General features: G+C 35.6%; 3 protein-coding genes and 2 non-coding genes across 9 annotated transcripts; 3 read left to right on the forward strand and 2 right to left on the reverse strand.

Moving 5' to 3' along the window:
- The first annotated feature begins 29,268 nt into the window (after positions 1 to 29,268).
- Positions 29,269 to 35,366, forward strand: LOC146136239 (protein LKAAEAR1-like). Its single transcript, XM_083396357.1, has 4 exons — positions 29,269 to 29,370; positions 31,034 to 31,198; positions 32,522 to 32,628; positions 35,168 to 35,366. The coding sequence occupies exons 1-4, from the start codon at positions 29,279 to 29,281 to the stop codon at positions 35,305 to 35,307; spliced, it is 504 nt and encodes a 167-aa protein (XP_083252483.1). The 5' UTR covers positions 29,269 to 29,278; the 3' UTR covers positions 35,308 to 35,366.
- On the reverse strand, positions 35,116 to 62,646 carry LOC146136240 (sodium-dependent neutral amino acid transporter B(0)AT3-like). The gene is made up of 14 exons (XM_083396355.1): positions 62,015 to 62,646; positions 61,846 to 61,947; positions 61,412 to 61,624; positions 60,530 to 60,668; positions 59,864 to 60,042; positions 52,348 to 52,458; positions 51,450 to 51,691; positions 50,498 to 50,657; positions 50,151 to 50,216; positions 42,217 to 42,412; positions 41,874 to 42,033; positions 39,328 to 39,491; positions 36,838 to 36,948; positions 35,116 to 36,683 (listed from the first exon to the last, which is right to left on the reverse strand). The coding sequence occupies exons 1-14, from the start codon at positions 62,090 to 62,092 to the stop codon at positions 36,619 to 36,621; spliced, it is 1,986 nt and encodes a 661-aa protein (XP_083252481.1). The 5' UTR covers positions 62,093 to 62,646; the 3' UTR covers positions 35,116 to 36,618.
- Positions 41,026 to 41,100, forward strand: Trnaa-ggc (transfer RNA alanine (anticodon GGC)). Its single transcript has one exon. It is a non-coding gene; the product is annotated as a tRNA-Ala (tRNA).
- On the forward strand, positions 41,371 to 41,445 carry Trnaq-uug (transfer RNA glutamine (anticodon UUG)). The gene has a single exon. It is a non-coding gene; the product is annotated as a tRNA-Gln (tRNA).
- Positions 62,647 to 67,377: 4,731 nt separating the features above from the next.
- LOC146136243 (F-box/WD repeat-containing protein 7-like) lies at positions 67,378 to 115,386 on the reverse strand. 5 transcript variants are annotated; one of them, XM_083395921.1, is made up of 14 exons: positions 114,808 to 115,386; positions 107,526 to 107,830; positions 96,129 to 96,202; positions 93,731 to 93,841; positions 93,473 to 93,583; positions 89,841 to 89,982; positions 80,776 to 81,054; positions 79,634 to 79,747; positions 79,301 to 79,415; positions 74,907 to 74,973; positions 70,036 to 70,261; positions 69,367 to 69,577; positions 69,181 to 69,290; positions 67,378 to 68,466 (listed from the first exon to the last, which is right to left on the reverse strand). In XM_083395921.1, the coding sequence occupies exons 2-14, from the start codon at positions 107,820 to 107,822 to the stop codon at positions 68,308 to 68,310; spliced, it is 2,016 nt and encodes a 671-aa protein (XP_083252047.1). In that variant the 5' UTR covers positions 107,823 to 107,830; positions 114,808 to 115,386; the 3' UTR covers positions 67,378 to 68,307. The 5 variants fall into 5 exon arrangements, with proteins under 5 accessions (XP_083252047.1, XP_083252048.1, XP_083252046.1 ...); XM_083395922.1 differs by having other exon boundaries at positions 93,521 to 93,583; positions 93,731 to 93,865; XM_083395920.1 differs by having other exon boundaries at positions 93,731 to 93,865.
- Positions 115,387 to 144,179: the final 28,793 nt, after the last annotated feature.

Consider the following 144,179-nt stretch of genomic DNA (forward strand, 5'->3'; position numbering starts at 1 on the left):
GTTTATTCCCAAACCCAAACGTGTTTAGAGCTGATTAAATAAAATCCCAACCTATTGAATCGAACGCTTTGTACATGTCCAAGCTAAGTACCGCTCCTGGAATTTCATAAAAATTGCAGGAGTCCGTGATGTCATAAAGGATACGGAGATTATCGCCTATGTACCTCCCCTTCATAAAACCATTTTGGCCTTGATTAATCAAGAGTTCAATATATTTTTTAATTCTACTGTTAATAACTTTAGACATTATTTTATAATCAGCGTTTTATAACGAAATAGGGCGGTAATTGGTTGTAAGTAAGGGGTCATTCTGTGGTTTCGGTATTAAAGTCACGACCCCTTGTGCCTGACTCTGGCTAAATTGACCGATATTCTCAGTGTAGACCCAAGCTTCGCAAAACAGAGATTTTATATCTGGCCAAAACGTTTGGTAAAATTCAACTGGCAGTCCGTCGAGACCCGGTGACTTACTTTTTGGCATTGTGTTAATAGCAGACTTAATTTCGGCCGTTGAGATAGGCTCTTCGGTCTTTTCTAGCTGGGAAGCGTTTAATTTCGAGAGGTTCAGGTTTGACAGGTTAAGGTCGATTTGTGATTGGACGCATTTCGTATTGCGTCTTTTGTATAGGTCTCCAAAAAAGATCGATAATTCTGTTAATACAAATATTTTGTGTTTTTTTTCACCCTTGTAGGCCCAACGCGCTCTGCTTCTAATTATCGCCCCTTTTGTTTGGTTTTCTACTAGTTGATCCAATCTACATTTATATTGTTTTAATTTAACTGCAAGCCTCAGGTCAGCAGGGCTGTTGGCGCGACTTATTTCGTGTTCGAGCGCTTCAATATTTCTTTCCAGTTCATTCTGGCGAGCAGTGTTTTCTTTTTTCAATCAAGCACTAAATTCAATCGAAACGCCGCGAAGGACAGCTTTAGGGGCATCCCATCTAACGTGGGGATTGACGTGATTTGCCGGGTTGGTTATTATGTAATCGTTAATAGTTTTTTTAATTAGGTCAGTTTATTGTTTGTTATTTGACAAACGCGTGTTGAACTTCCAGTATCCCTTACCGTGTTCATTTTGGAGCTAGCTTTAAAGTCAACGTTACGATTTTATGGTCAGACATAATACCTGTGACAAAATTGGCGTCTATAATGTTGGTCAGTGATGATTTTGAGGTTAGAAAGAAGTCTATACGAGACGCTGCCATTGGTTTTGTTTGAATTCTCGAGTACTTTTTTTACCCCATGCACATGGCAAAAAGCATCATACAATTCGAGTGAATTCATGTGAGCCTGCACAGTGGCCCGTGATCTTTTGTTTGTATGCGGGGGCCCATGATTTTATCCAAACTCGCATTTAGAATTATATTAAAATCACCTCCTACAACCATGTCGCCGTCAGTAGCTGTGATAAGGTCTGCAAAAAAGTTGTCAAAAAAGGCTGGTTTATCATTGTTTGGCCCGTAAATATTTGTTAATGTTAATTGCTTATCACCAAGTTTAATGGTTAATATGAGATACCTCCCGCTTGGGTCAGCTGTCAATTGTTTAATAGAATACGTTAAGTTTTTGGAAAATAAAATGGCTAGCCCCTTGCTGCGATTTGTACCATGTGACCAAACAATTTCTCCTCCCCATTCCATCTGCAAAAGTTTCTCATTCCCAAGGGTACAATGTGTTTCCTTGTTGTTGTTTTTTTTTGGTTTCATATGGTTTGCTATGGTTTGCTATGGTTTGCTATGGCATGTTTCAGACCGATTTTTGTCCAGAGCATTATAGAAAAAGTGAACATCGCAGAACTTTCAAATTTTCAGACATGACGTAGAGTGGTATGAAGGTGCTATGTAGAGTCATCGTTTTAGTTCATAACAGCTATCTACTCCTATCTAGCGGCAGAAAAACTTCAATACGGAATGCTTTCATATCGCTGGCTTTATTCAGCTCGCGTCGCGACGAGGCGGCTCCTGGCATACCTGCTGTGCCTCATTGTCCTGCGCGTGCAACGTTTTTGTTCGAAGTGGCTTGCCTAGTAAAATTAGGCGCATGCGACTTGCCTTTCATAAAGAGGCCTCTCTAAGTAAAAAAACCTATTGCTCTTACAACACAAAATATTTTACCACCGCAAATTTAAATGCGAATCCTTGAGGCAGTGGACACATCTCTGTTAGCACCTGTTGTAATTGTTGCACCATTCAAACATATCAACACCAGGCCTAAACAAATATAATTATACAACGGCCGCAACAACACAAAGCTTAAGTTTAACTCATTCTTAACGACGACGTTACAAAGCTACGTCATAACATGGCGTCATAAATAAATAAATCTTGCGTTTATTGGATTTGAATTGGAAAAACTTTCAATATAAAATGTGGCTTATTAGGCACATAAACGTGTTTGCATATTGCTCAAAACTACAGATTTAAACTCTGTTTCAACAGTGATTGCTCAGACCAAGGCATGGTAAAAATTTACCCAGTAAAAGTTGGAAAAAGTATAGCAAACCATAGACGTTAAATCATTTAGAGAGAATGAAAATATTGACTTTTTAAACATGCTAGCTGACCAAAATGTAATAACATGGCCGTAAGCATTATCTACGTAAATTTTTATTGATCAAATGTATGTTTCGATCATTTGCCAAAATCTACGCCATATTTGAACCCCCTTCGCTTCAAAGCCATAAGTTATTATATTATTATACACAACTTATAATTGTGTGTAGATATGTTGGATTGGAGTAACATACAGAACAGGTGCAAATAGCAAATATTCTCCAAATACGATGTTTCCAATATTCTCCAAATCGTATTTCATCGTATTGTCGCGGTAATACACAAAGAGGTAAGGCCGTGAATAAAGTTTCACCCACCGTACAATTAACGGAGGGAAGCATTTCGAGTAGGGATGTTCAAGGCAGAATATCGGCGACACATTTATAATGCTTGCTTTAAATGCGGCGTCAGCATTTTTTGGGGCGACCAATTACTTCGCGATAAGCTTCGCCTAATAATTAAGTGTCAATAGGGTGTATTTACCGCAGCAAGTTTAAATGCGAAATCTTAAGGCAGTCTACGCCTCTCTGTTAGCACCTGTTGTGCATCTTGCTCCAACCAGCATACCAACATCAGGCCTAAACTTATCTAGCAAAACTTTCGATTTAATAGTTTGCGTATTAGGCACGTAATAGTGTTTTTCATATTGTTTGAAACGACAGATTTAAAGCCTGTTTTAACAGTGATTGCTCGGACCAAGCTATGGTAAAAAATTACCTAGTGAAAGTTTGCAAAAGTATAGCAAACCATAGGCGTTAAACCATTTTTAGTCTTTAAGAGAATGATAATATTTGATTTTCAAACACGTAAGCTGGTCAAAATTTAATAAAATGGCCATATGCATTATCTAAGTAAATTCTATTTATCAAATATATGTTTCGATCATTCCCCAAATTCTACGCCATATTTGAACCCGTTTCGCATCAAAGGCATATTTTAAGTGGGGAAGTTTTCGGCCCATATCTGTTTTTGCTTGCAGAAACAAGTTAAGGAAAATGAAAAACAAAATATATAATATAAAGTACACAATACAAAATATTAAAAAAAAAATTAAAAAAAAACAAAAAATTAATATAAAGTAAAAATTGAAAATAAACACTAAGCCCTGAAAATATATCCCCTGACAAAATATACAACAACCGCACCCCCGTCTAGTTCTTTTTTGGTTTCCTATGGTATGTTTCAGACCGGTTTTTGTCCGAAGCTTTATAGAAAAAGTATACATCGTAGAACCTTCAAATTTTCAGACATGGCGTAGAGTGGTATGTAGGTGCTTTGTAAAATTTTATGAGGCTGCACCCCCAGGGGCCTTTGCTTGGGGGGTAAAAACCTGAAATATTGCGTTTTAGCACTTTGTAGCTAACAACTGCCATCTAGCAGCAGAAAAACTTTCATACAGAATTCGTTCATATTCGCTTGCTTTGTCCAGCTTGTGAAGTGACGAAGCGACTTACCGCCTGCTGGGCTTTATTGTCCCGCGCGTGAGACTTTCATTGTGCGAAGTGTCACGTCTTAAACTGGGCTCGTGCGACTTGCATTTTAAAACGAGGCCTCTCTTTAGTAAAATTACTTAATGCTGTTAAGAAACAACTTATTTTACCGCCGCAAATTTAAATGCGAAATCTGGTGGCAACTCTAATCCAACATATCAACACCAGGCCTACACAACTTAAAATTGTGTGTTGATATGTTGGATTGGAGTAACATACTATACAGGTGCAAATAGCAAATATTCTCCAAATACGATTTTTCCAATATTCTCCAAATCGTATTTCATCGTATTGTCGCGGTAATACACAAAGAGGAAAGGTCGTGAATAAAGTTTCACCCACCGTACAATTAACGGAGGGAAGCATTGCGAGTAGAGATGTTCAAAGCAGAATATCGGCGACACATTTATAATGCTTGCTTTCAATGCGGCGTTAGTTTTTTTTCGGGCGACCAATTACTCCGCGATAATCTTCGCCTAATAATTAAGTGTCAATAGGGTGTATGTACCGCCGCAAGTTTAAATGCGAAATCTTAAGGCAGCCTACGCCTCTCTGTTAGCACCTGTTGTGCATCTTGCTCCAAACAGCATACTACCAACATCAGGCCTAAACATCTAGCAAAACTTTCGATTTAATAGTTTGCGTATTGAGAACATAATAGTGTTTTTCATATTGTTTAAAACTACAGATTTAAAGCCTGTTTTAACAGTGATTGCTCGACCCAAGCCATGGTAAAAACTTACCGAGTAAAAGTTTGCAAAAGTATAACCATAGGCGTTAAACCATTTTTAGTCTTTAAGAGAATAATAATATTTGCTTTTCAAACACGTAAGCTGGTCAAAATTTAATAAAATGACCATACGCATTATCTACGTAAATTCTATTTATCAAATATATGTTTCGATCATTCCCCAAATTCTACGCCATATTTGAACCCCTTTCGCATCAAAAGCATATTTTAAGTTGGATGTTTTCGGCCCATATCTGTTTTTGCTTGCAGAAACAAGTTAAGGAAACTAAAAAACAAAATATATAATATAAAGTACCCAATACAAAATATTAAAAACAAAAAAAATAAAAAAAATAAAATAAAAAAAATAAAATAAAGTAAAAATTGAAAATAAACACTAAGCCCTGAAAATATACCCCCTGACAAAATATACAACAACCGCACCCCCGTCTAGTCTTTTTTGGTTTGATATGGTTTGCTTGGTATCTTTCAGACCGATTTTTGTCCAGAGCATTATAGAAAAATTGTACATCGTAGAACTTTCAAATTTTCAGACATGACGTAGAGTGGTATGTATGTGCTACGTAGAGGTTTATGAGGCTGCACCCCTAGGCGCCTCTAATTGGGGGGGCAAAAAACAAAAGTGTGGCGTCATCGTTTTAGTTCATAAGAGCTATCTACTCCTATCTAGCGGCAGAAAAACTTCAATACGGAATGCTTTCATATCGCTGGCTTTATTCAGCTCGCGTCGCGACGAGGCGGCTCCTGGCATACCTGCTGCGCCTAATTGTCCCACGTGTGCAACGTTTTTATTCGAAGTGGCTTGCCTAGTAAAACTAGGCGCATGCGACTTGCCTTTCATAAAGAGGCCTCTCTAATTAAAAAAACTTATTGCTCTTACAACACAACATATTTTACCACCGCAAATTTAAATGCGAATCCTGGAGGCAGTGTACACATCTCTGTTAGTACCTGTTGTAATTGTTGCACCATTCAAACATACCACACCAGGCCTAAACAAATATAATTATACAAGGGCCGCAACAACACAAAGCTTAAGTTTAACGCATTTTTTGCGACGACGTTACAAAGGTATGTCATAACATGGTGTCATAAATAAATAAATATTAAGAACACTGCGTTTATTGGATTTGAATTGGAAAAACTTTCGATATGAAAGGTGGCTTATTAGGCACATAAACCTGTTTTGCATTTTGCTCAAAACTACAGATTTGAACTCTGTTTCAACAGTGATTGCTCGGACCAAGACATGGTAAAAATTTACCCAGTAAAAGTTGGAAAAAGTATAGCAAACCATAGACGTTAAATCATTTAGAGAGAATGAAAATATTGACTTTTTAAACATGCTAGCTGACCAAAATGTAATAACATGGCCGTAAGCATTATCTACGTAAATTTTTATTGATCAAATGTATGTTTCGATCATTTGCCAAAATCTACGCCATATTTGAACCCCCTTCGCTTCAAAGCCATAAGTTATTATATTATTATACACAACTTATAATTGTGTGTAGATATGTTGGATTGGAGTAACATACAGAACAGGTGCAAATAGCAAATATTCTCCAAATACGATGTTTCCAATATTCTCCAAATCGTATTTCATCGTATTGTCGCGGTAATACACAAAGAGGTAAGGCCGTGAATAAAGTTTCACCCACCGTACAATTAACGGAGGGAAGCATTTCGAGTAGGGGTGTTCAAGGCAGAATATCGGCGACACATTTATAATGCTTGCTTTAAATGCGGCGTCAGCATTTTTTCGGGCGACCAATTACTTCGCGATAAGCTTCGCCTAAGTGTCAAATAGGGTGTATTTACCGCCGCAAATTTAAATGCGAAATCTTGAGGCAGTCTACGCCTCTCTGTTAGCACCTGTTGTGCATCTTGCTCCAACCAGCATACCAACATCAGGCCTAAACATATCTAGCAAAACTTTCGATTTAATAGTTTGCGTATTAGGCACATAATAGTGTTTTTCATATTGTTTGAAACGACAGATTTAAAGCCTGTTTTAACAGTGATTGCTCGGACCAAGCTATGGTAAAAAATTACCTAGTGAAAGTTTGCAAAAGTATAGCACACCATAGGCGTTAAACCATTTTTAGTCTTTAAGAGAATGATAATATTTGATTTTCAAACACGTAAGCTGGTCAAAATTTAATAAAATAGCCATATGCATTATCTAAGTAAATTCTATTTATCAAATATATGTTTCGATCATTCCCCAAAATCTACGCCATATTTGAACCCCTTTCGCATCAAAGGCATAAGTTAAGTGGGGAGGTTTTCGGCCCATATCTGTTTTTGCTTGCAGATACAAGTTAAGGAAAATGAAACACAAAATATGAAATATATAATATAAAATACACAATACAAAATATTAAAAAAAAAATTAAAAAAAAAAAAATTAAAATAAAGTAAAAATTGAAAATAAACACTAAGCCCTGAAAATATACCCCCTGACAAAATATACAACAACCGCACCCCCGTCTAGTTCTTTTTTGGTTTCCTATGGTATGTTTCAGACCGGTTTTTGTCCGAAGCTTTATAGAAAAAGTATACATCGTAGAACCTTCAAATTTTCAGACATGGCGTAGAGTGGTATGTAGGAGCTTTGTAGAAGTTTATGAGGCTTCACCCCCAGGGGCCTTTGCTTGGGGGACAAAAACCTGAAATATTGCGTTTTAGCTCTTTCTAGCTAACGACTGCCATCTAGCAACAGAAAAACTTTCATACAGAATTCGTTCACATTCGCTTGCTTTGTCCAGCTTGTGAAGTGAAGAAGCGACTCACCGCCTGCTGTGCTTTATTGTCCCGCGCGTGAGACTTTCATTGTGTGAAGTGGCACGTTCAACACTGGGCTCGCGCGACTTGCATTTTAAAAAGAGGCTTCTCTTTAGTAAAATTACTTAATGCTCTTAAGAAATAACTTATTTTACCGCTGCAAATTTAAATGCGAAATCTGGTGGCAACTCTAATCCAACATATCAACACCAGGCCTACACAACTTAAAATTGTGTGTTGATATGTTGGATTGGAGTAACATACTATACAGGTGCAAATAGCAAATATTCTCCAAATACGATTTTTTCAAATATTCTCCAAATCGTATTTCATCATATTGTCGTGGTAATACACAAAGAGGTAAGGCCGTGAATAAAGTTTCACCCAGCGTACAATTAACGGAGGGAAGCATTGCGAGTAGAGATGTTCAAAGCAGAATATCGGCGACACATTTATAATGCTTGCTTTAAATGCAGCGTCAGCATTTTTTCGGGCGACCAATTACTTTGCGATAAGCTTCGCCTAATAATCAAGTGTCCGCTGCAAATTTAAATGCGAAATCTTAAGGCAGTGTACGCCTCTCTGTTAGCACCTGTTGTGCATGTTGCTCCAACCAACCTACCAACATCAGGCCTAAACAACTAGCAAAACTTTCGATTTAATAGTTTGCGTATTAGGCACATAATAGAGTGTTTCATATTGTTTAAAACTACAGATTTAAAGTCTGTTTTAACAGTGATCGCTCGGACCAAGCCATGGTAAAAGTTTACCGAGTAAAAGTTTGCAAAAGTATAGCAAACCATAGGCGTTAAACCATTTTAAGTCTTTGGGAGAATGATAATATTTGTTTTTCAAACACGTAAGCTGGTTAAAATGTAATAAAATGGCCATACACACTATCTACGTAAATTCTATTTATCAAATATATGTTTCGATCATTTCCCAAAATCTACGCCATATTTGAATCCCTTTCGCATCAAAGGCATAAGTTAAGTGGGGAATTTTTCGGCCCATATCTGTTTTTGCTTGCAGAAACAAGTTAAGGAAAATGAAAAACAAAATATATAATATAAAATACACAATACAAAATATTAAAAAATAAAAAGTATTAAATAAAAAAAATGAAAATAAAAATAAAAATAAAACATAAAAAATGAAAAATAAAAAATAAATAAATTAAAAATCAAAACAAAAATGAAAAAAAAATAAATAAAAAAACTAAATAATAAAAATAAAAACATTAAAAAATAAAAATATTGAAAAATAAAAATAAATAATTAAGTCAATCAAAAATATTAAAAAAAAAATTGAAAAAAAAAAATGAAAAATTAAAAAAAAATAACACTAAACCTTGAAAGTATACCCCCTGACAAAATAAACAACAATCGCACCCCCATCTAGTTCTTTTTTGGTTTCCTATGGTTTCCTATGGCATGTTTCAGACCGATTTTTGTCCGAAGCTTTATAGAAAAAGTATACATCGTAGAACCTTCAAATTTTCATACATGGCGTAGAGTGGTATGTAGGTGCTTTGTAGAAGTTTATGAGACTGCACCCCCAGGGGCCTTTGCTTGGGGGGCAAAAACCTGAAATATTGCGTTTTAGCTCTTTGTAGCTAACGAATGCCATCTAGCAGCAGATAAACTTTCATACAGAATTCGTTCATATTCGCTTGCTTTGTCCAGCTTGTGAAGTGACGAAGCGACTCACCGCCTGCTGCGCTTTATTGTCCCGCGCGTGAGACTTTCATTGTGCGAAGTGGCACGTCCAAAACTGGGCTCGTGCGACTTGCATTTTAAAAAGAGGCTTCTCTTTAGTAAAATTACTTAATGGTCTTAAGAAACAACTTATTTTACCGCCGCAAATTTAAATGCGAAATCTGGTGGCAACTCCGATCCAACATATCAACACCAGGCCTACACAACTTAAAATTGTGTGTTGATATGTTGGATTGGAGTAACATACTATACAGATGCAAATAGCAAATATTCTCCAAATACGATTTTTTCAAATATTCTTCAAATCGTATTTCATCGTATTGTCACGGTAATACAAAAAGAGGTAAGGCCGTGAATAAAGTTTCACCCACCGTACAATTAACGCAGGGAAGCATTTCGAGTAGGGATGTTCAAAGCAGAATATCGGCGACACATTTATAATGCTTGCTTTAAATGCGGCGTCAGCATTTTTTGGGGCGACCAATTACTTTGCGATAAGCTTCGCCTAATAATGAAGTGTCAATAGGGTGTATTTACCGCCCCAAATTTAAATGCGAAATCTTAAGGCAGTGTACGCCTCTCTGTTAGCACCTGTTGTGTATGTTGCTCCAACCAACATACCAATATCAGGCCTTAACAACTAGCAAAACTTTCGATTTAATAGTTTGCGTATTGAGAACATAATAGTGTTTTTCATATTGTTTAAAACTACAGATTTAAAGCCTGTTTTAACAGTGATTGCTCGGCCCAAGCCATGGTAAAAAATTGCCGAGTAAAAGTTTGCAAAAGTATAGCAAACCATAGGCGTTAAACCATTTTAAGTCTTTAAGAGAATAATAATATCTGCTTTTCAAACACGTAAGCTGGTTAAAATGTAATAAAATGGGCATACGCATTATCTACGTAAATTATATTTATCAAATATATGTTTTGATCATTCCCCAAAATCTACGCCATATTTGAACCCCTTTCGCATCAAAGGCATATTTTAAGTGGGGAGGTTTTCGGCCCATATCTGTTTTTGCTTGCAGAAACAAGTTAAGGAAAAAATATAAAATATATAACATGAAATATATAATATAAAACATACAATACAAAATACAAAAAATCAAAAAAAAAATAAAAATTTTAAATTTTAAATTAAAAAAAAACACCAAGCCCTGAAAATATACCCCCTGACAAAATATACAACAACCGCACCCCCGTCTAGTTCTTTTTTGGTTACATATGGTTTGCTACGTTTCCTATGGCATGTTTCAGACCGGTTTTTGTCCGAAGCTTTATAGAAAAAGTATACATCGTAGAACCTTCAAATTTTCAAACATGGCGCGTAGAGTGGTATGTATTGTAGAAAGTTCATGAGACTGCACCCCCAGGTGCCTTTGCTTGGGGGGCAAAAACCTGAAATATTGCGTTTTAGCTCTCTGTAGCTAACGACTGCCATCTAGTTTAAATTTATTGTCAGAGTAATACATTGAAGTGGGCCATGTAAAGTTTCGCCCATCGTAGAACGCAGGGAAGCATTGCGAGAAGCTACATTTATATGACGTTTGTGAACTGCGTAGCCAGATTGGACCATAAGGAAAAAAACTCAAGTTTTCACGAAGGTCAAGTTTTAGGCGGAAAGTTCCGATTTGTTACTGTCTCCGGGAATGAGATTTTTGTTTTGAGGCGGCAAAAATGAAATTAAACATGTCAGTATTTTGATAAAGTGAATATTTTCGATGCAAAATAATAATTCTAAAATTAAATTTGCATATAGTCTTTTCCAAACTTACGTAAATGAAAATGAATCTTTTGGCAAACTACCCCTTTCAGATCTAAGCCTTAAGTTAAGGCGGGAATTTTTCGGCCCATATCTGGTTTTGCTTGCAGAAACAAATTAAGGACACACTGTGGAGCATGCAGCGTATATAGCAAACTACGAAAACAAGTAAAACTAATAATATTTAAAAGTAACCCTGGTAAATAACCACTATTTATAACAACCCACTAACACTTTAAATTAAATAAATATAACTAAAATAAAATAAACAAAAAACACTAGGCCCTGAAAATATACCCTCCGACAAAATATACAACAGCCGCACCCCCGTCTAAATTCTGATTAGTTTTTTATAACGTCATTAAACACTATTTTACAGGGAGTCGAACCGGAACCTAATGAACCGGTTTTGGGACATTTTCTTTTCAAACCGTAACCCAACCTGAATCGTTTTTTTAAGATTTTAAGGGGCCGAACCAGAACTGAATCGAATACTTCAAAAGTACCTGAACCTTAATCGAACACGAACCTGACAACAAAGCGCTTGGCGTCACAAACTTGTATTTTACAGAGATAATTTTTTATTTATTACTTTTTAGATGTTTAAATAATGAACTTCTTGTATTTTAGTACGTCACAAAACTTAGATAAAATACGATCGAGTTGCTTCAATAGTTACTCTCTCATTTATTGACCGACACTTTAGATTTGACGCAATTTATATTGTATCCGAACCAGAACTTCATGAATCGGCTTTGAATTAACGATGGTTGAAACGGAGCTGAACCGGAACTTTTGAATTGCTCCGAACGGAAACTTAACCGGAATCCGAAAAATCCTTAAATCCGAACCGAACCTGAAAAGTCAAACGGTTCGTCACCCCGCTATTTTATGACAACCTAATCTTGTAATCAAACCTATTCGTGGGTCGTAAATCTATGTCATGGGTCGGCAACCTATCGTGTACAGTGTGCCAGTTTACCAATAATGTCAAAATACTAACAACTTGCGTGCCGAAGATTTTTCTTTGTTTGGTTTTGCAGTGGCAACCAGGGATGCGGAGTCCGTTAAAAACAACCGAGTCCGATTCCAGCCAAATGTGCGATTTCATCGAGTCCTGAGTCCGGATCAAACTCTACAGCTTGTATTTCACCCATTTACGTAAATGAAGTAAGAAGGATATTCAGCAATCCACTCAAAGGTGTCATGGAAAATATGCCACCATATGCTAATTCACCGTAACAATATACAGTTTGCTACCTTATATAAGTTTAGAAACTTTCAGTCTCTGCTAATTTTACCTAGTCTTGCTTACTCGAGGCCCTAATTCGACTCCTCATCCCTGCTGTGATTTAACAACTATTTTACGCATCTTGGGAGACGCCATTAAACCTAATTTCAAATGTCAAATTCTGTAAAGATACCCCCCTAACCCTGCTGAAAAAAAAGAATAGGCTACCTCGACGCTTTTCAGCCGATACCTAGAAGTGTTAACTATCAGTTTCGCTTTTAGCTTGGTTCCTTAGTCGCACAAAAACTCTCGTGCCCAATCATTTGGCGTGCTTTGAAAAGTGGCACGCGTGTCAGGGGTTGCCGATCCCTGGTCTATATCGTCATTTCCAATGTTGTATAATATATATAATAATGCTCCGCGGGCCACTTTTAATGATTTTTGTCAGGCAGGAAAGTTAGCTTTTTTTGATGTTGGCACACCCACCCTGACTTAGATCATGTACTATAGCCCCCCTATATGCTTCGGAAAAGTTTTTCGACTCCATGTGGATTTCTTTCGCCCCCAAGGAAGAAATATCGCTAAGTTCGAACCACTGGTCCAAACTGTTTTTCCTGTCTCTTACATAGAGCAATAGTCAAGCAAATGTATATAGCAAGAAAGAATGCTGCCTACGTACCATTTATTAAGTAACAAGTTTAGCAGGCCACTTCTGAGGCTTTGGTTGGCTACATATAGCAGATGTAGGTGTAGCCTACTTTTTTATAGTGTTAACCAGTCGGTGTTAACTACCAAACAACAAAAAACTAAACAAAATACAATATGATAATTTTTGAAACAGTGCTCCTTTCTTCCGTGTGCCTGCTTTTATTCTTGCTACGCACAATACCCTAGAATTACCAAAAAATAAAATGCTCTTTTTTAATTTAATGGATGTGCTAATGCAGTATTTGTAAAATATTTCACTGAAATTTCCTAAAAGTTTGCTAAATTCAGTCAAGTTTCCCAATGATTCTGTTACGTCACAAGCGACTTGAAACAATGGCTTTTTGCCAGGGCAAGTTTTTTACATTTTTTGTCATATTCGTTCAATGTCTTTTGTCGGAAACGAGTGATTTCCAGGTTTTGCAGAAATGTTTCTATTCAATGGTCCCGGATTCATTGGAAAATCTAAAGACCAACCTGGCTTTTAACATCGCTTTGTTGTTGGTCAGTGTGATAGTTCATCGCACACTTCGAGGGTGGATGTGTTTTATACAAAGGTAAATATATTTCAAGTTAACAAATTAAACCAGCAATTCAGCATGTTTCATGGCTACAGTACTTTTTTGGAAATAAATACAAGGTCTCGGTAAAAGTGTAAGCAACTAACTCGAAATGCGAAAAAAGAGGACATTTGGGCATTTTTGAGCGTCCTCGGAGGACCATTTAGTTTTCTTAAAAAAAGAGGACAAATCCTCCTAAAAGAGGACATATGGTAGGCCTAGACAACACACACCAGAAGCGTGGGAAGAATGTGCATGCAGCCATCAGCTTTACGGAAAAACAGTGTTTGATTAAAAAAAGTATGAGTTTCTCTCAAGATGCCTGAACAAACCAAAAATGATAGACCTGGTCAAAGCACTCCGGGGTAAAGGCTGCAAAGTGATCAATGCCTCAGGGGATGCTGACGTTCCGATTGTGAAGGCTTCTCTTCTTAGTGCAGTGTCACACGCGACAACGTTGATTGAAGAAAACTCATATCTGTTGGTCTTGCATCTTCATTATGCGCAACAAGCAAACAAAGATCTATATTTCCGATCCGACAAGGCAAATGCTCACAAAGTGTATCATAACAAACTGAATATGGTGATGGGTGAAGAAATATGTTCCCAGTTACTTTTTCTACATGCCTACACTGGATGTGACACAGCATCAACAATCTTTGAGGTGGGTAAGAAAACTGTCTTTCACAAGCTGGTGAAGGGTGATGCTACTTTGAAAGACTGTGCCAATTACTTCCTTCTTCCAAAGCAGACAGCAGCATCCACTGTGAACAAAGGTTGTCAAGCATGACTGTGATTTTTGGGGGCACGCAGACGGATTCCCTCTCGTCATTGCGGCTACAGAGTACTAACAAACAAAAAATAGTTTCTTCCCAATCATATGTTACACCAGAACGCCTACCACCTACTGAGTCATCAACAAAACTTCACTGCCTAAGAGTTTACTACCCAAAATAATGGTCTGGCTAGGAGGGAGATACGGAAATAGGAGAGAGATATGGAAACTTACGGGTGGGGTAGGAAACTGGAAGACAGTCATTTTGTGTCAACGAGTCGGATATAGAGATTATCCACTGCAACTGCACAACTGCCTGTCGCACAGCAAGGTGTAGCTGTAGGCAGTATACTCTAACCTGTACCTCAACGTGTGGACAGTGCCAACTTGATGCCTGTGACAATGCGTACAATCAGTCATTACTGGATAAAGATTATAACCAAAATTATTTACCAACTAAATGTAAATAACTTAAAAAGTGGGGTGTGATTCTTATACTACCAGTGTTTTACCGTTGTTTTTTTTTCATTTCCGGTAAACAAATGAGTTAATTTCATTTTGAATTGTTTTAATGAAATCCTTACCACTGAAAACCTAGGGCTAGACGCCAGAATTAGAGCTCCCTACATGAACATTAAGTGAATTATTGTCATATACTGTTTCAGCGGCCATCTTGAAAATGACAACTTTCCGGTGCTCTGATCCTCCTAGATTTTTAATATATTATTCTTGATGATAAATACTACAAAATACTGTTGGAAAACCTTTTGAAGGAATTTTTTTGGGGTCAAACCATATATTGACCTGACTAATAGCCATGTAATTTAACATAATCTACACTTTGAATAGCGCTATTTTAGTTGCAACGTTTTTTAGGCTTGTGTCCTTTCTACTAGGAATATTGCATTCCAGGAACGCTGTATTTAAAAAAGGCTTGAAGTTAAAGCATAAGTTACACCAGTTTCTCAATTGTTTGTTCGAAATAGCTGTTTTATTGAGTTTTTTTTTATTGAAGTTTCCATTAAAAAGTAAAAACAAAACAGTGCAGTTGTAGTTCGCGGCTTAACTTTTGATTGCGATGTTTGCTAGCTATCCTACTAGAAATAAACTACTAGGATATACGACTCATTTAAACCTGATGGCCACATTTCATATCAAAAGGGTCATACACAATAAGGCATAAACCAAGCATAATCATAATGTCGGCTTTTAGAAGGTGGTGGAAATAACCCTAACATCGTACTCTGTCTGTCTCGAATACCTCTAGAGCAGGGGTTCCAAACCATTTTTACACCGTGGCCCCCTTTGGAAATTTTGAGAAATCAATGGCTCCCCTATTTTTTTCAACCATTTGAAAAAATTAGAAAACGTCATTTGAATTAAAAAAAAAGATTTATACAGTAACATGTAGTTATAATGATAAAATGATATAAATGCAACACACGATTAACATGATAGCATGTTTTTGCTCGATAGTATGTTTTGCTTGTTTTTGTTTGACAATGTCCTAATTGCTGCTTTAGTGGTGGAAAGAGCAAGCCGCATGCCATATTAAATATCCAAGACACTGTGGCCTTGTCTTCAGAAGTAACATTGTTGAAGACCCACATTCACAACGTGATGTTGATGGAAAAGGCAACAGCAATGGCATGACAATTTCATTAGTGTTAGGGTACGAATTGCTTAGTTTTGCCCAAAATTTGTGGAAAGAGTCCACACAGACACCACAGGAGTCCCATAATTATTAAATTGAGATTTCTCCCAAACACCTTTTGCTATACCTGTCTCATAGGCTTGTGCTACTGGTCGAGGTTTACACTTAATATCAAGTTCAAAATCTTTTAAACAACCCAATCCAGGTGTGAATAGATTAGGAAATTCATTACAAAGCTGTTCACATGCAAGCTGTAAAGATTTATGTGAACCACTGATACTAACTGGCTTAACATTACAAATTTTAGATTGACAGCCATTCAGTTGCATCAGCGCATCAATAGATATGCCTAATTTAGAAATTCCACCCCGACCCAAAAGATTAAGAGAGAAAAATTTGGGTGACGATACATTTAACTGGAACATCAATTACCTTGCTATTAGCCGTTACTTGCCTTGGTTCGAATACAACAAGTGTAGGTAACTTAATTGTGTCCAGATGCAGACGCAAAATACAAGTTGCTTTGATATAGTGTGGGTTTGCCAAGCTCTTGCCATCTTTCCTTGGAAATAAAATTCTCACCAGCTCCAGTGTCAACTTCAAATCTAAAAGTACGACCATCAATATTCACTTCTTGCAGCAGTTTCGAAGTTGAATTGATAGCTTTGACGGTTTGCAAAACACTGCGCTTGGTGATGGATTTCACTTGGCTCTTCTTCTTTTTGAAATAGACAGATTCAAGATGTCCTTTATTTTTACAAAAGTGATATATAGAATTTTTGTGAAAGCAGGTTGTAACTGAATGACCCTTTCGACATCTACCACATGGTTGACCTTTGACAAAATTACGAGAGGTCTTCACTTCCACATTTTTCTTTTCCCTTACTATATTTGCTTCAATGGAAGGAAATATGTTGCCCGTAGCTGTCTCTTTTGCCACTTTGGCTGCATCTTCAATCTCAAGAGCTATTTGTATTGCCTTGGAAAATGTCAGCCTTGTTGCACCTTGAAAATAGCCTTTAAAACTGCTTCATTTTTTATAGAACAGATAAACCTTGTACACATGGCATCATCTTGTGGATCAGTTATTGAAGAAAAATCGCATGTAATGGCATCTTGGCGAATTCTTGCTGCCAACTCATTTACACTTTCACCTGGTTTCCGATGCATTTCACTCCACAACTTGAACCGTTCAAACCTTTTTGGGTCAAATTGCTCTGCCATGAATGTTATGATATTATCCATTGTGAGTTCATTGATATCTTTTGATGGTTGTTGTTGGGTTGCAAGATTCTGTAGAAGCTTATACACAACTGCAGACTGGTTAGTCAAAAACACTTGTGGTATTTTATTACCAGGAACAGAATGTGCACCTACAAATGTCAAAAACCGGTTGTAATAATCTGTCCACAGTTCCATGGTTAGTTCAAACTGGGCAAAATTTGGCACCGTGCTGATTGCAAATGAAGCTTCAGGCTGGGAAACACTTTTGCCAGCTGCAAATTTTTGAATTGTTTCCATGAAGCTTGCCATTTGCTCGTTGTTCCTGGAATATTGTTCATCCAGTTATTTTCTGTGACGTGCCTTTTGTTCCTCCAATTAAGCAGATTGCCTATTTATGTGTTTCTTCTGCTCTTCGAGCTGGTGCTTGAACAGTTCCACTAGTTCTTTAGTAGCCATTTTCTTTTGTACTCTTTTCCTTCAGTAAACTATTATTTTGATCGCGGAGATTAAAATAAATATGCAGATCGCATGGATCCCATCCCCGTCGCCAATTTGTTGTGTTCTCAGATTAACTGAGTACGTTTACTTTCGAGTACAAACGTAACAAGTAGCAAGCTGAAGCGAGCACGTTTTAGATGGCGCCACGATTGCAAAACAAGAATCAATGGCGCGTTAACACGTAATCACTGAAGCGAAGCGTATAAGTACGTGGTAAACAACGATAAATAATAATACATAACATTTATTAACAAGGCAAACATTTTTTTTAATTTTAAAGAACCTAACCCTTTGTAATGCCTTTTTTCCTTACGTTTCTACGTAAGCCGTTGCTGGGACTAAACTTTCAATTTAGGAATACTATTTTTAGGTTAATGGTTAGTGCCTAAGTTTGTTAATTTATGTTTGCAATATTTTTTCCACCAAGATTTCAAGCAACCCAAACAACGATAAGATACTGACAATTTGCAATTCGGCAAAAAAGAATATCGAAAAAATAGGATTGCGAGGCAATTGCTGTTGAATTTTATATTGACTGTTGCCTCAGTCTTGGGTGTAAACCTAAATAAACATATCTGTGTGTATTTACAGGTCTATCAATTGTCGCCGTGAAGTCCATTACCAAACCTGCTGTGAAGCTACCATAAGAACCGTTTCTGTTACCAGATGGCATGGTTGTATTTCCTTAAACAGGATTCTCGACCAAAGGACCACGCGTGCATTTGATCATCACCGCCGACATGTTTGAAATTTTCTTGGTTCGCTTGGAAAGGAATGTCTCGACCGAGGCTAATGCTCTTCTGACTAACGTAAATCAGCGTAGAGTCAGGATCGTTTAGCCCAGTCACCTGTAGAATCACTGACTCTCCCCCTACGTTCAACACAGCAGCCAAAGTATCCATCCGAATCTAAATCACCGCAGCAGGTCTTGATTTACTGCACGATTCAATCTGTTAAATCCTCCGTGAAACGACCAATTACCCAAACCTGCTCAACACAGACGGTCATCGCGATAAGGGCACATGTCTGCATCCAAACAAGCCAACCCAAAATCATATCTAACTCTATTCAGAATAAATCTTTAAAATTCCTTTCCGTCGCCAGCCAAGCCTTGCAGTTTGTCGCGGCGCTAATTCCAACCCAGACTTCCCAATCTGTTGTTAAACCCTCATCCACGCAAACCTCTACTTCGACAACCGACCCTATTTCCACTCAAACTATTGGACAGGAATCGAAAAGTTCAAAGATAGTTGTTGTGTCGACTTCAACTCAGACCTTCCAATGTCCCATGCTCTCAGCGTCAATGTCTACTCAGACTTCCAAAGGCTCTGCTATGACTGTTTCCACCCACACTGTAGCAGAAAAACAACTCAAACTCAACCGGGTAATCTACTTCCTACATTGGAACCCTACAAATACGACAAAGCGCAACCACTTTCACCCAAACCATTTTTGGAACGGTTTGAATGTTGCCGGCGCTAAAGCCTAGGTCGAAGTTTAACAAAGGTCAAAGTACTTTGAAGAAAGCAAATAAAACTGACAAATCTTCCGTAGTAGCAAAACGACTGCGCCTAGTACTTAGTAAATCCCATGTTGTCATCACTAGCTATCCAGGATCCGATGAACTGGCGGGATTTCTTGCCCCTGAACACGAATACTGACTTCAGAAAAGGCCCAAACAGAAGCACCCTTTTGTAAAAATTCCGAAATTCAGCAATGACGATATCCTTAAAGCAATTAACAAATTGCCGAATAAAGAAAGCGTTAGAACAACTACCACCGAAGAAGATTGGGAAAGACAGGACATAAATTTCTTCCGTTTAAATCCAGGAGACCCAACGAGCAAAGATACACTTCTTGAATTTGATGACATTATGAAAGCTATTAATCAACTACTAAAGAAACAAACGCGTTCGCCAGTCTCCCACTAAAGAAGATTTGGAACGGTACTACCAAGAAGAGTTGGCGGAACAGGCGAAAGAGGACGCACAACGACTGGCGAAGAAGGCAAGATCTAACAAATCACAGTATACAGATCTTCCGTTCCGTCAAATCTTGGGGAAACAACCAAGACATAAAAACTTGCTTCGGCTGGATGTCACCCCAAACTGCGGACGCCAAACTCAATCAAAACAACGATGAAATTGTGCACCTCTAAACTGTCAACTGCAGCCATCTCTCACGAAGCATCCGACGGTTCTCCGTCTAAACTTTGGCCACCAACAAGACTTAGGCACCACACAAAGTTGTGTGATATAAAACTTTAGATTGAACGTTTATTTTTAAAAAATCTCTCAGCTTAAATACTAAATTTTCCTCCATTTTAGTTAAATTTTACAAAAAAAAATCTTGCAAAAAGTCAATGTACGTACACTGTACACGTTTATTCGGGCATTTAAGCTGGACGAAGAAAGGTTTCATACCTGGGACGTCACAATTGAGGCATGTCTCAAATCATATCTAAATCGTTTATTATGTTTTCCGAGAGAATTTGCGAAAGAAAAAGGCCGGCATAATTCAGTGCATGGAACTTTGTTATCTGAAGAGAGGCAGTGCCAAGCTGTGCCTCTCCTCGCGCACTTGCGTGAATGCTTGATACGAATAACGTAAGAGAAATCGGAAAAATAAAAAATAAAGCACGCTTTACAGCAAACTATGTAGTTTTTATTACGTTTGCTAAACTTGTTAATGTAGTTTTACTACTTTTTAGTCATTTTGTTTTTGCTCTTTGAATGTTTTTTGAATATTGCGTTAAAAGTTATAGTCAGTTGTTGCTCGAAACGATTTGCTATCATTTTTATTTGTGTTCGATACGGCAGTTCATACAATAGCAAAAGCTAAACAAAACAAAAAAGTATTTTTTTTTCAGCTGGCTACGCCACTATAATACTGACATACGTATGCCTAAATCTATAATGTCAGTCCTCTTGTCATGCAAGTATAAAAATCATTTTCAAGAGTATTTAATCCGTGGAGTTTTCTGTGATTTTTTTCTGTTTTTTTGTTTGTTTTTTATCCAAGTCTTCTTATCTATGGTTATCAATTATTTTAAAAGAAAAATTAACAGTGTATGTTTGTTATGTCCACATTTAAAGCAACCAAATACATTTAAAAAAATAAGTGTACCGGTATTTATAATAGAAATCAAAGGGTAATGTAAAAATGTGTTGTCTCGAATTTTATAATATTGGTAAAATATAATTGGGTAAACGGTACATTTCATTTATTTCTTGTTTAATATCAAAATCTGTTGATATTCTTGCAAAGTCTAATTCAAAGTATAAAAGGTTGTTTTAAAAAAATTTAGGGTTTTAATTAAAAAATAGACTCATTGAAATTGCTTCATTTATGAATCTTCACCATTGTAGTAAAGGTTTTGACAAGTATATTGTGTTGATGTGTTCGCAGCAGTGTGCTTTGATGGACAAGACGTTTACTTCTGGGCTTTCTGGCTGAAGCTAACTTATGCTGTTTTTGCCGAGGTGAAAACAAAGCGCTGCAGCCGATATAGGTGTCCAAAAAAAAAAGATTTAAAAAAAATGTTCAAATGCCTAGCGGTACTCGTCTGGTATCTTTTCTCTCATAAATAAAATAAATTTGCCATTTTGTACGCCGGCGGCTGATCGTCTGTTACATCTCAACATTTCATCTGTGACATCATGAAATTTTAGCGTTCCAATAACGCTTGGATTTGGAAACTCACAATGGACGTTTAAGTATCTACCGCAAAATAACAATCTCAAATCTGGGGATTTTTTTATAATCCCGGTTATTCGGCAACATAGCAAAACTTAAAAAACACGTTTTTGACTGATATAAAGAAATAAAATACGGTATTACCGAACCTCTTAAAGTCGTTGCCTGAGTTGCTTTATTTGCGCTTACCAGCGGAAAAACAGTAGAATTATTTAACCAATAAAAATGCGTCGTGCACAGTATAGAAGCTGAAAGTGGAAAGCGATAGGATTGGTGTTTGAACTTACGATGCAATCGTATCGGAATCATAAACAGAGGGTAGATACTTAAACGTCCATTGTGAGGTTCTAAATCCAAGAATTATTGGAACGCTTTCTATTGGCTGAAATTTCATGACGTCACAGACAACATGTTGAAATGCAACAGACGATCAGCTGAGCGGCCGTACTACTAGGTCGAAAATTGATTTTCTTCCAAGAGAAAAATACCTGACGAGTTGGTATTTGAACATTTTCTTGTAAATCTTTTGATAGGACACGTCAAACATCTGCGGTGCTGGCCACCTCCACAAAAATAGCACTAGCCAAAAGCCCATAGAAGTAAATGTCTTGTCCATAAAGGCATACTGCTGCTACGAATACCTCAACTAGTTAACACTACTTGTTAAAATCTTTATTACAATTGCGATGGATTATGAATAAAAACATTTTTTATCGAGGCCTTTTTAATTTTAAGCCTAATTTTTAAACACATTCTTTGATACTGTTTAAATTAGACTTTGGAATAAAATCAACAGATTTTGATATTAAACAGTAAAAAATTAAATGTACTGAGTACCTAATTATATTTCACCAATATTAAACAAGTTTAAAACATGATATCTCAGTCTAGATAACATTCTTTTACATTACCTTGGATATATGTTCTAAATACAACTCTTTTTACAAAAATGCTTAAAATGTGAACATAACTGACATACAAACTGATCATATTTTCTTTATTAAACCAAGTATTAATAACGATAAATAATGAGACGTAGATTAAAAAGAGACAGAGATAATTCACAGAAAACTTCACAGAATAAATAGTCTTGAAAATGATTTTAAACGTTGCATGCACATTCTCCACCTTTTGGAAATTTGCAATTGATATAATTGAAATAACACTTTTATTTGAAATAATTCATGCAACGGGATGTTAGGCTATTGACATAGGCTCCATAACAGGCTTTCACCCAAGATCTTGGCTCAACAGGAACCGTCACTTTACCAAATACCAACTGAGCTACATCGGCTCCATGGAAACGAGTTGAAATACAACCATACCAAATTGCCTGCTGCATTCTGTTGTATGTACAACTTCATTGAAGATCTAAAAGGCTATTCATAGGCATGTAGAACTTAACATCAGAAATGTCTCAAATAAACACAAAAATAGAACGTTGCAGTGTTGTGAACAATTCATTTAAGTCCCAGTCATGTCATTTGTAATAATAACTTGAGTTCAAGTCAAATTTTAGTCTTTTCAAAAATAACAAGTCAAGTCAACACTGGAAAGTTGAAATTAAATGCATAAGATTACAAAAGAAATAATATACAAGAACGTCATAGTTAAGTTTGAAAAAAATACTAAAATCTAGGTTGAACTTTTTTAGCAAGTTATTCATTTTTACAATTACTAACATGTCAATGAAAATTAAACATTTCATCAAAAGGGAATTTTAAACGAGCAACATTACAGTACTATATTTCACGATTTGTTAGTTGTGACTTAAACCCTTCACTTTGCATGACATTATATAAATATAAGCTTTTATAAAAAAATATACCTGTATAGCTTTAGGTAATGCGTCCACAGTTCTGTCTTGATTAGTTAAATTATCCCTAATGATCAGCGTCTTGAGTTTGCCTGATTCAGGCATTTTTTATGTAAAAAATATGCATTTTATGTAAATAATGCTGTACTTATAATAGAGAATCAAGTTCGCAGACTCCTCTGGTTTAAGTTGAACTGGAATATTACTGTATATAAATAAATTAATCTTAAATTCCACAGTAACATGTAAATATACTTAACATTTTTATTCATAAGAGAATGAGAATGTCCATTGTGCACACAACACATTTGGCCAACTTTATTATTTTGTGCATAACCTGTCACAACACAATGTCAGTTATGCAGATTTAATTACTTGTACAATTTATATACACATTCTTTATTCAATATTATATTTACATTTCCTTTTGCTAAAATGTCACTCACTATGGACCAACAATTACATCAAGTTTTCTCAATAAAATCTAATAAATTGATATTCTGAATTTGAAACTACCATTTTATAATAAGAGGTATTCTACTTTAAACATCGCATCCTTTTTAATCAGGCACTTTTATACAGGCATAGAGTAACTTACCATTTAGGATAGTGGTACCCACACTCTTAAACACAAAATTTAAAAATAGATTGTAGCATGTTTACTAGCATTTCAGCTCAGTGGTTTGCTGTGGTGTAACTAACAATTAACAAAATTGAAACAGCACATGCAGAAAATCCTTCTTACTTTGTAACACTTTAATCATACTTAAAAAATGCTATTAAAAACTTTATAATGGAACAAAAATTGGTGTTGTAGATATGGCGTGCCTAGGTGCTACAGCACTGCGATAGGAAACACTGGTTTAGAAAGTTAAAATTCAATTAAACTTCATCATTCAATCTTGTAAGGATAATTGTTTTCTTTTATATGGTTGAAGGCTACTTAGCCTAAATATTTAACAATTGCCGAAAATTGACCTTTTACACTAATATAGTTCCGACTCGGGTTTGTGTGCCCCATTTACTTGTCTACTACAATAGATTGTATCTTCTGTGTTTATTAAATAACAACACAACAAAGTTATAAAGTTTAGTACAAATACCCAGCATAGTTGCATACGGTCTGTTAAGCAGCCTGTTAGTAAGTGTACATTTTGTTTGTAATGGTATGTTTTGGCTTCGCACACCAGCATTCACACACAAATCACACCTGGGTTTATCTAGGAATATTATTACTTATGTTTAAACGAACAAGTTTTTGAGACCTATACTTCTAATGCTTGTTTATTTAATTTAAGCAAAACAGTGGTGTGGGGGTAATACTAATTTACGGACTGATGAATGGTTGGAACGCTCACTAATTTAAGTGTTACCCCGTTAAAACAATTAGTAAACCTACGCACCATATTTGGGTTAGGGTGGGGGTTTGGGTGAAGGTGGGTCAAGTGTTATTATATTTAATAATAATACTATAAGCGTTCCGACCATTCATCATTCCGTAAATTAGTGTTACCCGTGGTCTGGTTGTTTTGCCCTTCTTTTACGGCGTAAGATGCAAAAGAGTGTCAAGAAGTCTTTGGCGCTGGTCCAGAATCTTACCACAACGAACATTATTTGGGTTAGCGTTTGAGTTTGGGTAGGTTAAGCAATATTATCAAATGATAATTGTAACGGTCGTGGCTGCGCCTAAGCGACCTATGTAGCCTGGCCTACATCAACCGTTGCATGGGTGTTTTTTGTTGGAACGCGTCCCCGCCAGCACTGCCTATAGTTGCCACACAGTCTTGAACGGTGACGGTTCTCTGTTAAACAGAACGAAAAATCAACACAACGAAATGCGATTATGACGTCATACACGGCTATGGCAGACGGGCATTTACAGCATAACATTAACAGAACTCAAGATATTCGTAACTTAGCACAAACAATATTAATCCTAATTAAATGGCTTTTTACTTTTATATTGACGACAAGGAAATATAGCCACAATAAATGTACGTACCAACTTGTTAGGGATCCAGGATTAACTTGGATATAATCAGTCACGGCTAGGTTTCAATTTAAAGTTTGTAATCAATTACTAAACAAACAATAAACGTAATATTATTAACTTCTTACAAATTCTAAGCTTAATACGACTAGTCAATACAACTAACTAGTACAGAAAAACCCAATTTACAGTTAGCAACTAAAAGTTAAGAACTTGCGCCATGTGCTTTTTACTAGCAACATTTGAGAAACTAGATGAGAAAAACGGTAACATTGTGACGTCATCAACATAGAAATTAAACAACGTTTCTCGCTGTAACAATAATACTTGACCCACCCTAACCCAAATTTAGTGCGCTGCTTTATTAATTGTTTCAACGCTGTGGTAGGATTCTAGACCAGCGACAAGTCTGTACTCATTAGCCAATTAATTTTCTCTCATTTACCGACGCGACAATAAACGTTTTTTTTAAGGAACGCCTTATGATTTTGCGTTGTAGAGCCAATAACGATTGGATTACAGAAACTTCTTACAATTTTTCTTAAACTACTACAGCTGCGCTCAACAACAATGTATGACGTCTTGAAATTTCAGCCAATAGGAAGCGTTCCAATAATTCTTGGATTTGGAACCTCACAATGGACGTTTAAGTATCTACCTAAACAGAGGTCACTGCACAAAGCTCCCCGTTGTTTTTGCAGAGAGGAAAAGGGCAAAAATTCGAATATTTAATGACGTCATAATCTCTTACGTCTTCGATCGATTTTGCGTTTTAAAAAAATCAACGCTAAAAGTCAATAATTTCGTCGTGATTTCCGGGATTCCCGGGAGTTTTTATTTCAATCCCGTTTCTCAAAAGTAAAAAAATCCGACAAAAAGAGGAATCCTAGTCTAAATACGCATATTGGAGCGCATAACTGTCGTAGCATTGAATTTATTGAGGAACAGTTTTCTATTTTTTTCTACGGCGCGTAAAGTTCGGGACAGAAAAGTTGTTTCAGAAATGCAAACTTGTGACCATTCATCTGACTCACTTAATGTCATTAATGGTAAAAATACGATTTAACGCAAGTGTTTTGCTACAAGAAAATTTCACCCAGTACGATAGAAATTAGTGCATTTTTAACCAACAAGGTTTACGACAATTAGGGCATCCAATGCCAGAAAAGTCTTGACTTTTAGACCTTGAGGTCGTTGCAATGCACTAATTTGGACCTTTAGGTAAACTCCCGGCGTAGATAAATATAAAATATTCGCTGAAAATTCACAAAAGATTACAAAAAGTGTGAGATGGCATTAATAACACTTGACCCACCCTAACCCAAACGCTAACCCGGACCCTACCCCAAATAAAGTGTGGTAATGTAAGAATTATTTAAATGCTGGAAAAAAAAAAAAAACTTTCGGTGGGCATAAGATAGTTTCTCGTCCATGGTATATAGAATTGTTTCGTCACAAAATGAGATATTGGGGCCTAAAGCGTTTATGTAATTATTAATTCAACGCACATTATTTGGGTTCGGGTGTTGGTTTGCGTTTGGGTTTAGGTGGGTCAAGTATTATTAAACTTAATCTTTTTAAGCACATTGTTAAGACAAATTAGTGCATTGTCCGAGACCTCAAAGTCTAAAAGTCGGACTTTTTGATCATTTGGATGCACTGATTGTCGTAGACCTTTTTGCGTATAAATGCACTAATTTCTAACTAACGGATCGGGTGAATATTTACACTTGGTCAGAATTTCTTCCGTAACCATGAACGCCAAAATAAACTATTGTCAACTCGGCGAAATATTTTATTTTTAATATTTTTGATAATGCCGTTTACCATAACGTAGGTAACACTATTTTAAAAGTTTAAAAATTTTAACGTGGTCCTCATCAATTTGTACACTGATAATCACTTCATGTAGAAATTAAATTATAATTCCCTGATGGTATATTAGTTTTTTTACATAAAATTATCATGGTTTTAAGCATACTTTTTTCTGAGATTGCTTTTATTTGCACAAACTAGGCAAAGTTTGACTTTAACAATATTGTTCAGTTATTGTTTAAAAAGTAATGTAAAAAATTGCATATGCGGAAGGTGTTTTAAAATCTATTTAATTTTTTACTTCAGTGATTAGGTTTAATTGTTTTTTTGCCCTAAATTAGCGTTCGGAAAAGTTGTAGCGACTCTACCTCGCCTAGCGGTAACTTTAATTGTCCAACGATATTCCTGTGGTATTCTATATATCGCCTTCTTCTTGTGTCTGCTTATATGCTTCTGTATCTATACTCTCTCACTGGGAAATCGCTCTGTCTCTCGCAAGAGACCGCTCTGCCTCTCGTCTGAGACCACACCTAACTTTATCTGTTCTCCTTTGTTTCCCCTCTATTCTACCCTCTGTGATGGAATAAATAAACAAGCTAACAGTACTTCGTAGTCGGCTATATCATTAAGTATGATATGCCCTGCAAAGTTATTGTTTGCCGAAAATATTTTAAATCGGTCTATTTTTCGCTCCAGAATTCTACTGGATCTCCGCCCTAAATTAGCGTTGGAAAAAATTTAGTTCGTATCTAAAAAAGGATAAAGGGGGCGAAATTTTAACTAGGCCAGATTATATTGTTTTGTGCTGTTTTAATATGTAGCCTAATGTACAGACTTATAATTTTTTGAGGCGAAATTAAAACCAATATTACTTTTGTACTATTCTATGACTCCTATTACATGCTATGGAATGATATTTTTTGCGATATAGCTAACATTGTGGTAAACGACATTGGAACTATTATCAAAAATAAAATAAAACTATTTAACATTTTGATAGTGATTTATCTTTTTAAGATACCAAAAATATGAGCTAAGCATTTTCAAAAGTATTTTACACCAAAAACAAGTGACTGACCAGTACTTTATACCAGTGGTTCTCAACCTTTTTAGCTTACGGATGGGTAAAATTTCAAAACAAGTTTTGCGGACCGGTGGACCTTCAAAAATCTAAATCAACCCAAAATGTAATTACGACAAAACAATATGCAACTTAAAACCAAAGAATGGAAACGTAAATTTAATAAGCAATTTGCTGCTGTCTTTTTGATATATTACGTGGTTCATTGGAGTCTTTCACCTACAACTGGTTTTAAAGCTTAAGACTTGAACGAGTTGTAGCCTACTGCAACACATGCACCATTGTGACGAACAATAAAGTTCAAAGTAGACCATTAACTCTATGTTGCGTCACAATCCAGCAAATTACAGAATTGGCGAAGTTCTACATTTGATTGAGAAGCTTTTAAAATCTTGCATTTTGCAACTAAGATACAAAATTGTAATATATTTGGCGGACCGGAAGGAAAGTTGTACGCCGGTATCTCTCAATAATAGAAAAATATTATAAATAGAGTTTATTGTTCAGTTGCACGCAATATGTTAATAATTTAATAAAGCGTTTTTCATCACCTGTTTTGACTTGCTGAAACTATTTTCATGCCTCATATTAATTTGTTTGGTGTACCAGCTCATCATGCTGAACATTATCAGTAACTTATGAAATGATTCTGTCAAACAAAAAAACTTCACTATTTTAAGTGTTGCTGGTGTTATCTTTTATTACTTTTAAGTTACTTTTATTAGAAGCAGTTGAAGATACCCAGTGTTAAAAGAGCTTATTTTTTTTTTCAGATAACAAAACAATCGATTCAAAAAAAGCAGACATAGCACTAAGATAAAATAAGCAAATAATAGAGAGACTAAATTTCAAGTGTGAAATGAAGCTGAAGCTATTTTTTAAATTTATTAAACTGAAGCTCTGAATTTTCATATTTTTCAGCTCCAGTATTAGGTAGCCTACAATCAACTTAAAAAACTTTCTATATGTGTTTAGTGGCTCCTGAGCTGGACCAAGTGTTTGATGTCCCTACTATAAAGAATATGAGGCTTGATTAATCTAATTTTTTTTTTGCAACAGGAGTTATACCTAGAGTTTTCTTACAAGAACTGTTAGTTGCAGTTTGTTATCATTTTGAAATAATCAATCTCATTTTTTACTATATGCATTTTTACAGATGTAAAAATAAAAATGGCTACAACTAAGAAAAAATTTCAATTAACAAAACCTGTTAAAAAATTACCAGCTGATCTAAAGAAGATGTCACCACAACAAAAAGCAAGGTCTAGTTATATAGTGCCGATTTTTCAATCCATTTAATCAGTATTGTATTAAGTTTTAAAATTTTGGGCTCAAATGGTACTTTACAAACCTGATATTGTAAAATTAACAGAAATTATTTGGCAGGTAAAACAGAATAATTAGGCAATATTGGTTCCATTGTGCCACCATTAGTTTTTTTAAAATACAAGCTCCAGCTAAATTGACAATACATCATATTTTTCTCGCTTATCATTGTCACAAAGTTGATTACATTTATTTTTTTAGTGTCAAAAAAGAATGCGCTCAGGCGCTTGGTACCATTTTCATGTAATTTTTTTCTAATTCTGTTCAAAAACATAAATGCATTAAATGAGTAATAGACCTGTAGAGCAACCAGGGCTGGGGAGCCGGAGCTGGAGCCCGGAGCCCGGAGCTAAGCATTTTCTCTGGAGCCGGAGCCATTGTTATTATTTTTGTGGAGCTGGAGCCGGAGCCGGAGCCATTTTTATTATTTTTGTGGAGCCGGAGCCGGAGCCATTTTTATTACTTTTGTGGAGCCGGAGCCCTTTTTATTATTTTTGTGGAGCTGGGGCCATTTTTCAGTTTGTGGTGCTAAAGCTAAGAAATTATATTTTGTTCCATCTCCAACGTTAGTTAGCCAAAAGCAATTTTTAAAACTTGCCATTGAATAATTGACTGGTGGTACCGGAGCTGGAGCCGGAGTCATTGGTGTGTGTTTGATGGCTCCGGAGCTGGAGCTGGAGCCAAAGGATTTGAGTTTTACTACTCCGGAGCTGAAGCCGGAGCCAAAGGATTGAGTTTTACGACTCCGGAGCTGGAGCCGGAGCCATTTAATAATTGCCCGATGGCTCCGGAGCTGGAGCCGGAGCTAATGCTATTTTACGGTGGCTCCCCAGCTCTGAGAGCAACATCATAAAAGAAAGATATTTTATTTTCAAAAGCATTCAAAATATTTAGGCATGCAACCGGTTGCCAACAGGGTGAAAACACGTGGACCTTGGCAGGCTTTTTTTTAGAATTGTAGCATGGATACTAGGACATGTACAGTAGGTTTAGGGCTTATTTAACCAAATTGTGCCAATTGCATAGTCTATGTGCCAAACTTTTTATCTGCAAATCTACTTGTGTTAAGACCTCTTATTTCTTGCTCACTTAAAAAAAATCTTAATGGTATTACTTCACAACTTCTGTGATAAATTAATTGGAGTTCTTTAATGTACATCGGTGAGGAAACAGGGTTCACAAAATCCCCTGATTGCCTAATACTGATCACCTAAAGAAAAGTACAGTTTGATAGCTTCTTAGTTAGGCTCAATGTGACCAAAAATAAATTTGTTTGGCCCGTTGTTTATAAGGTTATACAATTAAAACCATTTAATTGTTTCTTAAATTTTCCAAAGCTGTGTCCACTATTCAAATTGCATATTGGCAGGTTAGAAGGGATACGTGACCCAGTCTTCAAAGTAGGCATATCTTGCAGTGTACATGGCCTAAAATATCGGAATGCGTATTCTATATTTTAGGGTGCAAGTTTTAGTTGAGAAAAAATTGCACACCTATGGTACATTCCATAGTCATACAAGACCATTTCTGTAAGTTTTAGGGATTTTGCAATTGTTAAAGAACCATTCCTTTTTACCAACATTTAAGCTATTTTTACAGATATATGGCTTATGAAGAACCTACTAAAGATGTCCAGGACAAAATAGAAGTAACACAATCACGTATAAAAGAAGAAATACTTCATCGAAAGTTATTAAAACCACAAAGAAACCATGAAGAGGAGATCGAAAAAATGAAACACAGTACTCTTATTGGCCAATTAAAGTAAGAAAGTAAGAATACATCTGTAAATCTGGCAATTACTGTTGGCTTGTGCTCAACAGCACATTTCAGTTTTATAATATTGTTATCTGAAAATATTTTTCTATTTAGAACTTTAAACAGCAGTTTTCGCTAAAATAGTTCAAAACTCTAAAACTTGATGTGATAGGACAAAAACTAATGACAGATTTGGAATCAGTGGCCAAAAGTATGGTACACTAGAATCATTTAGAAAATCCTGTGCAAGAAAAATCGTGTTGACCAGTTCTATCAAAATGGCTATATTCCTAATTTAAATATACATTTAAAAGGAGTGTCAAAAGACTGTTGAATGTATATAAACCCACAGAACAACTGACAACTGACAACTGACAGCTATGTTGACCTTCATTTTGTTGTAGTAGTTGTCAACGTAAAGTAGATGGACGAGTGAGATAGTGGTGACTGATGGCTGTAATGGTTTTACGATAAAGATCTAATTTAAAGATGAAATGGCAGTTTGTGGTTTACTATATTTCCTTTCACACACACATCATCATGTAAACATCACATAATCTTAGACACAGCATGATTATTTAGCTTAAGTTCCTATAGATACTACAACATACCACCTGGGAGTAAACTGCAATTAATTGCTTTTTATTTGACTTTTTGTGTTAAGATACATAATATTTTAGGTTGTTGCTTGTAGTTAACAGAATGCAATGTTGCTCTTAAGTTTGGTTACTTTTATACAAATTCGGCAAATATTGCATTTTTGGTCAGGGTCTATTTAAGTACAAACCACAAACCTTTAGGTGTATGCTAGTAAGTTTGCCAAATCGAGAGTATGTTTAAGAAAAATATGAAAGTTAAAAAAACAATGAGCTTTATCAGGTGCGTCATTTAAAAGCCAAACATGCAATATTGATTAACTTATCACCTGGGTGTTTAGAGTTAAAGCAGATTTTTTTTTATGTATGTATATATTTATACTATCAAACTATCTCATTTTTTCTGAATTGTTTAGGTATTAAAATTGTTACAGATTGTTTTATTGCGTGTCACAAGATGGGTTTCAGGGTGTCGCCAAATTACCAAAGTTTTTATTTCTATTAAACAAGACTATTTGACTGAAACTATGCTTCAGACATTGAAAACAAGAGTGATTCATGAAAAGTTTGTATATATATATTTTTAATGTCAACCCCTGGTAGATCTCTTTGCAACATCCAGTTGGGAACCACTGTTTTGGAATAAAGTGTTTGAAATTTGAATTGTGTGATTCATGTTTTAAGTTGTTGATGTATGTTAATTGCTTGTTATATTGAAACAAATTATGTACAGAGCTGCAGAAGCACGAAACAGAATTAGAGTGATGCGGATTCAATACCAGGCCATGAGAGCTCATGAAATAAAACATCTAATTGCGTGCCAACCAACATCACTAAAAGGTACATATTCCAAAATATAGTGCGTCCACTAAAAAATTCATTGAACACTACCAATTAAGGGGCCACTATTACTAAACAATTCTAAAGAAACCTTTCACATATTCCTTGGACAATATTAAATCCAACTTCATATATATATATGAAAATACTTTAAAATGTTTTTTTTCTCCCTTTTTCCTTAATTTTTTTTAACAGAATGTTACCAAATTAAATAAAGATAAACTTTAAGCAATTAACACTAATATGTGTGGTGCTGACAACATTTATAGGTTTTCATTTTTCACGCGTTGCTTGATCCATTAATCATTTTCGTGCAAGCAAGGTCAGGCCTACAGTAACGTCTAGCCTAAAGCAAGGGTTGAACTCAAGGCTTCAGTAGGTTGCGACGTCATTTTGTGAAAAAAATTAGAATTTTTAACAGTGATGCAACACAATACAATGGTAAGAAAAAGTTCATTTTGATTAGTGAAATTTCACTTAGGAACTATATGTATATCACAAACGATAGACTGCATCCGCATGGAAAAGGCTAAAAAAGTCAACAAAACTTTTATTTCAGAGAGTTCCAAGCTACAAATAATTTTCATTTAGAGAGTTTCCATACGCACGGCACCTTTGGGCTGAGAAGATTTACGGCGCCTTTGGGCTGAAAAGATTTACGTAAATATACTTTAAAGTAAAAAAAATTCGCACGAGTGTATAGGTTAAATAGCCAAAATCTATGGGACTTGGCCTCATGCCCAATTTACAAAAGTGTTTTGCGGGCCGCCAACGAGCTGTAGGTTGCCGACCCTGCTATAGATTGGTCTCATATTAAAGAACATACTGAGTGAAACAAAAAAACTTACTAATAGCCAAAGATAAACGAGTTGATGATAGTATTCTGGCACATTGAAAATAACATGGTATTAACTAGTAAACAATAGTGGGCATTTAGAAGGTTTTGTGATAAAACGTAAGCTTTAAAAAATATAGCTTATCAAAGTCATCAACAAATGTGTCTTAGCCTTAGGATAATCTGTTTAGACATGACTAGGCCACCTTGGAAACGGTCATGTGGAGAGGCTATTTGGCGATTAGGCGTTTTTGCGTCACCTAGTTACAGTTATGCAAATAATTGCTTCCACGAAACTTACTGTGAATTTTAGTTTACAAAGACGCAGAATTTTCTTAACCATTTTTACAGTAGTGCGGATAAGTGCGATGATTACTTCGCCAATAAATCAAGTAGCACTTTCACCATGACCGTATCCTCATGAGTAGCCGATTATTTTTTGGCGTGCACACAGGCAGTTTTTTACACGATTTCTGTGCAGATACAGCTGTGGGGTCAATAATCGCCCTCATTAATTGACAAAGTCATCTTGATAAATGCAAATGAGCGAATAGTTCGCAATTCTTGATTGTGCGCTAAAGGCATTATGCATCCTATTTTTTAAAATTAGATATTTTGTCAATTTAACCCAAATATTCGGATATTTTTTCGCGCAACTCTTTTTTGTTGCCATATCCTTTAACATATTTAACTCGATGGCAGTTGCACGTACAAGTTTATTGAAAATATTTTTTTCAAGACGTTACGCTTTGTGACGTCATATTTAAAAATTTCAATCCTCGCCCCAATACAACAATTATGGATCAGCCGCGGGCCCCTCCCCTGCTAACACAGCCTTAAAATATTTTGCGCACTACAAAAAATATTTGCGCCGTAGCTAGAAAATTTTCTTAGAGGGAACGCTGTGTATGAGCTTTTTAAAGTTGCCGTTCAGTTAAAATGTTTATCAAGATTTAGTTTTTAATTACATTTAAAAACATTTGAACTGTATTATATCTTTATTAAAGCAATACACGTAGTACGCTAGCCGGCAGATATACCACGCAGGCCGTAACAAACTATTGGTTACAGATAGTTGCGCATCTTCGATTTGGACGAATGTATTTGACAGTTTTGGCTGTCCTTTTTTGTCGGTGGTGATTTGCAATTATACTGTTTGATATTTTGATAATATATTTTCGGTAAAATATCAAAGCAAGCGCATTTTGACGTCGCCGCTCTTTAGTTAGGCGACGATGACGTTGCTCTGTCTGCCTCTCAAAGATCGCGACACTAATGCTATGACAAGTAGTTTTGTGGCCTATTATCTCAAACGTGGTAATTGTAAATCTTATTTTTTAAGATTTTATCTTCTAATCTACCGGGAAGAAGAGCAATAATTTTTTTTCCCGCTTAGCTCTAGATTTTTGTAACTCCCGTGACTGTACGACTGACTGTCATTAGTTGTACGAACGTGGGTGATTTTTTTCAAACTAGGTTTTATGAGTTTCCCTCATCAACCAATACTGACTAGTAAACATTTGTAGAATGGCTTGTACCACTTCAGTTAATGTGATCTGGTTGATGAAATACATTTCACTCGTGGTCTAATCCGGATACTCATATTTGGCCCGCGGTCTTATCGATACACACTTAGCCCGTCATTATATAAGATTGTAAACTCCCGCTTTATTGAACAAATTCAAATTTATGTTATGTTTACAGCTTTACGGTTTGAAGCACTTGTTCCACCATTTGCTGACACTGATAACCCTGGTGATCAACTGGACAAGGCTGAAAGAGCAAGAGTCGAGGCTATTCTTGAAGATGAAATGGGCATAAGCATTAATCGAAAACTTGAATAATTTAAACACTGCATGGAATTAGTAATAAAGTGAAGTTTTGTTAAACTGTGTGCATAGGATATAGGATCGACATCTTGCAACATAAAAATGGCAGTATTAAGTCTTCAGGAGTTTTTAGCAGAAAATAATACTTTATAAAAATTTACTATGAATATATTTTGGTTTTACTGAAAACCAGTGTCCAACTGCTTAGCGTAAAGTATAGCCTAACCGCAAAGCGCTAACTTTTTGTAGGAGAACAAAACATAAGACTGACTTATTACATTGTTCCTTTATTTTGGCAAAAATTTTAGTTTGGAAAGGTATTCGATCAGTGGCGTAAGCCGGAGAACGAATTGCTGCCGACGGCGTGCTGGTAAAATAAAAAATGTTTTTTTTGTTTTAAGCAAAGGCATTTTTCCGCATGCCACACCGCCCTTTCCTTGAATGCATTTAAAACAAGTGCCGGAATAGAATCGCGCCTGGGCATTAACATCGCTTCTGGGATAGAAAATTAGCTAATCATTGTCCAATTGTCTTATTATGTCCATATCAATGGACTTAAAGATAATTTGTAGGCTGAGCGGGCGAGCGCTCTTTTAAAGCAGTCACATTTGTCAAAATGACATTGACATACATAATTTACAGAAGCTAAAAATATACAGCGTTTGCTGAAATTACTGAGTATTACCACAAAATCTTTTTATGTAAGTATTAAGGTTTTACTTAAGTAAGTAATTAAGGTATTAATTGAAAATAGGTCCACATAGCCCTATAGGCACTTGATAAGGTCCGGAGAAAAAGTTGTTAAACTTTAAGATGAAAAATCATTATGTATTTTTCACGTAGGCCTATATATGCACCACAAAAATGTATCACCAATAATAAATTCAACTATATGGGCTTAAAGTGCCGAAAAAAGAAGAAGTTTGTCATTACTGAAAAAGTTTTCCTGATTTACATAACTAAAGTTAATTGGAAACACCGATTTTTCTGCCTAAAAGTGTAATATTTACTATATTATAACTCCAATCATTGTGCTCCCTATTATATCAGCTTATCCGGCTGGGCGTAGCCTACCCTTTTCAACGAACAACTGTTTTGTCAACAATAAAATTTCAAGCATAAATATAATTACAGAGTTCGGCAAGCAAAACTACCACTATTTTGCTATCGTTAATGTAAAAATAAAACGTTCACAGTACAAAATAATTTTCCAAATCGAGAACGATATTATCTTAAGTTGTTTTGCCATCAACGACTGAAAATAACATGGTGTTGGGAATAAGACTGAGTAAAATTGTGATCCTGGTACAGTTTGCCGATTGTTCTTTAGCTCATTGAGTTTGTTGGCGGGGCCTTGGAAGAAGAGTCTACTGCCATGTACTTTAGATAACCTGCAAAAAACGACTTATGTAAAAGAAAATCATTGGGACAGATGTGGTTAAAGACAACTTGAATTTATTTGGATTCCAAAAACAAACAAAAGTGGTTTGCAACGTAATGAGTTATTACAGTTAGTAACATGTTAAAACAGTGTATCTAAATCACCTCTCCAGCGTAGAAACGCAATAACAGGAATCCATATGATGCTGAGAAAAATAAGGAACACTATAACTGCAATTCCCCATCCAGGATATTCCGTTTTTACGTCACTCTTTCCTAAAAAGCGAACAGCCTGGTAATGCGAATTGCTTGCTTGACAAAAATATTTATTTAGTGCTGATATTCTTGACCGTAAGCGTTGGGTCGTTAACTTATTTTTGAGTCGTACCGTACACTTTATTTTAATTTTTTGCCAATTTATGCATATAAACTGTGATTTATAGGGCGATTATTTTTTAAAAAGTCAACATTTTGTCAAAATTTACACGTTAGGTCAAAATTTGTTACAATTGTTTCGAGTCAGTATCGAATAAAAATGCACATAAATCGTTCACAAAATAAAAATATATAGTTAGCTCCTTGAAATTATCGTTTAAGTCAGTAATTCCCAAACTGTTTTTCTCGCGTACCATTTTGAGCTTTTGTACAGTGTTCATGTACCACCTAAGTTACACCTTACTAGTAACTAGAATATCTCCAACTTTAACTATTTTAGCATATTATACAAAAGAAAATGAGCATGTAAGCAGAATTAAACTTTACCAAACCTCATACCAGGAAGACAAAGAAGCCATTAATTAAACAAAACCCAAGATTCAATGCGATAGTTGTTTTTTCTTCACCAGCTGGTCAATACATACGACAATACTACACAGCTCACTATTAGTTTATTACTACATATATATTAAACCAGCTAACAATTAGCGTTTTATTATCTTGAACAAGATAAGTGTTACGTCATAAACGTGTGAAACCTCACGTTAAAGGTAACTAAAACGCAGCACGGCAAATTACCCAATCTCAAAGTTTTGAAGTTGAACGTTTTCGAAATTTATACGTATGCTGAAGTTAGTCGCGTACCACCTGAAAGACTCTCGCGTACCACCGGTGGTACGGTTACCACAGTTTGGGAACCACTGGTTTAAGTGGTCATGCTGATACATTGATTTTCTCTTTTTGTGGCAATTTTTTGTCTTTTCGTAGATTTTTCTCTTTTTGTGATTGATTGGGGGAATTTTTTTTGCGTTGGTGTGATCTCTTCCTAACATAAAACTCGTGAAATTTTTGAATAAAACAAAAAAAGCCAAAATTTATTTTTTTATTTCGATTTTTTTAAATATAAAATCCAAAAAGGTTAACAAAAACCCAAATTTTAAATTTTAGCTTTAAAGAATTTTAACTGGCAACTCTGGTCAAAATAAGTTAAATATTTTCAGGGCAAAATTTCTTATTTTTACGTCAAAAGTATTCGCCCTAGTGATGTGTAAACCATTTTTTTTCATTTGTGGGTATTAAACCCTAAAACGGCAAATGGCTATTTTTGAAAAGACATGCTAAACTTGGTTTGAGATAGTATATTCAAAAAAAGTAATATTCAGTCGCCTGGTTTCATAACTAAAAAAAAAGAATAATTAAAATTCAATATTTCTTCTCAGGATTAAAAAGGTTCTGGTGTAAACAATCACAAGCGCCACGAAAACATTGACAATGCGCTATTGTAATTAAACTTGGTTTCGAAATCTATTCAGATCTTTTAGTTTTCCCCTGCGAAATTGTTAGGACTGTCTTCTCATAAATACGCCAAAATTTTTTGAATTTGTTATGATAAAAGAAAACTGTCCTAAAATTGTTACAGGAAAATATATATATTTTTTTCAATAGGGACCCTATAAATCAGTGGTTCTCAACCTTTTTTTCACCGCGTACCACCTCGAGCTTCTATGATCTTGTTGCGTACCAACAAATCAACTTTACTCAAATGTATATATGATTATTAACAGGGGTGGATTAGACGATTAGTTAGCCCGGAAATCTCAAAACAAATGCGGCCCACTACTCTCAAAAGAGTTTCTATTTTTTAACTTGCAAGATACTGGTAGTCAAGTTTTGTGATTCTTTGTTGTTTTGCTATGATGTCAAAAAAAAATGCTTAACCTTTTGGTAAAACTGTAATTTTACTTAAAAACATACTGCGTACAGCGTACCACCCAAAATGACTTCGCGTACCACTAATGGTACGCGTACCACAGGTTGAGAACCACTGCTATAAATGGAAGGGTGTTAATAGTGATTTTCGACCATCGAAATAATTGTTTCGTTAGGAAGTTATATTTACTAGAATCGCTAGATTGCTTTTAAATTGCACTTTTCGGAGGAAATTACTACCACAGTCTCGACTTGCGATTGGACAATACAAAGCAACGTAATATTTGTTGTCAGCAGCAGGACCATCTATCCTATTCACCCTAGGGTCGCACGAATGGCTTCGATTAAGGGAAATGCAACGAACAAGGTGAAAGCTGTTGGTTCCACTTGCCAATGTGTAACTGTTTTAAGGTACTGGACGAAATAGGCTACCTATATTTTGGTATAGAGCAATCGAGAATCAATGGGATAAACGGTTGATTAATAACTTTAATTATTCACAAAAAATACCTGAAATAGCATCATAGGCTTTGTACGTGGGTGTAGTTATCGCCAAGGTTATAATGGACGATACGAACAGAACAATCATGCAAATAGGCGATATAAAGCACCAAGTTATGCGCCAGTACCAACCAGGTGCCTCGCCAAGCATAAATTCGATATCTTTTGCAAATCTGCAAACATCAAACATTTAGAAGAACTAATTAAATAAAAGAAAAAAACACTTTTGGCCTACATATATTAACTAAAATAAAATAAAGGATTAAGGATTGTGGCTGCTGCTTCTTCTTATTTGCTAAAAATTAGATCGGAAATTGCCGTTCTTGTGACAGGTAGCCTATATTTCAAAGCCCAGTTCTCGGCAAACTAGTTACCTAAATAAAGATGCTGGTGCCGCCACGGAGGTATAGGGCCTGAGTTAAATTGCGAATCGGCAGAAGTTAAATATTTTAACCTTTTTGTGGGATAGGTAATAATTAAGAATACAAATGTTAGTATTAGTTATAGTATTTACCTCCCACAGTGTAGTGAACCAGTCATTTTGAAATTACGTTCCAGTCAAGTCTTTTTAAATAAATAAAACAAGTCAGTTCAAGTCATGAGTTCCAAATTCTAATCCCAGGAAAGTCACAATTAAAGCAAGTCAATCCCAAGTCAAGTCCTTGTCATAAAAATGAAACGTTAAACTAATAAAATTGGTAAACTCGTTCGACTGTGAGCAAAAACTCAACGAAAAATAACAAAAACGCAGCCTATAGAAAGTAAATTGTTTTAGGCGCAAAAATTAAGAAGTTTAATAAAAAAATTGCTCAATAAAACACCTTATTTATTTTACCCTAAGGCATTTTTCCAAATGACTTAAGTTAAGTAATTTGTTTAGATAAATCAAGTCAATTCATTTGAAAAAAGGTTACTTAAGTGCATATAAGTCAAGTCATTGACTCGTTTACAACACCGCCGCCGACAAAAAAGGTTTATTCGAGAAAAAATAGTCAGTGAAGGCCACCGTCAGGTACATTTGTGTTACTCGTAATATATTTGTTTCAGTACGTTCGAAAAATATTTAATAAAACGTTTTAAATTAATTTTTAGTTATGCCATTTAAACCCGATACCACGTAAAACCCAAATGTCTGTTGGGTGTCTGCGCGCATTAACTTAATATATAGCAGTGCTGCTATGATTTAAGGCAATGTTCTTAAATGATCTGTCATGACTCAAGTCGTTTTGTTAAAATAATTTGACTTTACTTTAGTCCTTTATACAAATGACTTATTAAAATAAAAGTGTTTGTGTTGAGCAGTTTTTTTCCATATTATTTGGTTATTTATCGTATTTTTTGCACGTAAAACTATTTAGCAGAATCTCACCGAATCTGTTGATCTATGATGGAAGCAGAGCAGACTAGAAAAACAACTAGCCTGCAGTGAGGTTCGAACTCACGACCTCCGGTCAAGCCTGCTTGCATCATAGCTCAACAGATTCGGTGAGTCTGCGATGGCTTTCGGTGTAGTAATTATACGTAAGCCGTAGTCGTTGGTCAAAAAGCAGTTTCGAAGGGCTAGATCTCAGTTATTAACACACATATGTGTGAATGTTTCATTGAATAAATGATATGGTACTGTGGATCCCCTTCTATGAGGTTGCTTGTACTAACAGATTGAGCAAGCATTGGCGCATGGTTGTTTCTCGACTCGTTCCCTTCTGAGCCTGCATAGCTCAGTTGGTAGAGCAACGGTCCCGGCTTGACCGGAGGTCGTGAGTTCGAACCTCACTGCAGGCTAGTTGTTTTTCTAGTCTGCTCTGCTTGTATCATAGATCAACAGATTCGGTGAGTCTGCGATGGCTTTCGGTGTACTAATTATACGTAAGCCTTAGTCGTTGGTCAAAAAGCAGCTTCGAAGGGCTAGATCTCAGTTATTAACACACATATGTGTGAATGTTTCATTGAATTAATGATATGTTACTGTGGATCCCCTTCTATGAGGTTCCTTGTACTAACAGATTGAGCAAGCATTGGCACATGGTTGTTTCTCGACTCGTTCCCTTCTGGGCCTGCATAGCTCAGTTGGTAGAGCGATGGTCCCGGCTTGACCGGAGGTCGTGAGTTCGAACCTCACTGCAGGCTAGTTGTTTTTCTAGTCTGCTCTGCTTGCATTATTGATCAACAGATTCGGTCGATGAGTCTGCGATTTCTTTCGGTGTAGTTGTTGTAGTAGTTTTTCATTTTTGTTAAATTATTACCCATATTCGGACAAGTTTACCGATTTGGATAGTTTAGCGTAATATTTTTATGACAATAACTTGGAGTTGACTTGATAACTGGATCGGGACTAGATTTAATATTTAATTAAAAGACTTGACTTGGACTAATTTTCAGGTTACTTTAACGATTTAACTGGAACATTTCAAGATGACTTGTTTGCAACACTGATATAGGGTATTGTTTCTCTTTCGATTCCGAGTGGGAACTGGCAAATGTATAACCTCTTAATTGGATGTATGGTTATCAAATATCAATGCATATCAAATTACATTTTCTAAATAGATACTTACTTCTTAAATCCATATACCCATGCGACACCAATTGTCTCAAAGAAGGCTATTAAAAGCAATGGAAGGGTACCAGCATACGTATCAAATATATCTAGAATGTACATACCACTTTCAAGGGTAAATATTTGGCCAACAGCAAGTGAAAGGACCGACAGTATAGCTAAAAATATAAAATAGTAATGCTAATAAAAAACAATATATTGTTTTTTGGGTATACATAACAGATAACATACATATTTTAGATTATTGGGATATTTGGGGATTATTGGGATATTTTTAACAAACCTACCCAAACACACACATATATATATCTATATATCTGTATATAAAACAATTAACATACCAACGATTGCTTCCTTAGGTATCTTTAATCCAAGATCCCGAAGCGGTGTAACAATACCTTCTAGTGTTCCAAACATGGAGCCCAGACCCAGATTAATGAGCATCGAGAAAAACATAACACTCCAAAATGGACCTCCTGGCATGTGAATCATTGCCTCGGTAAATGCGATGAATGCTAAGCCGGGGCCTGAAACAGCCTAATGTTGACACAATATTTAGTTGTAGGCCTAATAATTATTAAAAACTTGGCGCAAAGTAAATGATAAACCCGGCACACCTTTTTATTTCCAACAGCAATTTTCAACAAAAGGGAAAAGATTCAAAATAAACACCTGACAACCTCCTAAACCAGGTTTTAGGAAAAATGAATCGTGTGTCATGCTTTCTCAATCTTAAACAAGGCTGTGCATTACACACTATAAACACATCAATAACTGTTTTAGGCAATTAAAAAACACAGGTTTTTAAATTACCAATAGTAGGCTACTGCATTGGTAATGTTTATAGCTCATGTATATCCTAGATCAGGGGTTATCAAACTGATCCCAAGGGTACGCGACCAAGTTCATTCTATGACACGGTGACAATTTTTCTTACAGATTTAAAAATAATTCGTAGCTAAAGTTGAACTCACGAGCGAAAAAGTACAGCGTTTAAGCCACAACTTAAAATGGTACAGCATGAAATTTGTATGCGTCATGTCAAAATATTAATTCCTAACAAGACGTTTAAAACAATTAAAATTAATGGGAAATATTATATACTATAGAGTCCTAGACGAAATACCCGGCGTTGCCCAGGTTAAATAGAATATTTACCGGTTATTCGTAAGATCTTCGTAAAAGACATAAATAATGCAAACATATTTTTTTAAATGTCATAACAAATTTGCTTATGCCTAAACGTTTGAACTGAGTGTCACTAAATAGAAATTTCAAATCATGTGATGTTAAGTCGGTTAACTATAGCGCACAACACTTGGCTAAGCATGCAATACATCTTTTAAGTAACGAAAACCCGTGACGTTTGTCAATTGAGAATAACTCCCAAACGTAAAACTTTAGGTTACAGCAGCAATTGCTTAGACTTGCTTAAAAGCGTCATGTTTAAGCAAATACGTAATCCCGGTGCTAAACTGCTTCAAACGTGAGAAAAATCCTCATTGAAAAAACAAATGCTTACTGTTAACTACTGCTATAAACGCAATATTTCGCAAACTCTGCTAAGTATTGCGTGGGTAAACACATTGTAAGAAGTCATTAGGCTATGGCCTCAATAACTATCGCTAACAAACGGCTTAAAAATAAAAATTCAATTCTTCGTAAATTTGCGAACTCTACCTAAATTTTACGCGTAAACAGGCATCAATAAGTTCCTAAATATAATAGTCTTAGTTGGAAACATTAAAAATTTACTTTAGGAAGGAAATGTACTTAGTTTTATTTTTTTATTTCCCGGCAGGTAATTGCGCTTGAAAAAAAGTTTTGCGTGGATACGTTAAACTTGGACTATATTTTACGTACTGCGACAACAATTTTGCGAACTCTGCCTAAATTTGGCATTGTTAAACTTAAGTCTTTACTTGGAACGTTGCACACGTTTGTTAGCATAGTTTATAACAGTGGTTCTCAACTGGGGGTAAAACTTCTAAATATACCTGTATTAAATTAACTAACGCTGGGGCTTGGGATACATCATTAAACACAATCTTGGTAACATTGTACCGTGTTGTAAATCGCATTGAGTGTGACGTAACATTTCCCTTGTGATGTAACACAAATATATTGTAAAATTACTGTGCGAACATCTTGCCACACACACACACATCTCACAAACTTTCTCTTTTATTATGTAGATCTATTCTACTTCTACCCAGGGCTGCCACTCCTTGGGATTTTTCCCAAGATGTTGGGATTTCAGCCTAGACCTTGGGATCTGGGGATATCTGTTCCATATCTTGGGAATTTTAATTCATTAGCAGGTTGAAATTACAAATATTTTTTTGCTTGTATTTAAGGACTAATTTCCTAAGAGAAATAAGGAAGTAGCTATTTGCCTGGCTTGTTGGCATACGCATACATTTCTTATGTGACGTAACAATGCTATTACTTGCTTGTTAGACGAAACTGTTCATTTACTAGCTTGTGCGACGGCGTTAATGCAACAGACCCAATCGACGATAATAATGAGAGCTATTACAGAAGGGGTCGGCAACCTACCGCCGGATCCGGCCCGCAAATGTAATTCATCCGTCCCGCCGTCTATTTGACAAACTAGACACGAGTCAATTTTACTTTTTGACTATTTTAAGTATACGTTAGTGCAAAAAAGTGTCGCGCTTCGCGCGAATGATCTTTGTGCATTCGGTTTGTTTATGCTTTGATGCTGTCTTTTAAACTATAGAACACAGCGTTTCTTTACCGTTGCGACGTGGAAGGCTGGCAATTGCGTTGCGGACAAACGAAAAACAGATTTAAAAATATCAACATTGTAGTATTTTTGGCAATGTAATAAAAAACTTCGCTAGAGGTCAAGCTCGCTTCGCTAGAGGTATTGAGTTTCTTCGAAGTAGGTTTATTACACTTTTGATTAGTCGTATGGATGACGAGGTGTGAACTCGGAAAAACAATTTACTGCCTCCTTGAATGTAATCAAACACGTCCTCAAGTGCAAAAAATCGAGGCCCGCCTGATTCACAGTTGTTCTAACATTTTAATATCACGCTTCTTCGTTAACTTTGTTTGCGGCCCGCAGAGACCTTTATCAGTTTGGTATTGGCCCGCGACTAGAAAAAAGGTTGCCAAAACCTGTGTTAGAGCTTCAATACACATGGATGCACACCACAAAGTCCGCCACAGTCAACTTTTTTAATCTTGGGATTTTTTTCCAATTTTTGGGATTTTTAGACATGAAACCTTGGGATAAATTGAAAATCAGAGTGGCAGCCCTGCTTCTACCTAGTCAAGCACGTGCGGCTGCGCTAATGCGAAGAAATTCATTTATACGACATCCTGTTTGATTGCTTCCAAGAATTTGCGCGAAGCGATTAGGTCAGCAAAATGTTAATGGTGAAATAACTACGACACCAAAGCTGTATTACCGTACATAAATCAAGTAAGATAATCGCGCAGCGAGCGTTCAAATTATTTATTTTTATCGTTATCTGCTTTACGAAATATTGGTTATGAAAAATGTTGAGACAAAGTTATGTTAGTCAGCACGGAGGTTTATCCTTAAACGAAATTTTGGTTTGCGAGAAAAAATGAAACTTCATTAAATAGATATCAGCCCTCAAATTGTTTGAAATACAGAAAATATTAACTAAGAAGTTAGAAAGACACACAAGACGACATTTTATTTGTTTGGTTTAAACTAGGGATGTTCAAAGTAGAATATCGGTTACCTTCGATTACAATTCGGGAAAAATTGTCCCAAAACCCTCTAAAAAATTCTGGTTCGGGTTCGGCTTTGATTTCCTTGAATAGATAATTAGTTAAAAACTGTGACCTCAGAATGACATGTCTTATTATCAGGTTACAAAATAATGTTTTGTTCTTGTAGAGTTTCGCTTGTCTATTGCAAATTGACGTCATTTAAATCATATTTTTGTTGTTGATGGCCCCTTAAAAAGGTCATAACTTGGACTAATCGAATAGGTCTAACGTACTTGTTTGCTATCCTTTGTATGTTCTTTAATCAGACCAATCTGGAGTGTTAACAGCCCATAACAAATATGGATGGCGTCATTAGGACGTCTCAGATACGATATTTTTCCAAGAACTTTTTTTGAGTTTATGGAACCTTTCCCGTCGTTTTTATCACCCTGTGTACTGAAAACAAACCTTACTTATTCCGTTATAGGGGTCGGGAACCTATGGTTTGCTAGCCATATATGCTCTTTTATTAGCATCATTGTACTGAATAAAACTGCAAGCGACAATGAACCCTTTCCAAACCGTATTTTTACTTAAACGCGAATCCTGTTTGCCTTTTTATGTCTGTCACTCCTTTTTGCCAACTTAAAGTAGATGTTGAAAGATAATAATATATGGCTCTCATGGAAAACCGAGAATATTTGAGCTGAGCTTCATAGCTACCTTGGCTAAAAGTATTTCCAAACCTTCTGTTAAGGGGTTGCTATCTATGAAAAAGTTAAACAAAACATTAGAAGCAGTGAAAAATGAATCATAACAATAAAGCAACATACCACAAAATTACAGTTAGAGTATTTGCAATGTGTTAGTGGAAAGAATGTTTCAAAACTTAAGTAATCAGTTTTTGGGGCGATTGAACTATATTTTGCTAATTTTGTGCTAATCTAATTGATGAATGACAGATTTCGGTGCTTGGGTGTTATTATTAATTTTCTGCCCAACTAAACTTAAAAAATGTAATCTAATATGCATTTTGTAGGGATGAGCACCAGTCGTTAGCTTGCTGCAATTAGAATATTTTTAACGGCTATCGTTTACTTTTGGACTGTTAAAAAAATTTTTGATCTTAGATTTTTAAGTTAATCATCCCGTCTGTCTTATATATATCTACATAATAAAAGAGAAAGTTTGTGAGATGTAAAATGTAAGATGTAAGATGTTCGCACAGTCGGTGATGAATATAATATGAATTTCGAGCAGTTTAAAGTTGTCCCGCTTTAGCTCAGTGGTAGAGAACTGGTTCGTGAACCAAAGGTCGTGAGTTCAAACCTTACTTTTGGAAAACTGTTAAAATGTTCACTTTCCGTTTACAATGTGTTGCATCACAGTGTTACGTCACACTCGATGCGATTCACAAAATGTTACAATGCAAATTTCAACATGGTACAATGTTACCAAGATTGTGTTTACGCATGTATCCCAAGCCCCAGCGTTAGTTAATTTAATATAAGTATATTTAGAAGTTTTTGTGTTAGGCAGAGTTTAACTAAAAGATAGTCCAAGTTTAAGGTATCTGCGCAACACTTTTTTTCAAGCGCAATTACCTGCCGGGAAATAAAAAAATAAAAGTAAGTATATTTCCTTAGTAAAGTTAAATTTTTTTTTTGAAGGTCTACCGATTCGCCAAAATTGTTTTAAAATTTTACCGGTCCGTAAACTAAAAAGGTTGAGAACCACTGTTCTACATTAAAAGTAAGCACGTGTGTTTTTGTGTGACTGAGAAACCAACAAAAAGCAAAACTGATAGTTAACACTTCTAGGTATCGGCTTAAAAGCATCGAAGTATATTTAAAAAAAGATACGTAAATTAGATGTCAGATCACAGCAGGGCTGCTGAGTCGGACTCGGGAGTCGAGTAAGACCAGGTAAAACTACCCGAGTCCGACGTGTGCGGCATGCGCAGTACCAAATTTCGAAACTGATAAGGCAGCAGAGTGTAAATTGTTAAGGTGGAATAGCATATGCTCATGGCATATTTTCCATGACCCTAGAGTGGATGGCGGAATATTCACCTTAATTTAGTTACGTAAATTGGTGAAATACAGAGGCTGAGTCGGACTCGGGACGTGATGAAATCTGATATTTGGCCGGAGTCGGACTCGGGTTGTTTTTAACCAACTTCGCATCCCTAATTGCGAGTGCGAAACCAAACGTAGAAAAATGTTTGGCACGCGAGTTGTTAATATTTTGACATTATTCATAAACTGGCACACTGCGTACGAAAGGTTGCCAACCCCTGGTATAGAATGACGTCCAGGTGGCCGAGTTAACGAGTTCGAATATCATCAACACAGACTAGTTCTACTTCTAGCCTGACCTTGTTTCTATAAAATCCTTAATTGGTCGACTTATTCATTTAGTCTTGTACACTGACAATCTTGCACAACCCTAATCTAGTGCAGTGTTCCGCAATCGGTGTGCGGCGGCATTTTCGGAGGTGTTGAATCTGCGTTTTTGTCACGACTACATTCTAATATTCAGTAGAATTACCACAAAAGTGTATTTTACGGCAAAAATTTTAACCGCGTGCCAAAATTAAGGTGTAACTTTAAGGAATTTTCCTAATAGTTTTAAACTTTTTTAAAACCAAAGTAACGTTTGATCGCAGTAAATCAAATTTCAAAATAGTTTTTTTAACACAAAAGTTACCAAAAAGCTACGTTTAAACTATACAACGAAGATCTTCAAATTTTATACCAAAGCGGAACGGGAGATTATCCATTCCCTTGCAACTCATGATATATCTATTATTATGTCTTTGGTTCGCATTGCACAAATTAAAGTTGTTTTTGTTCTGTTTTTTTTTTAAAAAAGGTTTAATTTTTTTAATGCTATGTAAAACCCATAAAGCAGGGGTGTCCAACATGCGGCACGCGGTCTAATAAAAAATGGCACGCAAACCCTAGCCAAAATACTTAATTTGTTATTCAGCCAATTGTCAAAAAATGCTAAATTTGTTATACAGCCAATTGCCATTTTCATTCATCATATGAATTGCTACAATTACGACAACTAACAATTACTTGTGATTTTATAACATTATACTGTAGTGGAGGCTAGTATTCATATAAGTAGCCTATATAAGCTTTTGGTCAAATATGAATGGTTTACTTAAGCGCTTGTAATATTCGAAATTAGTTACTAAACTTTGGCACGGGAAGAAGTTATAGATAAATATTGGCACGCCGGCATGTTCGAGTTGGACACCCCTGCATAAAGTATTCCGATCCGCTAGCGTAATGGAGTTTTCCGGACTTCGACCGGTTTAAGATATTTTAGGAAGACCATAAGACCAATAAAACGAAAAGTAATACGTCAAATTTTGGCTCTTTTGAGCATTAAATAATGAAACGCTCTTTTTGCTGGTGTTTGTTTTGAATAATTAGCTGTGTGTATCAAATTGGAAATTATCAATTGGCATATATTTTGTAGGTGGGCCGCCGATTTTTTTCAACTCTTTTAGTGTATTGACAAAAGGTTGCGGAGCATTGATCTAGTGTATTACGATCCGTGGGTTATTCTGTATGGTTTCGTTTACATCTCAGAGCTGTATGGTTTCGTTTACATCTCTGAAGTTTAAGACCATATTTCTGGAAGACCTTTTTAGATTTTTTTTGCCGTGTATCAAATGAGCGATAATTAAAACTGTCAACATCCAGCATCCTAAACCACTTTGAATATTCAACTCTTTTTTGATTATCTCAGCGGATTTAATTAAATTTGCTATGCGTGCTATGCGACCAGTTGGCGAATTGTGCTTTAATTACAACTTTCCGCCGTTACATTTTTGTTACGAAGCGCGAATTTACTTTCTCCTTTTAAACATGGTAACCTGTTATATTTGTTGTAAAGGCAATTATTTTTTAAATTGGCAAAATAAGTCAAAATTTTGTCAAAATACCAAAGTTAGCTCAAAATTTGTTAAAAATATGTCAAATATCGATTACAAAATGCACAAACACTGTTTATACAAGTAACAAGAATGATTTTTGTAATTATCGTCCAGTTAAAAATTTGATCAACGGTTAGTTTTGAATAACATCCAACAACACAACGTTATTATACCTTCATTAGAGCAATATACGGTATACGCAAGTCGGCAGAATTAACCACCTAGGCCTAAATTAATTATCGCATTAGGTTCAGTATGAACCTTGTTTTTGCTTCATTTAGCTGTGTATCTCTAATTTAGACAATAGTATTTAAACACTATTGTTGTGTATTTTTTCTGTGGTGATTTGAAATTATACCACTTTCCAGCATAAACCGCTAAACATAATTATTGTGAATTCTACCGATCCTCAGTAAAACATCAAATCAAGTGACTGTATTATGCACAACAATGCGTTTAATGTATCCCAAATAGGTTAAAATTTTGTCAAAAAAAGTATTTTAGGTCAAAAGTTCTGATTTTTTAGGTCAAATAATAATCGCCATTTAGTTATAATATATAGACATATTTGTTACTGTTTTTACTGTTTTTGATACTGTTTTAGATTACCTCCTTCAATTCGTTCGAAATAGAGCAGTTTCCAAAGTTTGTTGAGTTCTTTAGGTTCTCCCATCCCTGTGGATAAATAACGAAATTCAATTAGCTGCTACTAGTGGCTTGTAATACACGGGGTTGATGGAAAATAAATCAAATATTAACAAAAAATAGTTTTAGAGAATTTAAAGTCATGAAGTTCCTAATTAAAGAAAACAAAAAAACTTTGGGAAAAATGCCTATGGTAATTTCCGCCATCAAAACAAAAAATGTCCCCTACTTTGTTTCACGTTTAATTTCCCTTTTTGCTGTTATCGGATTTGTCACACGAGAGTCACATGTTGAACATAAAACATGCTTACCTGAAGTACTAATGGTTTCGTTTCGTTCTCTTTGTTGACATGAAATTCTATAGCTTGTATCATCGAAATGTATGTTTCACGGTCCATAACTTTAATGGCATTACGAAGGTCATGATTAGGGTGAAATGAGTTGAAAAAATTGTGGACTTCAATTATGTTGCTGCAAAACCAAAAAAAGTATTTAAACAAAATGTTTTTTTTTCGTTAAGTCGATAAGTTTATTATTCGCCGAGGATCACACTAAATGCGTATTATTAAAATTTGAAAAAAATATATTAAAAGATTCTTAATAGGAATATCTGATACCTCCATTTTACGCGATTGTCTTCTTTAGGTTATTAGGCCAATTTTGCTTTAGCGTTAGGAAATTTTGTTGCCTCCAATGTTTACAAATATTATTTGAAAAAAAACTTTTTGAAGTATTTTTTGCGTTTTTGCATTGGATCGCAAATCATGGCTATAATCCCATTTTTTAATTAGTACCGCATTGGTATCGATAGAACCCTAGTATTGGACGAACAACGATCCTAGTACTTTCCATTGGATAACGGCTCGAGTTGCAAGTCACCACCAAAAACTGCGGCCCAAGAGACAGCAAGAACTGTTCATATACATTCCGATGTTAGCAGGCATCCCTAATTGACATAACACGTAACATTTTTTACTAATCAACAATTTTCAGATTTATGCCATTTCCTTTAGATTAAGTGCTCTGTAAGTAAAATAAAACTGAACCACTTTGTTAGCACAGGTAGGGCATATTCGCTTGACTCAAATTACCGATCATTCACACAAGTTCAGCACAGTACCAGGTCGAATGCCAGCTAACCCTTAGTAAATGCTAAAAAATATATAGATTGTAGGTATAAATACATATCGCTTCAACATGCGAGCTTTTTACATTTTGCCCTTTATGTGCTGTAGCCTATATAAAAAGTAAAGTGAAACATACCGGTCGATGCAAAAACTCGTACGTAGATAAGCCTTATAGCCAAGGATACAGAAAATCACAAGCGATGCAAAAAGACTAGTGAGACAATTTATCACTGAAACCGTTAAGGCATCTTTTTTGCAATTGTTTTTTACGTCATTATAGGACGAATAAGCGATTACGCCTCCAAAACCGAGACCCAGAGAAAAAAAAATTTGAGTTGCTGCATCGCGCCACACGTTGGGATCACTGAGTCGAGAAAGCTGTTGATGAAAAAAACATTTGTTGATAAAAAAATTAGTAATTAACATTGTTCATACACATAAGAACAAATTATTTCGGTGTTGAACCAAAGTATATACACCAATATAAATAGTGTATCGGAATGAATTTAAAAGGAATGAACAAAATCAGACCGTTTTCATGTTATCATGCAAACAAGAAAAAAATACTCAATGAATGTCTTCGAATATGCCAACTGATTTCAGTGGTCCAGAAATAATTAGCTGACACACTAACGTAATACTCCGCAACCAACGAGCCTCGGTTCAGCCATATGTTTTATTTTACTTATTTTTAAGTGTGCTAACTTTTTTATAATTCTATAGTTGCGTTCAATCGCCAAAATAGGTTGAAATATATCAATGTTGAAAAGCTATACGAATTTTTGTGCTTATTATAATTGCCTCAGTTGGCGCTGACAATTTTTGCAATGACCTTAAAAGGTCATTCAATTTTTTATTCTTATACAGTGTGCTGTAAAAAAGTTGCGAAGCACTTGCAGTGACACACTTAATCAGTCATCAAAAAAGACACACAAGGTACTTTTATACTAAAAACGTTATAGTTTTATGTAGTATGCCTGAGAAAACATTCCAATAAAGGTTATAAATAAATTGATAAAGAAAAGTATTCTTACATCAGGTGTAAACATGTACGCAACACCATCAAGAGCCCCATCCAGTGTGATTCCACGAAAAAAGAATATGAGCAGTACAAAATAGGGAAACGTTGCGCTGAAGTATATTACCTAAAATAAAAACATTGCAGTGCTGTTTATCGCAAAATCACGATGAAATTTAAACATGTTGATCATCAATGAAGGGCTACACGTAAAACTCCTACTATGTAAACGTGTTTTTTTAGATGTCTGATTTATATTTATTCATATTTGGTTATTATCGCTGAAATTTTAGAATAGTGTAGAACAGGGGTGTTTAAATGATTTCTGCCATGATCCACCACAGCCAAACCTGACAACATGATGATTTACCAAATACGAATAGTAAACATATTGGACACGCTTCAATTTTTATGGTGGTTTCTTTATGTAAAGGTACCCTACAACATATTGATAACTTTGCAAAAGTTAAAAGTGAAGTGTGCTACAGCACCCAGATTGTTTCAGTGAGAAAAATGATGAGTAGGTTAAGACCAGGGGTCGGCAACCTTTTTCTAGTCGCGGGCCAAAACCAAACTCAGAAAGGTCTTTGTGGGCCGCACAAAATATTAAATCAGAATTGTGTTATTAAAATGTTAGAACAACTTTTAATCAGGCGGACCTCGGATCTTTTTTGCACTTAAAAACGGTAATTACATTTAAGGAGGCAGTAAAGTGTTGGCGCAAAGCGAGAGAAAAGGCGTTGTTTGGTTTAAAATTCGAGCCCAAACTTCGTCATCCATCCTATTAATGAAAAGTGTAATAAAACTTCTTTGAAGAAACGCGATAACTTTAACATGGACTCGTATTTAGTTTGTCAAAGAGGCGGCGGGCCGAATAAGTTACATTAGCGTGGCGCTTCCGGCCGGGGGGCTGTAGGTTGCCGACCCATGTTTTAAACTTTAGGTCTTACAATAGCAACAAATTGGGGTTTTCTGTCGTTGACTGATAACCTCAAACGCTCACATAGATTAGCATTTGGGAGTCTCGTTCTATGCTTGATTTGTTTACAAAATTCATCAACACTGACAATTGTTATTCACATGAAGACACTGTAGAAATTTTATTTTTTCAAGACTACATTAGAAGATCAGCACAAAACGCTGAAAAGATCCGGAACCGGATCGCGATCCGCCATTTGAACATGACCGGTGTAGAACATAAGAATAGCCAGCCTTGCATGGAGTATTAAACTCTACAAAGTACAAGTTGTGTTAGATTAAAAAAATAAAACGAAAATGTTTCATTTGTGTTGCCAATTTAAACTGAATAAATGCAATTTTGTTTGCGATTTGCCCGATTAGACAGGTTTTCAGATGCATGTTTGCGTCGATCACGCAATACATAATCAACGATTTAAAATATAAGCAATTAACCGAAAAATGTGGTTCCACGCGGGCCACATTGGAGTTGTTGCGCGGGCCGCATGCGGTTGTGGTGTCTGCCGGCACCATCATATAATCTGTTTCATGTCACACGTCCCACGTGTATCACATTTGTTGCAAACTGTGCTATGGAAAGAGAAAGCTTACTTTAAAGATGTTGCTTAACCCAATAAAATAAGACAAAGCAGCAACCGTACAACACAAACCAAAACATAGGAAATTTGTTGCAACGGAATAGGGCAGCTGGTTAAATGCGACCTTGAATTATACAATTATCCTTAAGTTAAAGCGATTGTTAAAAGCTTCGAAGAGTCTGGGATACTAGTTTCTCAAACAACATATATCTTTTATGCACCTGGTTAGGTTGTTCAGATTCTTAACATTAAAGGCCAGTCCAGTATGGATGTCAGTTATCATAAAAACGAAAATTATAAAAAGTGTCAACAACACAATAAAAGAAAGAGTGCAAGAAATGTGAGGACTTGACTTTGAAAAATACCCACGAAGCATTAACTGTTGTTTCTAGAAAGACTGTAAAACAATGATATTTCTAGTGATAAACATGAAAAGACCAGATATTTTAGCCAGCAGTTTATTACAACAATCTTTCAGCCCACGTCTGCTTTTGTTAACTTTTTACAATGCTCGCCAAAGGACGGAAACTTTAATATTGAAAATCTGAATCAAGTCAGTGTGTTACATTTCGAGTTTCAACCTGGTTCTCAGTAAACGTGATGTTCATTGTAGAGTCTAAATTTTAGACGACTGTACATAAGTTCAGTTAGGGATTTTCAATGTTTTTTGAGAAGAAACAATGGTTGACCGAAGCACGGTTTATTTACTGTTAATGGCGTGTTCCAATTTTAATATTTTGTCACCCCACTCTTTGTTGCAGTTTTCGAGGTTTTTTGAGGGAACACACAATAAGACCTAAAAAGTAACAGTACCCAAAGAAGAAAAATCTATAAAACCATAGTATTAAGACCCAGGTTTTTTTAAGGTTTGGTTTGGGTGACCACTAAGTAGTTTTAAGAGACCGCAAGTGTTTCATTTAAATACCAAAAAATAGCCATATTTGCTTAAACGAATTATTTATTATTTTTTGGGAAACCGCTGGAGAAATTTGGGGGACCGTTTCGGTCAGCATAAGATCAAAATTGTGGCCCGCGGTAAAAAAATAATTGTCCACCCCTGCCCGAGATTGGCTCTGTTTAGGGTGATTGGTGCGGTAAGAAAATGGTTAGAGTGAAAACTGCTAGGTGAGTTAGTGTTGTACTTGGGACTGATTTCGGACTTTTTGCCGATTTTATTAGGTATCACTCCTAGTTTGGTTTTATTCCGAACTGTGTTTTATTCCGACCTTGATGTTGTTCTTATCTCGGTTTTATTGGTTAAGTCGGTTAGAATTATGGGTTACTGTCAATGGATTTTTGCATCTTTTCCGATACTCCGATTTTTGAGTGTTTTTTAATATGCAATAGTCAAGTTTCACGTAACAGTTATACATTGTGTTAATTTTTATAATTGTAGTATTTTTCCTTTGTGATTGTTTTTCTAAATACCGAAAAATGCCTTTTTTACATAAATAGCTGTTGTCACTCCATTCTAGCCGCTTAAGGCGTATCGCCTACAAAAAATTCTAACATCGCAAAAATCTATTTCAGACACATTGATATTTTGTTATATAATTCAGGGTTATATTTTTGCACTCTTCCGCTCGCCAATGCGAGTGCAATTTTCTCTGGTCAAGTGTGATGGAACCCCACTTGGCCAAATGGCGAGTGCCCTTAAGCAAAAATAGATTGTTGTTTTCAGACCTACTGAATGTTCTAATTATTGATCCGTTACAAATTATGGTATTATTTACCGGCAACAAATGAAGGAAAAACAATTCGTTTATTTTCTTAAGTTACACTCTTGCGCAACTATACAATAAGCAATTTAACAAAAGTCCTACGCATTTTACATTACAAAGAACAACCGAAACGATCCATGGGTAATTTTTTTTAATTTTTGTTAATTTAGCCCAAGAATTTACTTGTGGGCGTCAGGATTTCCGATTAAATCGTTAGTTAGGGTTATCTACATTCCATTTGTCCATCCATTAGCGGGCATTTTTGGCAAGTGGTATTTCCTTTGGGCAAGTGATGATCGGAAAACACACGCCAGGCTGGTGACTGCATTTTTAATTCAATGCCAACCCTGTTATGATATTTTTACAATCGTACTGCATTAACGAAACGGTGAGTTTAAAATTTGTAACTAAGTTTTAACGTTTTAAGGTTTACGTCGTGTGGTCTTCAATTTTAAACCATTAGGCAAACTAATATGATATAGTGATTATACGGCCAAAGCCTTATGGCTTCTCATGTTTTGTTTAACCACCCAAAATGTCGCTATTATTGTAAAGGTAATTAGTTACGTACGTTACATCGCCAACAACGTATAGTTTAGGGTTTAATTTAAGGCGACATGGTATTAAACTGGTAAATCTAAACCTGAACAAGCGCATGTTGTTCGATATAATGGCATTTATAATCGAATATAACTAACATAAATAGTACTTTGTAGAGTTTATGAATTACCTCTGCATAATATAATATCTTGCATGACGCCTTTTGAATAGATTGACCCAAAACAGAGCAAAATATAATAATAATAATAATAGAACGAGTTGGCGCGAAGCGCCAAAAATGTGCCTTTAAACAGCAAAAACAAGAAATACTGTATGGTGAGGTTCCCCCTTGGATCCATCCCTGGATATGTGGTACTAAACTGTACAGTAGTTTTATCGCTTATCATAGATAGCGGTTTGCACCATGTTCTGTATCATTGATTCGTTGTGCTACCATAGAACGAGGTGTCAAACTTAATCTTACTGAGGGCCGCAAGAGAAAATTTGAGTTCGTCACCGGACCACTCCAAAGTAAATGAGAAACAAATAGTTTTAATAATACAGATATGCACTTCAGATAAGCAAGTTTAAACAACACAAGCGTTTAAAACATTGTAATTTTGACATCTAAAAAAGGGTTTTTAGATAAAAATATCTTATCACTAACGCCTAATTAAACAACGTGGCCTTATGAAAAGGGTATATCCCCGGATAAAGACAGAATTTAAAAAAAAAATATTTTTCTCCCCTAAATTGCTTTCTGCAAATTAATAACATTTTTAAGATTCTGAAACTATATTAGCATGACATAAAATGACCGAAGTAACATGAGTAAATTTGGTTTGCAATTATTGATGTTGCCAGTACTTGCGTCTCGTGTAGGTTTGGGAGCCTAGCGAACACGTGGTTGAACGCAATTAAGCGTGACGAACAACAGAAAGTAAAGTAACTGCCCAACACTAACAGATGCTTGTGACTGAGTCGTACAATGTGTTCGTTCGTACTTCGTACGCCACAATGTAATTCTATTTTTTATGATTTTTCCTAATAATCTCTTTCGATCGAATTGTTCTATGTCACCAAGATGTGTTTAGGTTGCCTTCGGTCAACTATTATTTATATTGAGAAGTAAGCATATAATATGATGATAGCAATATTGCCTGTTGCGCTAATATACACATAAACTTAGTTTCTGAATTTATGACAGATACATATATGAATAAATATTTTCACTGTATCACAACAAAAACAATAGTTTTTGAAACTGACGATCAGCAATAATTTATAAATTACATTTTGCGTATTCTTGCTACATCTACACCTAGTGAAGTTATTTGCCGTGGTTGGGCGGTTCTCCTTTAGGTCTATTCGTGCGTCACTATAGGGTGTAACAATAGGCAGTAGGCACTTAGTCATTCACAAAACAATTTCGCGACATTCGGTTCAAATCACCTTAAAAAAAGAGAAACGCATTCCAAGCAAATGTAATAGAAAAAAAGCTTTGACAAACGCTAGTTCTGAGTCATGTATAGATCACAGATGTTATTAAACACATATGTTTGTGTGTGTCTTTCATTCTGAGTCATGGTTACTCGCAGATATTGACAAGAAAAAAATACAGATGCGAGTTCTAAAAGCCATAAAATCGCTATAAATAATGATATTATTCTCTCTGTGGAGCTCGACTAAGTCGGCAGACATTATGTTTATTCGATCTAAGGGCGTTTTTTATAGTTGAAAACACCTTCTGTGCACTATACGGCCCCATGTATAACTCGCGAGTCAACCGCAATAGACAAAGACTGTTGGTCTTTGGTTTGTTGATAATAACAGAATAACCACAATTCAACTGGCAGTAGACGTCGGAGTAAGTTAACATATAGCTACTACAACTTACAAAATGACTGTATTTTATCGTTATGTGGGTCGCTAATTGGGAAGGTTAATTGTCATGCATTCTCCAAGCGTATACCGTATATGTACAAAAGACTCGAAACGGTTTACTGCATATATTAGTTTATATTGTCCTTGTTAGTTGTTACACGCTGCGATAAACTAAATAACGTTTTCCGTAAATAATTTTGTCAAAACGATACCGTAGCATTGTGTGACCCAACACCGAACGTTAATAAATATTTTAAGCAATATGATTGCTTTTGTTTTTCTGTGGCGAAATTGCCAGAGAGAACAGGAGTTTGAAGTCACTTGAAAAAAATCGTATAAGTTAAAAAAAAGGCCATTATCCGTGGTGAGTTACAAAATAGTAGAGACACATGTAAAGTGCTAACAGGGCAACCAACTTATAATCTCGTTAACCTTAGTAAGTTAAGTAGTTCCGACCCTCAATAATTCCAACCGAATGTAGATATACAGTAACTTATAAACACACAGCAAAAGCAAACATAAATGCGAAATGTTAGAAACACAATTACCTAAACTTAATAGAAACACACGGCCTACACTGCAATCATAACATCCGACGTACTAAAGTCAATAGCCACGTTAAAATAATAACTAAAAACTAAACAGCACCCACTTGACCGTTTGCTCAAGGACCTTTCAAAACAAACAAACACCGATATGCACCACAAAAACTTGATATCACAATTCAAACATTCCGGTCATTCTATTCCAATTTGAATATATTTTTTCGAACTACATTGTTATAATACTACTGGTATTTTTGCATTGTCTTCAAAATATGTACCAAAAACACAATTGCGGTGTGCAAGTATTCATGGGTTGCTCCACATCACTTTTAACACGAATTAGAAGAACTACTAGTACAGTGGTTTCCAAAATTTTTGTTGTCGCGCCCCTTTCCAGTTATTGAATACCTACGCGACCCCCCAATGTTGGAGTATTACACATAAACAAAACATAACAAATCGAAATAGGTATAAATGGCCTATGTTTTAAGAGAGAGGCGGACCCTTTTAGGCAAGAGGCATCGCCATACCCGTAAATAGAAATAAACTTGTTTTCTTTCAGACAAGTGCCAAAATATAAAAAAAGTTTTTTTCAACTTTGTTGCACAGTTAATGTGCTGTTTCAATCTCGTTTTTTGTAACGTTAATGTTAACCACTGAAAAATACGAACAAGGGTTCCGCGAACTATTTAAAATATCTGTGGGATTCCGCAACCAAAAAAGGTTGCGAAACACTGCTCTTAGTGACTAGACTAGACTCTTCGTCTAGTCAAATTTCACTTTTCTTGACAAATTGTTGAAAATTTTGACAAACATGATTGGATTAACGCGATAAGCATCCACAAGTAAGTAATTAAAGTTACTGTTTAAGGTTATTTGATCGGTTCGTTAGTATACTGTTATCCCTAAAAAAGAAAAAAATGTGCGCTTATGACATAACATGTAAAATTGATTTCCTGGAAATAGGTAAACTACTTAAAAATAGTGATGGGTTTATTTTCTTGTTTTTTAATTTTTAAACTAAAGTGATCTTAGTGTACATTAAAAAAGTATTCAGTAGCAGTATTTTTAAGTTTGTTGTTTCATCATTTCGCTTTTCACTGCTTTGTTCAAGTTGGAAAAATAGTTGATAAATTCTTCATTTTTGTATTTCAAAGAAATTTTTGGGAACCACTGTACTAGTACAACTACAGTATAACACCAAGTTTTATTCCGAAATATAAAATCAAATAATTTATAAACTTATACGGGGTGATTAATTTTAGGTGGTAAAACTGTATAACTACCTTTCCGGATGACTTGATACCCTTAAACATTCCGATAAAAACTATAATCCAAGCAACCAGTAAAGCAAGACTCATTCTCCAGACGGGTGACCCGGCGACTTCGATTGAGGGTGATATATTGATGGCCTCTCGATACCAAAAGTAGGATGTTGGACTTGTACGACTACACTCAACAGGAACTAAACACAAGACGAAGTGAAAGATTCGTCATCTACGATCTTCTTAAATAAGTAATACTTCCAGGTTATACAATTGACGAGATTTTAAACTTTTCATTACGGAGTACTGTGTCGTGTTATAACGTGTTACAGAATAATGGGTACATTCCAGGTAAATATAGATGTCTAGCAGTTATTATGGTCTATAATGTGCATCATATGAAATTGTTTGATGATGCCAATGTTTAACCTATCTATTGACCAGTACTTTGTTTCCGAAAAAGTCTCACACTCGGAGTTTTGCGCATGACGTCAGCGCGTGGCGCCAAACGCCAGGGTCAGCTAATTGAAACAAGTTGGCTGCGTTAAGGACAAATTTTGTAGAACAAAGTACTATTTGGGTAAAATTTGAAATTACACCATACTTAATCTATTTCCACATAAGATAAGATGGACAATTAACTAGTTGGTTATTGGTTATACACATTCAGATATTAAGTTTACTTACTTGTGATGTTGCTGTCTGTTAAGTTGCTAGGTAAAATCGGACAGCCTGCCCAAGGCAAAGGACTTTGGAAAGAATTGAAGAAATAATAGAACGCCCAAGCAATAATCATATTGTAATAAAGGGCAATAAGGAAACAAACCTAAAATCAGCATATGTCAAATTTTCTAAATTAAAACAGTGTTGGATAACACATTTATCACAAACCAGTGATTTATACAGCCACTTGAGTTTGTGATTTTACTACATTAGCCTATTGAAACTAATTTATCTACTGACATTATTTTAAAGACAAACAAACCAATAGTCTTACTTTTTGCGACCAGTACAAAAATTTACACTTTGTTAACTTTAACTATTACTTTTGTAAAATCGATTTTTTATTTTCACCTGAGTGTTAAATTCATAAAATTCAAATTGAAAATCATGTTTATGGCATTAGTAGGTGCTTTGGTTTTATTAAACGCAATAGCTTTTCAGTAAAGCAAATCACGATGAAATCAGTTGGACTCTTTGAACGTATAAATGGAATAACTGATCAACAGCCGCTGTTGTTTCAAATTTAACACAAAATATGGCGTTACAAACTGACAATGATTTTTTAACGTAGTCATAATAACAAAATTGCCCGTATGATTGGCTTGCCCCGCCGACGGCTGATTGATAGGTTTACAAAATTCCAGCAACGAATGTTATAGAATTATTTATTTTACGATTCACTAGACTCTAGAGTTTGCTGCCCATCAGAGCGAGACCACGTTTTCTGGATCAACACCAGTATTTTTCCCAAATGACTTATGCGTCGACGCGCTTTTGTAGATAATCGATGGATTGGTGCGCAGTGCGCACTATACGCAAAGTTACCAATCAAGCCGTTTTACTTACAACCATACTAGCAATTCCAACACCTCCTAAATAGTGATGAATGTGGTTCCACACTCCCACACTTCCTCGTTTTAACCGCTGTCCGATTGCAATTTCCAGGTAAAACAGTGGTATGCCCTCGAGAAATAACATTATAAAATACGGAATGAGAAAGGCCCCGCCGCCGTTCTTCTGACAGAGATATGGAAAACGCCATACGTTGCCGAGACCAACCTGGTTGTACAATATAAGTTCAAACACATAGTTAAATACAGAATAGGCGTGCAATGGCAACGTGTTTTTTCTGTTATATCTACTATGTTTACTTATTTACCATAGATATGTAATGGTATAACTCGTATTGCCAATAGCATACACACTTTGCTTTAGGTTATTTACATTTTACAAACACCAGTCCAAAGTAAAACGTCAAACAGAACATAAATCAAAATTACCGCAAAGCCAATTTGCGCTAAAATATATTGAATTTTGTTGTCCCATCCCGCTCGTTTAATTGTGATATCTTCTGAAGATGAATTAGAATCGTCATCCTCGACCTATAAAGAACATTAAACAACGCACAGCATAAATAAAGTGAATTTTGTTGTGAATCTGAAGCGGTACCTGATCATTGGGCGGGTTTACAGCGAGTCGAAACAAAGTAGCAGCAGAATCGGTTCCAATAGCGTCTTGGTCTTTCATATTTTTTAAAACGTTTTAATAGGTGCAATCAGCTCAAAAGTATAGTAAAAGTAGGGGTTTAGAAGAGCAACAATATAATACAAATATCTGCGAACAAGATATCTTCAATTTTTGTCTGCTTAACAAGCGAAAATGTTAGGACCATTTGTTAACATGTTAAAGATTATACTGCAAGATTGAAAGGTAACTTTTATTAATATCTGTAAAATGTACGACAGCAATTTCTTTTCAAATTATCTTTTTGGATACATACCCTTGAGACAGACAGCTTTTTAAAAATCAACTCTGACCAGCTAACTGCTGTACAGTTTTTATAACGCTGCTGAATTTGTGCCTCCCTTATTTCAGCCTTAGACAACTAGCACCTCACATAGCTTTCACTGCCGCTAACCGTTACGAGCCTAAGGTTTTTACTACGTCTGGTGATTCAGGCACAAACAAGCCAAAATAAACTCGGAAGTTCCAATCTATTTTAGCTTATGATACCGCAGTGTTTAATGAAAAAACACTGAAATCTTAAAATTATAATTTTTCTATCTCCGTAAAGTTTAAACCAAATCGTAATACCATAGCCACACTAAGTTATATAAAAACACTTAAGCTTTGTGCATACTCTGTTGAATCCAAGTTAGCGTTGCTTTAAAGTTGGTTAACCGAACTAGCACTGTAGTAGACTGACTATAGAGGAAACGCGAAAAGGATGTATCGCATTACCACAGCGGACACCACGTTTCACCAGCATTTGGTAGTAAACTTACTAATACGTCAGTTAGTTACCGAGATACACAATGTTATTTACTATTTTTATTTTGTATTGTTATTCGTATAAAGATACGAGAACCATTGTTAAGTTTAAAATGGATAACAAACAAATGTTAGTGAATTTACTAAAGAATCTGTTATAAATTTTTGTTTAATGACTTTGGCCCAGCTTTTGGCTTAAAACTGATTGTTTGTGTCGACAAGTGACCTGGACATAGCACAATAATTAGAACAGTTGTCAACCTTTTGATAAAACTGTCTACTCTACAACATTTAATTACAAAGGAATTGTCTGTAACGACATTTGTTCCATCGTAAACAATTATGAGAAAAACAACATAACATACACAAGTATAATACTGCTATAAAATATCTCCCTAATCTAGATTTGTACCATTTTAATTCTAGACTTAAAATTGCAAACTTGGTATTTAATCCCTACTGTTTAGTAAGTTATTTCACGTGTATAATAACTTACTTTGTTTAGTAAGTTACTAACGAGGATAGTAAACTCTCATTAGGCTACACATATTTAACAACATATTACGTATTCATTGGGTTAATTCTTACGATATCGGCATTTATATCCTAACGCATTGGCGGCAATTTTTTTTGTCGCGGCCCAAAGTAGTCTTTTCAGAGTTATTAAAGACCCACTACATAAAACCACTACGAAAACAGGAGCGGATTCAGGATATTTGTTTTGAGTTGGAGGCATTAGAATGATGTCACAAAGTTACGTTATAAAACAATTGTTCTTAGAAACACTTGTTCTCAAACGAACTCTTCGCAAAATATAAAGCTAAAATCTAGTTTAGTTGCTCGAGCTATAAAAAACAAAAAAACTCAGTTGTTTACCTGTATGCATGAAAGATTAATGTGTACTTAATGCATAAAAGATTAACATTAGGGGCATGCCATCTTAACAGCTGAATGACGGTACCCGCAATCAAATAAAAAGTTGTTATGAAACACAAAATGAATACATTTCGTTAATCTTGTTGTTAATTTTGGATAAATGCTACTTATAATATAATAGCTATATTACAAAGTTAAATAGAAAATTACATTACCTAAGATATATTTTGTAAGAAATTGCATTTTGCAGGGAGTCTAAGTTCACCCCGCGTTTAAGCTGTTGACACCAAGAAAAGGTTAATATTACACAGCGCCTTGATGCCGAAAACACTGCCATGCCATAATGTAAAACATGGTTTATAACGAATAATATACGGGCATAGCGCAAAAAATTTTGCTTTTACATGGTAGTTAAAGTTGGCAAAAATATAGTTTGACATGCTCTCTTAGGGCTACGTTTGGAACGCAGCCTGAACCACGCTGAGACAATATAAAAGTTCTCAGACATACCAGAATGAACAGCTATCACGGGGCCCACAACTGAATGATGACAGTAAGTTTTTCAAACATAGCCCGCGGCCCACTAAAAATGGCTCTACAGTTTGCGACCACTGTCCTCTAACGCTTAGCGTCGTCTGGATTTGTGTATTGCTACGACACACAGTAGTCTACACTGAGCCTACCCAGCAAACACAAAACGTTATACAACCATTTTACAACGTTACCAATTGGTTGTAAAGTGGTAATACGTCGAAACACAACAGAGTAAATGTTATATCTTGGTTTTTCCCGAACGTTGATCTGTTTACCAAGCTAAAGCTAATGTTCAAACGTTATTATAACGTAAACATGAAGTTTTTAAATAACCGAAAACTACAAACTTTTATGTAACGTTAAAACAAGCGTTTGAAAATCGTAAGTCCTGAACATTTATTAGAACGTTAACGTTGCGTTTTTTATGACGTTAGTGTTACTTTAATAGGCAACATTTAAATGCAAATTTTTTAACATTTTTTCCATAACGTTTAAAAGTCGTACATTTTAAAGGTATTTAATCATACGTTATCGATAAGAATTTAATTACACTATGTCAACACTATAAAGCAACACATAAACAGAAGTTTTTATTTTTATTTTATATAACGTTAAAAAAATGTAACACACTATAGATTTTACTAAAGACCCCATTTAACGTATGTGATTAGACGTAATGCTATAAAAAACGTTATGTAAACCTTGACAAGCAACTTTAAATGAATATAGCTTTGTTTTAATCGTAAATGGCGTTTAAAATCCGTACCCTTTTAACAAAGTTATTTAAACGTTTGAGTAAGTTGTAAATAAAATACCGTTACTTAAACGTTTATATGCAACTTATAAATTTAGAAAATAAAGTCACGTTTATATAACGTTTTACTTATGAACTTATTTTACGTATATCGTTAAACGTTAAAGTTTTGAAAAAAACGTACGCTATGTAAAATGGTGCAGTGTTTATTAAATATGATGAATTTTGTGATGTTTATGAAAATATTGCAACTATATCTAACTTTTGAAACAAGCTTTATTATATCTTTGGAAAGTTTGCATTCGGAGTCGGACTCGGGACTCGGGACTCGACGGAGTCGGTTTGTTTTGCCGGAGTCGGACTCGGGACTCGGGACTCGAGTAAGACCGCGTAAAACTATCCGAGTCCCGATTCCGACATGCGCATGCGCAGTATCAAATTTTAAAACTGTTAAGGCGGCAAAATGTAAGTTGTAAAAGTGTAATAGCAAATGGTGAAATATTTTTAAACCATGTAATGCGGGTGGATCAATTATGACACCAATATGAGTGGATTGCTGAAAATCCATCTTAATTTAGTTGCGTAAATGGGTAAAATACAGGCTGTAGAGTCAGTGCTGGACTCGGGACTCGACAAAATCTTACTTTTGGCCGGAGTCGGACTCGGGACTCGGGAGTCGGACTCGGGGAGTCGACTCGGGTGTATTTTTTTGGCCGGAGTCGGACTCGGGTTGTTTTTACCGACTCCGCAGCCCTGAATGGATATATCGGCATAAAGTGTCATTAAATAGAGAATATTCTGTGGAATTTGAAGACTAGTTACATGTTCCTAATTAAGTCGGCTGCTAATCAAGGTAAGGTTGTAATTTTTTTTAATTTTAATTTACTTAATAGCATACTTAATAAATTTATTACATAACCTGTATGATTTTTGTTCATTTAATATGGGCAAAAGAGTTTTTTTTAACACTTTAATCTTATATTTGAGTTGTGCCCAAACCGCTATTATTACATGTTCATTGCCCCTTTCAGAATTTTGCACGTCCAAACTTTTTACCCACACAGTATCCATACCTACTGCATTTACTTTTCTTTATTTGGCGGATCCAAGCTTCATTTTTAGTAACAGGCATAAAATGTCACCATGGTAGAAATCATGGGATGCCTTCACAGACTATGACAATTTACTTCCTTTAAAATATTTTTTAATGTAAGCGTGAAGGATGCCACATTTGTTTAACTTTTATCAAGAAGTAAACATTAGGATTTTTGAATATTATATTTACATGCAGTTTAAATATTGAAAAATACTCATCAAAAGCAATTTTGCATTGCACTTATAGATTTTAACTAAAATTTAAGGCAGATTTACAGGACTGCTTATAACAGATTACGTTTGTAACCAAGTAGGCTACATCACAGATTACGTTTCTTACCAAGCAACTTAAAAGGCTTAAACATGAAAAAATATGTTAATTGTGTTGTGTGGCACTTTCTTCATAGGACAAAATATATTCGTTCGACAACACCTGGTTATTATTTGGGTATTTATCACATGAAATGACTTTAAAACTATCTTTCTTCGAAACCACTAAAAATCAACCATTTACGACTAAAAAAAGAGAACATTCAACCCAAATATATTCCTTAAGTTAAACTATGCACAGTTGTCAATGTTTTTGTGCGAAATGTTGTACGCAATTCCAATGGAATCAAATATTTGCAAGCTTTTATTATTGCGTTTATTATTTAAACAATTTATTACTCAAGCCAGGGGTGCACAACCTTCGGTCGTTGACTATAACATGTTTAGGAAAATAAAAGTGTTGGCGGCCGTTCGTTGATACCAACTCGTGTTTACTTAATGCCAAAATAGGAATTTTAAAAGTGGTATAGCTTTTTTTCTTTTTTTTTAAATTTCCGTCTGTCTTTATTGTGTTTTATAGTCCATTAGCACTATTTGTTACAGCATGAAATTGTAATACTGTGCGCCCTGTTACTAAAATAATATAAATCTATTTTCTGTTAAATTAAGACATAAATGCTGGTATTTTTAACAATATGGGATTCTTTTTATGTGCATTTCATTTGAATTGAAAGTTTTGACAATTTAAACCCAATAAACGATTTTTTTGCGCTTTACTCGATTAGACCTTTTTTCAGTTGTATGGTTTCGCACGAGTTCGTTAGAGAACTTCATGTATTTTTAGAATTAATTGGTTTATGACGCCACGTTATGACGTCAAAAATGTTCTACTGGCGGCCGTGAGAAAAATATAGACTATCGAAAAGTGCGGCCCATTCTGCTAAAAGGTTGGTCATCCCTGGTGTAGTGTGCATACTGAAATATTTATATACACAATGGTTATCAGACACACTACAATTTTCTTTTCTGTTTTTCAATAATGATTGCACGTGGCACAAAGCGACCAAGTACGAATTCCAATGTAAAACACAACAACAAACCTTCAAGTGATATGAAAAAGCACGATGTTTGTTAAAATTTTGAAAACACACACAAAGCAAAGCAAACAGTTCGAATCAATCACAAGACAATTTAGACATATTTTTTGTTAGGCAAACCTAAATTAGCATACGTTTTTAACATTATTGGTAATGAAAAAATTCGTCACAAGTTCGTTTAAAAATAGTTTTAAACGTTAGATGATGTATCCACTAAAACAAGAAAGCCAACAAAAAGAAACTGCACTTAAAACAAAATTTATTTTGAACGTCTAAATCTTAAGCATTCATGTTCGCTGTCATAGGTACACAAACCAATAGGCCCAACACACCCAACCTATAAATCCATTCAATTTCGAGTTTCATTAAGTTCACGACACCATTGAGTAAATCGACCATAAAAAAGTCGTACTTTCTAAAGCCACTATAACTAATAATCTTTCGCAATCCTAAAGACTAATAGTTCTCAGATAATCGACTCCTCTTTTGTTTTCCACGTGTTAAATATGGAAGACAAGTTGTGCAAAACAGTGACGTAGGACATAGTTTATTGTTTGTCATCAATAAATCTCATTCAACAAAAGCGACGCTTATTAAGATATGTGTTACCAATTTTAACGGCGGTTAGGTAAAAAGGGTTTGTTGAATATTAGTTGTTTTTCAAAGGGCCTTAAAGACTGCACTTTCAAATATTCAAGTCAATGCCCGACGTGTCATGTCATTTCCGGAAACAATAAAAATGATGATGTCCTTACATAAGAAACATTACACCAAACATGCAAAAAGCACCAAACGTTTTACAATTTAATCCTTTCTTGCAAAGTTGACGACAACAAATAGTTTTGTTATTTAGATTCTGGATCAAAGTCAAGGACCATCAGTTTGGTTTCTTCCGTTCCGTTTCTACTGCCAAACGCGCATACTAACTTAGTTTGCGACGCTCGAATTCGCCAAACCACGCCACCAGAACCCCGCGATTCAAGGGTCACAAGGTCACGAATCACCTGCGCGATTACAACAAACAAGATATTCATTATTAAAAAAATATTTTTTTGTGTGTTAGGGAGTTTGAATAAAAATGTCGCCTAGGGTATCAAGTCACTGCAACATTTAGACACGTGTGTGTACAAGTGCGACATATGTTTCAGGGAGTTGAAATGGTACTGTAGATCCCCTTCTATATGAGGATGTGCATACGAACAAGATGCTGCAGGCAACAGGCTATTCTCGACAGGCTTAGCCTGTACAGCTCAGTTGGTAAAGCGACAGGTCCGGTATGGCCAGAGGTCGTGGATTCGAACCTCACCGCAGTCTAGTTGTATTTCTGGCATTGCTTGCACTATAATCCTGATCACGAGGATTAATTTCGGTTAGCCCAGGCTTTCGGTGTACTATGATATGTGTGCCGTCATCGTTGTTCAAGTAAGACTACTGGACGGGAGATCGCAACTGTACACATTTTTGTACAAATGTTCTATTTACATATGGTAACAGAGAGTAAATAAATAAATAAAAGAACGCCATTTTACTAAGGTATTATTTGATTAAATGAAAAAATATAATATAAATCGATATTATGGATTCGTTATACTAAATGCGTATCTAGTTACTGTAGTTAACATATTTCGCAGGAGGAGTAAGTTTAAATGCCGCGGTCTTATAAAAGAACTGGCTTTTTCCGTTTGTTTTACAACACTTTAGTTGGGAGGGGGTCTTACTTTTCCAGTATTGATATCCCACAACTTAACGGTCCCATCATCGGAGCTTGTGATAATGAACTTTCCACGAAACTGAAGGCAGGTGACTGCACTTAAGTGCTTATTTGATCCTGTAAAATCAAATGAATAAAGGCGCTTTTAAAGGGTGTCAGCACTAGCCACCAAGCACACCAGTTTTACATTTACCTTCTAACGTCTTTAGACACTCGCCGGTCAAAATGTCCCAAACCTTTACTGTTGAGTCCGCGTTGCCTGAAACGAGGGTATTTCCCCTCAAAACCATTCCAGACGTAAGGGACTGGTGACCCATGAGTGTGTGTAAGCAAGTACCACCATCTACCTCCCAAACACGGATTGACGTATCGAGGCTACCGCTCACAACGTAGGTGCCGTCGAACTGTAAATTAATCACAAATGTTTATTCAATATCACCTTTTAGATAATTATGTGTAATAAAATAGTTCTTTCTGCAAAAATATATAAAATGGCTGGTTTTACTACAGTGTAATAAGTGTAAACGAATTAGACTGGAATTTAGATGAAAAAATATATCCCATTTCATAACAACATCCAGGTTAATATTACCAGCCGTTGCTTATTAGGCTGGGTTGTGACAAAGGCAATGGTGACTAAGATAGGCACAACATAAACACTACGCCAAAAAGTCCAAATAAAACATAAATATAAAGACACTTTGCCAGTAAGTATATTCCGTCAGCAATAAAATAAGCAACATTGCAACAACAAAGACTATGCATAAAATGATTTAAAGAGACCAGAGCTCGAGACCTTTAACTGATTTAATGTAACTTTTAACAAATATGCTGAAATTGGCAGGACAGTAAAAATGTTTACTTGTAGTGAATAGACACGGTTGGTGTGTCCCTGTAGCGTATGAAGACATTCCTCAGTGTCAGGATCCCAAACTTTGACCATATAATCGTACGCACCGGATACAATCCGCTTACCGTCGTAACAGACGCATCTTACCGCTGCCATGTGACCCATCAAGACATGCAGACAAGCACCATCCTCTATGTTCCACACTCTTAAAGTGGCGTCACGTGAACCGCTCACCACCCTATATTTGTAGCAAAATGAAGGGCTATTTTAAAATCTATTTGCAATCCTACCCATAAGATTTGCCGTTTATTTCGTCTGAAAGTGGGATGGGTCAACTGTTACTTTGTCACATAAATGTAATAGTAAAATCTTGCAAGGAAAAAAATATTAAAGAAGATTTATGTTGAACTAACATGTCTATAAATGGAAGCAAAACTAGTAAAAGTCTATGTAATAACTAACCAGTGACACTGAAGCATCAAAACTACAACTTCGACTAAAACTGTGTCTCAGCTTTTTTGTATAGTTTAAAATGTTTTGGTGCACAACCTTTTTTCGCGAACGAATACAACTTTATTAGCACAGGTAACATCACACCTAGTAAACAGGGTTGTGTAAAAAAATCATCGAAAATATTATATAATTTGGAGTAAATTGACAATTGAAATTTCTAACTTTAAATACACTTTTCAGTTTTTTAAATGTGGCTTTAGCAATGGAGTCAATTAATATAAGATCGAACGACAGCACTTGGTTGTCTAGCATTGAAAATAAAGTACAAGTTTGCATTATGCATAGTTGAACAGGAATAGTTTGATAAAGAGTTTACCTAAAATAGTTTCGGAACCCACTGGTTCAATACCGCTGATTTGAACGCAATAATGTTTAGACTTGACATTTACAAATTACTAGGCTTCAATCTTATTATTTAGGGTTTTAAATCTTTTGCATTGTAAAACATACAAAGTCATATGTTATAATCCAAAACAGAAAATATGATTTTACAACTTTTTGGAACCAGGCATGTAATCCCGAGCCGATCAAGAGACTAAGCTAGTTTTATAATGTTAGTTGAGTCGGAACTGGGGCTGGAACCAGTTATATTAGTTTTGTGAAGTATCCGGAGATGGGACCGTTGTTAAAATTTGTAAAACAAAAACTATGAAATTTATATCTGTCCCATATGCAGTGAGGTAGCATATAGCAAACTTTATAAAAGTTCTTGCATTGCTTTAAATCAATAAAATATTCTGCACAGCATTTTTTCATTTTTTGGTCTGTGTGCTGCAGTTTTGCTGACAGCTATTGCTGTTTGTTAGTTTTTACGTGGCATCCCCAATGAGTAGCTGACACAAGCGAAACCAATGTCTTTAAACCAGGGGCGGGCAACTTCTCCAGTCGGCGGGCCTGATATGGGAAAATAAAGTACTTGGCGGGCCCTAATCGATATATTAATTGTACTGTCATAGCCTACATGTTTTGTCGCATAATGGCGGCTAATGTTGCACTCTTTAAACACGGCAACACTTTCATTGCACAGCAAACATACTGTCTTGCCAAATTTGAGCGAATAAGTACTTCGGCATCCAATCCTTGTTAAATTTGCAACTTTACGTTTCTTGGCAAAATCCAAGGGAAATATTGATTGTAAGTTCTAAATCAAATTTGGGAGCATACGATAAGACCTAAAAAGAACCAATATGTAAAGCAGAAAAATCAATAAAACCATAGTATTTACAACGACGACTACATAAAACCAAAGACGCAGTAATATCTACGACAGAATAAGAACTACATCGTCTGAATAAGACATAAATCTGTCGGAATAAGTCCTAAATTCTTCGAAATGAGGCCTAAATGACTAAAATAACGACTGAAACTGTAGGGAGAGGGTATATGGGACGATCGGGGGCTCTAGGAATAAGTCACTATAATGGCATCGGCCGTATTGTGTCGAATTTTGGGCGCCTTACTTTAAAGGGCGCCGCTGTTTTGGCACCTGATCTTTTGGCCCTCTTTAGGGTTATTAGTGGGTAATAAGTGGGGTTAGAAAATGGGTTAGGGTTAAAATTATTAGGGGGGTTAGCGATGTACTTAGGGATGGGGTTTGGATTAGCTAAAATGTTTTATAGGCCTAATTGTGGTCATTTAGGTCTTATTCCGACGGGTTTATGACTTATTCTGATTTAGACTATACTACGACGATTAGGTATTAGTCCTATTATGGTATTATTCCGAATTGTGTGCTATTCCGACGTTAATGTTGTTCTTATTTCGATCTTATGGCTGGATTCCTATAAATTTAGCCCAAGACATGGAACCGAAGAATAACTAAGAATCACTATTATTTGACGTAGTAACAAAGTAGTGGGGGTTGGTGCAGACTGTTGCCGCGGGCCACATTATCATGTAAAACCGGAAGCTGTCTGCGGGCCGTATGTTGACCGCCCCTGCTTTAAACCGTCAAACCCCTTATCACCCGGCGTCAAGTCCAGGAAGCATGTGGACTTTTCAGGCCAAGCGGCAAAAACAACGTTCGTCGAAAGGCAAGACTTGGCGCTGCTACAGCTCTATGTTCAAGGCCTTACAGCTGCCAAGCTCAGAGTCATTACACATATCGCCAACAACAACAAAGTTGCAATAATTTCCCTGCAGGAAACGCATGCTACCAATTCTAGCGTCCTGAAGATACCGGGTTTCAACCTGTCCGGATTAACACTGGACAAGCACCATGGCATCGCAACCTTTTTCAGGAAAGGAATACCTTGGTCAGCGATGGCGCAGTCTGACAACAACACAACTGTGGAGTGGCTGACAACCAAGGTAGACTCACTTCCAGGTGTCACCGCACCAGCGCTCTACGCCGGCAACTTCAACTGCCATCACACTAACTGGGGTTACATCGTCACCAATGCAGACGGCGATACCCTTATCGAACGGGCTTCATCCATTGACGCCACTCTACTTTTCAATCCCAAAAAGCAACCCACATTCCACTCCGCGCGCTTGAACACCGACACCAATCCCGACCTGGCGTTTTTCAAGAGCTGCACCGGTGAGCCAATGCCGGAGAGGCGCGTCCTCGATAGATTCCCCCATTCTCACCATCGTCCATCGCTGATTCTAACCCCAGCGTTAGTCCAGCCTATCCGGGGGCGTTGGAATTTCCGCAAAGCTAACTGGAAAAGACACTCTAACCTTCAAATCGACTTCACCGTTAAAGAACCTGCGGAAGCCACCAAACAACTTAAAGTGGGCAAATCACCAGGCATCGATGGAATCCATTCAGAGTTTATAAAATACCAAGGAAGAAAATGTCATCATGGCTAACCTCTTTCTTCTCGACCTGTCTTTGTACTGGCAGGTGACCCAAGATCTGGCGTAGGGCGGAGGTAATAGCTTTGTCGAAGCCAAACAAACCAAAAGGCGACCCGAAGAGTTATCGCCCTATATCACTACTGTGTGTGCCTTACAAGATGTTAGCGACTTGTACACACGCGCCTAAATCCTACACAATTGCCCAAGGAGTAAGCGGATTTTCGCAGTGGTAGATCTACAACAGACCAGGTGACCCTACTGCGCCAAGATATAGAGAATGGGTTTGAGGCTGGTGAAAAAGTCGGAGCCGTGTTCATCGACCTCACGGCTGCGTTATGCCACCGTTTGGTTACGTGGTCTTCTTCTGGAGAAAGAAAGCTTCTGGAGAAGATCCCAGATATGCCCATGGTCGGCTTCATTTCAGACATGCTGAGTAACCGTAGCTTTCACTTCACACAAGTGACGGCTAGTGCAGTAGGACTCGAAAGCTGAGGAATGGCCAGCACCACAAACAAGATTACATCGCTACATAGACAGCTCTTATGAAGTAACAGGCTTTGACCTTCCACGGCGACAGTGGATTAATCCTAACTGCCTCCGCACTGGAGTCGGATGTTTCGGAGCGTCGATGCTGAAGTGGGGCTTGACCCACAATCCGGCTTGCTTATGTGGCGCCCACCACCAATCTGCGAACCACATCGTTGAGGAATGTACCATCTACCGTCCACCCCATGTTTTTTTTAACCCAATTTAGTGAACGAATTTTTCTGTTTCCCGCCAATCTATTTGCTTTGAGCCTCACACAACTTGTTGTTTTGTCAAAATTAATAATTTTTGTGTGCTAAATATGCGAAATTCATTAGTTATGAGGTATGCTAATGTAATTAATGTTTTATTCTTAAATTTTTAAATTAGATTTCACTTACACCTTTGCATATGAGTTCCAAACAGAACAGCACTTTTAAGTTTTAAAAATAGTAATGCATGCCTAGCAAAACAAAATTTCTGACATCAAGACTATTTGGATCCGGGGCATTGCAATGCAGCCCCCTGGATCTGTCCTCTTTCCTGATCACATCCATGATACACAGAAATTATTGAGGCCTCAGCTGTGGGGCACATGTCATACTTTAAGAAGCACTGGTTTATTTTTTTCCAATCATCTGGCTCAAAAGTTATTCTCTTTAAAACTTTTGTTTGACATATGTTATACATGTAATTATTAGAGATACAAAACTATTAGTTCCCAATTATTTTTTTGTTTTAGTAAGTATTGAATTAAATATTTGTATAAATCGTTAAGAAAAAATTAAGTCTTGCAATCATTCATTTCTCAGTTATTAATTTAAAAAATTAAAATTACCTGTAATTATTTTGTTTATTGTTGACAAGTTAATTAAGTAACAATTACTTGGTCATGCAGTTTTTCTGTGTAACCATTAGGATGTTGGTTGATTATTGTAAAAGACTTCTTATTAAATTAAGCTTTTTACTTGTTTACCGTAAGTATTTTTAGAAATAAAATGTTAATATCTATCTAGTAATATTGTATCACAACAACTTACATATTTTCGTGAAGTGCTAAACATCGTACAGTTGAAGTGTGGCCGTACAGAGTATGGACGCAACTACCTAAAACAAATTCTGGTTAATGCGCATGTGTTGTTTTATGCCTTTTATGTGGCTTAAATTTGTTTTATGTTGCTTTGAACAGTTTATCCAATGATAAAAACACTATTGGTAAGATAAACTTTGGGTAGCTTTCTGTATCAAAGTGTGATACATAGCCCTTGTCAAGGCATTTAAAACAACTTAGTTTTAAGTGAATATACAAGTCCATATCCAAGCAAACTGTTTTTTATTTACAAAATTAAGGGAAATAAACCATTTTATACACAAAGTTATTTAAAAAAAAGTTAGTCAAAGCCAATTCACTTGTCCAATAACACTGGTAACAGCAAATTTTAAACGGAGATGTAATAGATAATTCTTGATGTGCTTTCGGCACTGATTCTGAAAATGCCCTCATTTTTTTTCTAGCACATCAGGTTTTTTAAATATTGGCATTTTAATTTTTCAATGTATTGCTGTATTATTAACACAGGCGAATTGCGCACTGTGACATGATCCAACTATAATGTGACTCATGCACCATTTTATCTGTTTTTTGCTGATATCTCTAAACAAACAATATGGAAAAGATTTTTTATCAACGATTTTTGTAATTAAGTAGTTAATTTCCAGATGTAAAACAGCATCAGAGCTGGGTATACATTTTGTTTACACGACTTCTCTTAGCACTAAAGCAGAAAAAATCAAAATGAATAAATGTTCGGTAATGCCAGATTTTAATCAGTAATGTTGTTACATATACTTTTCAAATTTGAGTGACCAACGACAAGCAATGAATCACTTGAGATATCATTAAGTTGGACAATTGTACTCAAGCTGTTAGATTAAGCAAGGAGACCTTTCCTCCTCATGAAAGTCATGAATTCTCCCTGATAAAGTTGAAGATTGAATGGAGTTAATAAAAACAAAACGAAAGTTCAAAACCTTTTTTTTTTTCAGACAGATTTAAACAGCCTTACTCTGTAGATGCATGTTTTTTCAACAGAAACGTCAGAACTGCTTGTATGAGGATTAAAATAAAACCACTTGCTTGAAATTGATGTAGTATTAATACATAACAAAAATAAAACTTAGACAACCCTCATTAGATAGTCATTTTTGCTACAACAGCCGTGGTACCAACTGCATTACTAAGAGACTATAAGCCTATAAGACAGGGGTTCTCAACCGGGGGTACCCCTTGGGCGTACGAGATTGAACATCAAGGGGTACAAGTATCCTTGGGCCACAAAGCAGCTTTTCGAACAGATTTAACAGTACATTATTTTGGAAATTGTAAATGATATTATGCCATTACGGTCTTTGGTTTGAAAAAACAACAACAACAAAAAAAATGATCTACAAATAATTGTTGTTATTTAGTAAGAAACCTCATGTGTTGTAACCAGTGGCGTATCCAGGGGGGGTCGGACCCCCCCCCCCCCCCTTTTCGTAAGTGACATCGTTTTTTGTTCGTTTTTGTCAGAGTTTTACTTACCGTCCGAAGCTGCGTGTTTTTTAAATGTAATTGGGTCACGCGTCTTAAGCTAATGCGACACCAAAAAAAAAAACGCAAAACGTCGTTTTTCGTATTTTGTTTGGTCGACCGTAAACGCTAGATAGTTTTTCTCTTTCGCCTTTCGTTATTCGTTCGGGTTGGCTAATCAGCAAGTGTGTGTTCGATAATTACATATATAAATCAAGCGGTTTCCGCTTTTTTCTCTCTGAAAACTTCGAGTAGACGGTGCTGATGTTTCTCGCTGTTTGTTGTCTGCGTTAATATCAGATGTTGGTGTAAAACAGGGGTCGGCAACCTACTGTAATTCATCGGGCCCGTCGCCTCTTTGACAAACTATACACGAGTTCATTTCAAATACTTTTTGACTATTTTAACTACGTAAGTGCGAAAAATTTTCAAATGATCTTACTACATCCGGTTTGTTAACGTTTTGATGCTGTATTTTGAACTAGATCAGCACTTCTTTACCGTTGCTCCGTGGAAAGCTGCCAAGTGCGTCTCGGACAAACCGAAAACGTATTAAAAAATATTTGACATATATTTTTTAACATTTTTCATTTTCGGCAATGTAATAAAAACTTGCAAGAAATTTAAAACAAATACCAAAAAAAATCGCGCTCGCTTCGCTCGCCAGCTGCGCCCAAACCTAAAACGTTTATCAAACGCTGAACTAGATTAACTAACTATTAAAGTTATACCGTTTCTTCGAAGTAGTTTTATATGTCGCGCTAATTGAAAAACACCCGGGAAAAACGATCTCCATTTAGTATTGCAGGTGGCGAAAGACGTGCTTGTAATTTAGCCTAGTCCCGTACATGGATCTACCAAATCAATCACATATATTTCGCGGTCTTGGTTTACTTTTTCGCCTGAAGTTAACGATTGCACACTAAGCGGTTTTGCAGCTGGCACCTGGCAGGATTGTCGATAACGCACGTGTTCGCTTTGCGTCTAAATGTTCGCTTTTGCTGGAAGTTAATTGGCTGTTTCGAATAATTTTTTTTGTTGTTTATAACGTCATTACCATCGCTATTTCATGACGTCATATCCGTCACTATTTTATGACGTCATTAACGTCAGACGAAAAAAGAACGGGGAATTCCCTAAGTTGAAAATTTGGAACCCCCCCTTTTTGAATTTCTGGATACGCCCCTGCTTGCAACAATGCTTTTTTACCTTCAGATGATTTACGTGATGTTGCCTTATATCAGGGGTGGGTAATCTTTTTATCACGAGGGCCAGTTAGGAAATGTAATGCCTACAGGAGGGCCGCACATCAAATAAACACTAATTCATATTTTCAGATTTTACTAGAAAAAAACTAATGAGCTGTTAGGCAGCAACTACGGCGTTTTGTCAGTGCTGTCTACTTGTGAATTCGAAAATAACTTTTCCTACAATTCCAATGACGCCTTTCTCGTACGGATCGGCTCGGTACAACTTAATTAACAGCCTTAATTCAAAACATGACATCTCTGTTAAAGATAACCTCTCAGTCAATATGCGTAGCAAAAGCCTGTTACACCTTGACCATACCAGACAAGTGTAATTGTTGCAAAACAATTCTTTATCATAACAACTTGGCACAAGTAAAACTTCATAAATGAAGATTGTTTTGTAATGGATGGATGCTTCCCATTCGAGTTCAACTGTATTAGTGTAGCGGTGTAACCTATGGGTTACTTCGCACTTCAAAAGGGAAACTAATAGAGCAAAACTTCCAACATGGTTCACACTTAAATAGCCTTATTTAGAAAAAAAATGCTGGAAGAAGGTGAAGGGTCGCACCAAAAATGGAAAAGGGCCGCATGCGGCCCGCGGGCCACACGTTGCCCTCCCCTGCCTTATATAATCCGGTTTAATCTTTAAATATAAATTATAAAAGCAATGTAATTTAGCTATATATAACTCAACAATTTCATGAGAATTTTTTGGGGGGTACAAAGAATGCTCTGACCTGACAAAGGGGTACAAGCAGCAAAAAAGGTTGGGAACCCCTTCTATAAGAGAACCGTAAGTGGCTGATATCACAAACGCATCGCCACTTAAAAAAATTTCTTGCTCGAGGAATAGAAAAGTGGAGCTCTATGTTAGCATTTCTCTACGAGAAGTTTTCGGTACTAAGCTAAGCAAAACGAACCTTGATGGAACAAAATATTAGTAAAATATCAAAGGATGCACATTGTAAAAATGTGGAATTATGCGCTCGTCTGGCATTTGGTGACTCTTTAGAAAATGCAAATTGCATTGTTTTCCGTTAAGTGTTGATGATCTGCTTAGCTTAGCATATAGATGGGTTATGTATGTCCGTCAATGTGCATTTTCTGCCCACCTAGTAGAATTTTGGTCCAGAAAACCTAGATTCATATAGTGACGAACAAAATCAACATTTTAAGCAATAAAAGCCTGTCACTAAGGATTTTAAATGGGGGAATAGTTAAAAATTCCATCTTAGAAGTTCTATGGTGATGGCTTGAGTTATGTGTATGTATAAAAATGTTTTATGTCAGACATTTTAGAGGGCCATGTATCACAGCTGTGCGTTCTTTTTAATGCGTTTCTTTAGAAAATTTAAATTTGACGTTAATTAAAAAATGTGATGTGCTAGAGAAAAACTAAAGTTATATTCAAAATCAGCGCGAAAAATAAATCTAAGATAAAATACTCACAATCTCATTTAAATAAGGTGAAAATTTGTTGACCAGTGTAATTAAAAGAAGTTAGACGTTCTGTCTGTGGCGGGTTTGAAGCAGTGACACTAAACAGCATACTAAATAAAAGTCCTAACAGAAATTTCATGTTTCTGCAAGGTCGTCCAAGCAGAAATACCTGTGTCTGCATTCCAGATTTTTAAAGTCCTGTCTGTTGATCCACTAATGATAAGACTTTTGCGCATCTGTGAGGCCCACACACCACCAGTGTGACCAGTCAAAGTTCGTAAACACTATAAAGATTTAACAGCAAACTATTTAATTCATATCAAACAAAACTACCCTAACACATGTATTTAGTAATTTCAGAGCAAAATGCTATTTTTACAATCACTGTGGCAGTTTACAGATCAAATTTGACGTTTGGTTTGCTATATGTTAATATTTACAGGTGGAATAGAAAACTCTCAGTCAATAAACTATTTTATAAGGTATGCAGTAACTGCCTTACTTTTCCAGAAATGGCTGACCACACTTTAAGAGTATTGTCATCAGATCCACTCACAATCCTTGACCCATTAAACTGCAGACAGGTTATTACATGATCATCGTGTCCCTTTAAAACCTGTAAATGAACAACATAAACATAAAAAAAATATGTACACTTGTTATAGATTGCCGTTGTGAAAATCTTTGCAAATAGTACAAATGTGAATAAGGCAACTAAGGACAAATATGTTTACTAAAGCAAGGTTTCTGTTATGTTATGGATACCGCAAATAGAATACTTTGAATTAGTACAAATTTAAACAGGTGAGTCTGAAATTTAACAAACCAGCTGTTGAGTGTAAATTTAGATTCAATATCTACCCCGAGCTGCTTCTGGCTGCCAAAAATATGACAAGAATTTGCGAAAAAATAAATGCACTAGAAAAGCAAAAAATAATAATTTTATGTGAATTAAAAGGTAAATATTATAGTGGGTGTAAAAACATTTTATACTTCACTAAGCCAAACAATCTAATTTGGTATTAAAAAATACCAAACTTTGGAACAGTCTATTGCGCCACCAACGTCGGTTACCAACTGGCTGTAGGTCGCATAAATGGGCGAAAGTGAGTTGTATAGACAGTTGCACACATGATGTCGCACTAGACCGAATATGCTAAAATTTCTAGGTTAACACAAGATGCCTTTGGAGAGGCTTTCCGAATTCTGTCTGATTTCGGTAAACCTCTCCTATGGCATCTTGTTTAGTATATATGGTTGCCGTTATCGTTGGCCAGTACTACTCCAGGAGGGCTTGATCACAGAATACACATTACGTATATGCAGTGTTTTTTTTAAGGTGTTTCTCCAGCGGTTTCCCAAAATTTGGACTTGCAACTTTTTGGTAATTAAATGAAACACTTGCGGTCTCTTAAAACTACTTAGCGGTCACCCAAACCCAAACCTTAAAAAAACCCTGTGTATATGTATGTTTCAGTTGCTGAGTGAACACTAGTGAAAGTAAAGAAACATTGATGTTGTTTTAACTGTGGAACATGTTAAAAAAGTGACCTAACAATGTTGAGTCATGGTAAAACTTATTACTAGCTTCCACCTATTAAAGTAAAACAAAAGTTAAATGCAGGTCAGAACATGTGAATAAACCTTAGATATTCGATGCTTTCCAACCCTCCAGTTCATTTCAATTTTGACATGGCGAAGGTAGGCAGCCTTCCATGTGCTTATTACTTCAATCCCAGTAGTCTTCTTGTTTCTCCAATTACCCTTTACAGCCTTCGTAATGTATGGATCCGATATTCCCTCACTTAGGCACTTGTTTTTCCACATAAGGTTGTCTTCAGATAATATTCTCCAATACTTGCATGTCTGGGCTGCTACCAGGAGATCACATGGCTCCAGAAAGGAAAGAACATGTAGCGCCAACTGGCAAAAGGATAAAACAATCCTCCATTAACAAGTTTATATCATGGAATAAAGAGACTTCTTTATCACAAATAATATTCATGTTATCAATTTCATGTTCACTAAAATCTTTGATAAAAAGGGGGATTGTCACAATGGCAGAACGATGGCCACCTGGGAACTAAGTAGGCTAAAAAACAGAAGAAATCGTGCAAATCATAAAAAAAATAACGAACCTATCAGTTTCTTGTTTTAACAATGATTTAACCTGCTGTTCGTTGTTGGTGCATATTATTTATAGTGCTTAAACGTCAAGTCTGTGTGTTTATTTACAAGCGTGGATGAAAAATGGAAATACTCAGTAACATACAAAAGTCTTACGCCCACACAAAGAAACAAGTCGACTGTATTTATTACGTTACGTTAAACTACTTATCGGTCGATGTAACTGGCAAGGTATGGATTAATATATTTAGACATATCTTGTTTTTGCCGTTATTATATGGGCCCGAAAATTTATTTTCGGGACATATCTTGTTTTTGCCGTTATTCTTTTTTGGTTTCCTATGGTTTCCTATGGTTTCCTATGGTTTCCTATGGTATGTTTCAGACCGAGTTTTGTCCGAAGCTTTATAGAAAAAGTAGACATCGTAGAACCTTCAAATTTTCAGACATGGCGTAGAGTGGTATGAAGGTGCTTTGTAAAAGTTTATGAGGCTGCACTCCCAGGGGCCTTTGCTTGGGGGGTAAAAACCTGAAATATTGCGTTTTAGCACTTTGTAGCTAACGACAGCCATCTAGCAGCAGAAAAACTTTCATACAGAATTCGTTCATATTCGCTTGCTTTGTCCAGCTCGCGTCGCGACGAGGCGGCTGCTGGCATCCCTGCTGCGCCCTATTGTCCCGCGCGTGCAACATTTGTGTTGGAAGTGGCTTGCCTAGTAAAACTATGCACATGCGACTTGCCTTTCATAAAGAAGCCTCTCTAAGTAAAAAAACCTATTGCTCTTACAACACAAAATATTTTACCACCGCAAATTTAAATGCGAATCCTACAGGCAGTGTACACATCTCTGTTAGCACATGTTGTAATTGTTGCACCATTCAAACATATCAACACCAGGTCTAAGCAAATATAATTATACAAGGGCCGCAACAACAAAAAGCTTAAGTTTAACGCATTCTTAACGACGACGTTACAAAGCTACGTCATAACATGGCGTCATAAATAAATAAATCTTGCGTTTATTGGATTTAAATTGGCAAAACTTTCAATATAAAACGTGGCTTATTAGGCACATAAACGTGTTTGCATATTGCTCAAAACTACAGATTTAAACTCTGTTTCAACAGTGATTGCTCAGACCAAGGCATGGTAAAAATTTACACAGTAAAAGTTGGAAAAAGTATAGCAAACCATAGACGTTAAATCATTTAGAGAGAATGAAAATATTGACTTTTTAAACATGCTAGCTGACCAAAATGTAATAACATGGCCGTAAGCATTATCTACGTAAATTTTTATTGATCAAATGTATGTTTCGATCATTTGCCAAAATCTACGCCATATTTGAACCCCCTTCGCTTCAAGGCCATAAGTTATTATATTATTATACACAACTCATAATTGTGTGTAGATATGTTGGATTGGAGTAACATACAGAACAGGTGCAAATAGCAAATATTCTCCAAATACGATGTTTCCAATATTCTCCAAATCGTATTTCATCGTATTGTCGCGGTAACACACAAAGAGGTAAGGCCGTGAATAAAGTTTCACCCACCGTACAATTAACGGAGGGAAGCATTTCGAGTAGGGATGTTCAAGGCAGAATATCGGCGACACATTTATAATGCTTGCTTTAAATGCGGCGTCAGCATTTTTTGGGGCGACCAATTACTTCGCGATAAGCTTCGCGTAATAATTAAGTGTCAATAGGGTGTATTTACCGCCGCAAGTTTAAATGCGAAATCTTAAGGCAGTCTACGCCTCTCTGTTAGCACCTGTTGTGCATCTTGCTCCAACCAGCATACCAACATCAGACCTAAACTTATCTAGCAAAACTTTCGATTTAATAGTTTGCGTATTAGGCACGTAATAGTGTTTTTCATATTGTTTGAAACGACAGATTTAAAGCCTGTTTTAACAGTGATTGCTCGGACCAAGCTATGGTAAAAAATGACCTAGTGAAAGTTTGCAAAAGTATAGCAAACCATAGGCGTCCATTTTTAGTCTTTAAGAGAATGATAATATTTGATTTTCAAACACGTAAGCTGGTCAAAATTTAATAAAATAGCCATATGCATTATCTAAGTAAATTCTATTCATCAAATATATGTTTCGATCATTCCCCAAATTCTACGCCATATTTGAACCCCCATCAAAGGCATATTTTAAGTGGGGAAGTTTTCGGCCCATATCTGTTTTTGCTTGCAGAAACAAGTTAAGGAAAATGAAAAACAAAATATATAATATAAAGTACACAATACAAAATATTAAAAAAAAAATTAAAAAAAAAAAAAATTAAAATAAAGTAAAAATTGAAAATAAACACTAAGCCCTGAAAATATATCCCCTGACAAAATATACAACAACCGCACCCCCGTCTAGTTCTTTTTTGGTTTCCTATGGTTTCCTATGGTTTCCTATGGTATGTTTCAGACCGATTTTTGTCCGAAGCTTTATAGAAAAAGTAGACATCGTAGAACCTTCAAATTTTCAGACATGGCGTAGAGTGGTATGTAAGTGCTTTGTAAAAGTTTATGAGGCTGCACCCCCAGGGGCCTTTGCTTGGGGGGTAAAAACCTGAAATATTGCGTTTTAGCACTTTGTAGCAAACGACTGCCATCTAGCAGCAGAAAAACTTTCATACAGAATTCGTTCATATTCGCTTGCTTTGTCCAGCTTGTGAAGTGATGAAGCGACTTACCGCCTGCTGGGCTTTATTGTCCCGCGCGTGAGACTTTCATTGTGCGAAGTGGCAGGTCCTAAACTGGGCTCGTGCGACTTGCATTTTAAAACGAGGCTTCTCTTTAGTAAAATTACTTAATGCTGTTAAGAAACAACTTATTTTACCGCCGCAAATTTAAATGCGAAATCTGGTGGCAACTCTAATCCAACATATCAACACCAGGCCTACACAACTTAAAATTGTGTGTTGATATGTTGGATTGGAGTAACATACTATACAGGTGCAAATAGCAAATATTCTCCAAATACGATTTTTCCAATATTCTCCAAATCGTATTTCATCGTATTGTCGCGGTAATACACAAAGAAGTAAGGCCGTGAATAAAGTTTCACCCACCGTACAATTAACGGAGGGAAGCATTGCGAGTAGAGATGTTCAAAGCAGAATATCGGCGAATCATTTATAATGCTTGCTTTCAATGCGGCGTTAGTTTTTTTTCGGGCGACCAATTACTTCGCGAAAATCTTTGCCTAATAATTAAGTGTCAATAGGGTGTATTTACCGCCACAAGTTTAAATGCGAAATCTTAAGGCAGTCTACGCCTCTCTGTTAGCACCTGTCGTGCATCTTGCTCCAACCAGCATACTACCAACATCAGGCCTAAACATCTAGCAAAACTTTCGATTTAATAGTTTGCGTATTGAGAACATAATAGTGTTTTTCATATTGTTTAAAACTACAGATTTAAAGCCTGTTTTAACAGTGATTGCTCGGCCAAAGCAATGGTAAAAAATTACCGAGTAAAAGTTTGCAAAAGTATAGCAAACCATAGGTGTTAAACCATTTTTAGTCTTTAAGAGAATAATAATATTTGCTTTTCAAACACGTAAGCTGGTCAAAATTTAATAAAATGACACTACGCATTATCTACGTAAATTCTATTTATCAAATATATGTTTCGATCATTCCCCAAATTCTACGCCATATTTGAACCCCTTTCGCATCAAAGGCATAAGTTAAGTGGGGAAGTTTTCGGCCCATATCTGTTTTTGCTTGCAGAAACAAGTTAAGGAAAATAAAAAACAAAATATATAATATACAGTACACAATACAAAATATTAAAAAAAAATAAATAAAGTAAAAATTGAAAATAAACACTAAGCCCTGAAAATATACCCCCTGACAAAATATACAACAACCGCACCCCCGTCTAGTGTATCTTGTTTGTTTAAAGCACTGGCTTGATTGTTTACAGCAGTATTAACTGCATAAGACTTTTTACTATATGCGTTTGTTATTTCACTTATACTTCTGCGCGTCTCATTAGTTACAAAATCTCAACCCTGTTATCAGTTATATGTAACGGTGTGCGAGTAAGAAAAGTAGATCAAGTAACCCGCAGATGCACTTCATTACCCTTTTGTATATCCCGAAGCCACAAAAAATTCTGTGCCGCAAATCTTAGGTCACTTTTTTGCTTGGTTAATTATTTAAATATTTTAAGTCATAAGACTACACTGTTCAACAAATTTTCACTTTTTTTCTAAACAAGAATGTGGGTATTTCAACTCAAGATGTCTTTTTCATGATGATTCCAAATATACCTTTAGTTTTTCTCTAGCACATCACATTTTTAAGATACTGCCAAGTTTTAATTTTCCGAAAAAGCGCTTTAAAAACAACACACAGCTGTGATACATGGCCTTAAAAACGTTTAACATATTTTTTTACACACATAACTCTATTGACCACAATAGTACTTCTATGATGTAATTTTAAACTATTCCTCTTTATAAAATCCTTGGTGACGGGATTTCATAGCTTAAAATGTCATTTTGGTTCATCACTAACTAAACCAAAGTTTTTTCGAAATAAGTTGAACTAAGTGTGCAAAAAATGCATTTTGAGTGGCATGCATAACCCATCTAAATGCTATGCTAAGCAGATTATTAACACCGACCGGAAAAGAATGCAAATTTTAGCACACAGTCACTGAATGCCAGCCAAGCGTGTAACTCCACCTTTGTACATTGTGCATCCTTTGGAATTTTACTAATATTTTGTTCCATTAAAATTCGTATAGTTTTGCTTAGCTTACTAGTGAAAACTATTTGTAGAGGAATGCTAAACATAGAACCCCACTTTAATATTCCTATAGCAAAAAAGATTTTCTAAGGGGTGTAATTTTTGTGATATTAGCCACTTGCAGTTACTTATAGGCTTATAGTATCTTAGTGATGCAGTTGGTAGCACGGCTGTTGTACCAAAAAGCATCTACTGTAGGTTGTTTAAGTTTTATTTCCGTTGTCTTATTACTACATCAATCTCAAGCAAGTTGTGTTTTAAACCTAATACAAGCAGTTATGAGTTTGATTGTGAAAAACATGCATCTACAGCAAGGCTGTTTAAATCTGTCTGGAAAACATAATTGGCTTTGAACTTATGTTTTGTTCTTATTAACTCCATTCACCAAAATCTTAAACTTTATCAGGGACAATTCAAGACTTCCATGAGGAGGAAGTAAAACATATTTCAAAAAGTTGATGTGCTAAAGAAGGGCAAAATCAGCGCCAAAAACTCTAAGAATAAATCTATCACATATCCGTTAAAAGTTTTTTGTTGACCAGTGCTATTGAATATTTTATAGATTATCGCCTAAACATGGCAAGGTCATACTATATTCAGTTGGCAAACACCGCATTTAAATTTCAGGGCAAAAAAAAAGAACTCCAAAAATGCTTGTCGCCAGCAGGCTGGCAAAACTCTTGAAGGGAAGATAGTTAAAAGTTTTACATTATGTTTGTATCTAAACTCTACAGCAAAGTGTAACTTTTGCTTAGTAATTTTAATGGTATATTATTCGCTTGCTGTTCAATGTACTTTTATGCTGTCCTGTGCTTTAATTTAAATATACAGCAGTATAGTTGAGTAGTTGAAAGTCATGGTGAATGATTTAAGTTTTTGGGCTACTATTGTTTGACAGATTTTTAGTGATTGAGCTACAACCAATTTGGGTGATGGGCGAAAGAGCGAAAAACAAACTGGTAGAGTTGATTCTAGTTAGAAGAGAATAAAAACTTGGGTCTCTATGTATATCATATGACATTTTTTCAGCTTTTAAAAATACAACTATTACAATATTTTTGACATTTAAAATAAAGAATAAAGTTGTCCTGCTTTCCAAAAGTATTTAACCCATCTTTTCTATGTAACTACAGGCTATATATCGCCCTTTGAAACAAGAAAATCACCATGCTTAACGTCTTGTTCTTCCATGTTTGTCAAAAAATAACATCTTAAAAAATTTCTTATATCACATCCCCCAAAAACTCAAGATCCGCCTATGGCTGTTAGGGTTGTTCAGATATTTTAAAATGGTTTGAAAAGTTTAGTTAATAGATGTTTTTCCCATGGTTTGGACCTTGAAAACGGGATTGAAAAAAAAATATTGAAATTGGGTCATGATTTCGCCCTCCTCAAAGCCCCCAAAGTTTACTGGAAGCCTCAGCCAGTTGCACTGAATGTCCGCTTTCTGTTACTTTTGAACGCATTTCTAGCAACCCTTGGCCAAATTCACTTGACTTGGGTTTATTCAAAATTTTTCTCTTTATTGCCGCTTTTCTTTTTTTGTCCATAGTAGGTGTTAACTGAAGAAAGAAAACATCACAGTTTCTTCAATGAGGTACCAATGATGCTTCAGCAACTTGTTTAGGCAACCATTTCAACTTGTGTTGTCATAATTTGAATTCTCTTTCATGGTTTGCAAAAACACCAGGTTATTAATTGGAGCATCGGAACCATTTACCTGTTTTTGGGTTACAAAATCTTGTCCGTAGCCCATGTTTCATCAACATGAACATCTTTTGGCAGTATAGAACCGGGCTCAACTATCGAGCGCTGTTTGTAAGACCAGGTCAAGGACAAAATGAATTTTGGGTTATGTCTACGGAATACATGAGTGTTTATTGCACATTCTTTGTAGTCATCCCTTATCAATACACTTCTTGTTTGTTTTTATTGAGTAAAAAGAAGATTTGGATCACCTTTTCCAAAGCTTTAGTATTTGACACCACAGCTTCTAACAGTTTCAGGAAACATGTTGGTGCCCCCTGTTGATCACCTAAAAGGTATTTTGGCTTGCATGTTGCCTTTCATATATATATATAATTGGTGATAGGATCAGTATAGAAGCAGTTTTTGGGCAAAAAGCAAGTGGTTCGAAACACAGTTTACTTAATTTAATGCCTTCAATCATAATGGCTGACACTTGATAAAAAATGTCCTTCTAAACCAATGGTTCTCAATCGGAGGTCCGCGGACCCCTGGGGGTCCGCAAAACGTTTTTAGGGGGTCCGCAAAAAATTCTAAATATAATTTTAGTAAAATAATTAACGCTGGGAAACATGCTTAATCACAATTTTGGTAAGTGATAAAATCACACTGTAAAATGTTGTAAATCGCAATGTGACGTAATAAATCGCATTGAGTGTGACGTAACACTTCCATTGTAATGTAATACAAATAGATTGTTAAATAAATGGCAGGATATTACAGTTTTCATGTATTGAATTTGGAAAAGATGACATGCGTTTATCTATTCTAGCATTATCGAAAACACAACCACGCATTTTGAAGACTGCCTTGGTAATTTGGTGTTTTCTGTTAATTTATTCAACATAAGGTACACTATAGGCAGATATACTGAATTATTAAAAAGAACTATTAACGCAAATATTCCACCAGAAAAATGTAAGGGGTCCGCGACCATTTGAAAGCATCAAAAAGGGTCCACGGGTACAAAAAGGTTGAGAACCACTGTTCTAAACCCTTTGATTCTCGAATAAATGAATGTTGGAAAAAGCAAAACAGGGGAAACGTGATCCTCTTCTTACTCAAGTAAAACAAACAGTAAGTGTATTGATAAGGGACAACTACAAAGAATGTGCGAGACACACTACTCTTCTAATATTGAGAGACATTAACCAAAGTTCCTTTTCTAGTAGACCTACTCCTACACACAGCGCTCAATAGATGAGTCAGGTCCTATACTGCTAAAAGATGTTTCATGTGGATGAAACAGATGGGCTATGAACAAGATTTTGTAAACCAGCTGGAGTGCATCAATCAGTTTATTGTCTTGCTTTTTACGTTCCACCTTGGTTAAAAACAAGTATTGGTTCCAATGCTCCTATAAACGACCTGGCATTTTTGTAAACCATGAAAGAGTATTCAAAATATGACAAGCAGGTCAAAGAGGTTATCTAAACAAATTGCTGAATCATTATTGGTAGCTCAATGAAGAAACTGTGGAAGGTTTCTATGTTCAGTTAACAGTTACAGACAGAAAAGCGGCATTAAATACACCCAAGCCAAGTAAATTTCGCCAGGGGTTGCCGGTAATTAATGCGTTCAAAAGTAACAGAAAGCACGAAAATTGAGATTTGGTTGGCCAGGAGTGCTGGTTTCTTTTTCCTCTCTGGATGTTCAGTGCAACTGGCTGAGGCTTACAGTTTGCGACTGGCCGCAAGATAAAGACTACAAAGTTGCAGCAAACTTCGCAAATTCTGTGAAGTTTGTTTTTAAGGAGTATGAAATCATGACCCAATTTCAATAAGTTTTTTTGTAAATCCTATTTTTAAGGTTGAAACCATGGGAAGAACTTCAATTGGCTAAACTTTAAAATCTGAACAACCTAATGGCTGTGGAGAAAAGCGAAAAACAAGTTAATAGTTACAAAAGTTGCACAATGAAAAAAGGTTAATCGTTCTGATGCACTATTTGTGTATATTACACTGGCGTCAAAAAATGTATAAATTTGCATGGGTTTCCAGATTACACTTCACAGGTTTTTGAACTACTATAACTACATATTATGACACACAAAACAAAACTTACTTCTTTAGGTAACAGTGATATAAAATCCCGCTGAAATTGAGGTTCAATAATCTCCAGCATATGTCTGACCTCATGTGGTTGACAAACGTTGATCAATCCTTCTAACACCTGAATCTTCTCCATTGCATTCCATTTTAAGAAGCTTAATATAAAATTAATCAATAAATGCAATGTTCAAACTAAATATCTTGCGTTCGCCTAGCAATTAGATTGTTTTTTATTAGCGTGATCCAAACGGAAGTCAGTGGGCAACACATGACTTGCAATACTAAAATTTATGACCCATAGAGCATTGTTTAATTAGTTATAAACTATTTTGTAATGTGTTTGCAGGTCACTTTAAACCAGAAATTGGTTATGAGTTTAAACTTGGTACACAAAAGTGTTAAAACAACTGTTTCTGTTGTCACATCACTCATAGCTTAGTGTGAGTGGCTTGAAATCAAAACTCTTTTCAGATCTTTACTGCAAAACTCTAATGTTTAAAGCTCTTTCCTTTCCAGTGATAAATCATTGGCAGTGGTCATCTCTTAGACCAGTGCTTTTTAACGTGGGAATGGCATGCACTTGTGCGGATGAAAAAGTTTGTAATGCGGATGAATGTGCAATGAAAATGGTGCATGTTACTAGTTTTTATTATGTGTAATACAGTAATCAAATAAGCTGGTGCGCCCATTTATGCGTTACAGGTACAATAATATACTTTTGGTTCATTGCTGATAAAGCTATGTATTTTATACCGCTTAAGGCTCGCGGTTTTAATACACAAGCCCTTTTATTGTTATTCCCCAAATAGGGAAAAATAAAACTTAATACTGTGCCTGATTTGTGCGAATGAAAATTTTCCCAAATAACAAAGTGCGAAAGGCTCTTTTAAAGGTTGAAAAGCACAGTCTTAGACCAGGGGTTGGGAACCTGTGGCTCGCGAGCCATATATGACCCTTTTGATAAGGTATCTTGCTAACAGATAAATCTAAGCTATATCATTTCTTAGCATGATTCGAGTAAAACTTCACACGGCCGCTTTGCTAACTAAATTTTTCTTTTTTTAACACACATTATAGAAGCACATTTTTCGGCGATTCGTGCGAATCCTATTTGTATTTTCGGGACTGTTATGCCGTTTTATGGAAATCTTTATATACAAAAGGCCCATGCTCTTCTGACGGGGATCCGCAATGAAAGTTGTGCAAACTTTACTAATTGATTTTTAGTGCGTAGTATGTGCTGTCTTTTCAATGAGAACAAAATAAAGGGCTCTGTTCAAATTGACATTTTTCCAACCTAACTAGATGTAAAAAAGTATTATATGGCTCTCATGAAAATACAACCAAGAATATTTGGCTTTTATGGCTCGCCTAGCTAAAAAGGTTCACGTCCCCTGTCTTAGACACTAAGTTCTGGTGATACTGAGCAGAAACTTGGGATGATCAACTCCCTAAAGCAGTGGTATTCAAACTTTTGCATACCCGGACACATTTTAACAACCACATGTAACTAACGACCCCCTTTCAAAGAGTCTCGATAAAGTCATTTTTTCGCTACTAACTTTGGTATAACGAGCACTATTTCTCTTGCTCGTCAAATACTAATCGTTAACCCTGGGTAAAGTTGATTTTCTGTGAAATAAGCTTTTAAAATGTTCTTATTTCAAAAATCAAGTTTTATTTTTTTATGTCTAGCAAATGGTACATTGCTCTTAACAGTCGCATTTGAAATTTCCTCAGACTAGTCTATAGCTACCGATGGGCGTAGGCTACATATTATGGATACCGGGAACTCAGTAGTGAGCTTACAAAATATTAGTCTATCTCACAACTTGCTTCCTGGCTGCTCACTGTTTGAACATTCAACTTTTATTCAACTGTTTAAACATTCATTGTCAACAAATTCACTAATATCACTACAAATATTTTTTATTGTAATTAATTGGCATTCTCGTAATAGTGATTTGTATTGAATTGTCGTCTTCACAAACCCAGAAAAGGCAAACGACCCACCCGGGGCGACCCCCAGGTTGAAAAGCACTGCCCTACAACAATGAGGAATAAAAAAAAATATTTGGCAATATTTTCAATGAATAGCAGGACATTATACTCTTTTTACCACTTCAATACATTTCAGAAGCAAGGAATTATGTGCACACAAACCTTCAGACATGAATGCGTTTGGAAGATCAAGCAATTCTTAGAGGGGTGCGAGCACTACTTCAATATTTAACTTTTTGTAGTGATTTTAATGGTTCGTGGTGTTCATTCTATTTTTGTGATGTGCTATGCTTTACATTAAAATGACCTGTGTGTAGTTAAGTAACTGAATAAATTATTCATGGTTTTGCCATTTGTAAGCATTGCTACTAATTTTCAATAGTTTCTCGGTTTGTGGACTATAATAGCTACTTTTCACGATTGATTAGGGCTCTATTTAGTGAGAACAATATGGTAGCTGTAAGTTGTGCACATAGGGTCATAGGGATCATTGGGTTTCCCACACCTAACTTTGTTTTAGCCAACTTCAACATTGAAAAGGCTTTTCCAACTGCCCGCCAATCTTGTAGTGTCTGTTTTTTTCCAGTTGCTTAGCATTGTTTTACCAAAAGTCTGTAAGTACCATTGCATGTTTTATGTCTTTTAGAAATACAAATACCCTCTAAGGCAGTGGTTGGCAAACTCTGGGCATCGGCCCAAATATGGGCCGCAGAGCCATTTTTAGTGGGCCGCGAGTTACTTTTGAATAATATAGTGTTATCATAGAGTTGTGGGCCGCGTGATAGCCGTACATTGATTGCACTGTATTTTAAAATTTGGCTATTTTTATATTGTAACTTTTTGCTAATTTATTTACTTCTTAATAGTCTTATTTATCGCCCAACATGGCAAGGTTGATACATTTCTTTGACTAACACATCATTTAAGTTTTGAGTCACGACAAAAAAACGAAGAATTTACACCAAAAATGCTTGTCACCCGAAGGCTGGCAAGATTCTGCCAGCCTGCATAATACCACACCTGTTGGTTCTAGAACAACACATTTCCTAAAAACTACCTGAACTCCAACTTTACTTGTGACGTCAGATGTATGGATTTTTATGTATAAGTTATATCATTCAGCACAAAAGCGATATTCTATAATTTCTTGTGTCGTGTGACTTATAACTGTACAGTCGAAATTCTGCTAAATTATTCTATAAATGCGATTATTTTGAGCAATATTCGAATCCTTTTATGTGCCCGATACTACCACTTGGATTAGCTTCAATCCTATATTATTGGACATAATCCTGGCAGTCTTGAAAATATTTAGACTATTGTTGCAGATGTCAATAGATACAAAGGTTTTGCACCCCTAGTGTTAAAACTTCACTGTGTTATCCCACAAAGTAACTGGCCAATGAAATTTGAAACAAAGAGTTTGTGTTTGGGCTTGACCAAGTGTACCAAAGGTCAAGCTTTATGCATTGAGTTATTTGATATAATAAAACTCAGCAATGTTATATATTCAAAAATTAAATATTTTTCTAGAATCGTAGTGCTACACTTATTTTACTACTTCTAAGTTGTTTTAATGATAATTTAAACAGCAGGATAGCATTTAAGTGAACCATAAATGACTTTTAATTTATTACTATTTACCCTGCAAAATAAAACATAATAGGACAAACCAACAACACAAACAAAAACCTTCTTATCCATTCCTCACTTCCTTCTGGCAAACCAAGAAGTGACTGTTGGGCTGACGACAACCTGAATCAAACAAATGTTCTAATTACCTGTAAACATTATTTTAGTTTAAAGTAAATATTCCAAATTCAAGTCACAGACTGATGTTTTTAGTAATGAAAAATATTGGCAAATTAAAATGTAAAACAACAATTAAATAGCACTACTAACAACTTGTATTGTTGGGTGACCGTTGGTTGATCACTTTGTTCAGTGTGTCTGGAAATGCGGCTACTTTTCTTATGCACTTTGATCTGGTTCAGCAATTCACATGTGAGGTGCCTGAAGTGAAGGCAGATGTCAACACTTGAAACACAGCAACAAGGTCTAATCTAGTGGTCCCCAAACAGGGGTCCGCTAGTGCACTGAAAACTGACCAAGCTTTTCAAATATTAGACAATGACTTGTTAGGTACTAAAATAAAATACAGCCTCCAAATGTACTAACTGTTTTGGATACAGAATGTAAATTTGTTTTACCATTTTGCGGATTGCCACTGTTACCAAAATTCAGAAATTGAGATTACTTGTTAAACTTTCGGTCTTTATTTTGACGTCATGACGAATTCTTTTTTAATACGGTGCATTAGCAACATATCAGACTTAACCTCTAGCAAACGCATTAATTGTAAGAGAGGATGAAAAATGAAAATATTATGAAAAATACAAAGGGATTTGCTGTTGCATTGGGTCACAATAGTACGCCTACCAAGAAAACTCAGTGTTTCCTCTCTGAAAAAGCATGGCTAATAGTACCATGAATTCGGTAAAATGAAAGACCTGGAGTCCAAGCCCTAATTGGAAAGAAAACATTTCCTGGTAATGAGAATTCAAAAAATTGTGGCAATACTTTTTGCATTGAAAACTATTTTTTTCATATGAGATATTCCATATATACTCCTCTTTAAAAGCTTTAACTTGATAGCTTTAAACATGAAGTATAGATTCAAAATCATTTTCTCGTCTTGAACTGTGATAAAATATTCCTACCAATTGTAAAGGTGGGCTTTTCAACCTATGGTCCACAGGCCAAACAAGGCATGCAGAGCAAAAATAGACAAGTTGATTTGACTGGGGCTATGCTTCGCCATTGATGGAAAACAAGTGTGACGTCATAAATCAACCGAAGTAATGTCATAAACAAAATTATAGACTGGCGGTTGTTCATGAATCAAAATTAACTTTTTAGTTTATTTTGTTTGCTTTTCCGTGAAGTTTACTTTTAGCAAATAGTGCACAGCAAACCTAAGACCTCTTGCTGCCCCTCTGGGATCTGACTGTTAAATGCCTTTGACTTTTAGTGTTGATTTATACAACAATTGGTCTTCAGTCGTTGAAGTTTAACATGATTTGTCTAAGATGAACAACTACAGCCACCAACACGTCTGATAACAACAACATGTTTGTCAAGTAGTAACCTTGTTGAAAGGCTAAAAAGGGCACGAAAAATTAGAAATAAGCACTAAAACCAAAATAGGAGTAACATCAATGCCAGAATTAAACCAGATTTGGCTAAAGGATAAACTTAGACTCACCTTTAGGTCGTAGTAAGACCTAAAGCACCTTGGAACACTATATACGGATCTGTTCATAAGTTTAATGGTGAAAATAAAGGCCCAAATAGACATAAAAAGCGACATGCTTTATTATTTAAACGTTTCGGCAAATGCTCATGCCATCATCAGTGAAATGAAGACCACATCAGTTACACCCGTTTATATACACTTTAGTCGCACAAAGGAATGATAAAAAGGTGCGAAACAAGCGTCGCAAAAACGATAGATAAAAAGGTGTGTAGAAGCGAGGTGTAAAGCACCTTGTTCTCACAATTCTATTGGAATAAGCTATACTGACGTTGCCTACGCCAGCAAAAATACATATTTTTAAACAAATAGTGTCAGACCTGAATTACTAGATTTGCTAGTATTCTGTTGTTTTCTGATATGTTATAGATATTATTACGCATATAGCTTTGTTTTATAACATTGTTCATAACAACATGGCATTATAGATATAATCTTAATGTTGCCAGTTTTGTTTTAATAGTTTAATTGTGTGTTCTCCTTTCAATCTTTTCAATTTTATTAATTCAAAATGTATTCAAGTTTATATGCAACCTTTTTTATATTACAAAATTTAATGAGCACAAAGTGACTTTACGAAAAGGCCATATTTTCACATTATAAAAATTGGTTGAGTAGATGAAATGCATTTCTCAGAAAAAATTGTTGCAATTTAAGATTTGAAAATTTAAAACCATGATCACATGGCCTGGTTAATTGTCATGGAATACACCTGGTGGCAATTCTGAATATCCAAATTTGTGGCCCAGGAGAGATGAGCTGAAACATTTTTGGTTGATATTTTGATCCCAAACGATACAATTCAGTTGACAAACACTTATAAGTTTAAAATATGGTTAAAAAGGCCACTTTGCCAATCTAGCAGGTGGGTGTCAATCCATAATAAATAAGCACTCACCCATAGCGAATTACATTGGCATTGGGCAGCAGGTGAGTGCAAAATCTCTCTGTGTTAATTAAAGTTCGGTTTAAATTTTTAAAACTTACTCGTTGGATCTGCAAGCCTTTTTTTCTGGTGATTTTGAGGATTGATCACATATTACTTTGCGTTTTCGTTTCATCTGCAAATATATTATAGGGGAAAGTTGAATAATTGTTTTTTGTGAAACCTACAAAAAGTTGTTTTTTCTTTGTAAAACCTATAAGTCTTTCTTGTGTAAAAAGTAACAAAACTGCTTAAACAAACTCAGTAGTCTACATGCGGGCCGTGGGAATGTAGGATTCATGTCATTTTACAACCAGTTTAAGCTTCTCTAGTAGAGTGATCGTGGGGAAAAAATGACTCAGGAAATCTATTACAAAGAGTTCATAAAAACCTAGCTTATCAATTTTAAGTTTGGAAATTTACTGCTTATTGGCAAAGAAAGGTAAAGCGACTTGCATGAATAACATTTTAATTCCTTGCTTTGTAAAGATAGAAATAGGGCATTTATCAGATGTAGAGTAGTGGCCAGTCTGCCAGGCCTACAAAGTTTACTTCATTTTTAGAGTTGGCAACCATCTTTGTGCTGAGTTTAAAAAAGTGCAAATTTGTTTTTCCTGAGATGGATTTCAAGTAAAGGGCATCCAAAAATAATTAAAACCGGTTTTCTTTTTTTGACATTTATTACTAAAATAAAATGCATTCAACCTAGCGGCAGAACCCCCCAAAAAACAATGGGCATTTGCTTTTTACCTTTGCACTTCAACTTAATGACACATTTTAAGCAGCGTATAAACAATTGCTCTATAATCAATTGCTATCCAATCACATTTGCTTTAAGTATTAATTTCACAAAGTTTTGTGTGAAATGCAATTTATACATTTATACAAGCAGGCAAAAATAAATCAGACGAGGGTGAGGGGGGAAGTAGTCCGTTATGAATAGCGTTACTTAACAGGGTTGCTTTCAAATATTATTAATTTGACTTTTAGTTTTTGATTGGTATAAACGTTGCATGTTCTATAGTTTCCTTAACATGTTTCTGCAAGCAAAAACAGTAATGGGGAGAAAATTATCCAGCCTTAACATATGTCTTTGATGCGAAAGGGGTTCAAATATGGCGTAGTATTTGGGGAATGATCGAAACATATATTTGATAAATAGAATTTACGTAGATAATGTGTATGGCCATTTTATTACATTTTGGCCAGCTTACGTGTTTGAAAAGCAAATATTATCATTCTCCTAAAGACTTAAAATGGTTTAACGCCCATGGTTTGCAATACTTTTGCAAATTTTTACTCGGTAAATTTTTACCATGGCTTGGTCCGAGCAATCACTGTTAAAACAGACTTTAAATCTGTAGTTTCAAACAATATGAAACACACTATTATGTGCCTAATACGCAAACTATTAAATCGAAAGTTTTGCTAGTTGTTTAGGCCTGATTTTGGTATGTTGGATGGAGCAACATGCACAACAGGTGCTAACAGAGAGGCGTACACTGCCTTAAGATTTCGCATTTAAATTTGCGGCGGTAAATACACCCCATTGACACTTCATTATTAGGCGAAGCTTATCGCAAAGTAATTGGTCGCCCCAAAAAATGCTGACGCCGCATTTAAAGCAAGCATTATAAATGTGTCGCCGATATTCTGCCTTGAACATCCCTACTCGAAATGCTTCCCTGTGTTAATTATACGTGGGTGAAAACTTTATTCACGGCCTTACCTCTTTTTGTATTACCGCGACAATACAATGAAATACGATTTGAAGAATATTTGAAAAAATCGTATTTGGAGAATATTTGCTATTTGCACCTGTATAGTATGTTACTCCAATCCAACATATCAACACACAATTTTAAGTTGTGTAGGCCTGGTGTTGATATGTTGGATTGGAGTTGCCACCAGATATCGCATTTAAATTTGCGGCGGTAAAATAAGTTGTTTCTTAAGACCATTAAGTAATTTTCCTAAAGAGAAGCCTCTTTTCAAAATGCAAGTCGCACGGGCCCAGTTTTGGACGTGCCACTTCGCACAATGAAAGTCTCACGCGCGGGACAAAAAAGCGCAGCAGGCGGTGAGTCGCTTCGTCACTTCACAAAGCTGGACAAAGCAAGAGAATATGAACGAATTCTGTATGAAAGTTTTTCTGCTGCTAGATGGCAGTCGTTAGCTACAAAGAGCTAAAACGCAATATTTCAGGTTTTTGCCCCCCAAGCAAAGGCCCCTGGGGGTGCAGCCTCATAAACTTCTACAAAGCACCTACATACCACTCTACGCCATGTCTGAAAATTAGAAGGTGCTACGATGTATACTTTTTCTATAAAGCTTCGGACAAAAATCGGTCTGAAACATGCCATAGGAAACCAAAAAAGAACTAGACGGGGGTGCGGTTGTTGTATATTTTGTCAGGGGGTATATTTTCAGGGCTTAGTGTTTATTTTCAATTTTTACTTTATTTTATTATTTTTATTTTTTATTTTTTTAATATTTTGTATTGTGTACTTTATATTATATATTTTGTTTTTTATTTTCCTTAACGTGTTTCTGCAAGCAAAAACAGATATGGGCCGAAAACTTCCCACTTAAAATATGCCTTTGATGCGAAAGGGGTTCAAATATGGCGTAGAATTTGAGGAATGATCGAAACATATATTTGATAAATAGAATTTACGGAGATAATGCGTATGGTCATTTTATTAAATTTTGACCAGCTTACGTGTTTGAAAAGCAAATATTATTATTCTCTTAACGATTAAAAATGGTTTGACGCCTATGGTTTGCTATACTTTTGCAAACTTTTACTCGGTAATTTTTTACCATGGCTTGGGCGAGCAATCACTGTTAAAACAGGCTTTAAATCTGTAGTTTTAAACAATATGAAAAACACTATTATGTTCTCAATACGCAAATTATTAAATCGAAAGTTTTGCTTGATGTTTAGGCCTGATGTTGGTAGTATGCTGGTTGGAGCAAGATGCAGGACAGGTGCTAACAGAGAAGCGTAGACTGCCTTAAGATTTCGCATTTAAACTTGCGGCGGTAAATACACCCTATTGACACTTAGTTATTAGGCGAAGATTATCGCGAAGTAATTGGTCGCCCTAAAAAAAACTAACGCCGAATTGAAAGCAAGCATTATAAATGAGTCGCCGATATTCTGCTTTGAACATCTCTACTCGCAATGCTTCCCTCCGTTAATTGTACGGTGGGTGAAACTTTATTCACGGCCTTACCTCTTTGTGTATTACCGCGACAATACGATGAAATACGATTTGGAGAATATTGGAAAAATCGTATTTGGAGAATATTTGCTATTTGCACCTGTATAGTATGTTACTCCAATCCAACATATCAACACACAATTTTAAGTTGTGTAGGCCTGGTGTTGATATGTTGGATTAGAGTTGCCACCAGATTTCGCATTTAAATTTGCGGCGGTAAAATAAGTTGTTTCTTAACAGCATTAAGTAATTTTACTAAAGAGAAGCCTCGTTTTAAAATGCAAGTAGCACGAGCCCAGTTTAGGACGAGCCACTTCGCACAATGAAAGTCTCACGCGCGGGACAATAAAGCGCAGCAGGCGGTAAGTCGCTTCGTCACTTCACAAGCTGGACAAAGCAAGCGAATATGAACGAATTCTGTATGAAAGTTTGTCTGCTGCTAGATGGCAGTCGTTTGCTACAAAGTGCTAAAACGCAATATTTCAGGTTTTTACCCCCCAAGCAAAGGCCCCTGGGGGTGCAGCCTCATAAACTTCTACAAAGCACCTACATACCACTCTACGCCATGTCTGAAAATTAGAAGGTGCTACGATGTATACTTTTTCTATAAAGCTTCGGACAAAAATCGGTCTGAAACATGCCATAGGAAACCAAAAAAGAACTAGACGGGGGTGCGGTTGTTGTATATTTTGTCAGGGGGTATATTTTCAGGGCTTAGTGTTTATTTTCAATTTTTACTTTATTTTATTTTTTTTATTTTTTATTTTTTTAATATTTTGTATTGTGTACTTTATATTATATATTTTGTTTTTTATTTTCCTTAACTTGTTTCTGCAAGCAAAAACAGATATGGGCCGAAAACTTCCCACTTAAAATATGCCTTTGATGCGAAAGGGGTTCAAATATGGCGTAGAATTTGGGGAATGATCGAAACATATATTTGATAAATAGAATTTACGGAGATAATGCGTATGGTCATTTTATTAAATTTTGACCAGCTTACGTGTTTGAAAAGCAAATATTATTATTCTCTTAACGATTAAGAATGGTTTGACGCCTATGGTTTGCTATACTTTTGCAAACTTTTACTCGGTAATTTTTTACCATGGCTTGGGTCGAGCAATCACTGTTAAAACAGGCTTTAAATCTGTAGTTTTAAACAATATGAAAAACACTATTATGTTCTCAATACGCAAACTATTAAATCGAAAGTTTTGCTTGATGTTTAGGCCTGATGTTGGTAGTATGCTGGTTGGAGCAAGATGCAGGACAGGTGCTAACAGAGAAGCGTAGACTGCCTTAAGATTTCGCATTTAAACTTGTGGCGGTAAATACACCCTATTGACACTTAGTTATTAGGCGAAGATTATCGCGAAGTAATTGGTCGCCCGAAAAAAAACTAACGCCGAATTGAAAGCAAGCATTATAAATGAGTCGCCGATATTCTGCTTTGAACATCTCTACTCGCAATGCTTCCCTCCGTTAATTGTACGGTGGGTGAAACTTTATTCACGGCCTTACCTCTTTGTGTATTACCGCGACAATACGATGAAATACGATTTGGAGAATATTGGAAAAATCGTATTTGGAGAATATTTGCTATTTGCACCTGTATAGTATGTTACTCCAATCCAACATATCAACACACAATTTTAAGTTGTGTAGGCCTGGTGTTGATATGTTGGATTAGAGTTGCCACCAGATTTCGCATTTAAATTTGCGGCGGTAAAATAAGTTGTTTCTTAACAGCATTAAGTAATTTTACTAAAGAGAAGCCTCGTTTTAAAATGCAAGTAGCACGAGCCCAGTTTAGGACGTGCCACTTGGCACAATGAAAGTCTCACGCGCGGGAAAATAAAGGGCAGCAGGCGGTAAGTCGCTTCGTCACTTGACAAGCTGGACAAAGCAAGCGAATATGAACGAATTCTGTATGAAAGTTTGTCTGCTGCTAGATGGCAGTCGTTAGCTACAAAGTGCTAAAACGCAATATTTCAGGTTTTTACCCCCCAAGCAAAGGCCCCTGGGGGTGCAGCCTCATAAACTTTTACAAAGCACCTACATACCACTCTACGCCATGTCTGAAAATTTGAAGGTTCTACGATGTCTACTTTTTCTATAAAGCTTCGGACAAAATCGGTTTGAAACATACCATAGGAAACCAAAAAAGAACTAGACGGGGGTGCGGTTGTTGTATATTTTGTCAGGGGGTATATTTTCAGGGCTTAGTGTTTATTTTCAATTTTTACTTTATTTTATTTTTTTTTATTTTATTTTGTTCATTTTTTTTTTTTTAATATTTTGTATTGTGTACTTTATATTATATATTTTGTTTTTCATTTTCCTTAACTTGTTTCTGCAAGCAAAAACAGATATGGGCCGAAAACTTCCCCACTTAACTTATGCCTTTGATGCGAAAGGGGTTCAAATACGGCGTAGAATTTGGGGAATGATCGAAACATATATTTGATAAATAGAATTTACGTAGATAATGCGTATGGTCATTTTATTAAATTTTGACCAGCTTACGTGTTTGAAAAGCAAATATTATTATTCTCTTAAAGACTAAAAATGGTTTAACACCTGTGGTTTGCTATACTTTTGCAAACTTTTACTCGGTAAATTTTTACCATGGCTTGGGCCGAGCAATCACTGTTAAAACAGGCTTTAAATCTGTAGTTTTAAACAATATGAAAAACACTATTATGTTCTCAATACGCAAACTATTAAATCGAAAGTTTTGCTAGATGTTTAGGCCTGATGTTGGTAGTATGCTGGTTGGAGCAAGATGCACAACAGGTGCTAACAGAGAGGCGTAGACTGCCTTAACATTTCGACATTTAAACTTGCAGCGGTAAATACACCCTATTGACACTTAATTATTAGGCGAAGATTATCGCGAAGTAATTGGTCGCCCGAAAAAAAACTAACGCCGCATTGAAAGCAAGCATTATAAATGAGTCGCCGATATTCTACTTTGAACATCTCTACTCGCAATGCTTCCCTCCGTTAATTGTACGGTTGGTGAAACTTTATTCACGGCCTTACCTCTTTGTGTATTACCGCGACATTACGATGAAATACGATTTGGAGAATATTGGAAAAATCGTATTTGGAGAATATTTGCTATTTGCACCTGTATAGTATGTTACTCCAATCCAACATATCAACACACAATTTTAAGTTGTGTAGGCCTGGTGTTGATATGTTGGATTAGAGTTGCCACCAGATTTCGCATTTAAATTTGCAGCGGTAAAATAAGTTATTTCTTAAGAGCATTAAGAAATTTTACTAAAGAGAAGCCCCTTTTTAAAATGCAAGTCGCACGAGCCCAGTTTTGGACGTGCCACTTCACACAATGAAAGTCTCACGCGCGGGACAATAAAGCACAGCAGGCGGTGAGTCGCTTCATCACTTCACAAGCTGGACAAAGCAAGCGAATGTGAACGAATTCTGTATGAAAGTTTTTCTGCTGCTAGATGGCAGTCGTTAGCTAGAAAGAGCTAAAACGCAATATTTCAGGTTTTTGCCTCGCAAGCAAAGGCCCCTGGGGGTGCAGCCTCATAAACTTTTACAAAGCACCTACATACCACTCTACGCCATGTCTGAAAATTTGAAGGTTCTACAATGTCTACTTTTTCTATAAAGCTTCGGACAAAAATCGGTTTGAAACATACCATAGGAAACCAAAAAAGAATAGCGGCAAAAACAAGATATGTCCCGAAAATAAATTTTCGGCCCATATAAATAGCGGCAAAAACAAAATATGTCCCGAAAATAAATATTTGGCCCATGTAAATAAATGAATAAAATATTTTAATGGCAAAACGATTCTAAAATTAATTTTGCATAGTCTTAACCATACTAACGTATAAGAAAATTAAACCCTGGCATCTACCCCTTTCGTATCTAAGACAAAAGTTAAGGCGGGTGATTTTTGGCCCATATCTGCTTTTGCTTGCAGAAACAAGTTAAGGGAATGAAACCCTGATAAGTAACGCTATTTGTAACGCTCCACAATCCCCTCCACCCCCCCAACCCGCAAAAAAAAAAATTAAATTTGTAAAAATATACGCTAAACCCTAAAAATATAACCCCCGACCCCCCAATAAAATATACAACAACCACACCCCCGTCTCATTATATGGGCCAAAAATTTATTTTCGGGACATATCTTGTTTTTGCCGCTATTCTTTTTTGGTTTTTATGGTTTGCTTGGTATGTTTTAGACCAATTTTTGTCCAGAGCATTATAGAAAAAGTGTACATCGCAGAACTTTCAAATTTTCAGACATGGCGTAGAGTGGTATGAAGGTGCGATGTCGAGATTTATGAGGCTGCACCCCTAGGCACCTCCAATTGGGGGACAAAAAACATAAGTGTGACGTCATCGTTTTAGTTCATAACAGCTATCTACTCCTATCTAGCGGCAGAAAAACTTCAATACAGAATGCTTTCATATCACTTGCTTTATTCAGCTCACGTCGCGATGAGGCGGCTGCTGGAATCCCTGCTGTGCCTTATTGTCCTACGTGTGCAACGTTCATACAGTGAAGTGGCTTGTCGTAAACTAGGCGCATGCGACTTGCCTTTTAGAAAGAAGGTTTTCTTAGTAAAAAAAAATTATTGCTCTTACAACACAACATATTTTACGGCCACAAATTTAAATGCGAATCCTGGAGGCAGTGTACACCTCTCTGTTAGCACCTGTTGTAATTGTTGTTCCATCCAAACATATCAACACCATGCGTGAGACTTATTGTGCGAAGTGGCTTATCTAGTAAAAGTGGACGCATGCGACTAGCCTTTTGATAGGAGGCTTCGCTTAGTAAAATAACTTATCGCTCTTACGAAACAACATATTTTTTAGCCTCGCAAATTTAAATGCAAAATCTCGTGGCAGTGTACGCCTCTCTATTTGCACCTGTTGGGCATGTTACTCCAATCAAACATACCAACACCAGGCCATAACAAATTAAAATTGTACAAGGGCGCAGCAAGCAAAACATAAAGCTGAATGCATTATTACGGAGGACGTTACAAAGCTACGTTTTAACATTGGCGTCATACTAAAATAAATATTAAGAACACTGCGTTTATTGGATTTCAATTGGCAAAACTTTCCATTTAAAAGGTGGTTTATTAGGCACATAAACTTGTTTTATATATTGCTCGAAACTACAGATTTAAAGTCTGCTATAACTGTGATTGCTCGGACCAAGCCATGGAAAAAATTTACCCAGTAAAAGTTGGCAAAGTATAGCAAACCATGGACGTTAAACCATTTTAAGAGAATGAAAATATTTGCTTTTTAAACATGTTAGCTGGCCAAAGTGTAATAACATGCTTGTACGCATTATCGACGTAAATTGTATTTATCAAATATATGTTTCGATCATTTCCCAAATACTACGACGCCATATTTGAACCCCTTTCGCATCAAAGCCAGAAGTTAAGTGGGGAAGTTTTCGGCCCATATCTATCTTTGCTTGCAGAAACAAGTTCAGGAAAAAAATATAAAATATATAATAAAAATACAAAATATAAAAAAAAAAAGCCTTAGTGTTTAAACAAATAACTTGCGCTAATTAATATTTTCACTTTGTACTAGTAGAGATGGCCCAAACAGAATGTCCAGATTTTCTAGAATATTAGTTTTCAAATCTAGAATAATCCATATTTTTGAATAAAGTAATTTTTTTACTCGAATCCAAATGGGATTCGTATTCGTATAATTATGCCACTTATTTCAGGTTAAGTAGAACCGATACAATTGTAAAGTTTTACCGCCATGGTATCGCCTAATTGTACATACGAGAGTGACAAGTTTAGATAAAGCCCTGTCACTCCAGCGACACATTTATAGTGCTGTCTAGGGATGTTCAAAGTAGAATCTCAAGGTATTCTAGAATAATAGGTTTCGAATGTAGAATAACGAATCCAGAATAGCAAATCCTAGTATATTTTTATTAAATTATTTATCCTCGATTTTGTTGGGGAAGGGATTAATCTTAATCTACCCTACAGGGCCCACAATCACAGCAATAAATCGCCCAAACAATTTTCTAACAAGTACATTATAATAAAAAAACTCTCTCATATGTTTAACATTCTTAACAAAGTTCTGTCATCTGAAGCTGTTCTGTAAACTGTAATATGTCAACTGTCCAGGTTGTGTCCAAAACTTATATTTTTGCCAAATGTGAGCAAATGCAACACTGCACATAGAAGTCTTAAGCAATTCGGTCCTGATTTTGAAAGCATTGTTAAGTCTTATTGCTTCTTTTTTGACTAACATGATCTGTTAAGCAGTCAAATGATGTACTGCAAAGAACACAAAATTATTAGTGACATAACGAATTCTTGACAATTACGTTGTGCATAACTGCATAACTTCCCTGAATATTGGCCTAAAGTTGACCTTAAGTAACCCCATAGCGCATTTTGTGGACGGCCAGCACGTTTTGCAACGCTATGTTACTTTTGCAACTTAACGCATTTAGGGAAATTGCGAACTCCACACCAGACATTACACGTTAGCCGCTCTCCCAATAACGCTTGACTGACACTTAATTATTAGACGAACGTTGTCGCCAGACGCAAAGTAATTGGTCTCGCGAAAAAACGCTGACACTGCCTTACCAGGTTGCATTTAAAGCAAGCACTATAAATTGGTCGCCGCGGCGACAGGCCAACTTACCACACGCGTCTGTGCAATTAGGCGCAACAATCCGCGGTAAAACATTAAATTATATCGGTTCCAATTACCCGAAATAAATGGCATAATTAGATTCAAATCCCATCTGGATTCGAATCCAAGGATTCGATATTCTACTTTGAGCATCCCTAGTGCTGTCATTATATACAAGTAATGCAGTGCCAGCGTTTTTTTTTTTCGGGAGACCAATTACTTTGCGTCTTGCGATAACCTTCACCTAACAATTAAGTGTCAATCAAGCGGTATTTGGTGAGCGACTAACATGTAATGCGAAGTTAGCAATTTCCTTAACTGTGTTAAGTTGCAAAAGTAACATCCTCATTAAACATGTGGGCCTTGGACAAAAAGCGCTACAGGGTTACTTAGGGTCACATTTAGGCCAATATTCAGCAAGGTCATGCACAGTGTAATCGTTGAGTAAAAAACAAGACTGAATTGCTAAAGAGTTTATTTTGTAGTATTGCATTATACTCACTATATTGATAAAAACCTGGACATGTATTACAGTTGACACAACTGCTTTAAATAACAGTTGTTAAACATGTTAAACATTTAGGAGATTTTTTATTACCATATACACACGTTAGCAAATTGTTTTACGATTTGTTTCTGTAACTGTGGGCCATATAGAGTATTTTAAGATAAATCCCTTCCTCAAACAAAATCAAGTTTAAATAATTTAAAAAAATATACTAGGAATAGATATTTTGGATTAAAAAACGAAAGTTATTTGAACATCCCACAAGTACAACAGTTTGTGATTAATACATCACAGAGGCTGTTCTGACACTGGCATTCCATAGCCTTTCACGCAATGAAGTCACGTGACTTGAATGTGTCAATGAGGTGTTGCGTTTTTCTCACAGCGAACAGACAATTAATAATCTCCGTTTTCAGTGTCTAGAACAGTTGCTCTCAACCTTTTTAGCTTATGGAACGGTAAAATTTCAAAACAAGTTTTGTGGAACGGTGGACCTTCAAAAATGAAAACCAACCCAAAATGAAATCAAGACAAAAGTATGTGCAACTTAAAAGCAGAGAATGGAAACGTCAATTTAATAAGCAATTTGCTTCTGTCTTTTTGATATCACACGTATTTTACGTGGAAGTTTTCAACCTACAACTGGTTTCAAAGGTAAGACCTAAACGCCCGTACTAGTTAGGGGTGTTCATATCACACCTTGAGACCTTCAAGATTATTTGGGTTACCGATCATGTGCCCCCCCCCCCCCCCCCCTCTTTAAAAGGGCTACGCTACAAGCCTGAACACAGCATAGACACCATGGTTAACACAATTACAAATGTTTTTTTAAACACATTTTTTAAACACATAACTTACGCTGGACATAAAATAAATTGAAAAGACTTGGTTAAATATAGAAATCAATTCAAAGACTTTGTGGTAATCCTCTAAACCTAAAAAGTGAAGACATTATATGACGAAGAAAGTCATCTAACTAGTCAAGAGTTGAAAAAATGCTCTCATTTATATAACCAACTATATAAACTATCACTTACTTTGTCATTCCCTTTTTCACCAGAAGCATATTTGCTCAGTTGAAAGTTGTTTGCAATGTCATTTGTTGGCTTTGTTTCACGCCTGATGCTTGTTTTAGGTTTACTAGAGATTACTTGATCGAAATTTGCAGTAATAGGACACTCTTCAATAATCTTTTTCACCTTATTGATTTGTCCTCTTGTTATGCAACCAGATGAACATACAGAAAGCAAATCTATTTCTGACCCATGTGTTTTGTTACTCAAGCGAGTTCTTCTTGTTCTCATGGGGTGTTTAAGGTGGGATGTTTGTGCCATTTTTTGTTCTGTAAATCATAAAAAAATAATTTGAATAATATTGAGAAAGAAACTATAAAACGCAATGTGCTTAACTATAAGAAGGATAATAATAATTGGTTTGCCAATGTTGGTGTAATTTGGTGAACTCAATCCATAAACAATTGTTGTATGTACTACATAGACAGTGTTCCCGCTAATTTATACCATGTGTGCAGGAAGAGCCGAATCAATGCGCAAAACTGCCCAAATTATTAAACGTAAAAGTGCCCAAATAGGCTACGTCAGGGGTGGGCAATTATTTTTAGGCGTGGGCCGCATGAGAAACTTAAAATGTTGTGGCGGGCCGGGTCAAAAATAGGATCTCAAATACACGCAGTTCGACGTCACACTCCGACTCCGACACTATAAAACAAATTAGCTAACGAATTTTTTATTACGTTTAAAGTTATGCGAAAATGTGCAGTGTAAGTCGAATTTAAAGAAGGGCACAGGGCGTTGCTTGAAGCGTGAAAAAATTGTGACTATGTTTGTTTTAAATTGCAAAGTTTAATTTAGATTTAGAAGGGGGCGTGGAACATCCGTCCCTGGAAAGAGTGTTTACTATACAACCAAACAGGGCCGTGGAGTCGATTACAAATAACCCTAATCCGACTCCGGCTATAAAAATAAACCAGAGTCTGACTCCCGAGTCCGATTTCACTTAGTCCCGAGTCTGGCCCTGACTCTACAGCCAGTATTCCGCCAATTTAAGTAAATAAAATAACATGGATATTCAGCAATCCACTTATAGGGTTGTTGTATAATTCATTCACTCACAATACATGGTTGGATAATATTCCACCATATGCTATTCCACTTTTACAATTTCCAGTTGGTGGCCATATCAGTTTTAAAATTTGGTATGGCGCATGCGCATGTCGGACTCAGGTAGTTTTACGTGGTCTTACTCGAGTCCCGAGTCCGACTCCAGCAAAACAAACTGACTCCTCAAGTCCGGAGTCCGACTCCTCAGTCTGGCAACCAAACATGTAGAAACTCGTCCTTGTTTTCGTTTAGCATATGTATTTTAAGGAAAATAAGCCGCAAGCCGGATTAAACTGCTTATCTGGCCGGATCCAGCCTGCAGGCCGTATGTTGTCCAGGTCTGGGCCAAGTGGAAGCGGAAGACGTTTTTTTGGCTCTTGACTTTTTTAGTCTGTTAATATCCAGGCACTGCTTAGCTTACTTGCCATTGAAACAGCATTTTGTCTTAATGTAAAACTTGTTGCCAAACGCAAAATGTATAATTATTTGGCTAACTACTTCTGTTTTTATTAACTGTCAACTATAATTACTTTTGCCTTGGTTGTTTTTGTTACAAGGGAAAGGCGGAGCAATATGCGCGAAAAAGCATGACAGGCGTTAAATCTATTTCAAGACGCAATTTTTGGTAGTTTGTTTGGCAGACTTAGCCAAATGTAGCACGATTTAATTGCCAAATGGTCAAGGCACTTTTTGTCCGCATGTAGTTTAAATAAGACTAATTTGGGAACTTAAAAGTTTAGTGAACTAAAAATGGAGTACTTAAGGTCATATATTTAATATTCGTTGCACAATAGTAATCATGTGGGATCCAGGAGATGTCTTGAGATCAAATTTTGTTAAAAAAAACTTGACAGAAGTGAGCCAGTGCCTGAAAAAAAGACAAGGCAGTGGTAGTTGTATATTTTGTTAGGGATATTTTTTAGGGCTTAATTTTCATGGTAGGCTTGTTAGTGGAAACTGGCCAATATATCTAGGGTTATTCAACATATTACTTTTTCCAACACTATATTTTGGCTTGTTGGTTTGGGGCAGGTGTGCACATGCTTAAGATAATATAATTGTTTGTTAATATACAATTTGTCCAAGGTTTCTAGGTGATAGGCATTGCCCCTCATCAAACTAGCTATTTATCAGTGTGGGGAAGCAAAGCAAAAAGCTTTACAGCACAATGTTTAAAACATGGCTCCTATCCATAGGCGTCGAACGTGGGTGTGAGAATTCGCACATATACAAAGTGCTTAACTCGCAAAATAATCTGACCTGCCAATGTAAAACATCCAGCCTGCAATATTTTTACAAACTGGTCACGTGTGAGTTTTATTATTGCATCTGCACACTCTGAAACTACAACCATTAAAGTTACAATCACTTTGAATATCTTAATGAATTTAATGGCTTTATCTTATTTTAATTAGACCCATTTTTAAATTGTTAGATATAATTTATTACAAGCCGCCAAGACATTTTAGGTTTAGCATTAACACGAGTCTAGAAAAAGGTTGCCGAACTTCATTTTACACACTGCGTCGTGTGACGTAACAATTCCTAAATCTTAAAACACACTGTGACTGGATTTTTGAAAGTTCGGCGCCTATGCTTCTATGTCTCCAAATGAAACTAGTAGAATTGAAAAAACTAACGATGAGCAACACAACCCTAATGCTTCTTACATTTCACTGCATAACTGTTAAAAAGCAGTACAAGTATAGTGAATAGGGGATTCTTTATGTTACAAAACTCAGTGATAACTTTTAATATAAAAAGCTAAATATACATTTCCATAATGAATGAATGGAAAATATTTGCGCAAAATTGGGGGAACTTGCACACTTAAGCCCAAATTTGTTTTATCCAAGCTATGTTAAAAACAAAAAGTGCCCAAATTAGTTTTATTCAAGCTACGTACGGAACAAAAAGTGCCCAAATTATTTTGATTTGATCTCTGTATAGACAAAAATATGCCCAATTTAGTTTTATCCAAGCTACAGAACCAAAAGTGCCCAATATTATTTTATTTAAGCTATGTAAGACCAAAAAAGTGACCAAATAAATTAGTTTAACCAAGCTACATGCAGAACAAAAAGTGTCCAAATTAGTTCTATAAGAGTTCCGTACGGACAAAAAAGCGGCCAAATCAGGTTTTTTCAAGCTACGCATGGACAAAAAGGTGCCAAATTAGTTTTGTCAAGGCTATACGTACGACTAAAAATGTGCCCAAATTAGTTTTCCCGGGGCTATAGGTATGACAAAAAACTTTTTCAAGCTGAAAACAGAGTCGTGCTTCATATTTTTGAACTATTTTAACCAACAAGGCAAAAAATTTTGGTGCTTTGCGCTAATCTTGTTTCACTTTAGCTACATTTCTTAGCAAGTCTTCTCGTACTAAAAGGACCATGCGCATGATACTATGAGTGGAAACTATTGATAGCATGGAACTCTCTAAAATGAAAGTTTCTGTAACTTAATTCATATAATCTTTTCTCGCTGTGATGTATTTCGTCTTATAACCTATAAAAACAAGAGTAAAAAAAATGTGTGCATATTTTATTTTGTGTGTGCGCAACACGTCACATCTTCTTGTAAACCAAACAATTGCAATTTTTATTGCCAACCCCTGGCCTAAAGCTTTTATATAATTATTAAATCAATGCACATTATTTGAGTTAGGGTGCTACTGAAGTATTATTAAATTTAATCTTCGTAAGCAGATTTGTTAAGTCAAATTGTTACATTGTCCAAGACTGCCCTTTGATCCCTAATTTTCGTAGACCTTTTTGCTTAGAACTGCACTAATTTTTGACAAGAGCGGGTGGTAGTTGATTTCGTGATTGAAAAGCTTACTAGAAACTAATTTTGATTCGTTCTTGGTGTCTACAGGCTCATTTAGCTCATATTTGCATCTTTTACGACTGATTTGGGCTTAGTTTGTCTGAAGAAGGTAGAACAGTTGAATGGAAAGTTGTGCATAAAGGTTAAAATCAGACCATGGTTCTTATGTAGGGATGTTCAAAGTAGAATCCCAAGGTATTCTAGAATAATAGGTTTCGAATCTAGAATAACGAATCTAGAATAGCGAATCCTAGTATATTTTTATTATATTATTGAACCTCGATTTTGTTTGGGGTAGGGATTAATCTTAATCTACCCTACAGGGCCCACAATCACAGCAATAAATCGCCCAAACAATTTTCTAACATGTGTACATTATAATAAAAAAACTCTCTCATATGTTAACATTCTTAACAAAGTTCTGTCATTTGAAGCAGTTGTGTAAACTGTAATATGTCAACTGTCCAGGTTGTTGCCTAAACTTAGATTTTTGCCAATAGTGAGTACAATGCAACACTGCACACAGTGTCTTAAGCAATTCAGTCCTGTTTTTTCAAGCATTGTTAGGTCTTAGGGCTTATTTTTTACTAACGTGATCTGTTATGCAGTCAAATAATGCACTGCAAAGAATACAAAGTTACTATTAACTTAACAAATTCTTGACAATTAAACTGCGCATAACTGCATAACCTCGCTGAATATTGGCCTAAAGTTGACCTTAAGTAACCCTATAGCGCATTTTGTGGACGGCCAGCACATTTTACAACGCAATGTTACTTTTGCAACTTAACGCATTTAGGGAAATTGCGAACTCCACACCAGACATTACTCATTGATCGCTCGCCCAATAACGCTTGATTGACACTTAATTATTAGACGAACGTTACTGGTACAATTTTGTAGTGCTTGACATTGTTTTTCAAAATTAGTATAAATTTAACAAAAATGCACCCAATCCGTTAGAAATTGGTGCAGTTCTAAGCTAAAAGGTCTGTAACAATTAGGGAATACAAGGGCAGAAAAGTCTGACATTTAGACCTTGAGGTTGTGGCAATCCAATAATTTGGACCTTTAGGTAAACTCCCAGCGTAGATAAATTGAAAATATTCGCAATTTATAACACTTGATGATACCAAAACGCTAGCCCTAACCCAAATAATGTGCAGTAATTTAATAATTATTTGAACGCTGGGAAAAAGCCCAAACTCGGGTTTGCATAAGATAGTTTCTTGTCCATGCTATATAGAATTGTTGCTTAACAAATTGAGGTATTGGGACCTAAAGCGTTTATGTAATTTTTAAATCAACGCATGGGTTAGGGTGCTGGTTAACATTTTGGTGGGTCAAATATGGCTAAAATTATTCTTCTTATGCAAATTTGTCAAGTCAAAATAGTACATTGTCCAAGACCAAGTCTAAAGTCAGACTTTTTGATCCTTTAGATCAGGGGTGACGAACACATGGCCCGCAAAAGAATTTTGTGTGGCCCGCGAAGCATTCGGGTGAGGACAAGGCAGTCTTAAAGTTTCTTTGACCCGCTTCTACTTTTTGCGATGCGATATCAAAAGCTGATTGACGAATTAAATAATCAGCGGTTCTTAACCGGGGGGGCGCGCCCCCCTGGCCAAGCAATTCATCAGGGGGCGCGAGCTTTACTTGATTATTTAATTTTCTTCCGTGATTTTAATGGTATCGTTTAGGTTAGGCACCACTACTACAGATGTACAAACTCTGTTTTTTTTTCAACTTTACCTTTGAAACTGCCCAAAATTTTTGCCCTACGCACGTAATTTCAATTATCTACTTTTTTTCTTTTTAAGTACAAATTCTCTTTGAGTGCCATTGCATGTTTTCTGTCTATATGTTATACATATATCATTGAAGATATAACGCCCTTATTTAATTTCAGTTTTGCTAACTAACAGATAACTGATAAAAGTTCCCTTTCGAAATATTTTTGTTCCATATTTTATATATGATAACAGGCTAGCAACAGGGGACACTTTTTTGCGCAAATTTATAACGTTCTTTGTAATATAGCCGTTGTATTGTGTGTCGTCACATCTTTTAAAAAACGAGAACGTAATGTTTAATTTTTGCGCTTGACTTTTTGCGCTCGACATCACAGCCTTACACCTTGGAGTCAATTTCCTCACAACACGTTTTTCAAAATCAGCATGATGAAAATCAATGTGTCGAGCATAGTAATTTGTTTTGTGCCCAATGCTAAAAGCCTCCTAAATTGCAATTACGCTCAACTATTTTCATATTGTCTCAGTGATATTAATCAAAAAATGCCGAATTGCTTTTCGTAGGGGCATAGAAAAATTGCAAAAGGGGGGCGCGGCTAAAAAAAGGTTTAGAACCACTGGCGTATATCATGCAGGGATCGTAGAAACTGTTGTGTAAATCCATACAGTAACCATCAATTCAGGATTCAACTGTTTATTCATTGTTGTGTCATAAAATATACTAATAATAATGAAATTTAACACCATGAGCCTGTTGATACTTCTTTACATTGCAGTAGTAACTAGTTGAGTGTAAGCTTAGCTTGCCATTGAACATTTTTTTATGATTTTAACAGGTTTTATAGCATGAGTTAAAAGCTGTGTGGCCCGCTTACTCAGCGGTAACTGACAAAGTGGCCCGCGACAGCAAATAGGTTCGTCACCCCTGCTTTAGATCATGGGTGGGTAAACTGTGGCTTGCGAGCCTTATGCGGCTCTCTGGCATGTTTTTTGTGGCTCTTCTAGGCGAATCGTAAAATTCCCAAAAAAATTGCAAAGACTTCCAAGAGTACCATTTGTGAACGTTTCATTTTGTTTATGACGTAACATTAGACATATAATTTGAAGAGTTAATTAACAATAAGTCCACACAATTTCATTGCTAAGGTTTCAGAGATTAGCAAATTAAACAAAATACTGAGATTAATAAATCTTGTGCGTGTTTTTTGTTACTACCCTTATTATTGCTGTGTTAATTATTACCGTTTTGTTATATTACAATTGTGTTATTATTGCTGAAACTAATTATTTACTGCTTTTATATAGAAATAATTTTGAGGCTCTCTGTTACTTGCATTTTTTTTTTAAATGGCTCTTTCATTGAAAACATTTGCCCACCCTAGTGCATTGCAACAACCTAAAGGTCTAAAAGTCCCTTGGATTCCTTAATTGTTGTAGACCTTTTTGCATAGAACTGCACTAATTTCTGACGAATCGGGTGGAAAATGCATAATCTGGCAAAAGTCCAATAAAATTATTCAACTTATGACAATCCTTTAGCTAATAAAAGTACCAATTTAACTGCTTAAAGGTAAGCAGACAAATTTATTTCTAAACTTATTGAACTGAGATCTACGTACCAAACGTTAAAAACTTTGTGTATTTTCTTCAAAGGTAGAAATAGATTTATATGTTGGAAAAGGATGAGATGAAGAAAAAGTTGGACGACCAGCACAGAAAAGGCATCTTAAACCCATTTTTACTGAGGTTACATATTTTTGCAGAACACCTTGACAAATTTGATTTATGCTGCAGTAATATTTCTAATGCAATACTAAAAACATAATAATAAAAATCTTTAACTGCATTATAGAGCTTCAATAATATGATAAAAAAAATTGTCTGAACAAAAAGTTAAATGAAATACAAAACAATTAGCTGGTAGTGACATCTGAATGGACCGCAAGGGTAATCAGCTTCTTCAAAATGGTACATTACAAAACAAGACAATTGGCAACTATCAGAATATACTGATTACTGTTTTTCATCTTAAGGGTATTGTACAAATAAATTGATCGAAAATGGATTAATTACATATTGACATTTACCCTGGCATAAGTAGAAAAGAACAAAAAGTTTAAAACTGTCCAAGCACAAAAATTAGGCTCTTTTAAAATTTATCAAAAGATCGTGCGATCGACGTAGCTTAGACTTGACTTCATAGATATAGCACCCGATCCGTTAGAAATCAGTGCATTTCTAAGCAAAAAGGTCTACGACAATCAGGGCATCCAATGGCAGAAAAGTCTAGACTTTTAGACCTTGAGGTCCTGGCAATGCACTGATTTGGACCTTTAGGTAAACTCCCGGCGAAGATAAAATTAAAAATATTCATAAAAAGATCAGAAAAGATAACAAAAAATATGAGATAGGATTAATAACACTTGACCCACCTAAACCCTAACGCTAACCCGAATCCTAACCCAAATAATGTGCGTTATTTTAATAATTCTTTAAATGCGGGGAAAAAAAGCCCAAACTCGGATGGTTTCTCATCCATTGTACTTAAGATTATTACGTCACAAATTGAGGTATTGGGGCCTGAAGCGTTATAATTATTAAATTATCGCACATTATTTGGGTTAGGGCGCTGGTGAGCGTTTGGGTTTGGTTGGGTCAAGTATTGTTAAACTTAATCTTCTTATGCACATTTGTTAATGCAAATTAGTGCATTGTCCAAGACCTCAAAGTCTAAAAGTCGGACTTTTTGAACCTTTGAATGCACTGATTGTCGTAGACCTTTTTGCTTAGAACTGCACTGATTTCTGACGGATGGGGTGGATATAGACTATACATAATTTGCGAAATGCAATACATAATGGTTTAACAAAAAGTCACATAAAAACAGTTTACAGACCTTTCGGTCGGTAATTTTACTTATTTATTTTTAAATATTTTTAAAAGTATAATAGCTTTTCACCTGATAAACTAGGTAGAATCAGTGCAGCATTTATCATGCAATATTACTTGATATTGGCTAATTCTACGTCACTATACACGTGACCGTTGTCCACTGACGCGTGACCTAACGCCGAATCGTGCGCTTCGATCGTTTCGCAAGCTATTCTATTATATACGTCTTACTGACAGCGGCTTGAATCACCGCTCTGTTTATCATGTGTTTCTGAGATTTGTTAATATACTCGACGGGCAACATCTACTGAGTGAAGTGTCTTTGCCTAGAGTACAAGAAGTTAAGGACAGGTATTCTAGCGGCCTGCTCCTTTGGAGTCGGATTAAGAACTTGTAAGAGTCTAGGCAGCCGTCGGCACTCGTCTTCAGAGCCAACAGCCTTCTTACCCCTAACTAAACACCCCGATTCGCCACATCAGTTATTGTGAAATCCATGATTCCAAGCGGTTGTTTCTTTAGCTTTGCTGATGCTATGAGTCGTCTTAACGTATCGTTCGACTAAATCAATTCTTCCAAACGCTGGCTTCTTGCTGGTTCCAAACACAATAGTTTTCAGAGTTCGTTCGACGACTTTTCTTGTCCATAAGAAATAGAGTTCTTCCTCACTCGATGGCAACAATTTGATGCAATCAACGTTGGTTGAATTATGAGAATCATTAATTGTCTTTTTGCCTAATGAATCAACCTCACTCCTTCAAGGTAGATTGTCTGAGTCTGATTACAAATCCACACAGTTTTTGTTGGCTGGTGTTTAGCAAGCCAGCCAGAAGCTGGCAAGTGTAATGGTTTATGTTTCTATTGTTAACTCTGATTTCTATGGTATTTGCTTCTGTGCGTTTCTCCTTTCTTTTCCTTGCCTCTCTCCGTAATTATCATTATACGTCCCGCGTCTTGTTGCATTCTTTCCCTCCCTTTATAACTCGTGTAACTTTCCTATGCTTCGTCAGTCTTTGTCAGTTTCTCTTATTGGGTACTCTTTTATATTCGTTACTAATAACGTTCTGCAGATACCGAACAAGAAGATGAAGAAGACAGCACAGAGAAAGATGAGGAAAATCAGGATCTCATGCTGATCCAGGGGGGAAAAAGCGCACTTGCGATTTCTCTCCGTTAGAGGAGGAGCAAGCCTGCAAACACTCGCTCAAGGAGTGCTTGCAATGTAATGGGGCGATCAACCCCTGATTGCACACACTACCAGGAGGGCAACTCCTTCCCTAGCAACTTTACAGTGTTTTCATAATAATGTTTCACACCCAAAAACTCAACCCCCCAACTTTTAAAGTAAACTAAAATGGAGTCCAACTTAAAAATCGCAACTTTTAATGTCAACGAATTAACCGATAAGACCAAACGCCACGCCATTTTTTCCTACCTAAAAAAATCATCTATAGATACTTATCTTTTGCAGGAGACCCACTCGACACCACAGGTTGAGTCAACCTGGGCTGCTGAGTGGACTCCTGGTGTTGCTTATTTTAATTCAGCTCCCTCTATTTGACATGAAATTTCTATCAGAAAACATTGAGAACCATGAACTAATTTTGCATGGTAGACTTGCCATATCTTAGTAAATATGTGGACAAAATTTAAGTGCAAATTTTTACTGGGGTCATGGGTAACTGGGATATTAAAAGGAACCCACTTTTTGCTTTTTTTTCGTTTCAACCCATGTTTCACAATAAATATTTTCCAACCCCTTTAATATTTTGTATTGAAATTTTCGCAGTTAAGAGATAATCCTGTAAACAACACTTCTACCAATTTTTAGTCAAATCCAAAAATGGGGTCTTGGCGAGGTTTCAAAATTAGGGGAAAATTTTAGCCGAGTGCTCGGAAAGGCCAACTTTGGATGTCTATGACCTTTTAGAGTGACAATGTAAACTATGTTTTTTTTTAATATTTGGTAGAAGTACTATCACCTGTAAAAAAATTGGGCTGTTACCTTATTTAGTTTAACAGTAATAGGGCGTCAAACATGGTCCAAAATAGAAAAATTGCGCCCCCTCGGCAGACCCCCAAACTAAAAGCTTTATAACTCTGGCGTTTGTCGACAGGTGTTCATTATATAGGATAGTGAAATGGTGTGTAAAATTTAAGGGAAACCGGAGAGGTTGAATTTCTTGACTGTGTGAATTGACACGGAATGGCCCACCAGTGGTTCTCAACCTTATAAGTGTCCTGGCTACCTTCCATTAGCACTTTTAACACTTTGCTCATGAATTCGAAAAACACTTTAAATACATCATAAGAGAGGTCTCTGGACATAACGCAAACCAAAACAAAATGGTTTAACTGGCTAAAAATTAAAATATAACATGCCTGTTGCCCCCTGAATAATTCTCCGTGCTCCCCCTGGGGCCCAAAGGACACGATTGAAAAATGCTGTCTTTATTATTATGTTTTTTATTTCATGAAACAAAACCATTTATTTGAATTTTTTTTATACCTAGTTAATAAATTTTCAGTTAGTGAAAATTTGAAAATTGATAAAATTAATAAAAAAATGTACCCAGTTGTCATATTTATGCAAAATTAAGGCAATTCTAATCATCGAAAACAAAAAAAAATATTAGTCTAAAACGAATATTTATCATGTAAATTGTAGAATATTACATCTAGAATTATATCAAAACATTTAAATCTAGATGAAAATTATCTAAAATATAGCAACCATGTGTCTGGTCAAATTTATGCGGCTATCTGATCCATTTCCCTGGTTTTATTAGGTTTGATACGATGGTATTTGCTATAATCAATTTTATAACATACTGTGTAAATTGAAACCTCAGGTAACAGGCAGTGGTATAACCTCCACACTATCAACAAACATAGTTAACAAAATGTCTGCGAAGTTTCATACTTTGTCTTATTTCTTGAATGTATTTGTTTTTCTAGAACTTTATACAATATGTTGAATAGAAATATTTCAGCCAATGTGTTATTGTATGTCTTTATTATAGTTGTATGTAAAGTTGCAAAAGTCAGTGTATTAACACATTTTTTGGTCACTTTTTATTGTATTATAAAGTGCTCAAATTTGAAACCTAATTACCAATTACTAATTGTAAAATACCAAGAACCACTTTAGAAAGTCAAAATACTATGTTGTCTAAAGATTATTTTGCAAACATAAAAATTGAAAAAAAACTGTAGAAAGCTTCGAAAAGTCTTCGGAAGTCATAAACTTTAAATGCAATTTTCATATAGAAGAAATAATCACATAGTGTTTTAAGCATCATTTTTGAAACTAGCACCCCAACAAATGGGGGAATAGCATTTTACTACAGGCTTCTGCTGCAAAATAAAGCCTCCAGAGAGATAAAAGCACTCCATAATTAAAAAACGACCTATTTTCACATAGTGGTCAAATATTCAAAACATAAAATCTTCGAAACCGCTTATCACAGAACCCTCAAATTTGTTGCAATCTTATTAACTGTTTAAAATATAAAGAAAATCTAAGAACATGGGTTCCGGTCCTTTAAATTAGACATGGAATGACCCAATAATAAATTTTAAAGAAGAAAGCCGAATATGTTAGGTTTTAAAGTTAAACTTTATGAGTACCAGATTATAAACCCTCAAACCCGTTTGAGGCGCAATTAACATCGCATCGCCGTGAACGTGGAAAAAACAGAAACTTTTTTCGTATGACCCACCGGTGGGTCACAACACAGTAGCCAAATTTTATGCAAGACCCACTGGTTGGGTTACAGTTTAATCGCTTCTTACAGTATGTTTCATCACTTATTGTTTTCCATTCGGTACCATTTGGTACATTTCAAACCTTGGATGAAAAAAGCCGAAAAAGCCAAACGCTAATTAAATAAAGTCAAAACACATAAAAGGCTTGAATAATACTATAAGGTAATTTGTGTGATAATAAATAACCTTTAAGGTCCAAGTTTATGTGGTAAGGTAAAATGACAAACATAACACGTTCACAACATACCAAACAAAATGAAAATTTTGATCTTAGGAAAAGCTCAGTTATCCTATACCTTTAGGCTGAAAATGTAATATTTTTTGTCAAGTTTTTTATTGAAAAATACTTTGATTTGATGAGATTACCCTAAAGCGCAGTGTTTCTCAACCTTTTTGCTGTCTGCTAAAAGCAATAAAGCGGGGCTTTGCTAACTTGGTCCACTTCACTTAACTGTTTGAGGGACCAATACTTTAAATTTAAGTATGAGCCATTTTCTTTGTATTGCTTGCGATTTTCCCAAATGTGTAAAATATTGGGGCTCTTGCGGTTCGATATGTAGAAAGTAGGGTTGGCAAGTCTGTCAATTGACTGGTCAAATGCGGTCAATTGACGGCACTTTATTTAACAGGTACTCGCATTTGATTCAAATGTTGTAAATTTGTTAAGGGTTGTTTTGAGATTTGAGTTTTTAATACAATCGATTGTAACTTTTTTCACTAATTCAAATATAAAATGGTGGTTGTTTTGAGATTTGAGTTTTTAATAGAATCGATTGTAACTTTTTTTAATAATTCAAATATAAAATGGTGGGGTTTACCTGATGCAAACACATGTTCTGTGGTAATAACGAAGTGTTTGGAATGGCAAAGTAGATTTATGTTGTTGAGAATAAATGCACTAGGGTTGGGCATTTGACCAAATATTGTCCTATTTGACTGGTCAATTGACCACATTTTATTTGACTAATCAATAGCCCAACCCTAATGCATTTATATATTTGAGTTCTCTAAAAAAGTTACAATCAAGATTATTGAAATCTGAAATCACAAAACAACCCTAAAAAAATGTACACTATTTGAATCCAATATAAGTATTTGACCAGTTAAATAAAGTGTGGTCAATTGGCCGTATTTGACCGGTCAATTGACAGGTTTGCCAACCCTAAAATGCACTATATGATCAATCGCGTTTGTCATAAAAGGAAACACTAGTTGGGATATACCACAATCTTAGGCTAGTTAGGAATTTAGAAGAACCAAATCCCTCGTCTCTACTGGACCCTGGTGATGATTTAGAAAATTCAGATAGTGCAAAAGTTGTAAGGAGAAAATATTTTTTTACTGATGCATTTACTTGTTAAATTTTGTTAACTTGGTGCAAAGAGATTATAACCACCCGATCCGTCAGAAATCAGTGCATTTCTAAGCAAAAAGGTCTACGACAATCAGTGCATTCAAAGGATCAAAAAGTCCGACTTTTAGACTTTGAGGTCTTGGGCAATGAACTAATTTGCATTAACAAATGTGCATAAGAAAACTAAGTTTAACAATACTTGACCCAACCAAACCTAAACGCTAACCAGCGCCCTAACCCAAATAATGCGTGATAATTTAATACTTATAACGCTTCAGGCCCCAATACCTCAATTTGTGACGTAATAATCTTAAATACAATGGACGAGAAACCATCTTATGACCATGGGCCTTTTTCCCCAGCATTTAAAGAATTATTAAAATAACGCACATTATTTGGGTTAGGATTCGGGTTAGCGTTAGGGTTTAGGTGGGTCAAGTGTTATTAATCCTATCTCATATTTTTTGTTATCTTTTCTGAACTTTTAATGAATATTTTTAATTTATCTACGCCGGGAGTTTACCTAAAGGTCCAAATCAGTGCATTGCCAGGACCTCAAGGTCTAAAAGTCTAGACTTTTCTGCCATTGGATGCCCTGATTGTCGTAGACCTTTTTGCTTAGAAATGCACTGATTTCCAACGGATCGGGTGTTATAACCATGAGGACAAACTCTCACTTTTGCCTTTTTTCTTTTGCCTTTAAGCAATGCATTCTACTTTCGACAGCCGTCACGGTCTGATTCACAATAAGAAAAACATCATATTTTCCATTTAAGCCTGTTATAAAAATGTACGCTTTTGGCGTAATCTGTTGTTTAATGACCCCTAGTCCTAATTTAAACCGTTTTCTGTTTACAAAATTGACTTGGTAGGACAGGCAAGGTTATCACAAGTTGCGTGACACTTTCTTACGACCCTACTGTACATTTTTGAAAGGTGTATTACTGTTAAAATGTACGCGATTGAGCTATGTCGTTGATTTCGGGGCTATTTCCATTTGGTACGTAGAAAGTAACGCAAAAAACGGTCTACAAATCCCGCTTAACGCAACGCACATCATTATTTTATTATTAATAATAATGTTTTACCAACCCAAACTCAAACCCGCACCGTAACCCAAATAATGTGCGTTGCGGTATGCGGTATTTGTTGACCTTTTTTGCGTTACTTTCTACGTACCAAATCGATGGAGCGCCTGGTTACCACTTCTAGGCGTTAAGATTTATGTGAGGAATTGCCTTATAAATTAAATTAATACCACTTCGTTTGTTGTAAATCTCAAGGTGCCGAACTCATTCAACTTAACTATATGGCGGTGTTAATTAACTCCTTAATGTAAATGATATAGATATTTTGCATTGTACACTGTACAGAGCCTATTACAGAAAAAGCAACTTTTGGTAAACCAAACCCATAAATGATTTGGCTTTAGTGTACAAATTTTAGTAAAAATTGTAGAATTCCAAATTTGATGAGTGTGCCGCAAATTAAAATTCTTTTTGAGGGCGTCGCAAAAAAAGTTTGCGAACCACTGCCTTAAATTACTATTGGAATACAAATGTATCTATTTCTATATTACTGTTTAAGATCCCAAATTTAGCGGTGGGGCGCAGTGGTACTATGCAGCTTGCGAAAAAAATTTTGAAGTCGAATTTTGTCTGTCCCTTGGTGTTAATTAAGCTTAAAAATTAGTAATTTGCCAGCTTTTCTTACATAAAGTAAGTTGGAATAATATTTGGTTGTATACCAATTTAATTTAAATAAACAAATTTGCTGTACTTGGTAAATGATAACAGCCATTGCTCATTTAGGAAATGTTCTTTACGCAATATATACTTATCCTAAAGAATACTTTCCATACAGTAATTTTTCTTTAGTATGCCAGTGTTCAGTGCGCAAATTAAATTTATGCCGTACTGCTGCTCTAAATAGTCTTCTATATACCTGTTCCAGTGTTACAAATTAAGACACATTCAAATTGATACCATAAACTAAAAATTAATACCAAATTCTTTGAAAACATCGTTTAAACGAAAATTTTTTGCACCTTGGTTTGCTGCATGAAATATTTAACTAGCAAATATTATTGGTGGTGTGCTGTTTGTGCGAGTGAAGCAAGCAATTACCATTTGTAAGGTAGTTACATTTGGAATCAGTAGTTACCAGATGTCACTGAATTCAGTTAATAATTTTGCAAATTATATTATATTTGATTGCTCAGTATTGGAGTATTTTATTATAATGTTAAACTTCTCCACTTGGTTTATTTTTATAGAACTTGCTCCTATTTACTAGGTGAACTATAATAAGAACACATATTATTCGTCTGTAACTGTGATTCAGCCATTCTGGGATTATGTTGGACATTGCTTAAAGACATATCAACAGTACACTGGGAAAAAAAAAAAAAAATAGTCAGTCTATTCCTCAAAGATACAACAAACCTCTGGTAAGATTATTGTGACAATGAGATCATAGTGTAAGGCAATCCATTATAGAATAGAGTATTTATTTTACTTATAAACAAAACTTTAAACTGCTAACTGTCCATGGGTAAAGTTTATCTAGTTTAGGGCTACCCAAAGTTTCCAGGCTGTGACCTCATTTATTATATTAAACTTTTTGACCCACTAGGTTTAACAGTTTAAAAAATAACATTTCTCGATGACTGTCTGCTTTGGCATGCATTTATTGAAGTAATGTGCGTTTCATAATTTGCCTTTAACATACCAAACAGAAAAAATAACAATTTTATGAATGTAGCACTTTGTGTAAAATTTAACTCCATGAGCAACAGTTTGGAAAGCCCTGGTCTAGTTATACAAAACTTCCGAGTAATATTACCAATGTTTTGTTTGTGTATGTTACACTGTTTTTCTATTATTCAGGTTGGAAAACTGATTGGGAACCTCTACTTAAAAAGTTCTGGTCACAGAATGAGCAGATTATTTAAAGAGTAAAACACAATAAATTCCTTCAAATTTTCCCCCCTTTGACCATTTGTTGTTCTGTAAGAAGCCTATTAATTAATGTGAAACTTTATTCTCTTGTAGATAACATATGACACAGCTTTACACAAATTCCTACTGGTAATTGTTTGGGCTTTTCAGTGATTTTGATTTTTTAAGTCAGGGTTGTCCAAGGTTGCACAGTATTTCTTACATATTCTTTACGGGCCACAAAGCAGACTATACATGCGTGCCAGGAGCAGATAAACGATTTTCGTTTGTAACTGTCGAAAGATATATAAAATGCACAAACTTTCTGCTATCACCAAATTGTGCACAAATAAAATCGAGCGATAATAATTTTTTTTGCCAAGTGATAGTAAACTGGTTTATTTAATGGCGTAATCGGAAAAATGTAACCCTAACCAAACCATTGCAGGATGCTCGCTGATTGTTGGTCACTTATATTTCTTTAAAATAAACCCTGTACGCATTACAATAATTCAACAGTGCTTCGCGAGCCACAAACAACGATGTCGGGCCTGGGTTTTGGACCACCCTGCCTTAAGTAATCAATTTTTGTTAAAAGAGTCATTATTTTCCTACTTATTGGTACACCTTATATGCAAACTCAGGCAAGCAAAACAAAATAATGTTTATTTAAAATTTATTTGGTTAAACATGGTAAGAATCAATCAATTTAAAGAATAAATAAATTTCTTTATTGACACCAGATTCCAGAGGCCACTTCAGTATTGTTTTCGTTTTGTCTAGTACCTGGTCAACAGCGTCTGTATGAACACAATTTATCGACCAATATATTGCAAATGTTTTTTTTGTAATTTTATTAAATTATCTCTTTGCACTGATTTAGTATATTTAAATTTCAAAGTGTGTATTACAAAGTAAACGTTTTGTTTTATATGAATAAAATATTTATAAATTTTTACTTTGTCGTCAAAAGAGTTGTTAAGTTATTACTTATTCTGAATAAATTTCAGCAAATAAATTATAGACTCTAAAAGTATAGTGGCTTAATTTAGAGTAAATAAAAATATCCACACAGAACTAGGTAGCATATTGTACAGGTTTGAAATCAGGACTGCTGAGTCGGCCTCGAGGAGTCGGTTTGTTTTGCTGGAGTCGGACTCGGGACTCGAGTAAGACCATGTAAAACTACACGAGTCTCTAGTCTGAAATGCGCAGTAAACTAATATGACCACCAACTGAAAATTGTAGAGGTGGAATAGCATGTGGTGGAATATTTTCCAACCATGTATTATGAATGAGTTATACGACACCCCTATAAGTGGTAGCTAAATATCCATGTAATTTTGGTTTCGTAAATTGGCGGAATACAGGCTGTTTAGTCAGGGCCGGACTCGGGACTCGACAAAATGCCACATTTAACTGGAGTCTAGGGTTATTTTTTTAAGCAGTACTGTTTGAAATAGATATTTTTTGTCATTTTCAATGTAAGTTTGCAAAAAGTATTTTTTACCTCGAGTGCTTCTCATCTTTTCTCCCTTATAGCAAAAGTTTGGAGCTTACTTGCTGGAGGTTGTAGTTGAATATATCAAAGCCCATGGATAGAAGTAGGTGACATCTTGTAAACAGCTTAAATATATATATATCTTTATTCAGTTTAAACTTGATTGGATAACTGGTTGTAAAAGAATAAAGATTATTATTACATTTAATTTCAACAGATTAGAAAGCTGCGTAATCTGGTGATTTCCTTTTTTAAATGAACAATATTACTCACTAAATTTGTGTTCACCAAACCCTATCCACTAAACTGGTACCAAACTGTGTAATGTTAATATTTCTTAACACCAAAACTAAAGAATAATTGAATATATTACAAGATCCCTACTCTAATTTGCTTTAAGTGTTTTACTGTAATGCTAAAATAAACGAAACTGGGGCAATAAAAATAACTTTAAACAATATTGTAATATTTTGTTTATTGTACTTATTGTATTATATAAGCGAACACAAAAAGTTGTACCAAAAGGCTTACTAGTAATAATAAAAAAATGTAAATTCCTCTCCGGCACCCCGGTTTGGAACCGCTGGTCTACTCTACAGCAACGCGTTGTACGCTTCCGCAGTCATTAACTTGACGACGTTGGCGCGCCAACGAGTGTGTTACCATATTATTTACCGGTAGTACTTATGGTCAGCTGATATTGTATGCCCTTTTTTAAGTGCATTTACACGAAACTCGACAATGAAGGTTTGACACCTAATTCAAACATAACTTTTAACCTGTCAGAAATGTCGAACCTTAATATATATAAGCTGGTTGCTCCAAAATTTTACTTAACCAACAGGCAAGTCAAGCCCAGTTGTTTACGTTTTACTATTATGCACTAGAGCGGAACGCTGTCGAAAGTAGAACAATGGGCTACGTCACAGTTTGTCCTCATGGTTATAATCTCTTTGCTTGGTGGTTGTAGTAATAGCAAAAATTACTACAATATAAAATACTTCTATACAGTATTGTTTGCAAGATGGGCATGGTTTTGCAAATATTCTTATAGATAGTCAAAAAATAATTGTTTTACAAACCATAGTACTTGAGCCAAAACGTTCATAAATTTATTTAAAGTTAAAGTTTATTTTTAACTTTAATTGCATTATGATAGTATGTATAGTATTTGACCAATATTTGACCTATTTGACGAGTATTTGACGGGTCAATTGATCGGATTTTATTTGACTGGTCAAATGCCCAACCCTAGTAGAAAGTAACGCAAAAAAATAAAAATCTACAAATACCTCATATCGCAATGCATATCATATTATTTGGGTTAAGGTGCGGGTTCGAGTTTGGGTGGGTCAAGCATTAATATATTTATTATTAATAAAAATGCTTGACCCACCAAAACACAAAGCCGCACCTTAACCCAAATAATATAAGTTACTTTCTATGTATTCAAACAAGAAAAAACGCCCCAAAATATCTTGCTTATAGAACCAAGCAAATCAAACGGGTTGGCGACCCATGGGTTGAGAAACACTGCGACCTGAAAACCCGAGGTATTATTTTAAAAGTTGTGGGACTATATAGGGCGCTCTTTCACTATTGTACGTGAAAGGTTATGCAAAAAAAAAAATAATAATACCGCATACCACAACGCATATTGTTTGGGTTAGGGTGCGGGTTAGCGTTTGGGTGAGGTAGGGTCAAGTAATATTATGTTTATTATTAATAATAACTTGACCCACCCTCAACCAAACGCTAACCCGCACCCTAACCCAAACAATATGTGTTGTGGTATGCGGCATTTGAAAAAAAAAATTTTTATTAATTTTTACGAACAATAGTGAAAGAGCGCCCCCTGATGCCTGTCACTGCAGACCAGTGGTTCTCAACCTTTTTTCTTTCGTGGCCCCATCATTTACGTTTAAAAAAATTCTGTGGCACGATAAATTTTAATCAAAGAAAAAACTGTAAAATAGGTTTAGAACAAAACATAGCAGAACATATTTCAAAACAGATTATTTATTCAACCGTGCATAAGTTAGACACTTTGACTGAACAATAAATTTACATTCCTTTTTAATTCCTCCCCAAGCCATTATTTCTGTAAAATTAAATATAGTGACACAAATGAAACTAAATCTAGCTTTTTTAATTGGTCTGTGGCCCACCTGAAATGTTCTTATGGCCCACTGGTAGTGGTAGAGAACCGCTGCAGCGCTGCTACAGAGCATTGTCATTTCGGCGAAATAATTGTTTTAAAATTTATATATTTTTATTGCCGTTTACCATAAGTCTACCCACCCTATGACAGTGTTTCTTAACCTTTTCACTTGGGGGCGCACCTAGAGACGTATGCATTTAAATGACTTAGAATTAGTAAGCAAAAATATTTGAAAAGCTTTTAGAGATAGGTCGATTTAAACCTCTCAAAAATATAAGTTTGTTTGCATTATTATTTTAGGTAAATGGTCTTTTCAACACGACAGGAATGTTTTTTTATTCAACTTCATGAAAAAATATACATTCATTTTAGTGTTAGGTTTGTGATGTCCAGTGAATTTGTAACTGTGCATTACTTCACCGCATATTTAATTTATTTTAATGATTTTTTCAGTGCCTGTATATCACCATCACTTGAAGTAAATTGGGTTGCATATGAAGCAAGCGGGTCGATTATGAGCCTCTTTAATGTCTTTTTGCCTAATGAATCAACCTCACTCCTTCAAGGTAGATTGTCTGAGTCTGATTACAAATCCACACCGTTTTTGTTGGTTGGTGTTTAGCAAGCCAGCAAAAGCCGGCAAGCCACACAACCTGTCTGTGTATCAACTGGCGACCAACTGGCAAAAATATTTACAGTATGAGAATAAAATGGATGGGCTTGCGGGTGTGATTAATATCCTACGGCTAGAAGTTTTTCTGGTAAACGGTCTCACGGCTCAAACCGGTGTTTTTGCAATTTCTGTCAGCACCAAAAAGCGAGCAACAGCAACACATTTCAAAATACGCAATAGCCTACGATAAATTCCATAGTATGTAATTATACATTAATTATTACTTATGACGCTACAAACACTCCAGCACAAAAGGAATTGCCGTCGTGAATATAACACGGCGGCTGCTTTTCGCATTATACCCGAAAGGTTGCTATTTTTTTAACACAATTGACTTTTGTTAAAAAGTGCTTCATACGATTTGAGCGAAATGAACATGAACAAGGCAATGAGTCACACGAGTTGTAGCTTTTAGCAACACATTCAAGAACAAGATGTTTTCTTCTGTCGATAAGTCAACGAACGACAGGCATTTTGTTGTTGTCTCTTTGTCTCGTTCATGTCCTTCCGTCACACATGATGAAAAACGTGAAACTGTGAAAAACATAAAAGAAAGGAGTGGTAGTGATTTGTTCGGAATTAAATTTTATTGAATTTTAACATTGAGCAACATCTACTTATAAATTTGCATTGTTTTTTAATTTGCACAATTCGTTCAACGTAAGTTTTAATATAACGACGCATCACAAGAAAATACGCTTTGAAGTTGCTGCTTATTCAATATTGCTTTCTTCAAAAGGCAGGAAATGGGGTTTTCCTAAAGTTGTGAGTTGAAAGCTAATGTTTCGCGTGTGGATAAATCATTATGCTTGATACGAGGTATTTTAAACTCGTGTGTAAACGCGGCTGCGTATGATCAGAGAAAAAAACAGACAAAACCCCAAAACGTACCAAATGTTTAAAAGAATTCGGAAATTTATCACGAAATTATTTCGTGCACAACAAAATTAAGTCGTGATTCACAAGCTTAACGCGTTGATTTCAAACTATTGAGATCCAAGCACAAAAATTAGGCTCTTTTAAAATTTATCAAAAGATCGTGCGATCGACGTAGCTTAGACTAGACTTCATAGATATAGACTATACATAATTTGCGAAATGCAATACATAATGGTTTAACAAAAAGTCACATAAAAACAGTTTACAGACCTGTCGGTCGGTAATTTTACTTATTTATTTTTAAATATTTTTAAAAGTACAATAGCTTTTCACCTGATAAACTAGGTAGAATCAGTGTAGCATTTATCATGCAATATTACTTGATATTGGCTAATTCTACGTCACTATACACGTGACCGTTGTCCACTGACGCGTGACCTAACGCCGAATCGTGCGCTTTGATCGTTTCGCAAGCTATTCTATTATATACGTCTTACTGATAGCGGCTTGAATCACCGCTCTGTTTATCATGTTTTTCTGAGATTTGTTAATATACTCGACGGGCAACATCTACTGAGTGAAGTGTCTTTGCCTAGAGTACAAGAAGTTAAGGACAGGTATTCTAGCGGCCTGCTCCTTTGGAGTCGGATTAACAACTTGTAAGAGTCTAGGCAGCCGTCGGCACTGGTCTTCAGAGCCAGCAGCCTTCTTACCCCTAACTAAACACCCCGATTCGCCACATCAGTTATTGTGAAATCCATGATTCCAAGCGGTTGTTTCTTTAGCTTTGCTGATGCTATGAGTCGTCTTAACGTATCGTTCGACTAAATCAATTCTTCCAAACGCTGGCTTCTTGCTGGTTCCAAACACAATAGTTTTCAGAGTTCGTTCGACGACTTTTCTTGTCCATAAGAAATAGAGTTCTTCCTCACTCGATGGCAACAATTTGATGCAATCAACGTTGGTTGAATTATGAGAATCATTAATTGTCTTTTTGCCTAATGAATCAACCTCACTCCTTCAAGGTAGATTGTCTGAGTCTGATTACAAATCCACACAGTTTTTGTTGGCTGGTGTTTAGCAAGCAAGCCAGGAGCTGGCAAGTGTAATGATTTATGTTTCTATTGTTAACTCTGATTTCTATGGTATTTGCTTCTGTGCGTTTCTCCTTTCTTTTCCTTGCCTCTCTCCGTAATTATCATTATACGTCCCGCGTCTTGTTGCATTCTTTCCCTCCCTTTATAACTCGTGTAACTTTCCTATGCTTCGTCAGTCTTTGTCAGTTTCTCTTATTGGGTACTCTTTTATATTCGTTACTAATAACGTTCTGCAGAGACCGAACAAGAAGATGAAGAAGACAGCACAGAGAAAGAAGAGTAAAATCAGGATCTCATGCTAGGGGGCCAGAATAACGCACCCCTAATATCTAATAGTACCCCCGATCCAGGGGGGAAAAAGCGCACCACAGTGTTTTCATAATAATGTTTCACACCCAAAAACTCAACCCCCCAACTTTTAAAGTAAACTAAAATGGAGTCCAACTTAAAAATCGCAACTTTTAATGTCAACGAACTAACCGATAAGACCAAACGCCACGCCATTTTTTCCTACCTAAAAAAATCATCTATAGATACTTATCTTTTGCAGGAGACCCACTCGACACCACAGGTTGAGTCAACCTGGGCTGCTGAGTGGACTCCTGGTGTTGCTTATTTTAATTGAGCTCCCTCTATTTGACATGGAATTTCTATCAGAAAACATTGAGAGCAATGAACTAATTTTGCATGGTAGACTTGCCATATCTTAGTAAATATGAGGACAAAATTTAAGTGCAAATTTTTACTGGGGTCATAGGTAACTGGGATATTAAAAGGACCCCACTTTTTGCTTTTTTTTTCGTTTCAACCCATGTTTCACAATAAATATTTTCCAACCCCTTTAATATTTTGTACTGAAATTTTCGCAGTTAAGAGATAATCCTGTAAACAACACTTCTACCAATTTTTAGTCAAATCCAAAAATGGGGTCTTGGCGAGGTTTCAAAATTAGGGGAAAATTTTAGCCGAGTGCTCGGAAAGGCCAACTTTGGATGTCTATGACCTTTTAGAGTGACAATGTAAACTATGTTTTTTTTAATATTTGGTAGAAGTACTATCACCTGGCAATTCTAATCATCGAAAACAAAAAAAAATAGTAGTCTAAAACGAATATTTATCATGTAAATTTTAGAATATTACATCTAGAATTATATCAAAACATTTAAATCTAGATGAAAATTATCTAAAATAGCAACCATGTGTCTGGTCAAATTTATGCGGCTATCTGTTCCATCTCCCTGGTTTTATTAGGTTTGATACGATGGTATTTGCTATAATCAATTTTATAACATACTGTGTAAATTGAAACCTCAGGTAACAGGCAGTGGTATAACCTCCACACTATCAACAAACATAGTTAACAAAATGTCTGCGAAGTTTCATACTTTGTCTTATTTCTTGTATGTATTTGTTTTTCTAGAACTTTATACAATATGTTGAATAGAAATATTTCAGCCAATGTGTTATTGTATGTCTTTACTATAGTTGTATGTAAAGTTGCAAAAGTCAGTGTATTAACACATTTTTTGGTCACTTTTTATTGTATTATCAAGTGCTCAAAATTGAAACCGGATTACCAATTACTAATTGTAAAATACCAAGAACCACTTTAGTAAGTCAAAATACTATGTTGTCTAAAGATTATTTTGCAAACATAAAAATTGAAAAAAAACTGCAGAAAGCTTCGAAAAGTCTTCGGAAGTCATAAACTTTAAATGCAATTTTCATATAGAAGAAATAATCACATAGTGTTTTAAGCATCATTTTTGAAACTAGCACCCCAACAAATGGGGGAATAGCATTTTACTACAGGCTTCTGCTGCAAAATAAAGTCTCCAGAGAGATAAAAGCACTCAATAATTAAAAAACGACCTATTTTCACATAGTGGTCAAATATTCAAAACATAAAATCTTCGAAACCGCTTACCACAGAACCCTCAAATTTGTTGCAATCTTATTAACTGTTTAAAATATAAAGAAAATCTAAGAACATGCGTTCCGGCCCTTTAAATTAGACATGGAATGACCCAATAATAAATTTTAAAGAAGAAAGCCGAATATGTTAGGTTTTAAAGTTTAACTTTATGAGTGCCAGATTATAAACCCTCAAACCCGTTTGAGGCGCAATTAACATCGCATCGCCGTGAACGTGGAAAAAACAGAAACTTTTTTCGGATGACCCACCGGTGGGTCACAACACAGTAGCCAAATTTTATGCAAGACCCACTGGTTGATCGCATAGCAGTGAACGTGTTAAAGATGACTCAAGCAATTTTCACCTTTTCACGAGTTACAGTTTAATCGCTTCTTACAGTATGTTTCATCACTTATTGTTTTCCATTCGGTACCATTTGGTACATTTCAAACCTTGGATGAAAAAAGCCGAAAAAGCCAAACGCTAATTAAATAAAGTCAAAACACATAAAAGGCTTGAATAATACTATAAGGTAATTTGTGTGATAATAAATAACCTTTAAGGTCCAAGTTTATGTGGTAAGGTAAAATGACAAACATAACACGTTCACAACATACCAAACAAAATGAAAATTTTGATCTTAGGAAAAGCTCAGTTATCCTATACCTTTAGGCTGAAAATGTAATATTTTTTGTCAAGTTTTTTATTGAAAAATACTTTGATTTGATGAGATTACCCTAAAGCGCAGTGTTTCTCAACCTTTTTGCTGTCTGCTAAAAGCAATAAAGCGGGGCTTTGCTAACTTGGTCCACTTCACTTAACTGTTTGAGGGACCAATACTTTAAATTTAAGTATGAGCCATTTTCTTTGTATTGCTTGCGATTTTCCCAAATGTGTAAAATATTGGGGCTCTTGCGGTTCGATATGTAGAATGTAGGGTTGGCAAGTCTGTCAATTGACTGGTCAAATGCGGTCAATTGACGGCACTTTATTTAACAGGTACTCGCATTTGATTCAAATGTCGGAAATTTGTTAAGGGTTGTTTTGAGATTTGAGTTTTTAATAGAATCGATTGTAACTTTTTTTAATAATTCAAATATAAAATGCTGGTTGTTTTGAGATTTGAGTTTTTAATAGAATCGATTGTAACTTTTTTTAATAATTCAAATATAAAATGGTGGGGTTTACCTGATGCAAACACATGTTCTGTGGTAATAACGAAGTGTTTGGAATGGCAAAGTAGATTTATGTTGTTTAGAATAAATGCACTAGGGTTGGGCATTTGACCAAATATTGTCCTATTTGACGAGTATTTGACTGGTCAATTGACCAAATTTTATTTGACTAATCAATAGCCCAACCCTAATGCATTTATTCTAAACAAAATAAATCTACTTTGCTATTACAAACACTTTGTTACTACCACAGAACATGTGTTCGCATCAGGTAAACCCTATGATTTTATATTTGAGTTCTCTAAAAAAGTTACAATCAAGATTATTGAAATCTGAAATCACAAAACAACCCTAAAAAAATGTACACTATTTGAATCCAATATAAGTATTTGACCAGTTAAATAAAGTGTGGTCAATTGGCCGGATTTGACCGGTCAATTGACAGGTTTGCCAACCCTAAAATGCACTATATGATCAATCGCGTTTGTCATAAAAGGAAACACTAGTTGGGATATACCACAATCTTAGGCTAGTTAGGAATTTAGAAGAACCAAATCCCTCGTCTCTACTGGACCCTGGTGATGATTTAGAAAATTCAGATAGTGCAAAAGTTGTGAGGAGAAAATATTTTTTTACTGATGCATTTACTTGTTAAATTTTGTTAACTTGGTGCAAAGAGATTATAACCATGAGGACAAACTCTCACTTTTGCCTTTTTTCTTTTGCCTTTAAGCAATGCATTCTACTTTCGACAGCCGTCACGGTCTGATTCACAATAAGAAAACATCATCTTTTCCATTTAAGCCTGTTATAAAAATGTACGCTTTTGGCGTACTGTGTTGTTTAATGACCCCTAGTCCTAATTTAAACCGTTTTCAATTTACAAAATTGACTTGGTAGGACAGGCAAGGTTATCACAAGTTGCGTGACACTTTCTTAGGACCCTACTGTACATTTTTGAAAGGTGTATTACTGTTAAAAAGTACGCGATTGACCTATGTCGTTGATTTCGGGGCTCTTTCCATTTGGTACGTAGAAAGTAACGCAAAAAACGGTCTACAAATCCCGCTTAACGCAACGCACATCATTATTTTATTATTAATAATAATGTTTTACCAACCCAAACTCAAACCCGCACCGTAACCCAAATAATGTGCGTTGCGGTATGCGGTATTTTTTGACCTTTTTTGCCTTACTTTCTACGTACCAAATCGATGGAGCGCCTTGGTTACCACTTCTACCCAGCTAACACACAACGTTTTTTCGACGTTCGGATATTTTTTTTAAACTAAGTAAACGTTGTGGGAATGTGTCCAAACGAACGTTAAGAAAATACGTCGAGGCCGTGTTATCAAAACGTAATGTAAAACGTTGCACTAACGTCAAAATTAACGTTAAGAAAAACCGCAATGCGACCAAATTTCAACGTCATTTGTAACGTACAAACAACGTTGATTACAGACGTTGATCTTAACATGTTTTACATCATTTTGGACGTCACTTCGAACGTTTGTTGAACGTTATTTTTTAACGTTGCGACGAACCACAATGAAACAAATTTACAACGTCATAGGTGACACGCAAATAACGTTTATTACTGACGTAAAATCTAACATTTTTAGACCGGTTTAGACGTCTTTTACACGTTTAATTAACGCTGTATATTTAACGTTCCGTAAAACTATAGCGCAACCAGCTTAGAACGTCATACGTGACGTAGAATTCACGTTCATTTCTGACGTCATAATTAACTTGTTATAGACAAATTTTAACGTAACTTCAAACGTTTGATTAACGTTCTTTCGTAACGTTGAAACAAACCAAATGCAATTTATTTTAAAACGTCATAAATCACGTACAAAAAACGTTGTTTACTGACGTCAAAACTAACGTCTTTTCAGCCACTTTTGACGTCGTTTAAACGTTTTTTCAATTCAATGGTATTCTTTAAAAAAATTGTGGCGCACCACAAAGTAACCTGATTATAACGTCAAAGTGACGTACAAACAAGGTTAATTAATTACTTCGAGGCTAATAACTTGTTTTGGGCTATTTTGTACGTCAGAGCGAACGGTTTGCTAACATTATTTTTAAACTTTGTGACCACCATTGATGTAACTAATTTACAACGTGATACGTGACGTACAAACAACATTAAATTCTGACATCAAAGCTAATTTCTTGGAGACCAGGACGCCATTTTAAGCGTTATAATAACGTCATTTTACCGTTTTGACTAACTACAATGTTATATAATTAAAACGTAAAACGTGACGTAACAACAACGTTACCTTTTGTAACAAGGATAATTCTTTTATGACTATTTTATACATCATTTCTAACGTTTTAATAACGTCATTTCTCAACCTTATTACAAACCTTAATGTAACCAATTTAGAACGTCATAGGTGACGTACATGCAACGTTAATTACTCACGTCAAAGTAAACTTGATTTCATTTCATACGTTGTCGTGAGAAACCACAATGGACCCAATTTAGGAAATCATACGTGACGTACAATCAACGGTGATTTCTGACGTCAAAGCTAACTTATTTAAGACCGTTTTGGATGTAATTTTAAACGTTTTAATAACGTTATTTCTTGACGTTGCGACAAACTAAGATCCAAGTAACTGACAACGTCACGCGTGAAGTATAAATGACGTTGAATTCTAAGGTTAAAGCTAACTTCTTTGACAGCTTTTTGGACGTGATTTTAAGCGTTTTAACAACGTTATTTTTTGGTTTGTAACTAACAACAATGCAATCTAATTAGAACTTCACGTGACGTAAAAACTACGGTAAATACTGACATCGAAGCTTACTTGTGTTTAGAATTAGACTATTTTATACGTCATTTTTAACGTTAATATAACGTTATTTTTCAACGTTATTACAATCTTCAATATAACCAATTCAAAACATCATACGTGGCGTATATGCAAAAAGCAATGATAACTGTCGCTGAAGATAACTTATTTGAAACCATTTTAAATGCTATTTTCAGAAGTTCCAATAACTTTATTTCTTGACATTACGAAAAACTAAAACGCGACCAAATTTGCAACATCTTGAATGATCGTAGTTATTTCGAAGGTTACGGCAAACCACAATGCAACCGGATTAAAACGTTAAACGTGACGTATACAACAAGGTATATACCTGACATCGAGGTCAACTTGTTTTAGACTATTTTATACATAAATTAAAACATTTCATTAATATTGTTTAGCGTTGATACAAACGTCAAAGGAACCCTATTAAAACGTTAAACGTGAGGTAGAAACAACATCAATTAGCCTACTTACGTTGAAGGTAACTGATTTTAGACGAATTTCCGTGTCATACACAGTTTTTTCGACTGAGCTGAAGTACAATCGAATCAAAATGTCATACGTGTCGTATAAAAAACGTTGTTTGCCGACGTCAAAACTAACTTTCCAAGTTTTAATTTTCGTTAAATAGAAATGCTCTCTTTTAAGGAATGCCTCGGGATTATGTAGCCTAAGTACAAAATATTTGTTTTTTTCTGTAATGTGTTTTGATTAACTTTTTTAGAAAATGTAAAGAAGTATACTTAGTTATGCTTACATAAAATAGAGATGTGACTTAATTTAAGATAGCATTTTAGTAAGGGTAACATTGTCTTTACATGAAACAAATCGCATAAAAAAGTACTTAGCGCAGCGACCGCTATAGACGCAGTTTCCTGGATAGACAAGAATGTCGCTCCCTGCTGCTTTTTTTTCGCGGTTTTCGAACGGCGCGTAAACTCGTGATTGGCCAATATGCGGATGACATCACAGTCCAGTTTGAACATTTGCTATCGGGACATTGGAATTCAAAATAAGTTTTGGCAGCTCAGCGTTAAGGACTGCTTGTTAGATATTTAGGTTGTTTTCCTTAAACCATGAAGATTAGGCTTTGTTATCAAATATATTTTCAGGTTAAATAGTCTAAGCTGTATTTGTAGTTTTATTTATAACTTATATTTTAAGTAGGAAAAAAAATAATTTACTGAATAAATGACTTTAAAGCCTCCACTAATTTTCATCTAACATAGAAAAACAAGCTCTATTACCTCTGTGGGCAATTGCAGGCACTGGTCTAGAATCCTACCACAGTGCACAATATTTCGGTTAGGGTGCGGGTTAGCATTTTGGATTAGGGTGGGTCAAGTATTAAATAATAGATATAATAATACTTGACCCACCCTCACCCAAACGCTAACTCGCACCCTAACCCAAATATTGTGCGTTGATTTAATCAATGTGGTAGGATTCTAGACCAGCGCCCAATTGCATTCTGCAGCGAGTGAACACCCAAACTTTTTAGACAATTTTAATGCAAATCTTGATCTTTGTATCATGCCAGCGTAAATACCTTGGGTGTGCATAAAACCCCAAATGAACACTTGAAAATTCATTACTGAAGATCTCGACTAAAGGCTTGATTAAAAGTTCAAGGTGGGATTTGAAAAAGGGTACACGTTAAAGATATTCCTCATGAACTTGGCTGCTCATCAATATTTACAGGTAAATTAGTGATTAATATTTTCAAGATTTTTGTTAATTATTATATTTATTTGACTCTTGCTGTTTTGTTTTATGCTTGCAATTGCCCTAGATGCTAACAACAAAGACTTTAAAATGTATCCTGGCTGCATTTAAATTTCTTTATTTGGGCAGCAATTTTTTTCAAAACCTACCAGTGATAGTTATACAATGTCACCAGAATTTTAATTTTATATATTTCTGACCAGTCTGCATTCTGTGGACCAGAAGCTACACAGCACAAAACGCTATTACACAATAAGTAAAGGCAAAATAAACATAATATGACAGAATTATTGGGAAAAAATTATACCATAGACTAGTACTAAGAATGGTCTATATTTTTTTAATATAAAAACAAAGTTAAAAAAATGTAAAAAATACTAATATTCATTATTAAATGTTATTATTGGCAAAAAAATGAGATAAAAATTCTTGATCCTAAATTTTACCAAACAAATTCAGGTTGCACAAGAAAATACATTAACAGTGATATAAAATTTCTGTGCTTGGCTAAATTAGTAAATGGCACATCTAAATTTTGAAACTATGGTTGAATTGTGTTAGGATTCCAAACGTCTGGATCATAATATTACTAATAGTGAGAACAATTAATCACAAAACACTTTGCTGACATAATAAAAAAATCAAAAACATGAAATAACTATCAGGTTGTTTTAAATGTTTTGTTTAAGGCAACCAATTGGGCATTTATTGTACCATGTAGAAGCACGTAAATCATTGCAATTAGTTTTTTTGGCTTTGCTCATTTCGATTTGGTTTCATAAGGTAAATAAAGTTAAAAGTTATGTTTGTAGTCATTAATCACATTTCCCAGTTAATGCAGCTTAAACAGATGAAAGTTGGATGGGGTTTTCCTTAGCTTGACAAACACATGAGCCATTTTTATAAGGTATATATTCCCCTGTTTGACCCTATAGCCCTAGCAGTCACTTCCCTATTCCCTAATTTTTATATTATTTGCCAACAGCTCTCTCGATGTATCACACATGCATTCAGATTCGGATTAAACTGCTGGATTTTCATTTTACACCGCTGGATTTGTATTGTTCTTATTTTTTCAATACGTTGTTGTTGTTAACGTTACTTTCCTGTTTTAATGTGCATTGTTTTACACATAGTCTGTGAAATGCAAAACTTTTTCAATTTTGTCTTTTAGACTGTGTTAGTGTAATAGAGCAATTTAAGTAACACTATAAAATTTGTGTGTTTTGCAGGTCCACAGACCAATTTTCTCAGTTTTCTTGTCTTTTTTACAGTTCTTTATTGTCAACATTTTTATACTGCCGTGTTTGTTTTACTTCAATACTATATTATTTCTATATTTTCCTGGATGGTAATTGTTTAGAAGATTTAGTAAGAATTTGCAAGTGTAAATAATTACAGTCAGATATGTTACAACAAGTATAAGTGTTTTAAAAGTGCAAAACATCGTTATTATGTTTCTTTTTTGCGCATTATACCGTAGTTGCGAACGTAATTTGTAACTCCATTGCAAACGTAATTTGTAGGGCATGGAGTCCAAACTATTACGCAAAAATAACAATGTGAACGCTTTTAATAACCTAGTTTTACAACGTAGTTTCCAACGTCGCATGAACTTTGTCCGGATCACACATTTTTACGTAGAAATAACGTCTGTGATAAACTTATAAATAACGTCGCTGAACATCGTAATTTGCAACGTCTAATCTACGTCGTCTGGAATAGACACTTCTACGTAAAAACAACGTTCATGATAAACGTTTAAATAACGTAGTTGCACAACGTCGCATCTAGGTCGCAAAGTGTCGACGCTTTTACGTGAAAATAACGTTCATGATAAACGTCTAAATAACGTAGTTGCACAACGTCGCATCTACATCGTTTGGTGTCGACACTTTTACGTGAAAATAACGTTCATGATAAACGTATAAATAACGTCGCTGAACATCGTAATTTGCAACGTTGAATCTACGTCGTCTGGAGTAGACACTTCTACGTAAAAATAACGTTTATGATGAACGTATAAACAACGTAGTTGCACAACGTCGCATCTAGGTCGTAAAGTGTCGACGTTTTTACGTAGAAATAACGTTGGTTGCAACGTCTTATCGACCAAACTTAAACCAAAAATCTACGTCGCTGCGACGTCAAATTGTTAGCTGGGTAGGCGTTAAGATTTATGTGAGGAATTGCCTTATAAATCAAATTAATACCACTTAGTTTGTTGTAAATCTCAAGGTGCCGAACTCATTAAACTTAACTATATGGCGGTGTTAATTAACTCCTTAATGTAAATGATATAGGTATTTTGCATTGTACACTGTACAGAGCCTATTACAGAAAAAGCAACTTTTGGTAAACCAAACCCATAAATGATTTGGCTTTAGTGTACAAATTTTAGTAAAAATTGTAGAATTCCAAATTTGATGAGTGTGCCGCAAATTAAAATTCTTTTTCGAGGGCGTCGCAAAAAAAGTTTGCGAACCACTGCCTTAAATTACTATTGGAATACAAATCTATCTATTTCTGTATTACTGTTTAAGATCCCAAATTTAGCGGTGGGGCGCAGTGGTACTATGCAGCTTGCGAAAAAAATTTTGAAGTGCAAATTTTGTCTGTCCCTAGGTGGTAATTAAGCTTAAAAATTAGTAATTTGCCAGCTTTTCTTACATAAAGTAAGTTGGAATAATATTTGGTTGAATACCAATTTAATTTAAATAAACAAATTTGCTGTACTTGGTAAATGGTAACAGCCATTGCTCATTTAGGAAATGTTCTTTACGCAATATAGACTTATCCTAAAGAATACTTTCCATATAGTAATTTTTCTTTAGTATGCCAGTGTTCAGTGCGCAAATTAAATTTATGCCGTACTGCTGATCTAAATAGTCTTCTATATACCTGTTCCAGTGTTACAAATTAAGACACATTCAAATTGATACCATAAACTAAAAATTAATACCAAATTCTTTGAAAACATCGTTTAAACGAAAATTTTTTGCACCTTGGTTTGCTGTATGAAATATTTAACTAGCAAATATTATTGGTGGTGTGCTGTTTGTGCGAGTGAAGCAAGCAATTACCATTTGTAAGGTAGTTACATTTGGAATCAGTAGTTACCAGATGTCACTGAATTCAGTTAATAATTTTGCAAATTATATTATATTTGATTGCTCAGTATTGGAGTATGTTATTATAATGTTAAACTTCTCCACTTGGTTTATTTTTATAGAACTTGCTCATATTTACTAGTTGAACTATAATAAGAACACATATTATTCGTCTGTAACTGTGATTCAGCCATTCTGGGATTATGTTGGACATTGCTTAAAGACATATCAACAGTACACTGGGAAAAAAAAAATAGTCAGTCTATTCCTCAAAGATACAACAAACCTCTGGTAAGATTATTGTGACAATGAGATCATAGTGTAAGGCAAACCATTATAGAATAGAGTATTTATTTTACTTATAAACAAAACTTTAAACTGCTAACTGTCCATGGCTAAAGTTTATCTAGTTTAGGGCTACCCAAAGTTTTCAGGCTGTGACCTCATTTATTATATTAAACTTTTTGACCCACTAGGTTTAACAGTTTAAAAAATAACATTTCTCGATGACTGTCTGCTTTGGCATGCATTTATTGAAGTAATGTGCGTTTCATAATTTGCCATTAACATACCAAACAGAAAAAATAACAATTTTATGAATGTAGCACTTTGTGTAAATTTAACTCCATGAGCAACCCCCAGTTTGGAAAGCCCTGGTCTAGTTATACAAAACTTCCGAGTAATTTTACCAATGTTTTGTTTGTGTATGTTACACTGTTTTTCTATTATTCAGGTTGGAAAACTGATTGGGAACCTCTACTTAAAAAGTTCTGGTCACAGAATGAGCAGATTATTTAAAGAGTAAAATAAATTCCTTCAAATTTTCCCCCCTTTGACCATTTGTTGTTCTGTAAGAAGCCTATTAATTAATGTGAAACTTTATTCTCTTGTAGATAACATATGACACTGCTTTACACAAATTCCTACTGGTAATTGTTTGGGCTTTTCAGTGATTTTGATTTTTTAAGTCAGGGTTGTCCAAGGTTGCACAGTATTTCTTACATATTCTTTACGGGCCACAAAGCAGACTATACATGCGTGCCAGGAGCAGATAAACGATTTTCGTTTGTAACTGTCGAAAGATATATAAACTGCACAAACTTTCTGCTGTCACCAAATTGTGCACAAATAAAATCGAGCGATAATAATGTTTTTGCCAAGTGATAGTAAACTGGTTTATTTAATGGTGTAATCGGAAAAATGTAACCCTAACCAAACCATTGCAGGATGCTCGCTGATTGTTGGTCACTTATATTTCTTTAAAATAAACCCTGTACGCATTACAATAATTCAACAGTGCTTCGCGAGCCACAAACAACGATGTCGGGCCTGGGTTTTGGACCACCCTGCCTTAAGTAATCAATTTTTGTAGAAAGAGTCATTATTTTCCTACTTATTGGTACACCTTATATGCAAACTCAGGCAAGCAAAACAAAATAATGTTTATTTAAAATTTATTTGGTTAAACATGGTAAGAATCAATCAATTTAAAGAATAAATAAAGTTCTTTATTGACACCAGATTCCAGAGGCCACTTCAGTATTGTTTTCGTTTTGTCTAGTACCTGGTCAACAGCGTCTGTATGAACACAATTTATCGACCAATATATTGCAAATGTTTTTTTATAATTTTATTAAATTATCTCTTTGCACTGATTTAGTATATTTAAATTTCAAAGTGTGTATTACAAAGTAAACGTTTTGTTTTATATGAATAAAATATTTATAAATTTTTACTTTGTCGTCAAAAGAATTGTTAAGTTATTACTTATTCTGAATAAATTTCAGCAAATAAATTATAGACTCTAAAAGTATAGTGGCTTAATTTAGAGTAAATAAAAATATCCACACAGAACTAGGTAGCATATTGTACAGGTTTGAAATCAGGACTGCTGAGTCGGCCTCGAGGAGTCGGTTTGTTTTGCTGGAGTCGGACTCGGGACTCGAGTAAGACCATGTAAAACTACACGAGTCTCTAGTCTGAAATGCGCAGTAAACTAATATGACCACCAACTGAAAATTGTAAAGGTGGAATAGCATGTGGTGGAATATTTTCAAACCATGTATTATGAATGAGTTATACGACACCCCTATAAGTGGTAGCTAAATATCCATGTAATTTTGGTTAAGTAAATTGGCGGAATACAGGCTGTTTAGTCAGGGCCGGACTCGGGACTCGACAAAATGCCACATTTAACTGGAGTCGGACTAGGGTTATTTTTAACCGACTCCGCAGTACTGTTTGAAATAGATATTTTTTGTCATTTTCAATGTAAGTTTGCGAAAAGTATTTTTTACCTCGAGTGCTTCTCATCTTTTCTCCCTTATAGCAAAAGTTTGGAGCTTACTTGCTGGAGGTTGTAGTTGAATATATCAAAGCCCATGTATAGAAGTAGGTGACATCTTGTAAACAGCTTAAATATATATATATCTTTATTCAGTTTAAACTTGATTGGATAACTGGTTGTAAAAGAATAAAGATTATTATTACATTTAATTTCAACAGATTAGAAAGCTGCGTAATCTGGTGCTTTCCATTTTTAAATGAACAATATTACTCACTAAATTTGAGTTCACCAAACCCTATCCACTAAACTGGTACCAAACTGTGCAATGTTAATATTTCTTAACACCAAAACTAAAGAATAATTGAATATATTACAAGACCCCTACTCTAATTTGCTTTAAGTGTTTTACTGTAATGCTAAAATAAACGAAACTGGGGCAATAAAAATAACTTTAAACAATATTGTAATATTTTGTTTATTGTACTTATTGCACTATATAAGCGAACACAAAAAGTTGTACCAAAAGGCTTACTAGTAATAATAAAAAAATGTAAATTCCTCTCCGGCACCCCGGTTTGGAACCACTGGTCTACTCTACAGCAACGCGTTGTACGCTTCCGCAGTCATTAACTGGACGACGTTGGCGCGCCAACGAGTGTGTTACCATATTATATACCGGTAGT

The sequence above is a fragment of the Ascidiella aspersa genome, chromosome 8 (assembly GCF_963924565.1).
Source record: "Ascidiella aspersa chromosome 8, kaAscAspe10.2, whole genome shotgun sequence".
In the NCBI taxonomy this organism is placed as follows: Eukaryota; Metazoa; Chordata; class Ascidiacea; order Phlebobranchia; family Ascidiidae; genus Ascidiella; species Ascidiella aspersa.

Bases quoted from the DNA above. Each gene is read 5' to 3' on its own strand.
- LOC146136240 (XM_083396355.1), bottom strand. From the start codon at position 62,092: ATGAAAGACCAAGACGCTATTGGAACCGATTCTGCTGCTACTTTGTTT. The intron at 60,043-60,529 runs GTAAGTAAACTT...TCTTGTGTTTAG, and splicing joins AACAGACAGCAACATCACAA to TTCCTGTTGAGTGTAGTCGT. The intron at 39,492-41,873 runs GTAAGTATCTAT...TGATGTTTGCAG, and splicing joins TGGGTATATGGATTTAAGAA to ATTTGCAAAAGATATCGAAT.
- LOC146136243 (XM_083395920.1), bottom strand. From the start codon at position 107,822: ATGGCACAAACATCCCACCTTAAACACCCCATGAGAACAAGAAGAACT. The intron at 96,203-107,525 runs GTAAGTGATAGT...ATATATTTGCAG, and splicing joins GTGAAAAAGGGAATGACAAA to ATGAAACGAAAACGCAAAGT. The intron at 69,291-69,366 runs GTAAATGTAAAA...TTGATTTTACAG, and splicing joins GTGTCTAAAGACGTTAGAAG to GATCAAATAAGCACTTAAGT.
- LOC146136239 (XM_083396357.1), top strand. From the start codon at position 29,279: ATGGCTACAACTAAGAAAAAATTTCAATTAACAAAACCTGTTAAAAAA. The intron at 29,371-31,033 runs GTCTAGTTATAT...CTATTTTTACAG, and splicing joins TCACCACAACAAAAAGCAAG to ATATATGGCTTATGAAGAAC. The intron at 32,629-35,167 runs GTACATATTCCA...TTATGTTTACAG, and splicing joins CCAACCAACATCACTAAAAG to CTTTACGGTTTGAAGCACTT.